At 36.5% G+C, this 144179-nt stretch overlaps 1 long non-coding RNA gene and 1 pseudogene across 1 annotated transcript; both read right to left on the bottom strand.

Moving 5' to 3' along the window:
- Nucleotides 1–25450: 25450 nt before the first annotated feature.
- Nucleotides 25451–28245, bottom strand: LOC101726316 (small ribosomal subunit protein eS1 pseudogene; annotated as a pseudogene).
- A 23125-nt stretch (nt 28246–51370) lies between these two features.
- LOC110344356 (uncharacterized) lies at nt 51371–136712 on the bottom strand. The gene is made up of 8 exons (XR_015444061.1): nt 136277–136712; nt 135295–135336; nt 105078–105171; nt 104275–104428; nt 103243–103387; nt 62674–62844; nt 58363–58494; nt 51371–56706 (listed from the first exon to the last, which is right to left on the bottom strand). It is a non-coding gene; the product is annotated as an uncharacterized LOC110344356 (long non-coding RNA).
- Nucleotides 136713–144179: the final 7467 nt, after the last annotated feature.

Genomic DNA, 144179 nt, shown 5'->3' with positions numbered 1-144179 from the left:
TGTGGAAGGTTGTATGTGAGCAAAGACTATTTCACTATGAATCTCAGAACAGCTGCATGCAGAATAAGCAAGAAATATTTGTTGTTATTTGAAACAATGACATTTTCAGGTGTTTGTAACTCAGAATAAGTCAGCCATATGTTACTAAAACATGGAATTAGAGAAATACATCAAACAGAAGTGGATGTCATTACAAAAACAAAAGTATTTGAATAATTCAAAAAAAAAAAATCAGTGGATTATATAATGAATGGTATTGCCACAGTTCCTTGCCCATTTAGAAGACAAATACAGGGCCTCTATATTCACATTTATCTTACATCATACACTCTAATAAGTATTACATGGATAAAGTGCTAAATGTTGAAAGAGAAGTTAAAAGACTCAATGATTACAGAAAACCTAGCAGACTACAATTAAGGGCCAAAGCTTCTCTTTTTGCCCAGGACTTGAAGCCCAGACATGTATAAAAGAAAAATTAGCATATTGAATTACAGAAAATGTAAAGCTTCATATAGCAAAAGTTACCAAGAAAATGCCAACAGACAAAACTGTGAGCTGGAAGAATATTACTATGCAGATAGCAATGCATTATTAGTTATAAAATAACTACCATAAATTGCAAGAAGAGAAAAATAATTCAAAGAAACTAGGACAAAATGATTAACAGAAGTGAAAATTCTAAAGCATATGAAACATGAAAAGAACAAATTCACTAGTAGACAAATATAAAGAAGTGTATTAATAATATACCACTTTACATCTGTCACATTATAGATATATCTAATATAAACCAACTCCTGGTAAGTATATATAATAATAAAATTTTCAATCATTTCTAATAAGAATGGGAATGATGCTGCCATTTTAGAATAAAATTGTCTGGCAACATTTAATAAAATTATGAAGAAAAATATGTACATATTTTTAACAAAAATCTCACTCCTCAATTTAGCCTTTAGAAATCAAAGCAGTAAAACATAAGAGATTCCCTGTAGCTTTATTGGAGGTAGCAAAATGCATATTATATATTTATTTATTTATAATATATATATCTTTACATATAAAGATTTACATATCTTTGTATATATGTATGTACAGAAAGAGAGAGAGATTAATTCCTATGGAATAGCCTGCCTGGAGAAATTTCCATGAAAAATAATGGAGAGAATCCTGATACAAAAACATTTTCTCTAGCATAGTACATTTTCATAAACAAACCACAGTAAAACCCATAAACAAAAATATGTTGAAGCTGGCATCTTATTAGTTAGAGCCTGTGGCAGGGATTTGAGTGAATCCTGTTTCTGTGAAAGTTACTGCTCAAAGTAGAGATGAGAAGGTGGAAGGGAAAGAACCTAACTCTTCGCGGTGATATGACAATCCCCTATCTGCTGTTGATAATACATGTGTTCATTAGCTTTCCATTGCTGATGAACACCTGAGATAATCAGCTTTAAAAGAGGAGAGGCTAATTTGGGGTTATAGTTTCAAAAGTTTCAGACCATGGTCCATTGGTGCTGTTGCATGACAGAAGTGTGTGGTGGAGCACAGCAGCTCACTTCATGGTGGCTGGGATGTGGGATGGGCATGACACACAAAGACAGAAGCAGTAAGGTCCTGACTCCTAAGGCCTTGAATGTCCAAAGCCAGGCCTCCAGTGACCAGAAGATCTCCCACAGCACGCACATCTTAAGGTTCTGGCAGCCTTTCAATAATACCAAGCCGAGAACCAAGCTCTAAGCACACGGCCCAGTGAGGGACATTCCACTCCAAACTGCAGCAGCACACTCCTACTGGGATGTCTGGGAAGGACACAGGGGGTTCCTTAAAGTATCTGTCTAAAGAGAACCTGAGGCATTTTCACCCCACCTCCTGATCCCAGCTGGCTGGGGGCTCCTTGTACTTCCACTTCGTGGTATTCTGAAGCATCATGGAAACATGGATGTGAGAAGAGGGAAAGAGGGGTGTGTTCTTTGTTCCTATGAATCACCATAAGCTTTTATAGAGGAAGGTAGAAGGAATCCAAATAATAAAGGAAAGAGGAAAAAGAAAAAATTGACAAAACAGTAATGTACATACATATAAACACATTTATGAATTATTGTATATAATTTATGTAGGGGCTAACATTGTTTATAGGGAATATATATTTCCAAAAGTATTTCCTAAATTGGAAAAAATAGAGATACGTTTCATTCAACTATTAAGTAAATCATTTTATACTATAAAATCTAAGTTTAATTTATAATAATAGATAAAACTATAATAATTATAGAATATTAAAAGATATAATTAAGCAATAGGAGCAAATTATTTCTGCTGCCTAAATTAAATTTTAATTTTAAAAGATTTGTCTTATAAACAAAGCAATATACATATATTTTTTTAAAAATATAGGAAACAGAAAAGAAAATATTCTTTATATATGTGTGTTAAATTTGTATATATAATTATTGCTTAAAATGAGATCAGATTGCTTATAGTATTTCACAATCTATTTTACTCTATTTCATTAACTTGCCTTACTTCTATCAAAGCATTGATTATCTGAAACTATCCTGTACTCACTACAAGATAATTTCTGTGAGATTAGGGATTTTTACCTGTTTTGTTTGTTCCTTTGTACTTAGTACCTAGAAGAGATTTTTATACAAGAAGTAAAATAAGTACAAATAATGAAATAATAGTTTGGTTTTTAAAACATTTTTGTATGTGGTTTGGTGGACAGAAGTTGCGGCATTTTACATATGGTCTAAATGTTAGTGTTGGAAGCTTGGCACCAGTGTTGGAAGGTGGTGGGATCTCTTAGAGTAAGATAACTAGGTCGTGGAGTAATCAGGCCTTGGAAAAGATTAAGGCCAGCCTTCAAGAGAGAGCTTTCATGAGAATTAGTTGTTGTAAGAGAGCAAGCCTGACCCCAAGTCCCTCTCTGTGCTCCTATTTTACTATGTTATCTCTTCTGCATGTGTTCATGCCAGTGTGATGGCATTTGACACCAGGTCCTCACCAGAAAAGGACAGAAAACAATTCTACTTTCTTGAACATTGTGCTCTGTGGACTAAATAAGTCTCTTTTCCTTTAAAATAACCCAGCATCAGGTATTTTGTTATAATAACAGAAAATGGACTAACACAGAAGATATGCCATAATAAGAGGAACAAATTTATTCAACTACTGATCCACTACTTCACATTTAATTTTGAATTCAAAATTTTCATAATTAAACACAACATTTTATAATTAGGCACATGGTCTTATTATATCCTTAATTAAATTTCTAGACATGAGTTTGATGGATGTGTATTTTAAGTATTTTTATATACTTTGCCAAATTGAGATCTTTAACTTTTTTCCTCTTCTGTCAACTCTGCATAGTAACAACCTTGAATCTTTGCCAACACTGTGTTTTACTGTTTACTAATTCCAATTTAAAAAATGAAAAGTAAGGGCAGGGGATTTAGCTCAGTGGTTTTGCCACCTGCTGCACAAGCACAGGGAACCGAGTTCGATCCCCTGTACCAAAAAAAGAAAAAAAAAAAAAGAAGAAAAGTAGCCTTCTCATTTTGTTTATATTTCCATTTCTTAGATTTTTTAATTTTATTTTTTTTTTTTTTTGGTACCGGAGATTGAACTCAGGTCCTTGAGCTTGTGCAGCAGGCAGTGAAACCACAGAACTAAATCCCCGCCCCTCCATTTCTTAGATTATTAACAGGTAAGATTTTATCATAGTAATTTATCAATGACTTGTATATATCTTTTGCAACTTTTCATGGAATCATTGTCTTTTCTTCACTAATTTCTTGAGGATTTTTGAATAATAAAAGCATTAATCATTTTCCTATAATGCTATAAATATTCTTTCCAGTTTGTAATTTGTGTTTTATTCACACTGATAATTTTCCTAATGATCTGTAAATGTAGCTTTTCGATTACAGACACTACAGCCAGCAGCTCATGCCAAAAAACCCTCTCAAATTTAAAAATGTCTTCCTTTATTGAATCTTTTGGTATGTTTCTTGTAATTTTTTAAATTAACTTTTGAAAAATTACTTAAAATATCCAGATTTATATGAAGTCTTCCAATCAGTCATGGTACATAATTGTGAGCATGTTCTAAAAGATGCTGACTGCATAGTGTAGCTGAGTAGCATGGAAACTGGGCAGTAGTGATTCATGTATCACGCCATCCTGAAAGCAAGGATCTGTTGACCTACAATGTGCACTTTATATCAGATCATGTCTTTCTCTTCTAACAGCTAATGAAATTGCTAATGATATAGAAGGTATGCATTTAAAATCTATGGGTAAAACTAAGATGAAGAGGGTAGATAGTAAATTTACTTTGACAACTAGATTGTAAAAAGTTTCCCATAGTCTTCTTAATAAAATGTAATATGATGATATTTTTACTCAGCTCCAATAAAAATCAGCTGCATAACAAATTCTTCCTATTTCCTCCTTCCAAAAAGAGGTATGATATTGACCAAGCTGAACTTGCAAAAGAATTCCAAAAGTTAGTATAATAAATTCTTAGCATCTCATCATATTGAGGATGTGTAAGTATAGGAGTGACTAATTAGAGCATTTTGGTCAAGGAAACGACCCCTCTGACCCCCGGTTAACTTCCTTAGCAAGTGTAATGGTTTGGGTCTAGATGTTACCCAAAGCCTCATGCTGTCACAGGTGGCTTTTCCAGAGATGGCTGAATCTAGAGTATGTGATACTGGAATTAAGGGGGTGTGATTACTAAACCAGTACACTAATTGGTTTGGTACTGCCCTAATGCCAGTAGTCTGGATAAGATAAAAGGGCAAAAAGATATTGTTAAGGTTCCCTTCTTGCTTTTGCTATTATGTGGGCTCCATGAACTGTTTTCTCCTCTTCAGCGCCCCTCTCCCATGTGCCACTCTGCCTTGGAGCCAGTCGATTATGGACTGAAACCTCTACAAATTGTGAACTAAATAAACTCTTTACCCTTTGTCTTTGGGTGTCGGGTATTTTATCTCAACAATGAGAGGAAAAGTAACTAAAAGACAGCAAGGATCACAACCTGTACATATTTACTCTAGAGGTTGCAAAGAAAGATCTGGAGAACTCTGTAAGTGTCCATGGAGTTTGACTCCTACTTGTGTGAGAGTATAATGGGGCAGCAAATATGTTCACCAGAACTAAGACAAGCTGGCAAGAACTCAGATTATTATAGACAGATGAGCTAGATAGAAATATTATAGGTAGCTAGATAGTGCTAGGTCCTCAAGAGGGTTAGGACAAGGAGAAACACACCACAGCTGCACCAGAGATACATCAGCTGAAAACCAGGCTTCGAGATAAGGACAAGATGACCAGACCTGCATACTTCCTCAAAGAACAAACACTGAGCCTAATGAAGTCTAGATAGATATCAACCACCCTGGTGTGTAACCAGAGCCATCTGGACCCACCACTTCCTAGAAGAATCTTTGTTTTTTCCATCCACGCTTGTTGCATGACTTGTTTCCCAATTGGACCACCATTACCTAAGTGACTATGCATGTAACCTTATTGGATGTTCATGGTGTGGCTCACATTGTACCCACATGAGTTTCACCCTGTAAAACTCTTCTGTAAAGTGGGGTCCCTGGGCTACCCACTCAAGTCCCCTGTTGCCTCTCAGGAGCTTTCCTATCAATACATGTCTTACTACTCTTAGACTCCTTTGTTCCTAGAATTCATTATTTAATTTTTAGAGAACAAGAACTCAGCTTATCATACAGATAATGGGTTGGGAGATATAATAGTTCACATTTCATCTCTGGTATTACTTCTTATAACAAGATCTCAGGTAAAATGCTTGGAAAGGAGAGATGACCTCAAAGGATGTGTGGGCCACAAAAGGTAAGAAAATAGCCAGAGACACCAACTAGGTAGGTGAAGAATGCTGAAGGTAGAGCTTCCTAGTCATGGGAATGTTCCTGGAAAATTCAGAAATGAGTTAATAGAGTCAATTGATCCTGTGTCAACCATACATAAAGGCTCCTTTAGATAATGACCAAATGACCAAATCTCAAGATAAATTTAGTTTCCTGTTCTTTGACTCCTTTGCTTCTCATTTCCTTATTCCTAAGTTAGAAGAGTCAGAATCAGAGCCTCACATAGGATGGGAAAAGCAGGATATAAAACCTTCTCAACACCTTCAACATTTCTGCCTATGAGAAATCCAAAACCAATAGATTTGATTTCCAATTAGTTTGAAATCTTTTCTTTTTTTACTAGAACTAGACATTATAAATATGGAACTAAAACTATTTATGGAAAGATAAAAATTATTAGAAAAATGTGTCACTTCCAAAGTATTATATCTGTCCCCAAATTTCTCACAAGTAACAGAAAATCTTGCCCCTCAGGGTGGTATGAAAAAAGAAGACTAACACTTGTTAGAAAATGGAATACATTTTCTTCAATGTGATGGGTGTAATGGTAACCATGGACTCAAATATATAAGGAATATTTCCAAAGGACAACTTTTAAGGATGGCTACAATATTGGACATTGCATTAGATAAACTGGAAGTAGGGAGATAGGTCCTTTTCAAATGGGAAGAGCATGAAGAGATGGAGGGTGTAGGGGAGGGAAGAGATAAATAAAGAATTGAGATGTGTTATGTACATGGACCACCCCATAATGTAATCATTATGTATTACAAACATGTACAAATAAAAAATAAACAGAAAAAACTACAAGAAACTTGATTGTAGTTCACGGGTGTGTTCACTTAGGATAATCATTGAACTGAAAAATTGTGATTTGTGACTTTTTATCTATTGTAAGTAAAAAGCTTAAGCACTGTTAATTTTTAAAGATGTCATAATGTAGAGAAAGCTGGCTTCTAAGCTGGGAAAAGATAGGCTTTATTAAAAATTAATGAAGACTCTTATTAAAAGCAACTTCTGTCTCTACAGGTAGACTCTACAGTTAGAGCAATTAGAAAGACAAAGGAGAGAGAAACTAGATCAAGAGACATGCCAGGTAACACAATTATCATAAGAATTTATCAGAAAGAGTTAATAAAGCAAGAAGGAAGCCAAGAATTTAAAAGATCAAAGTAACTAGCCGTGCTACTCACCTCTAATAAAATACAAGGGAGATAATGAGCAGCCACCTAAGGACACTTCTTTTTCTAAAATTTTATTTTTTTTATTAATTATATTGGTACATTTAAGGTATACAATATAATGACATTTATCGTTGGAAATTTGCACCTTTACATAATCCATCTTGGTTCTTATTTTTTCCCCATTCCCCTGCCCTCACTTCAACCCCTCCACCCCTCTCTATTTACAAAGACTTTGTTTCCATTTTTTCATTTTCTCATATTAATTCCATTCCCTTCTTTCTTTTCCCCTACCCCTCCCACTTCCCCTTCCCCTTTGCAGCTTTTCTTCTTATTTCACATTGTCTATTATACCTTTTAAGGACTCTTCCTAATATATAAAACACATACACACAAATACACACACACACCAATATATAAATACTTACATGCATATTCTCACTTTAGCATCCCTATACTGTGATTACAGGACATAATTATGACAGGAAATAATACTGGATGATGAAATATGAAATATATTTCCCAACCTGGTAACTATATGATGCACCAAGTTCATGTTCTCTGGAAATTGAAGAATAAGTCCTAGGAAAAACAGTGATTAAGAGTAGGAAATATTTATTGATAGGAAAGCTCCTCAGAGGCAGGAGGGGCCCTGAGTGGGTAGCCCAGACACCACTTTACAGAGGAGTTTTATAGAGTGAAATCCATGTGGGTACAATGTGATCCACAGCCATGAACATTCGATAAGTCACTTAGGTAATGGTGGTCCAATTGGAAAACAAATCACATAAAATGTGTGGATAGAAAGAATAAAGATTCTTCTAGGAAGTGGTGGATCCATAGGTATCTGGTCACCCACCAGGGTGGTTGATGTCTATCTAGACTTCATTAGGCCCAGTGTTTGTTCTTTGAGGAAGTATGTAGGTCTGGTCATTTTGTCTTTATCTTGAGGCCTGGTTTTCAGCTGATGTATCTCTGGTGCAGCTGTGGTGTGTTTCTCCTTTGTCCTAACCCTCTTGAGGACCTAGCCCTATCTGCCTGCCAATAACATTTCTGCCTAGCTCATCTATCTACAATAATACCACTGCATCAGATACACATATGCCCCCTTTGCTTAATTCCTATTTCTAAGCTGCCCTTCTACGAAGCTCCCCCACATATACTTATCTGTCACAAAAGGGCAGAAAGAAATCAAATGGCCAGAAAGAATGTAGACAGAGGTGCTCAGGTTAGGATCAAAAGCAGCCAGAGAGTCTATCTCTCTGGTGCCAATTCTATGTGCCCACATAGGTGATGGAGAAATCACTAGTCCTAAATAAAAAGGAACTGAGGACAAAAATCCACAGTTATTCACTTTCTGATGCTCCCTACTCTTGAAGAGCAGCTATCTGTTTTTTCTCTTTTTTTCACTCTTTTCCAAATAAATGGTCTTATTTTATTTTAAACTCTACCTCATTAATTCATTACTCTTGCTGAGTTTACAATTCAGGGAGGATCCCTGTAGTTGCATGTTCCAACAGAGCAGTGGCATGGCGATGTGTGGTATACACCCCTGCCCCAGACATGGCAGTAAGCCTGGATTTTTATATTTCTTTTTTAATTTTGAAATTTATTTTTTAACTTATACATAAAAACACAAAAACTGTTCCTAATAATTGGGTACCAAGTGGTTTCAATACATGCATGCATTCTGTAATTTGGTTAAACATATCTTCCACTTCAAACATTTATCACTGCTCTATAATGAAAACACTCATAATATTTTGATACTGGATTTTATGTTAATATTTAAATGTTGACACCTAATTTAAAGGATTACGTATTTTAGGGTGTGTGTGATATAGGACCTCCAAATGATATACGGGAAATAATATAACTCCCAACCTGCTAGATGCCAAATACACCAACTTTACATTCCTCAAAATCAAAGAATGAATTCTAAGGCACAACAGAGTTTAACAATAGGAATATTTACTGAGAAGGAGAGCTTTTAGCTCCTGAGAGGCAGAAAGGGACCTGAATGGGTTGCCAGAGATCTCACTTCACAGGGCAGGTTTTATAGAGCAAAATCACAAGGTGGGAACAACATGGGATAAAATTATGATCAACTAATAACAGGATTACAAGTACAGTCACTTAAATGATATTGATCCAGTGGAGAAGCAAGTCATGTAGCAAGTGTAAATGAAAAGAGTAAAGATCTTTTTAGGAAAGAATGGATCCAGAGGCCTTGGTCACTCACCAGGGTGACTGGTGTCTATCCAGACTTTATTGGGCCAGGTGTTACCACTTATCCCTTGAGGAAGTATGTAGGCCTGGTCACCTTTATCTCGAGAGCTTCCCTCCAACAAATGTGCCTCTGGCTATAGTTGTAATACGTTTTCATCTTTTGCACTGACTCTTTCAAAGGCCGAGCCCTATCTGACTGCCTATAATAGTTTTACCTAACTTAGGTCTCTATACAATATGTATCACATAAAACACAACTAACAGCACTAATATGGCTGTACATGACCAGTTTGTGTTCTCAAAATGCTAAAATTTCCTTCAGTTAGTCAAGAAAATCCTGAATTCAGTACATGAAATGTGTTTGTGGTGTCAAAACACAACACATGGAAATATTAGATGTACCAGTAGAATACATTCCAAATGAGTTCCACCCACTTTGTCTCTTCTAAGTGATTCTGTTATTCAGCTTTCTATTGCTGTGACAAAATATGTGAGGTAAACAACTTAAAAGAAGACATATTTAATTTGGCTTATGGTTTCACCAGTTTTAGTACTTGATCACGTGGCCCTGAGGCTCTGGTTGGGCCTCTAATGGCACAGGGTATATTACTGAGGGTGCATGTTGGGGAGGAGGTCTGTAACTCTGGTGATGGTCAGGAAGCAGAAAGAGAAATAGAGGAAAGGCTAAGTTCCCATATATCCACTTCAATGAAATATGGACAATGATCTAAATTCCTCACACTAATCTCCACTGATCTCCACCTACCACCTCTCAACAGTTATTAATCTCAGACCAAATCTTCAACGCATGAACCTTTCCAAACCATAGCAGATACTTCAACCAGCAATTCTTAAAACATCAGCTCTGGGTCCTGGAGAATCCCAAAGCCCCTTTTAGGATGCATTCATTTCTATCTCTACCTTTTCTATTCATGTGGAATAAATCACAGCACCACAGACTTAATTGACTTAAAACAGCACATATGTCCCTCTCACTTTCTGTGGGCCAGGAGTCGAGACAGGTGTGACAGTATTCTCTCCTCGGGGCCTTAGCAGGTCACAATGAAGGTGCTGGTGGGTGGATTTTCTTTCGTGAAGGTTGTTAGAGGAAACCTTTTACAGGCTTGATCCTGTTGGCAGAATTCAGGTTTATGTGGTGATAGGAATGAAGTTCCTTTCCCTTGCCCACTGTTGCTCCACAGTTTCACTCAGTTTCAATTCAGTTCTAGCGCCTTCTAGTTACTGCCTACACTCCTTGGCTCTTAGGCCCTCCATCATCATCACCAGCACCAGTCTGTCCTGTCCCTCTCATATTTCCAAACTTTTGAGGTCTGCTCTCCTCCATTTACAATAAGAGAAAGTTCCATTTTGAAGGTACTTGTGATTAGATTAGAGCCACTCAGATAATTGCTGTTTCTTAAGATAAGCATAACAAGATTATGAAAGTGAATCTCATCCTTTTCACAGACCCTAAGGATAGAAGCATGGATTCATGGGGGCTATTCATAGAAATTCTGCAGGCCATGAGTTGAGGCGTTTTGTAATACTAATACCTTCCTGACTTTTTTCTATGTTGTCATTTGCCCCCTGAAGCAAATCTGCTGGTCTTTTAGAAGCAAAAATTGAGGCTGTGACTCCAAAATGAACTCAGTAGGTTCTCCAGGGGAAAAAATTACAATGACTATCCCAGGTAAGGAGGCAAAGAAAGTATTAAATCTTGACCATCTATCTTTTCAATAATACTAAACAATTTGGGAAGTAGGCATGGGCATTTCTTACGGTGTCGCAAGAGAAAGCATTTATGGAAGTGTTTGAAATGTAAACTTTAGTTTTCAGGCAAAATTTAGAATGTTGAAAAACGAGCATCAGTCACATGAGATTAGCTATTTCTCAATATTTCAGAGTTTTCTGATAAAACCTGTACTGATATTCAAGAAATGTTATTCTCTATAATATTATATAATAAAATGTACCAATATTTTAAAGATCTCCATTCTTTAATAAACCAGTATTTTCCAAATGGCTACAATTATTCCTGACCAAAGGATCCATCTAAAATTTAAGATAGAACAATGGTACAATTAAATTTTGTGAAGCTGTAATTTGTTGCCTTTATGTGTAATATAAAAAAATCATAAATATCTAAAGAGCTACTAAAATACCCATCCCCTTTTCAGCTACATGTCTATATGAGACCAAATTTTCCTTATATATTTCAACAAAACTATATATTTAAAGGGCTGAATGTAGAATGAGTGGAAATCTGTCTTCCGAGTGCCAGATGTTAATAGATTTGAGTGAGAAAACAATGCCACTGCTTTAACCACATTTTCTTTTTTAAAAATATTGTAATTTTTCATAAACTGTTGTTTATATTAACAGAAAATTATTTTAAAATATAGTAACGTATATTTATAAGTTTTGTTCTAACTTGTAATGTGGTTAATATTAATAAATGAACCCTTAAAACCAAACTTGTTGGTGTTCTCAGTAACTTTTAATTATGAGTAAGACAATTCTGATACCAAAATGTTTGAAAAGAAGTATTTAAACACATCACACAACTCATGTTTACATAGTTTCTAATAAGCTAGTCTCTCTTCCAGGAATTCACTTTAACAATTTCTTCTCAACTTCTTGTAATGGCCAATTCTTTTGGATTATTCAAGATTTGACTCTTACAACTTCTCCTGCAGATAGATTCCTTACATCACTCTTCTCCCAAACACCTACACACATTCTCTGGGTCTCGAGCACATTGTTTATAAAGCACCTCACAGTACTTATCACAAGGTGTTTGACTGTCTCCTCAGGATTTAGAAATGCCTGCAGATGCTGCCTCACTAGCTTCCATGACAGGAATTAGACATTTTCTATCTCTATCAATTCCCAGCTCAGTCCTTCCATACACCACATGCTTCAAAATGATACATAAAAGGATGAATCTGATTTTTGTGGAATTTCCAAGCAGTGTGAAATGCTAAGGTATATATTATCATGCTCAAGATAATTTTCTTTCCTCATAGTTCTGAACTCCAGGGAATTGTGGTTGCATTATGATGTATTTCCAGGGTTATTGATGGTTGTAAAGATGTGTTAAGGAGGTCCATTATTTGATTCCTTGCACCCACTGAAATTGTAAGTTTTCTGTACTATTGTGTAAAAAGCAAAATTTATTTTGTCAGTATTTCCATGTTACTACTGTTCACTTTTGTCTGAAGTCCATTCGCAGAAGTGAAATATATACAGCTTAGTTACTTTAGCATTTGCTTCCCTTCATCTGCATTCCTTTTCCTTATTTTAACTCTTCTAATACAGATCAGTAGGAGCTAAGATACTAGAAAAGCAATTTTAATTCTACAGTAAATAAGTTACTTTTATCAAGTCTGGGGCAATGACATTAAGTGTCTACAGTATTAACAACCACCCAGAAGCTGCCATCTCAAAGAACCTGTCCTACACTGTACACTTTCCAAATGTCAATTCTGGCACCGTGCATAGCAGACATTGCAACAGAACAGACGCATGCTGTTTGGAGCACAGTGGTCACTTCAGCTCCAAGATATGCCACATGCTGGGGTGCTGACTCTTGGATGGATGGTTACCTTTCTTACACTGGAGAAATCATCCCTCTCACAGTGATGTCCAGCACACCCAGGCATGCTTGATGCTACAGCACTCTCTTAAGCTGTGGTTCTATATATCACCTGCCTTCTTTTCAACTCATGCTTCCCAAGGTGACTTCCTTTATCTGCTGATGCTCACAATTGTTCAAATGTCATGCTGTCAATCATCCTGTAGACATGCCATGTTGAGAAGTCAAGCTTCCTTTTTGCAGGACCTCCTCATCTTTCATCTTCTGTGCCATTTGCTATTAGGATCCATGTATAAGCGACTCTGATAAAACTTTCTAAGAAGCTAAAGGTCAAAATAGATTGAAGTCTTAAAGTAAAAAAAAAAAAAAAGTGGGGGGGGGGAAAGACCACTTATCTTTTAAAACTGTACCTTAATAATCTTACTAAACCTAGTTTCTCAAGAATGTTGGATGGTGGGGTTTCCTTAAAATATGTTTTCCATTTCCTGGATCATATTTTATTCTCTTAAAGGAAAGAAAAAAATAAGAGGAGAACATAATTGTTTTTAGCTCTTTTAAAATCTCAGTACCAGAGAACTTTAGCACTGAAGAAATATGGCATTGACTTCAATTCCTCACACTATGGGAGAGAAAGAACTGTAACATGGAAAAAATAAGCATAATAGATTTGAGATTTCCATGGGTTAGATTGATTTAGTATTTGAAATCTTAACAGAAAATTTATATATATATATATATATTTTTTGTGGTACTGGGGATCTAACTTAGGACCTTGCACTTGCAAGGCAGGCACAGTGCCACTGAGCTAAATGCCTGGCCCTATAATTTTATATTATTCTTCAAAAATGTAAATATGGATTTTTTTTAATTTACATAGTAAATTTCATGAATTTCATGGAATATTGATAGTGTTTCATCAACGATATTTTGATATTTCTCCTGAATATTTATTTAGATGCTATATTCAACTTTTCTGGGTTGCAAGTGATTTTTCCTTCTCCCAATGGGGGATTTTGTTGCACAGGTCACAAATGCATATCACTGAGAATCTAAACCATGGTGGATTCTCTTCTCTACAGTAGCCAGCTTACCATCAGGTTCTGCATTTTCACATGGAAAGTGGAGCTAATAAAGTGACCTTCTCCATGAAACCTTGGCATTGTCTTTTAAAAGGTCAGCGTATAAAAATCCTGTTATTTTATAAAAATATATGTAATCAATTACAATAATAAATATAATGATTTAAGTAAGTAATGATAATTCCAAATCTATGCCACAACATCTACCCATTGCTCAAAAGGTACACATAAAATATGATACAAATACTTGGACTGTATAATAAGTTTTAATTTTATTTCTAGAAAATTCTATTGCGCTATCACTGGACAGAGCCAACGTATCCTTAAATGTACTCTAGTGTTTATATTAACATAACTAGTGAGGCAAAAAATTGCATTTTTATAACTCTAGAAATGATGATTCTGCAAATCTGTAAACTACTGGCTAATATAAATGAGAAAGTTCAAGAGATAATTGCAGTATGTTGTTTCAATATTCAAGTCTAGCATTAATTTCAAATTCGTACTAAAATACCCAAACTGAAGAAATTCAGTTTTTATACAATATGCATAAAATTATATTTCAATAACCACACATAAGTGGGAATTATTAATTTAAATTTCAAAATACCTTGTTAAACCATCTAATACACCTCTTGTAATTAGCTAACATCATAAAGGCTCATTAATGCCCATAGTATGTTACTATCAATAGCGCAAATTAAATAACTTTGTTACAAGAATAATTAAATGAAACATCTTTCAACTCTCACTTATTCATGGAAAAACTGTTCACAGGACTTGCTCATAACTTTTTTCTTAAGATACATCTGACTCCAGATTTTTTTCTCTGATGAGCCCTGATACAGGAATTGGTCAATAAACTCCCACTTCCATCCAGTATCATGAGAGACTGTCTTCTCTAATTTCCTTTCAAGAAGAAAAGTGAGAGGGCATGACTAATGGTACACTAAAAAGATGGGACAACAAACAAGTGAAGTATACAAAATACCACAGATATATGTGATTTCTGAGAGTAATTAGGAAAGGGTTATGATCAGTCTGGTTCTAATTGTTTTAGTGCTAGTGAACTTGTAGAAGCAGGCACATATTTAAAGTTCCTTATTTGATTCTGGGTAGTGGAGCAATTTGATTTTAGCCAGAGCTAACCTGAACAAACGAAAGAATGGAAAGAAAATAAGAAAAGTAAGTGACCAAGGAAGAGAACAAGGGAAAATGTAATTGGGCATACCAAGTGGAGGGATGGTCTAAGTTCCTTTTTCCATAGTCTCTTTCCAAAAGCTTTGGTGTTGGAGTCCACGGGACTATGTCACTAAGATACCACGACAATGTAAGGGGAAAAGAGTTTACACAGTCACCCTTTAGATACCAGTATGAGTCTAGTGTTTCCAAGTTTCATGTACAGTCCCTGGTGGCATTTATGTACAAGATTAATAAGGAGGTAAGGATTTCTTTGGAATTAGTATCCAAACAGAATAAAATTGTTTGCTTTATTTGGTATGTATTTTGCAGCAGCCCACTCATTATTCACCTTTACTTCAAGAAACATTGTATCAAATGTCACCACATTCACTCTTTCACCTTCTTATTTATTCACCCAGTCATTGGCTCACAACTTTATTCATACATTCAGCCAGCAAGTGGGCAACCTGGAATGGTTGTGTTAGTTCAGGCTGCCACAACACAGTGCCGTGAAGCATGTGACTTACAAACAGCAAATATTTATTTGTTTCTGGAGGCAACAAGACCAAAACCAGAGCACCAGCAGTTACTGTGCTTAGTGAGCACCATATCTTGTGGCTAATTTCTTCTGGCCATGTCCTTGTGTGGTGGAAAGGGCAAACAAACTCCTTCAGGCCCTTCTTCTAAGGGCACTAACCCTTCTTCTATGGACTCAACTGTCATGACCCATTTATCTCCCAAAGGAGTTTTACATTTTAGTATCATAATACTGAGACTCAGGTTTTAATACATGAAGTAGGGAAGATGTGAACATTCACCCCATAGTAAATTGTTTGGAATTCAAGTAGGAAAACATATAGGTGCCTTCCTTAGGGTCATAAACAATAAATAATAAAACTGAATCATGTACCTTTTTTTTCTTTTCTTTCTTTCTTTCTTTCTTTTCTTTCTTTTCTTTCTTTCTTTTTTCTTTTTGCAAAAACAGAGTGAGTGTCCATGGATGTAGTGTGGGCATGTAGGCAATATGATTATGCTATGAAACATCATTGGTCATTCTTTCCAATTTATACTCTTAACACCATCCTGTTAGCTTGTGTACTTTTCATACCAGTGAGGGGCCATTTGGCATTCTGTATTTTACTTATTCACAGAATTATCTCTTTCTATAGATGATTAACTTCTTGAGAACACAAACTAAGTTTGGCCTTCTTTGCAACATCTCCACACTGAGCATGGCTGCTGGAATATTTTTGGTAAGTGAATGGATAAAGCAAAGGACATTCGATGGACTCAATGACTTCAATTAATCTCCTAGCCTCCTTAAAGCATTGTTCTTTGCATTATCCCTTCTCAAAATCATTCTACTTTGACAAATGTGAAATGCAGTTCCTGACACAGAATTCTTCATACCATAGGCAAAATTGATCTACCAGGACATTGTTCATAATTCTTTTCTCACCAGAACTCTGGAATTATTCCCCCAGAAGAGGAGGAAGATAGTCCCTATTGTATCTAAATTGGGAGAGTTCAAATTAGGATAGAGTTCAACATGATGCAAACACATTCAGGCATAAAGCATCCTTCTCTATCATCACCAAGTCACCACTGCTCAGTTTATATACATGTTCTATCTGCCATCACGCACAAAAACTAGAACAGCATCACAGGGTTTTCAATTCTGTTTTAGATTCCTATCATTGCTGATCACAAACACCATGGCTTATGAAACACAAAATTCCTATCATACAGTTCTGGAAGTCACAGTGCATCTCCTCAGCTGAAATTAAGGTCTCCATAGGTCTGTGTGCCTTTCTGAAAGGACGAGTAAATATGTACTCTTGTATTTTCAGCTTGAAGATGTGTCAACACTGCATGACTCCTGCACTCTTGCATGGGCAAAGCCACCAGCAATAGCAGATGGAGTGATTCTCAAGCTGTGTCAATGATCTTTCCTCTTCTGCCTCTTTTCATCACTTGATATGACCTTTATGATATCACTGGACTGATCCAAGAATGCCAGGATCATCTCCCCTTCTCAAGGTTAGCCGGTAAACTTGCTTTCATATGCATTCTTCATTCCCTGTTGTCATGTAATATTATGCATTCACAGAGTCCAGGGAGTCTAATGAGCATTTTGGGGATGTGTTGCTCTGGATACCACAGTCTCATTCGGTACCTGATTAAGTGCTTGCCCCCAGTATCTCTGGTGCATAACTGCTCACAGGCTACCCCACCATGCCCTTGACTTTATCAACCTGAGTACTTTCCTGATGAGAGAACTAGGTAGTTCTCAGCCAAGTCTACCTGGTAGAAGGTGAGAAGTATCGAGTTGTACAATTTGATGCTGTCTTTTTACATCAAAATTATTCATTCTGAAAGAGAGGTCTGAATTTGCCAGTCCTAGTCCATGCTTCCCCAAGATGGCCCCCATCTCTCACTTTCCCCAGGCAAGAGAAGAAGGAAGCTGCTTGCATTCTGTATTTTAGATGATGTCTCCGACCCCCCACCCAGTGTATGCCTGGGAGTATTCTGGCTTTCTGCTATTCCTGCAGAAACTTCCTCTGTGTTCTCATGGGGCTTCTGTGCTGTTTGCTGCTCTCTGTCCTCACCACCCCACTGCAGTTCTGTTCAGTTTCTTCCCAGTGATGCTATCAGAACAAATGTGTCAGCACTTGGTAACAGATGGTCGCCTTCAGCAGGGAACAAAGTTCCTTAATATATCACACTGACTTCAAGAAATGTCGCATTCACATCTAAAGACAGGCTGGCTTCAAGTAGAAATACAGGCCAGGGAAAGTAATTGCTGCCTGTGGAATACATGCAGCAGAGCCAAGGGAGATAACCACAGAGAACCACTGTGCACTGCTCTGCCTCCTTTGCTGAAGCTAGTCAAGAAAACAGTGTGTTGCAAGGTATTGAAGACAGGGTCTACCTCAAGGGCTTAGCAGGTCAAACTTCCCTCTGATTGTCATAGTAAAAACTCACAGGTAAAGAGGAGACCAATTCCATCTTGCTGTTTCAAGATTTGGCTTAGATAGAAGAACCTCTCTAAGTTGAATTCATCTGAAAAGTGGAGATGACTACATTATAAGGTTTTCTGGGAAGAGTTTGGATGTTCTTTTAAAGTGACAGAACAAGCAACAAACATAAATGAATGTTATTCTGTCGTTTCTATTAAACAGAAAACTGCCTGACCTAGTTAAATTTATCTGAAGCTTGATGCAAATTAGCCAGTAGTTCCAAATAGCATGATCAAATTTATTTGGAAATATTTGAATTTCAGTTATTTTGTGTTGTGTTGCCCATTGCTCTGTGATGGGTATATAGACTGTTTCCATAATTTAGCTATTGTGAATTGTGCTCCTTTAAACATTTATAAACATTTACATTTATAACACACTAATCAATTTCTAGTTTAATTTTACTATATTCAGACAATGAATTCTGAAAGATTTTCACTCTTAGAATGAAAGACAGGTTTTATGTTCCAGAATATGGTCAGTTCTATGCAATGTTCTCTATATGTCAGTAGATCAAATTTATTGTTAGTGCTCAGACTTTTTATAACCATGCTGATTTTGTTTAAATCTCTGAATTGTATTGAATACTAAGAAGAGCACCCTTGAGATGAACTCAACTTGGTCATCAGGTTTTTTTCTTTCCTTTTAGTTCTATCTAGTTGTATCTTACAGTTGTAGTGCTAGGTCTACTTAAACAAGCATCACCTTTCCCAGTAGAGAGATGCATAACATTATGAAATATCCTTCATGTTCTACTAATTCTTCTTGTTTCAAAGTTTTCTTTGCTGGATATTGTTAAGCTATACTAATTTTTCTTTGAGATAGTGTTTTATTTACTTTTCTTTACTTCTATTATTTATGTGACTTTAATATCTCAACATAACACGCAACATTTCTTTAGTGGCATTTAATTCCATCCAATAGTTTTTACATTTTAATTACTAAATTTGTTTGTATCTAAACTAAAATTATGGACAATTCATTAAAATCTATGTACTTTTGTTTTTTCTTTTTTCTCCTTCCTTGCTTTCTTTTAGACAATAAGATGTTTACTTTTACAATATTATTCTACTCTTTCTTTACTTTATTTTATTGGTTACGTCTAATATTCATAATCTGTGAAGCCTAATAAAGATTTTTTTTTCACTTTCAAAGATGCAACTTTAGAAATCTTAAGTACTTTATGTACTATTAATTTCATCATTTAATTCAATATATTTTAAGCACAATGAGATTATCAGTTTTTATTATAATATTCATTTTGATGTACCCCACATATAACCTCTCCTTAGTTTTTTATTACTTTCTGAATATTTATGCTATCATTCATCCCGAAGAGCTACTTTTACTATTTCTTTGGGTGCATTTCTGTTGGTAAAACTTTCTTCTTTCATTTTTCCTAGAAAATCGTATGTTTTGCTTTAGGATTTGGTTGCTTTAGGATGCTATGCTGCATTTCCTGGTGTAAGTGCATAATGGGATATCCAATAAAAACTTATGGAGTTGTGAGCAAGTCTAATGTCTTCCTTCTTAATCTGGAGTATGAAATTGCCAATAATTGTCAACTTCTAAAAGTTAATATGTAGATCTATTTTATATAGGACAAGGCTTTCTACAATAATGGATGTACCACTGCAGTGTTTCTTCAGTGATCTAAATTGAGAAGATGTATCTATTTATAGTTCTGTAAAAGAAAATAACCAAATATAGATTCCTTTCTCTGGAAGCCAAATTCTTACATTAGAAAAGGAAAGAATTCAGCTTTCTAAGCCATATAGTCTCATCATAACTACTGACCTTCACTGTTGCACCATAGGAATGACAATGCCTCCATCAATGGGTGAGCTGGGTTCCAGAAAGACTTTGTTTGCAACAACACGTAGCAGGTGAGCTTGGATCTGCAGAGTTGTTTGCAAACGTTTGTCTAAAGCCTAGGTTCTGACAAATTGCTGGGTGCAGACAGAGGTAGCTTTTTCATAATGCACCTGTATTTGTATTTATATGGAGGTAAAAGCAGCATTTTGATACAAGGCAATCGTGAACCTGGCACCTTGTCTTTGATATTCAAAACCATCTGTGTACATTTGCTGGACTGGAGTGGAATGTGAACTAGTGCCTGAGAATAAATCCTAGAGTCCCTAAGGCCGACAAAGTATTTGTAGCAATGCCAAAACTTCCAACGATTCAGTGGCTATGGTATGCCAGGTATCCCTTGAGAAAAATGACAGGTAGATACTACATACATTGCCCTGTGATAAGCAGAAGGAATATCCATACAACTGCTTATAGTGTGTGTGTAGGGTGCTGAAGCAGGTCAAGCTCATTTCTGATGCTCTTTATATATTACTTGTACAAAAATCTGCCTGCAACTCATTTTATTCATCTTTCTCCTCGTGAAATTTCTGCTTCCTTCACATTGGGTATGAAGTACCCGAATGACAATTTCTGGTTGTTTGTTTTTTCTCTAAACATTTAAAATATTTCTGTCTTCTGGTGTATAAATTTTCTGGTTAGAAGTCTGCAATCATTCACATTACTGCCCTCCTGGGTGTAATATACTCATTTTCACTCACTACATTTAAGATTTTTTTCTTTAACTTTGTTTTTCTGCAGTTATATTATGATGCATATAAAGCTGGTTCCTCTATCTGCTTGGGGCCTGCTGAGTGTCTTGCATCTGACAATATATGTCTCTGCCAAATTTGATAGTTATGGGATCATTGGGGCCCCATGATCCCCTTTTTCTGCCATCTTAGAATTTTGGATGAGTCCCTGGGATTCTTTTCACTTTCTTTGTATCCTATTATTTTTCTGGTCTTCAGTTTGGCCAGTTTCTATTCATTTATCATTATGTTCACTTCTCTACTGTCTATATTCTGCTTTGTGGCTTGTTGTTACTGTGTTCATTTTCTAGTTGTCACATTTGATGAAATTTCATCTATTTTCATTGGTATTATGTGTGTTTTCCTTTTACTTGTGGAACATAGCTAAAATAGGTACTTACAGTAACTAGCACTGCCTTATTAAGTTACTAAGGTGGATTTAGACCACACCTGGATGACCTCATTTATCTTTAATTACTTTCTGAAGGTCCCATAAGCAGATGCACTCACATTGGGGGTTAGAGCTTCTACATATGAATTTTCTTACAATAAAATTCAGCCCAAAACAGGCTTTAAATTCTTTTTCTATTAATTCTAACATCTCAGTCATATCAAGATTGACATTAGGTAGATTTTTTCCCTTGTGAATGGATCATATTATCCTGGTTCTTTATATGTGGAAATCTTTTGGGTTGGATCCTGCACATTGTGAATCATATATTAGATAGTTGTCTGATGGTCTTAATTAACATCAAACTTTAAATCATTTCTTATCTTGAGTGGACAGTGTTTAAATTTCAGGCTAGTTGTTGGACTGGATTGAGTATGTTCTACTTGTGTTTGGTTCAGGCATTGTCTTAAAACTTGTATAGAATTATGTGCAGATATAAGGGATCCTGTTCCACAGCTCTTTTCTCTTTTGAATTCACCTTTACCCTCAACCTATAGTTCCTCTTACCTTAGCTTCACTGCCCAGACAGATAAGGGACTTTTGATGTAGTCATGTTACTTAGCTGAAGTCTGTTGTTGAGGAAAGCCGCACGAAATGAAACACTGAGAAGTTTTTCCTGTCTGTGTCATTTGTCCCAGGTGCTAGCTCTCTTCCATAGCCTGCATCTGTTTTTGTTTTGTTTTGTTTGTTTTTACTCCTGGGAGTCCCTGATCTCTCCTAAGATTACAGATCCTTAAAGGGGTGAATGGAGTATGAAGCCTTGTGCTGCTGGTAGTTGTTTATACTTTTTGAAAGCTCTTTTCACTATTAAATTCTAGTTTGATGGTTACTTTATTTTAGAATTTTATAAATGACATTCTATCATCTTGTGGCTTTACCTGCTCTACTAAAAGGCAGTTTTTAGTCTTATTTGCTCCTCCTTAATGATAATATGTATTTTCCTTTGCCTGATTTTAAGATTTTTCTCTTTATTAAAGTTAGTAGAATTACTATAATATGTATAGGTGAATATTTATTTTTAATACTCTTTGGGTCTATATCTTAATATTTTTCTTAGTTTTAGAAAATTCTCAGCCTTTAAGTCATCAAATATTGCTTCACATCTATTTCCTCCACCATTTGCAAGACTTCAATTACAAATATTTTAAACTTTTCTCTATGTCACATACATCTCTAAAATCCTTTAGTTTTTCAGTTATTTGTTCTAGTTTATGTTTTGGACAATATATTTTCTACTGGTCCATAATCCTTTTTTCAACTGAGAATAATTTGCTGTGAAAGGCATTTATTACCTTTCTTAATTTCAATTATGAGCTATTTTTTAGAAATTCTATCTGAAATTCTGATGTAGATTACAGGCAAAATTATTCCCATTATTATGTCTGTTTCTTGACAATGTTAACCACAGTTCTTTGAAGTTCTTGTCTGATAAATTTAATATTTTTATTGCCAGTTCCACTTTTTCTCTTTTATTTTCTCTGAGTTCTATCTTTTGCAAGGCTTATAAATTTATTTTTATTGAAAGCTGAACATTTCTATTACAAACACAGTTTTTTGATGATATCTTCTTTCATAAGGCACTTCATTTAGCTTATTGCTAGTATTAGGTACAGGAGAAAAACACCTCAGTGCCATCATAAATTGACCTGATTCTCAATGGGAGAGTCTCTGTGGGAGATATCTGGTCTACCTCTAGTTCTGCTCTATCTTTATGAGCCCTCATATTTGCTTGTGAGTTAAAGTCCATCACTGTTCCTGGTCTATCTTATGCACTCTAGCTTTTCTGTGGTTATGGTCCATCTTTCTGGTCCCGCTCCATCTTTGTAAGCTCTGGACTTCCTCCTAGAGTCTAAACCTTCACAGCTGCCAACAGACAGGAGTCAGTGGTTCCCACTGTCTTTCACACTGCCAGTCCCTGAACTCCAGTTTTATATCTCTGCAGCACATAAAAATGTTGACAACTCTATCTAGCTTCTCATTCTCTATGATGCCACATTTTGCTTAGTGTCAGTGATGCTGAATCTAAGCCAACAATTCAGTGCCAAGAATACCCCCCAAAAAACCTTCCACTCTTTCTGTTTCCCTGTTCCCTGGATCCTCCTTCCCCCTGGGCTTGTTTTGTTTCTCCTTTTAGGCAGCTATGTGTTGACAACCATGTTAAAGGGAAAAGGTACATAAAATATTGGGCTCACCGCAATGTGGTTCCTTCCTCTAAGGGATTTTGGCCTCACAAGTCCTAGATGTGTTTGTAGCTGTCAGGTACCTTCAAACAGATGTTTTTATGTGCTTTTATTTTATGCAGCTTTCTGTATGATCTCCTTGTTTGGATGGTCTGCTTCAAGCTGTTCTCTCATAGCTAGAAGTGGGATGTGCTTGCATCACACATTCACATTGGCAAAGTATCGTCATGTTTAGATTCAGGGCTTTTAACTTACAGAGGATAAAAATACTCAGAGGATTATAAATGCATAAATTTCATTTCAAATGTAAGCTAGAAAAAGACAGCTTTGTCAACATTACATTTTCTTCCTTTAATGAAGGTGCATATTTATGAGAGGCTCTAACAAATTTTAATAGGCTACTATCAAGTTCCTAATATGCACTGATTCCATTGTTTTCAACAGTCATAGACAATTACAGAATCTCTAGGGTGTGTCAGTAGCACACAGAATGGAGGAAGAGACTTCCCAGTTCAGAAGCAGAAGCAGTGATCCTATGTTCAGCCAATTGGCTGAAGAGGCATTACCTGGGAACCAATGTGTTTAACAGTAGGAAGAAAAATATTCCTACCCCCTAGAAGCACAAGAATATTGGGTCACATTAGCAAATTGTAATTCTACACAATATATATGTCAATAAACGTGGGAATACCACTCTTTGGGAGAGAGTGATCTCCACAATAAAGCCATTAAAATGTCCATGGCTTCTCAGAGAAGGATCTGGGAGAGCCAGCCCTAAAAACTTAAGACACTTATCTGCCAGAAAATTAAGAGAAATAGTGAAAGAATATGTGTAACATGGCGGGAATGTCAATATGGGAAACAGCAAGAGATTTGGGGTGGCCAAAGCATAATATGCCTAAATATAAAAGGATAGGATACAAAATGTATAGGACAGGGTCAACCAGAATTGGTCACTCAGATGTCATACCACAGGAAAAGAGGAAACAAAGAAATGCCTTGGTTTGTAATGGGACACTATGGGTGTGTTCACACAGTGCCTATGTCTGCTTGTGACAGGTAAAATGTTTTGAGCAGTCCTGATACTGCCTCAGTGACCTATCATCACAGCGTAAAGAGTAGGAATTTCCAGAAGATGGGGTATAGAGGGAGGAGACGGGGGGGCATAATTTAGAGAGAGAGGAATGTGGGGAAGTGGCATAGAATCAATATGGCTATATGAATCAGATGGCATGAAGCTAAAAACAGTTTTCACAAATATCAGAAATGAGTCACATTTAAGTGAGCAGCTCACCTTTAGAACAAATTCTGTTGATGATCACACATTCTGAGATGGATGAGCACACCCACTTCATGACCAGAGAATAAATAAATGGGTGCAGCATGGGCTTTTAAAGTCAAAAGGCTTAAAGCACTTTGAGAAAATGGAAAGTACATGTAGAGATATATTATCATGCCCTAGAAAAATTGAGAGAATAGGAACATGGAAAACAAATACAAATTAAAATTTCAGAACTATGTAGAAAGTGTGATTAGGGCTGGACAAATGCCAAACATAACATTAGGCTTTTAATGTCTGTGCACGTACTTTCAGAAATACAAATGTAGCTTGCACCTAAGAGTTTGCTTTATGGGGGGGTGGGGCAGGTAACTGATTGTTATAGAGGAAAAAAGAAATTCTAAAAAAAATTTGAAAACTCACTTATCATTCCTCACAAACAAATCTACACATGACCCTGTGTTAGGAGCAAATACCAAATTTTGCCAAGTAACTACTGACAGCAGCTGTGACTATATCAGCCAACCTAGTTGGTGATGTTCATTCTTTTTATTTTTAATTCATTAAGTTTATCGGTACATGTAGGTATACAATGGTGATGTTCATTCTTAACTAAATCCAGCCATTGCCAATGAATTTAATGCAAATATTTATGCTGTGTTTGACTTGATTCCACTTAGTAGGAACAGGATAAGTATGGATTATTTCTTTTCACAAATAGGACTTTATTTATCACTATTCAAAATCTGGATTTTAAACAGACTCTTGAACTGGTGGTTCATATCCATCAGCATGCTCAACGTTAGCTCCAGTCTCATCTCCAGTAGCTTTTCCAGAGCTACTACCTTCACCATGAAGCTCCATGAATTTTCCCAATTCAAACTTGGGCTTCTTCAGCATTTTTACTTTTCTGACAAAGACATCATGAAGAGGATAAATAGACTGGCAAACCTTTTCTATGTCTTTCCTAATGCTGTCTGTAATCAACTTATTTACCACTTCCTTCAAGTCATTTGTCTGCACTTCTCGGGTCATGATTTCCATCATCTTCTTCTGGATTTGGTGGACCTGTTGGTGCTGAGCATAAGAGGTCTTCTGTATCTGATTCTTCCTTTTTTTAGTAAAACCAACACGGAACAAACGAAGCAAATAACCATCGGTAGTCTTGACGTCAACATGAGCTTCGATCACGGTCTGACATTTCTTGACCATGGAGCACATTTTGTCATGGGTGAGATCCATACCATGGAAGTTAGTCAGGCAGTTTTTGCCCTGAACATCGTCCTTAATTAGCTTGAATTTTCTAAAGGCAACTTCATTGTTCTGCAGATCAGCAAGGCTCACTTCAAACACACAACCTTTGAGCCCATCAGATGCAATTTTGGTTCCTTGACTTCTGGTAACTAGTATTTTTCCAATACTTCTTATGTTGAACATAGCCGGTGCCTTCACATCATACCAGTCTTTTTTAGAAAATGGGTCAACGACTTTCTTCTTGGCACTCTTTTTGCACCTTTCGTAAGGTGCTTGTTCTTGCCCACCACCTTGGTGCTGCTCAGAGAGCCAAAAGGGCTGGATTATTTCATTTTTAGTCATTTACAATCTATATAGGAAAAAAAACCTGACAAGAAATACGACAGTGTCTGTATATATTAGACCAATGTTTAAATGACATCCAGGATTACAGATAAACTGCCATGCAGAAACTTACCTTGCTGTTCAACCAATACAATTATCATGTGTCCATTGTCAGGACTTGATGATTTAAATACTGAATTTCTTTAAAAACAACATAATGTCACCACTGCACAAAATGAACTTACATTATCCTCATGTTTATTTATATTCATAAGCAACTCATCAACGGAATCAGATTACAGCAGTAAAAATAATCCACAATTGTAGTAATTCATAGAGGTCAAGAGGACTTTTGCATCATTCTAACACATAACAGAATATTCATTTCTCACTGGAAATGGGATAAAGAAGATGTGGGGTTTTTTTAATAAAATGGAGTACTTCTCAGCCATAAAGAATGAGAATCTAGAGACATTTATAGCTAAATGGATGCATACTGAGGCCATGCTCTTAAGTGAAATAAATAGGAAACACATGTCTAAATAACGAATAGTTTCTCTGGTGTGAGAAACTGAAAGTGTAAATAAGGATTAAAATGATTAAAATGAATAATTGATAATTTGAAATATTAAAAGGTCCAAAGGTTAGGGGTGGTTGGAGGGGAAAGGGAAAGGAAAGAAGGGAAAGGAAAAATTATGAGAAAAGAAAAAAAATGAAAATGAAATCTATGTAAATAGGGAAGGGTGGAGGGGGTGAAGGGTGCACAGGTAATGGGGAAAAAAATAAGAAGCAAGATCCATCATGTACAGGTACAAGCACCCAATGTTAAATGTAAACATATTATATACCTAAAATGTACCAATAAAAGAATTTTTTAAAAAAAGAATACTTTATTTCTTCCACAGCTTTTCTTCCTTCAGATGAGTCAGAAAATTTAATGATATTTTCATGAAAATATGTCCTCTAGAATAAAGAAAACTTTTGGTCTCATTGGAAGAATGATATGATTAACCAATCATATGAGTGTCATCTATGATATAAGTCAGAAACCAGAGTGACTATCCAAATGTTCAGAATTCATTGAATTTTAACTGCTCCACTACACAGAGCCCACGTGCTTACTATAGAGTAAATATTTATGTCTCTCCGAAATTCATATGATGAAACCTAATTCCCATTGAGATGGTATTAGAGATGGGCTTTGGGGATGTGATTAGTTCATGATTGCATTAGAGATCCTGAAGAGATCCGCACTCCTTCCCTATTTGGGTTTACAGTGAGAGATACCATCTAAGAACCAGTAGACAGACCTCTCCAGACATAGAATCTGCCTGCACATTGACCTTAGACTTTCCAGCTTCCATTTCTGTCCAAAATAAATATCCTGTTGTTTGTAAGTCACTCGATCTATGGTACTTTGTTATAATGTGTGAATTGACTCTGACAGTTTCATTGTTTGAATGATTTTTCAAAAGGAGGGACATGATTTAACATTTGTGCTTGCTGTCACATATCCACAGTTTTGAAGGTCAAAACAAATGAATAAAAATCTCCTCCTATGCAAGCCAGAAGTGGTGTTTCAGCCTTAAAATTTCTCTGAACTTTTATCCACAGCTTATTAGTTTAAAAAAATAGAATTTACAAGATGGGAATGGAGAATACCCCCTGACAGTTCCTCTCTTTATGGTTTCAGTTACCAGCAATCAAATTGCAATCTAAAATTTTTAATGGAAAATTCTAGAAGTAAATAATTCTTCAGTTTTAAATTACTTGTCATTCCGACGAGCATGATGAAATCTTGCATCTTCTTTTCCAATTATCCAGGATATGAATTGCCCCTTTGTCTAGAATATTCCCATTGTGTGTATGTAAATATTCAAAAATCTGAAATAATCTGAATCCAAAACACATTTATCCTAAGCATTTCCATTAAGGGATCCTTAACCTTTACGGCATTTAGACTGGTTATGAATATCCCACCACAGAATGCAGGATGTAGTAGGGAAACTTGTGTGCAGTATTTGAGGAGTAGTACGGTCCCCTGTGGATCTTTTCTCAGGCCCAGTTTGTTTGGTGCTATGCACCTTGACAAGCTAGTTCCTGGCAAATGTCCCCTTCACATTGAGTGGGGCAGGAATTCAAAGGATAAGGTGAAGTAGGACACATAGACTATGCACACACTCACTCTCCTTTCCTGACTGTGCAGGGTCCCTTTCTTTTTTGTGAGACTGCTGATCTCAGAGTCTCTGGTTTGACTCCACTGAGTCTCTCTTGCCTTTTAAAAAATGTTTTATTTTGAAATAATTAAAATAACAAGAAGTTCCTAATGTAGTATACTCTTCCACCTAGTCTCTCCCAATAAAGACATTGCATTAATTTACATTACAATTAGGAAGTTAATTTTGGTCTATCTACTGGCCTACTCACCATACTGAGTTTTTTCCATTTTTTAAACATGAGTTTTTTTCTGTGTGCATGAGTGTATGGCTCTGTTTTATTTTGTCCTATGTATGCATGTGTGTGACAGTCCTACAATCTCTCATGTGTTCCAGGTAAGACTGTCTGGTCATTCAAGCTCTCTTCTACATCTTTCATCACTAGATGAGTAGCTCTGGGAATGACCAAAGACATGCAGTATTAACAATTTTCCCTAAATGAAGAGTTACTACTATTCACTATTGCATTAAAACCCTATTCAAGGGCTGGGGATTTAGCTCAGTGGTTCCAGCGCCTGCCTCACAAGCACAAGGTCCCAAGTTTGATCCCCAGTACCCTCCAAAAATAAAACTATTCAATTAAGAAAGAAAAATTAAGTATAAAGATTAGAGCAGAAGAGAAAGATGGCAAGGAGTACCAGAGAATTATACTCTATGCAGAAACTTCAAGTGAACCAATGGAAAAACCAGGTCAAGTGAAAAAAATGACTGTCTATAAGAATAAAATATAAATTTCTTATGGATCAATAAGAGTAATTAGAAAACTATAGTGACAAAATATCAGACATATTAAAAGCAGGACAAAGTACCTAGGAAATCACACAAGACATAAAACATTTATGAAGAAATTGAGAAATGCTGCTGAGAACATAAAGGTGGCCCACATTGTCAGAAATATCAGGCACATGGTATAAAGACTAAAGATGGCAAAAATATAAGATTTCACCATTATTCCCCCAAAATAGTGCAATCACAGGCAATATTTCAATAAAATCTTTCATAGAAGCTGACAAAATGATCCTAACTTGTATATCATTTTATTACATACATTTTATATAAAAATATATAAAGTATATAATATATAAAATATACATAGTTTATATATTTTATTATACAAAGTAATTTTTACAGAAAAAAGCTAAAACTTTTGTAGAAAATAGAAAACCAAAGACTTTTCCTTTAAGGTATCAAAACATATTTTAAATTTTAAGTTATGTTAGCAGTATAGGATTTATATTTAATGAGTGAAAAAAGGAATATAACTGAAGATATAGAATGAATATGTATATATTTATGCATGAAGTTCGAAGGGGAACAAGGTGGTCTCCACACTATAAAACCTAGCAAAGACTGATAAATATTCTTCATCAATTTTAGTACTATTGTATGTACAGAAAACCAAAGTTAGAAGACAAAAGCCTTAAGAAAACATTTTTTCCATATAAAACACAGAAAGAATATCGTTAAACATTAATAAGACATGTACATTTTTTAAAAACTAGAAAATAAAATAAAGACAGGAATGTACATAAAAGAAAGAAAATACTTGATAATAAGGAGAAGCTCTTGAACTTCACTAAAATAAAATATACAACCTAAACTATAGTTAATATTTCTACCTACTAGATTGCTAAAGTTTATAGTTCTATAATATCCTAGTTGGGAGGTGTGAGGAAATGTACATCCTTACACATTGTGCTTGTCTGTCATTTTGCTTGTCTTCCTTAAAAAGAAAAAAGGACTGTCCACCTAACATTCTACACAAGCTCTTCATTAAGTCAAACACACAAATTTACAAGTACCACGAAAACACAAATGCAAGAGCTGAATATGAGTGACTTTTAGCACAGGTTATTTTTGTTGGAGTTTATTTGAATTATCTAAATATAAGTTGAAGCTATCCAATGCAAACTGAAGTTATTTCATTTCGGTCTTAGATATGGTACAGTTTCCATAGCAACTGTTTTTTAAATTAAAGAAATCCTTTAAAAGAACACCTGTGTCAATAAGCATACATCTAAAATATGTAAGCACTTACAACTCAACTCAATGTACTTTTGTTTCCTCTATGTTAATTCCTGAATTTCACCTAAGAAATAAAGATTAATAATTTGTCTCATAACTATGTCACTTTAGGCTGAAATGCCTCCAACTGCTATACAATTGCATTTCTCATGATTTCCTAGGGAGTGAAAACAAAAATTCATTACCAATACTTTCTGAAGGGCTCTCTCTCTCTTTTTTTTTTTAATTTTTTTCACTGAATAGAAAGGAAGTGAAAGGGAAGAGGCTGCAGTATGAAGGAAGAGAGAAGGCTGGAATGGAGCCTTGATTAGTGAAAGGATTTTAAAGAAATTTAAAATCCACCTGGCACTCAGATTTAAAAAAAAAAAAGCAATGGAGTTACAGTTGAGGCACTGACATCTCCGTCTGGATTGCACAGGGTGGTAATGACTCATCCTTCATTGCTATGCCAGCCCACCTTTCCAGCACAAGGTTTCATTAAGGTTAAAACAAATTGAAAAGCAAAATGCAAGGCTAGTATCAATGTATCCCTGGCAAGTTTTAGTGACCTGTCACCGTGAAATGAACCCTAATATGCCCAACTGAAAGCTGCACAGGCAAGTGTATCTAATGACAGGTCTTCAGGAAGAATCTGTGTAGAAAAATTGAAAGTTACTCTAATGTTACCTGGCAGTTTGTAGACTGACCTTCATAGACATTAGTGTGACATAAAGGCTGTCTGAGTAACCAGGCAGGGGAAATATAATTGGCAATGTAAGATTTTAATAGGGTACATAAAAGACAAATAGATGCCATCTCTTCCATACAATTTTCTAATAATGACAATTGTGTGTATGTTAAATGAAAGCATGGGTGAATTCAATTCGGTTTTTATAGAATAGCAATAATATCAAATACAAAATGATAATGTAATGTGATTTGTATGTACTTTAAAGTGAATTTTTCACATATGAAAGTTATCACATTAAAAGTCATGATTTATCCTGAGAACTGGAAAAGATTGAGTTGTCCTGGAAATATATTCCTCATTCTTCCATATTATGTTATACTCCCCTCACTAAGAGTTTTGTCAGTCATGTATGCATGTACACTTGTGACATGCACGTGCATGTGTGAGTGTGTAGTAAGCGCAGGAATATTCATCAAGAAAGGAAGGAACAGTGAGTAAAGAAAGGAAAACAGAAATATTACTGTTCTTTATTTTCCATACTGCTCTTCAGTGCTGGCTTCTAAATTGTTATATAAAAAGAACCCAGAAAAGGCAATCTTACTGGAGGAACTTTCTGTAACCTTAACATTGTGTATGTGTTTTTTAGAATATGTATTTAGGGTCTTTGAGAAGCTTATTAATATTTCATGGTGATGAAAACTTTTAAACATCCTGCTTTGTATCCTTATTGCTGCTGACCTGCATTAATACTTAATCCTAATGTGACATGAATGATCATGAGGTCATAGTGACCATGGCAGGACATTATGATCTCAAATTGCAACTTTGGTCTCCATACTTGCATTAATCATGGGTCACCAGAAAAACTGAACCAATAGGATACAAACAAAGAAATTTATTATAAAGAACAGGGTCACAAAATTATGGAGGCTGATCCACAAGCTAGAAACCCAGGAAAAACATTGGTGAAAATCCTAATCCAAATGAAAAAGCACAAGAACCAGAATCACCTGTGGCACACATCCTTGTCTGAGGGCAGGAAAATGTCAATGTCCCAGCCCCATGAGTCAGGCAGAGAGAAAACCCTACCATTTTCTGCTATTTTCTTTTTTTCAGCCTCATAACAAGGTGGAGAGGTTCATCAGCACTGAGGAAAGAAATCTGAATTGTCCTCCAGAATCTCACTCCATAAACATTTTCACACAGACAATCAATGGCCCCACCAAGATGACCCATAGCACTGCCACAATATTTCTAATCTCTATACTTTTACAATCTGTAATCCATTACAATCTCTAATGTGTCCCTTTTCCTATGTCCACCTGAAAATAATGAATATGAAAGTTGCAAATTCATCTTGCACTACATAATTGTATACAACAATGCAGCTAGAAAGATCACAACAACTAGATTATTTGGCATGCAAGTGGTCAATAGGCAGGAGTTTGGGGTTTTTTTTTGAATGGTTGGGATTTTTTTCTCTCTCTTTTGCTATCGTTGCAAGACTTTGTGAGTCCTATTTTCTCACAAATGTCTTCCAAGTGGCATAGTACAATTTAAGAAGGTACTACCACTTACTGTTTCATGACCCATGAAGTTACTAAACATTTTCATACTTTCACTTCTTAAATTGTATGTCAGCATACTGATAAGACTTCTCTCATTGGATTGTCATAAATATTAAATGAGAATGCAGAGGTGACATATAAATGAGTACATGATAGGAAGTAAGCACTTAATAAAACATATCCTAGGACCAGGGATGTAGCTCAGAGGCACAGCACCTGCCTGGCAAGCAGAAGGCCCTGAGTTTGATTCCTGGTACCAAAGAAATAAAATAAATAAGTAAATAAATAAATAAATGTGACCTATTACTATTCCAACTATAAGTATTGACTTAAAATTCTGCCAAAGCTATCCATGCAAATTTTCATGCTGACTTTTAAGTTAAATTGATCAGGGGCTTTGAATTTTTTCCAATGAGATGTCTTTATGTCCTCTAATGCAATGTCATTGAAGTTCCTGGAATTCTTTTTGAACAGCTATCAAAACATGAAAATATTTTATCTGAACATTCTGTATCACAGGAAGGTATTGAGAGTCATCATTTCTGATTTCATTTTTATTCCTTTAAAAGTAACAAACAGAACACATAAGTGAGAAAAACATTAGGAGACAGATTCATTAGTATGGAAGTTCCCAGCCTCCCCTCATGGAAAGTATAATTTAAGGCTTAGAATGATGAAAAAAATTAAGAGACCTGTGACTTTTATTTTATGGCTCACATGGAGCCTATCATGCACTATGAAGGAAGGGCTTCAATAGTGTATTAATTCTGAAAATACTGGCATTTATAAAAATACTCTCTGTATTCCTGTTACAAAAATAAACAAACTAAACATAGATACAAAAAAACATAGGATTTACTGTCCTTGGCCTTGGTGACATACACCAAGGCTTGTTCATCTTCCTTGTCCACATCCAGCAGTGAACACAGCCCTGGCAAACAGCAAGCTAAGAGTTTAATATGAGTAAAACACTTAGGGAATCATGAAGGTGAGCATGGGGAACATTTGAGGAAGAACAAAGAAAATATATTTAGAGGAGATGGTTTCTTGTGTGTTTACTGGAAACTATATGGCCAAAGAGACACTAAATGATGTTTTCCCATTAATGCAATAGTAGACCTGGACAGAGACCACATAAAGATAGGGTGAGACATCCCAGACATTCAGAGATAATAAAAATAAAGATATATTTTATTCACGTTTTGGAAATATAACTTACATAAGGTAAATTTTACCATTTTCAGATATAAAATCTGCAAATACTAAAAATACATATATCATGTAACTACCGGCACAATCAAGATATAGAATACTTCTATCATCACATGTTCCCAATGTGCCATGATGTTACGAAAACTTTCCTATTACATCCCCAAGCAACTATTGATTTGCCTTTTGTCCTTGAAGCATGTACATTCCAAAGCATCTTTATGAGTTGAGTCTTTCAGTATACCGCCTTTGAGTTTGCTCTGCTTCATTTATCATGTTGCTCAGAGACAATCACATCAGTGTTGCATGCATCAGTAGACTGTTTTGTTTGCTGTTAATTAAATATTATTTCGAAAAGACTGTGATTACCATACCACTGTATCAAATGATATCAGTATTTTATATCTTTGAATTAAATATGCAAATCTGAATTCTATTTGACTCGTTTTACCTTTCTTTCTGTTAAATACCATGGACTTATGCATTAGTTGCTGATATAATTTTATTTTAATCATCATAAATGATTTAGAACATGAATGAATATAAATATAGTTCAATGTGTTTGCTAATGTTTTGTTTCTTTATTTTCTTCTTCCTACTGATTCTCCATGATTTACTCTTTTATCATTTCTTTATTGTTTGAAAAATTTATGTTAGCCATTTTTATGGTCTGTGACAGATTTATTTTTATTTCATCTGAGAATGTTTATTTCTGCTTCATTTCTAATTGTGTCTCACCTGACATAGAATTTAAGATTGACCTTGCTTCATCCCTCATAAAACAATGTGCCACTTCCTTCCGGCCTGGACAGTTTCATATGTAAAATTCACTGTTACTTGAATTCTCCAATAGGCTATGTGTCTTTTCTTTAAATGCTTTCAATACATTTTTCTTCTTCTTTATTTTTTCAGTAATTACAATATACCCTGACATGGATTTCTCAAGGTTCATGCTATTTTAGATTTTTTTCAGCTTCTTTATTATGTGTTTTTAATCTTTCATCCAATTTAGAAAATAGCCATCTATTACTTTTACAAATAGTCATCCAGCCCTGCTTTCTAACTAATCTCAGTCTTGAATGTTACAAATGCTACCAGTTATTGTCCCCAGGTCCCCAGGTCCCCAGGCTTCACTCACTTCTTTTTCTTCCATCCATGTCTTTGTGGTTCAGTGTTTCTCAGGTGGGTGGCTGTTGTGAGGGACATCTCTGACTGCCACTGAAAAGCTCCAGGCTGTGCAGCTGTCCCTGGTGGGGAAGACTCTTAGAGGAGACCAAAACAGGGTCCCCTGCCCACATACTGTTGGCAAATCTTCTCCTGTGCCACTGTGCTCTTTTGGTGTTGGCTATGGGACTCTTTTCTTCTTTCTTTTATCATTTTAGTTGAAAATCATATAGGTTACTTTCATTTGAACATGATTATGGAAAAAATTAAAACAATCTCATAATTTTTGTGTGAATGTACATATTCATTATTCTTGGGTAAGTGCCTAGGAGTGTTACTCTTGGACTAAAGTAAGCATAAATTATTTCAGTAAGAATCTATTGAAGAGAATTCTAGGAATGTATCATGATAGGAAGCACCATGATTCTGTCTCCTACCCAGACAACAACCGTGCTGTCAGAATCTGTTTGAACTATGTAGGAGATCTGGAGTCGATATTAGAGTTCTATGGCTTGTGACTTCTAGGTGAGGGCTTGAGTGGTAAAGTGGAAAATTGAGGTCAATTTCAGCTCTTATCTTGGAGAGGCAACCAATTTGGTCACCCTCAGCCCTGTGGCAGGCAACTGAAATAAGATTTAACAGGTACAAGGAAGCATCTGCTCACTTGTTGACAGGTTGATTGAAATGAATAAATCTGAGGCATTAAAAAGAGAAAAGTTAGGGAAAAAATAAACTGAACCTAAGGTGAGGTAGGATAGAATAGTAGGTAGAAAGGAGACAAGAACATCCTAACTAAAATTTATACTTTTAATATGAATACAACTTCTAGGACACAGTCGAAGTTACACAAGCTGTACATTGACCCAATTTATGAAGAAGGAGTGGGAGCTTTGCCATATAACAAGGGCAACACATGTCAACATTCCCTTATACTGCTTCCTTACCAGACCCATCACACTAAAAGGCTACAAACTGGCTTAATTAAGAAAGTAAGCAACAGGCTGAGAGAATCCAGAGAATGCTTAAAGCACCTATCTCAAAAAAAAAAAAAAAATCCCTTTATGAGGAAGGGTTGGGATACTTTTTCCCAGACCTTTCAGTCTAATAAAAAAGTATAACTAGTATGAGTTTCAAACTATACTGAGGCTTTCACTCTATCAAAAAAGTATAAATGGTACCAGTTCTAATTTCTTTGAGTGCCTGTACTCCCCTATTGAGTGCATCCTAAATCTCTGCCTGATAATCTCTTCTCAATAGGCCTCCTTCTGACCAGCTATGCTACCAAAGGAGTGGGCTAATTTTATTACAGCTTTCTTGAATATATCCCAGACCCAGCCTGGTGACAAAGAAACAATCAAGGAAATGCAATCAAGGAGACCTTCCAAATTTAATGGAAGACATAAATACAAATATCCAAGAAGCTCAACAAATTTTAAGAAGGATGTACTGAAAGAGACATTAAAACCAATTATAATCAAGCTGTTGAGAAGCCAGAGAGAAAACTGAAAGCAGCAGAATATTCATATAAAAGGGATTCTTACTAAAATTAGCATACTTCTTATCCGAAATTCTGAAAGTCATAAAGTAGTGAATGAATACATTCAAAGTGCTACAAGAAAAATATGGCAATCAAGACAAAAAACAAACAAAAAAATCCTTGTCTTTCTGAGGGTTTGGAGATTGGTAGCTTCTGCCAAACAAAAATCAAGCATATCCAGTAAACTTGTCTTTCAAAAATTAGGAGGAAATAAGATTGTTATCAGATAAACAAAACCCAAGGAATTTAATTGCTACTTTATCTGTCCTCAAAGAATGTTAAAAGTTGAAAGGAAAGGACAATGGGCACAAAGTCAAATGTGAACTAAAGATCTCATTTAAAATAGATTTGTAGGCAATTATAAAACTAGCATCATTCTAATTTTGATTTTCAGCTTTGCTTTTTATTTTTAGATGATTTTAAAAAGCAGCTATATAACAACAATTATTAATCTCCTTGGGGACAGATAATATGGGTAATTATAAAGTCAATTAAGAAAATAAATGAATATACCATAAAAATTCGGAACAAAAAATCAATAAGGCATGCTAAAACAAAAGAAAAAAATGACAGCAGGTTTCTCATTTTTTAAAACAATTTTATTTTATTGGTACATTTTAGAAATACAGTATAATGACATTCATAACTGGAAATTTGCACCTTTACATACTCTCTTGGTTCTTATTTTTGTCCCTTTCCCTGGCCTCCCTTCAACCCCTCCATCCCTCCCTATTTACAAAGACTTTCTTTCCATTTTTTCATTTTCTCATATTAATTCCATTCCCTTCTTTCCCTTCCCCTATCCCTCCCACTTCCCCTTCCCCTTTGCTGCTTTTCTTCCTATTTCACATTATCTATTATACCTTTTAGTCCTTATTTATACTTTCAGTTTCTCACACTAGAGAAATTATTTGGTATTCACACCTAAGTGTCCTGTTTATTTAACTGAAGAGTATCTCTTCAATGGGCATCCATTTAACAGTAAATGAATCTAATTTCTTTCTTATGGCTGAGTAGTACTCCACTTTATTTAAAAAATGACATTTTCTTTGTCTAGTCTGCAGTTGATGAGCATTTGGGCTGTTTCCAAGTTTTAGCTATTATAAACTGTACTGATATGAACATGGGTGCACATATATCACTGTGGTATGATTCTTTTAATTCTTTGGGGAAGATACCCAGCAGGGGAATAGCTGGGTCAAATGGGACTTCCAGTCCTAGTTCTTTGAGGTATCTCCATACTGATTTCCACAGTGGTTGCACCAGTACACACTCCCACCAACAGTGGAGCATGGTTCCTCTTTCCCCACAGCCCCACCAGCATTTGTTATTGATTTCTTGATAGCAGCCATTCTTTCTGGGGTGAAGTAGAATCTCAGTGTTGTTTTCATTTGCATCTCTTGAATGACAAGTGACGTTGAACATTTTTTCATATGTTTATTTGCCATTTATACTTCTTCATGTGAGAAATGTCTGTTCATTTCAGATGCCCATTTTTGGATTGGGTCTTTAAATTTGGGAGGCCTGATCTTTTTAAGTTCTTTATAGATTCGAAATAGTAGACCTTTGTCTGAGGGACTGCTGGTGAAAAATTTTTCCCACATTGTGGGTTGTCTCTTCACACTACTGGTGGTTTTTCTTGCTGTGCAGAGGTTTTTTAGTAAGAAGAGATCCCACTTGTTGATTGTTTGTGCTAGTTCACAGGCAACTGAGGTTTTGTTCATAAAATCTTTTCCTACCCCAATGTCTTGAAGAGTTCTACCTAACCTCTGTTTCAGCCTGTTCAGTGTTTCTATTTCAATATTTAGAACTTTAATCCATTTTGATATTATTTTACTTCATGGTGAGAGATATAGGTCTAGTTTTAGTCTTTGGCAAATTGTAACCCAATTTCTCCAGCACCATTTATTAAAGAGACTATCATTCCTCCAGTGAGAATGTTTGGCTCCTTTGTCAAAGATGAGGTGGCTGAGTGGGTCTGGAGTTGTTTCTGCATCTTCTAATCTGTTCCACTGGTCCTCAGGCCTGTTTTTTGCCAGTACCATGCTGTTTTATCACAGTAGCTTTGTAGTATAGTTTCAAGTTGGGGGTTGTAATACCACCTGCCATGTCTCTGTTACCTAGAATTGCTTTTGCTATTCTGGGAATCTTCTTGTTCCAATTGAATTTTTGGATTGTTTCCACAAGGTCAATGAAGTATGCTGCTGGGATTTCAATTGGGATTGCATTGCATCTATATAGCAATTTTGGAAGTATCACCATTTTCACTATGTTTATCCTTCCTACCCAGGAGCAGGGGGTGTGTTTCCATTTTCTGATATCATCTTCAATCACTCTTTTCAAATTGCTATAGTTTTCAGAGCAGAGATCTTTGATTTCTTTTGTTAGATTGATTCCTAGGTATTTCAATTTTTGGATGCTATTGTGAAAGGAACTGATTGCCCCATTTCTCTCTCAGTGAGTTGTTGTTCTTGTAGAGGAAAGCTATTGATTTTTGTATGTTGACCTTGTATACAGCTATTCTACTGAATTTGGTTATTAAGTTTAGAAGACTTTTGATGGAGTTCTAGCTGTCCTCAATAAACAGTATCATATCATCTGCAAATAAGGACAATTTGACGTCTTCATTTTGTATTTTCATTCATTTTATTTCTTTCTCTCGTCTAATTGCTGTGGCTATTGTTTCCAAAACTATATTGAACAGGAGTCATGATAGTGGGCATCTTTGTCTTGTTCCTGATTTTAGTAAGAAGGATTTCAATTTTTGACCAATTTGATATGATATTGGCTATTGGTTTTTCATAGATGGCCTTTATCAGATTGAGATAGAGACCATTTATTCCAATTTTTTGTAGGATTTTTACCATAAATGCATGTTGGATTTCGTTGAGCGCCTTTTCTGCATCAATTGAGATGATCATATGGTATTTTTCACTTGGCTCAATTGATATAGTGTATTACATTTATTTATTTGCATATGTTGAACCATCCTACATCCCTGGGATGAATCCCACTTGGTCAGGGTATATGATCTTCTTGATGATCTTCTGCATTCTATTTGCCAGTATCTTATTAAGGATTTTTGCATCTGTGTTCATTAGTGAGATTGGCCTATAGTTTTCTAGTTTTCTCTCTCGGACCTGGAGATTTAGCTCAGTGGTTCCGCCTCCTGCCACAAAAGTGCAAGGACCAGAGTTTGATCCCCAGTACCAAAAAAAAAAAAAAAAGAGAAGATACAAATAGTTTTCTCTTTCATTTTGAGTCTTTCTCTGCTTTGGGGATCAAGGTGATGCTTGCTTCCAGGAATGAATTTGGGATTATTGCTTCCCTTTCAATTTCATTGAAGAGTTTAAACAGTAGTGACAGTAGTTCCTCTCTAAATGTCTTGTAGAATTCAGCAGTGAAGCCATCAGTAACCAGGCTTTTCTTAGTTGGTAAGTTTTTAATTATATTTTCAATTTCATTGATTTATATTGGGTTGTTTAGAATTTTTAGGTCTTCTTCATTCAACTTTGGTAATTCATGCATATCTAGGAATCTGTCCATTTTTTCTGTGTTTTCCATCTTAATGATGTATAGGTTCTTGAAGTAGGTATTGATGATCCTCTGGATTTATGCTGAGTCTATTGTAATTTCATCCTTTTCATTCCTAATTGGAAGGATTCGGGCCTTTTCTTTCCTTTTTCTGATAAGGTTGTCTAAGATTTTGTCAATTTTGTTTATTCTTTCAAGTAAACTCTTGGCTTCATTGATTTTTTATTGTTCTCATACTCTCCATTGCATTGATTTCTGCCCTGATCTTTGTAATTTCCTCCTTTCTGTGGGCTTTGGTTTGTCCTGCTCTTCTTTTTCTTGAAGCCTGAGGTTCAGCATCAGGTTGTTTAATTGGGCTCCCTCTTTTTTCCTAATATGAGTATTCACTGCTATGAATTTCACTCTTTAGATTGCTTTCATTGTATTTCATAGATTCGGATATATTGTATTTTCATTGCCATTTAATTGAAGAAACTGTCTGATTTCTTCTTTAATTTTCTCTGTGACCCATTCATTGGTATTCAAAAGTGTGATGTTCAATTTCCATGTGTTTATGAAATTTTTTGCAGTTTCTTTTGGTATTGATCTCCAATGTCATCATACTATGATCTGATAATATACAGGGGATAACTTCAAATCCTTTGCACTTAGTTAAACATGTTCTATGAGCGAGTTTGTGGCCGATTTTGGAGAACAATCTGTGTTCAGCTGCAAAAAAATGTGTATTTAAATTTTGTGGGTTGCATCCCTCTGAAAACATCTATTAGGTTCCTTTATTCAAGAGTTTGATTGAGTTCTAGTATTTCATTGCTTGTTTTTTATCTAGTTGATCTGTCTATTTTTGACAATGGAGTATTGAGGTTCCCCACTACTAGTGTATTAGTGCTTGTATGATTTTTCATGTCCATTAGTATTTGTTTTATATAGTTAGGTGCAGTAGTGTTTGTTGCATAGATATTTATGATTGTCATCTCTTCCTCTTGGATGGTTCCCATTATAAGGATGTAGTGTCCTTCTTTGTCTCTCTTATCGGTGTGGATTTAAAGTGCACTTGATCTGCAAAGAAGATAGCTACTCCTGCTTTTTTTCGAGTTCCTGTCACATGCAGTATTGTTTTCCACCCTTTAACTTTCAGTCTATGAGGACTTTTTTAATTCAGTGTGTTTCTTGTGTGCAGCATATTGTTGGATCTTGCTTCTTAACCCATTCTGCCAGTCTATTTCTTTTGATTGGTGAATTGAGATCATTAACATTGATGGTTATAAGTGATACGTATTGAGTTATCATTGTCATGACTTTTTCTTTTTTTTTGGTTTCTCCCCCTTTGCATTTAATTTCTTGTCATGCCCAGTGGATTCATTCTGGTGGGCTTCCTGGGGTTGTGATCCTCCTTGTCATTTCCTAGGATTTTGACTAAAATTATTTGGAGCGCTGGTTTGGTATTCATGAAGTTCCTAATGTGCTCTTTGTCATGAAAGTATCTTATTTCTCCATCAATTTTGAAAGACAGTTTTGCAGAGTACAACAATGTGGGGTGGAGGCTGTTTTCTTTTAGGGTTTGGAATATATCACTCCAACTTCTGCTTGCCTTGAGGGTTTGTGTTGAGAACTCTGCTGTGATTCTGATTGGCTTTCCTTTGTATGTGATTTGTTTCTTTTCTCTAATTGCTTGTAGAACTTTGTCCTTCTGTTTGGGTTTCTGGAATCTTATCAATTATATGCCTATGAGTACAATTTTTTGATCAAGGCTAGTTAGAGTCCTATATGCCTCACTTATCTGTATGTCAAATTCTTTTCCCCTGCTTGGGAAGTTTTCTGCCATCACCTCTGTGAACAGTTTTTTTATGTCATCTCCACTCTGTCCTGTTTCTTCTTGACTCCAATCAGTCTTATGTTATTCTTCTTTGCATTGTCTAGCAGCTGCTGGATGGATTTCTCATGATCTCTTACAATTTTAAAGAAATTTTTCCTTTCCTGGTCACTAATTGCAATCTTATCTTCTATATCTGAAATTCTGTCCTCACATTGGTGCATTCTGCTGCATAGAGTTTCAGTGGAGCTTTTGGAAATATGGTTGCAGCTATTTTATGGATTCCATTTGTTTCCTATGTTGGGATTCCATCATGTTCCTTAGCTCCTCTATTTTTTTATCTGTGTCCCCTCTAGATTTATTAATCACTTCTTGCACTATGGGCACAATCTCTACTGTTATGTGAGAAATTATTTCTGATTTCTTTTTTTTCCAGATCCTCTTTCATTGCTAGTTTCAGTTGCTGTAGGTGATCTGGAAGTCTGGTTCTGAGGCTTGTTTATGTGTCTTCTCATTTCAATGGTGGGTAGGGTGGGGGTTGCTGCCCGTGCCTGTGCAGCTCACCTCCTCTGTGCTGAGAGTGGAGGTAGGTTGGCCCAGAAGCCTCCTACTCTTCCCTGGGAGCCCTGGCACATTGACCTGGAAGCCTCCTCTTCAATGGGAGCTGTTGCACATTGACCCAGAAGCCTCTTCTGCACTGGGAGCTGTGAGGTTTCTCATTATTAATAGTTACTATAAATATAAATAAATGATAGTCTCTAATTAAAAAGAATGATCCACAGAATAAATCCTTTAAAAAAATACCCGAACATTATCTTCCCAAGGCTCAGATTAGATGTAAAAATGCATATAGTGTGAAAGTGAAAAACTTTTAAAAAATAGATTTTATGAAAAAGGGGGTGAAGGACACACAGGTAATAGGGAAAAAATAAGAACCAAGATAAGCCATGTACAGGTACAAGCACCCAATGATAAAGGTAAACATATTGTATACCTAATATGTACCATTAAAAGAGTTTAAGCAAAAAAAAAAAAAGTTCATAGATAGCTATACTAATACCAGATAAAAGCACTTTAAATCAAAATGTGCTACAGAAAAAAAGAAGGGTATATATTGATTAACATTTCTTTTCAAAGAAAAAACATGACAATTACAAACATATGTACATCCAATAATATCAAAATATATACATAACAAAACTTGACAGAATTCAATGGAAAAATGTTCTACATTAATAGTTAGATATCTCAGTATTCCACTCATTATAAATAGGTAGATCCAGTAGACAAATATAGAGCCTTCTATCCAACCACAACATACACATCCTTCCAATTGCACATGGAACATTTCACACAATAGGCCAATTGTTAGGACATAAATTAAGCCTACGTTTAAGAAGAGAAAACAATGGTAAGTGTTGACAAGTTTGAAGAGAAAATTTGAACACTCGTATGTAATTGAAGTACATATAAAATGATGCAGCTGCTGTGGGACACAGGATGATGTTCCTCAAAAACTTAAATATTGAATTATCACATGATCCAGTATTTACACTTCTGAGTATATGCTCAAAATAATTGAGAAGATCATCTCAAAGAAACATTTGCATACCCAATTTTTAGTGGCATTATTAAGTGTGGAAGAAATTCTAATTTTCATCAAAGAATAAATAGATAAACAAAATGCAGCACATACACACAATAGAATATTATTCTACCTTGAGAAGGAAACAAATTCTAACATATACTACAACTTGAATGAACCTTCAGGACATAAGTGAAATAAACAACTTGCAAAAGTACAAACAGTACAAATGTCATACATATGAGGTAGCTAGAACAGTCATATTCATAAGAGAGAAAATAGAACGGGGTCTGCCATTATCTTTGGAGAGGAAGGAATGGGAAGTTGCTGGTTAATGATTTTCAATGTAGTGAGATAAAGAGTTTGGAAGAACAATGTGAGTTGTTGAAAAATAATATGAATGAATGTACTTCATACTAGTAACCTATGAATTTAAACATGTTAAGATATCAAATATTAAGTTATGTGTATTGTACTACAGTTAAAAATATAAAAGTAAATATTGTAAAAAACAGATATACTATTATCCATTCCAACAATCAGTGTATAAGAGATCAAGTTGTCACATATCATTGCTGGTGTTTATCACATTTCACTTTTTGGTCATTGTAATATTTAAAAGTGTTTCACAATACTTTTAATTGGCATTTCAATGATGATGAATAATGTATGGCAACTTTTCCTGTGCATATTTTCCATCCATGTCCCTTCTTCAGCTAGGTGTCTCTATATTTTTCAAATTGAAAATTGGTAAACAATTTTAATTATTGAATTGTAAGAGTCCTTTATATATTCCAGAGAGTGTTCTTTTATAAGATACTTGTTTTGCATATATTCTATTTTTGTCTCTGGATTGATTTTAAAATTTTCAATAGTTTACAAGGTGTAGAAGTTTTATATATTGATGATGAACAGTTTATTTATTTTTGCTCATCTTTGAGTATTTTGTTTAAAATTAAAGAAAACATTTACCTAAATCATGACTGTAAAATTTGTTTCTAGGTTTTTTTGTTGTTGTTTTCTTTTTCTTTCAAAATTAATATATTCAGATTTTATGTTTAGGTCAATAATGAATTTTGAGTTATTTTTTGTAGACTATGTATGATGGCTACTTGTTTTAGTATATTTTTATTATATATTTTATTGTACCTGCTGTAATTATTGATATAGTTAAATCTAAGGCCATCATCTTGCAGGTTGTGTTCTACCTGATACATTCTTTTGTATCATTTTATCTCTTTTTCTGATCACTTTGGTTCAGTAGAATAGTTTTTATATATCCATCTTATCTCTAGTATCCCTTATTAGTTATACCTCTTTTTGGAATATCTTTTGTAGCCTTAGAGTTTTCAATATTCATCTTTATTTTGCTAAAGTTTAAGAAATCCATCATTATATACAGTACTTTCATTTTGTCCTTTAGGCTATTTTTGTCATAAATTTTATTTTATGTGTTGGTAACCACAAAATTTGTCATTATTTTTTCTGCTTTAGGTAATGAATCACCTATGAGAATCATTCAAAATGAAGAAAAAAATTCATAATTACTCCACTTGTATCTTTTCAAGAATTTCTAATTTATTTTTTATGCATCACCTTGTATGAAAAGAACTTCATTTCACAGGGTTTTTTTGCATAGTTGTTATTTTATGGTAATATGCTAGTGGGGGGATCTTCTGGTTTACTTTGCCTAAAATACCATTATCTCATGTTTCTTTTTGAAAGAAATTTTTCTTACTTATAGAATTAGACACTGTGAGATCTTTGCATTCTTTAATTACTTTAAAGACATTCATCACATGGCTAGAATTTTCTGTTGTGCCATGTTAAAATTATTTTTAAATTTTTATTATAAACGTCAACATACATTAATTGTACAAAGTAACAGGATTCATTGTGGCGCTTTTATACATGCATATGGCATACCTTGATTGTATCTGTTCTCCCTCTTGCTCTATGTTGCCTCTTTGATTACCTTTTGTAACAGACTTTCTTCTCCTTACATTTCCTGCTTTTTATTCTAGATTCCTCATGTGAGCAAAATCATGATACTTATCTTTCTAAGGATAACTTATTTCATTTAACATTATAATCTCCAGTTAAATCCATTGTCCTGCAAATGAAATGATTTTATTCTTTTTTATAGCCAAATAATACTCTATGGTATATATACTGTATTTTCTGTATCCATTCCAGGCTGATGGGCATCTAGGCTGATTTCCTAACTTGGCTACTATGATTATTGCCACAGTGAACATAAGTATCTCTATTGTATACTGGCTGATTCCTTTGGGGATATACCCAGCTGTGGTATAGAAGGAACTAGTGGTAATTCTAATTTTAGTTTTTTGAGGAACAACCATATTGATTTATATAATGGCTACACTAATTTACATTTCCACTAAAAATATTCCTATTCTAAGTGTTCCTATTCCCCTACATTTTTACTAGAATTTGCTAGTTTTGGTTTGCTTGATAATAATCATTCTTACTGGGGTGAGATGAAATCTCAATGTAGTTTCTATTTGATTTTGCTGATAGCCAAAGATGTTGAGATTTTTTTCCATGTAATCATTGCCATTTGTACTTCATATTTCTACTCTGTGGTTTATTTGATGATTTCTTGTTTGGATTATTTTTTTCTTCTGGTTTTGAACCTTTTAGCTCTTTGTATATTGTGCATATTAATCTTCTATCAGAAGAATAGCTGGCAAGCCTTTAAGCTTTTTCCTATTCTGTAGTTTGTCTCCCCACTGTTGATTCTTTCACTCTATAGAATCATTTTAATTTTATGAAATTCTACTTGTCAACTTGATATAATTTTCTGAGTTATTTGAGTCCTACTTGGGAGATTGTTGTCTTACCAACATCTTCAAGTGTTCACTCTCTTTTCTTCTAGTAATATCAAAGTTTCAGGTCTTACATTAAAGTGTTTGATCTGGCCCCATCCGGTGCTCCACTCGGTTTTGACCAACCAGCACAAGTGGGGGAGCCAAGCAGTGTGAAGCCCCTGGCTCCGTTCTGGGCTCTGCCCATGCCACGGTGAGGTCCCAGGTGCAGCTTGGAGCTCCTGCCCCATCCGGGCACTCCACTTAACCATGCAGGCACCTGCAAGGCCACGTCCCACCCCACCCCCACCTCTGGCCTCCTGGCTCTTCTGCTACCTGGTTCCACACTACAGAGGCTCAGGGGATTATAAAGGCCCTTGTCCTGAGGGCCACAAGATAGAGCAGAAGGTAGTAACAGAAAGAGGGCCTCTCAGGCTCCTCGATGAAAACTGAATCTCAGCAGAAAAGTAAAGAGAATCTCTATAATAAAGGTAAACCAGACCACCGTACTTGGTCTGCTACTGGCTTGCTGAGACTCACTGACTTGTATATGCACACAGCTGCCTATGTTGCCTACTGTGACAGCAGAGACATACCCTGAAGGAGGCTTATCATTTTTATCTTTTGATATTAGCAAAAAAGAAAAAAAAATTTCTCTCATTTTTAATTCTTAATTTTTACTTCTTTCTACTCTTTTCAAATTTTTACTTTTCTTTTCTTTGTTTCACCTTTTCTTTCTCTCTCTTTCTCTCACTCGTTCTCTCACTGTCCCACATTGCTCTTCATCTCTCTATTTGTTCCTTCCTGGACTGAATTCAGACTTCTCCTTTATTTTTCTTTTCTTCTATTTTTCCTTCTCTTGATTATCATTAGTTTTAAAGTAATGTAAATATAGTATCTAGCCTCCCTATTTCTGTTAGGTGGTTCTGTTCACATCTTTATTCTTTCATTCTGCCTTTTCCTCTTGCCTTTAGCAATTTCTTAGAGTATGTGTGATCTTCCTGTGTCTTCTGGCTTCACTGTTAATCTTTCCTGATCTTTCTACCTATCCCTCCCTCACCAACTCCTTCTAACTTACCATCCTGAAGGGTAAACTTGCTATATTGAAGAGTTTATTCACTATAAACATATGTTGGGTTGGTCCTCGGTTTTCATTGAATTCACACAGTTAAATGTGATAGATTAATAACTACCACAAATTGTCATTTTCTAAGCTGCGTTTAATGCTATGGCATTGCTGATTGTATCATTTGGGCTAACTTGTTACGATTAATCAAAACAGTTTTCCTTCCTGGTATAAGGAAAATAAAATAGCCTCAGAGTTATTAGCATCTCAAAACCTAAACACATGCTACATCTGCAAGACAGGTCTGAAAAGCAATCATTCCACAAGGGTTTTAAACACAAGCAACAAGGATACCTACATTAAGCAATTTTGAAATATCCACCCAGGAATTAAACCAAGGACAGTACCAAAAGCAAAAATGAGAAGACATTTAAGCAAGGCACAAACACAGGCTTCCACACCACAAAGGGCAAATCTGGGGGGAAATGGGGTGGAAAAGTCTGATAATTAACTACCTGGACACCCTGAACTGATAGAACAGGAAGTAACAAAACAGATGAGTGAGGCTCTAGAAAAATTTGAAGCAGAAATAATCTCCCAAATAACTACAGAGATGTAAGTAAATGTAAAGGAATTGAGCAAAGTGAAAAACATGATTAGAGTCTCTAGAGCAGAAACAGATAAGAAAATAGATGAGATCAGAAACATGCTGGAAGCCATGAATGCCCAACATAAGAAAGAAATGGAAACCATGATAGCCCAACAAAAGAAAGAAATGGAATCCATGTAACAGATTCAAACAAATATTCAGGAAATTAAAAACTCCATTGAAAGCATGCAGAGCAGACTAAGAGAATCTGAAGACAGAATATCAGATAGAGAAGACAGGATTGCAGTTAAGGACCATGAAAACAGAGATTTCTTAAGGATAGTAAAGGACCATGAGAAATCAATCCAACAGCTGCTAGATGATGCAAAAATTAACATAAGACTGATTGGAGTCCACAAAAAAACAGGAGAAAGTACAATTGACATTAAAAAAAAAAAAACTGCTCACAGAAGTAATGGTACAAGGCTTCAAAGAAAGAGATAGAGAATTGGACATACAGATAAGTGAGGCATATAGAACTCCAACTAGCCATGACCAAAAAAAATCTACACCTAAACATATAATAGTCAAGGTCCCAGAAACCCAACAGAAGAACAAAATTCTACAGTCAAAGAAAAGAAACAAATCACCTACAAATGGAAGCCCATCAGAATCACAGCAGATTTCTCAACACAAATGCTCAAAGCCTGGAATGAAGTATTTCAAGCCCTAAAAGAAAATAACTTCCAACTGAGACTGTTGTATCCTGCAAAATTATCTTCAAAATTGATGGGGATATTAGATACTTTCATGACAAAGAACACCTGAGACATTTCATGAACACCAAAACAGCACTCCAAACAATTTTAGGCTATATCCTAGAAAAAGACAATGAAGGTCACAACTCCATGAAACCCAACAGAGGGAAGCCACCAGGCAAGGTAAGACACTAAAGGGAAAGGGGGGGAAATAAGAAATAAAATACCCAACAACAGTAAAACATCAAGACAAGGATGAGTCAATATCTATCAATTATAACTATCAATGTTAATGGCCTCAATTCACCAATCAAAAGAAATAGACTGACAGAATGGATTAAGAAGCAAATTCCAGGAATATGTTGTATACAAGGAACAAACCTAACTCAAAAGAAAATTCATAGACTGAATGTAAATGGATGGAAAACAGTTCTCCACGTGACAGGAACCCAGAAAAAATCAGGAGTAGCAATCTTATTTGCAGACAAAGCAGATTTCAAACCAAAACTAATTAAGAAAGATAAAGATGGTCACTGCATCCTTGTGAAGGGAACAATCCAAGAGGAAGAGATGACAATCCTAAATATATATGCACCAAATATGAATGCCCCCCAACTATAAAAAACAAATATTAATGGACATGATAAACCAAATAAGCACTAACACAATTGTAGTGTGAGACATCAAAACCCCTCTATCACAAGTAGACAGATCATCTAGACAAAAAATTAACAATGAAATTCTAGAAGTGAACCAAGCCATTGAACAAATGGACTTAATAGACATTTACAGAGTATTCCACCCCATAAAATCAGAATACACATGCTTTTCAGCTGCACATGGGTCATTCTCCAAGATAGATCACATGCTAGCTCATAGGATATGTCTAAGTAAATGTAAAGGAATTGAAGTTATCCCTGTATATTATCAGACCATAGTGCAATAAAATTGGAGGTCAGTAACATAAGAAACACAAAACTCCCACAAACACATGGAAATTGAATAACAACTTCCTGAAAAACAAATGGGTCACTGAGGAAATTGAAGAAATTAGACAATTTCTACAAGTAAATGATAATGTCAGTACAACATACCAGAATATGTGGGACACAATGAAAGCAGTTCTACGTGGGAAATTCATAGCAGTGAATGCCCATATTAGGGCAAAAGAGAGAACTCAATTAAATAACCTAATCCAGAACCTCAAGCTCCTAGAAAAAGAAGAGCATAACAAACCCAAAGCTGATAAAAGAAAGGAAATTATAAATATCTGAGCAGAAATCAATGCAATGGAGACTAAGAGAATGATACAAAAAAAATTAGTGAATTAAAGAGTTGGTTTTTTGAAAGAATAAATAAAATCGATAAACCTTTATGCCAACCTTATCAAAAAAAGGGAAAAAAAGGCTCAAATCCATGCAATTAAGAAGGAAAAAGGGGAAGGCACAACAGATCCAGCAGAAATCCAGAGGATCATCACCACCTACTTTGAGAATCTGTATTCTACTAAAATGGAAAACACAGAAGACATGGGTAGATTCCTAGATACATGTGAATTGCCAAAGTTAAATGAAGAAAATATAGAAATTCTAAACACCCCAATTACAATGAGTGAAATTGAAAATGCAATAAAAACTTTAACAACAAAGAAAATCCCAGTTCCTGATGGCTTCAATGCTGAATTCTACAAGACATTTAATGAAGAACTATTGTCATTACTCTTTAAACTCAACAAGGAAATTGAAAGGGAAGCAATACTTCCAAATTCATTCCTGGAAGCAAGTGTTACTTTGATTACAAAACCAGGGAAGGGCCCAACCCAAAAAGAGAACAACAGACCAATCTCCCTAATGAACATAGATGAAAAAGTCCTCAACAAGATACTGGAAAACAGAATACAGAGGGTCATCAAGAATGTCATACACTCAGACAAAGTAGGATTTATCCCAGGGATGCAAGGATGGTTCAACATCCGTAAATCAGTAAATATAATACAATATATTAAAGGGTCAAGGACAAAAACCATATGATCATCTCAATAGATGCAGCAAAGGCATTCCACAAATTCCAACACCAATTCATGATAAAAAATGCTACAGAAAATTGGAATAGAAGGTCTTTACCTCAAACTGATTAAGGCTATGAAAAACCAACAGCCAACATCATACTAAATGGTCAAAAACTGAAAACTTTCATGCTAAAATCAGGAACAAGACAAGGATGCCCACTATCACCACTCCTATTCAATATTTTTCTGGAAACAGCCATAACATTTAGAAAACAGAAAGAAATAAAAGGAATAAAGATAGGAAAGGAAGAAGTTAAACAATCATTATTTGCTGATGATATGATACTTTACATAGAAGATCCAAATAACTTGGTCAAAAGTCTTTTAGATCTAATTGACAGATTCAGTAGAGTAGCTGGATACAAGATCAACACTCAAAAAACAATAGTCTTCTTATACATAAATAGCAGACTCTTTGAGAGAGAAATTTTGAAATAATTCATCTTACATCTGCATCTAAAAAAAGAAATATCTAGGAATCAACCTAACAAAGCAAGTAAAAGTCCTGTACACTGAAAACTACAGCACTCTGAAAAAGGAGATTGAAGAGGCTATAAGAAAATGGAAAGATATCCCTTGTTCCAGGGTAGGAAGAACCAATAAAGTGAAAACAGCCATTCTTCCAAAACTGCTAAGTAGATTTAATGCAATGCCAATTGAAATTCCAACAATGTACTTCACAGAACTAGAGAAAACAATCCAAAAATTCATTTGGAACCAGAAGAAACTTAGAATAGTAAAATCAATTCTAGGCAACAGTGACACAGTTGGGTGTATCACAATCCCCAACTTGAAACTATACTACAAAGCTACTATGATAAAAACAGCATGGTACTGGCAAAGAAACAGACCCGAGGATCAGTGGAATAGATTAGAAGATGCAGAAACAACTCCAGACATGCTCAGCCACCTCATCTTTGACAAAGGAGCCAACCACCCTCTTTGGAAGAAAGATAGCCTATTTAATAAATGATTTTGGAAAAACTGGATTTCAACCTGCCAAAGACTAAAACTAGACCCATACCTATCATTGTGCACTAAACTAAGATCAAAATGGATTAAAGATCTAAATATTAAAACAGAAACAGTAAACTTGCTGGAAGATAAATTAGGTAGATCTCTTGATGGCATTGTCATAGGAAAAGACTTTATGAACAAATCCTCAGTAGCACAAGAACTAGCAGAAAGAATCAACAATTGGGATCTCATCACATTAAAAAGCTTCTGTCCTGCAAAAGAAATCAGTGACAGAGCTAAGAGACAACCTAAAATGTGGGAAGAAATTTTTAGCAGCTGTACCTCAGACAAACGTCTACTATCTAGAATATATAAAGAACTGAAAAAAATCAGAACCCCCAAATTCAAAGACCCAATTCAAATATGGGCATCCAAAATGAACAGACATTTCTCAGACAAAGAAGTAAAAGCAGCAAATAAATACATGAAAAAATGTTCAACATCACTGGATATTTGTGAGTTGCAGATGAAAACAACCCTGAGATTCCACCTCACCCCAGAAAGAATGGCTGCTATGAAGAAAGCACCCAATAACAAATGCTGGACAGGGTGTGGAGAGAAAGGAACCCTTCTCCATTGTTCATGGGAGTACAGACTGGTGCAACCACTGTGGAAATCAATATGAAGATACCTCAAAGAACTAGAACTACAGATCCCATTTGACCTGGCTATACCCCTACGGGGTATCTTCCCCAAAGAATTAAAAGAATCATACCACAGTGATGTATGTACACCTATTTTTATAGTGGCATAGTTTGAAATAGCTAAAGCTGGGAAACAGCCCAAGTGCCCATCAACTGGAAACTGGATCAAGAAGATGTGGGTTTTTTTACAAAATGGAGTACTATTCAGCCATAAAGAATGAGAAACTAGAGACATTTATAGCTAAATGGATGCATACTGAGGTGATACTCTTAAGTGAAATAAATAGGACACACATGTGTAAATACTGAATAGTTTCTCTAGTGTGAGAAACTGAAAGTGTAAATAAGGATTAAAATGATTAAAATGGATAATTGATAATTTGAAATAGGAAAAGGTCCAAAGGTGTAGGGGTGGCAGGAGGGGAAGGGGAAAGGGAAGAATGGAAAGGAAAAATTATGAGAAGAGAAAAAATATGGAAACAAAATCTATGTAAATAGGGAAGGTTGGAGGGGGTGAAGGGTGCACAGGCAATGGGTCAAAAAATAAGAACTAAGACGCATCCTGTTCAGGTACAAGCACCCAATGATCAATGTAAACATATTGTATACCTAAAATGTACCAATAAAAGAATAAATTTTAAAAAAAATTTAAATAAAGTGTTTGATTCAATTTACATTGATTTGTCTACAATCTAAGAGATAGGGATCTAGTTTTAATCTTCTATAAGTGGATGCCCAGTTTTCCCAGAGTCATTTTTTGGAAAAGCTATCTTTTCGTCAACATATATTTTTTGCTCCTTTGTCAAGTATCAAATGGCTATATATAACCTGGTTTATTCCTGGGTCCTCTGTTCTATGCCAATGATATACATGTTTATTTTTATGGTAATTCCAGGCTGGTATTGTTACAGTGCCTCTATAGTATATTTTTAAACCAGGTGTTGTGATCCCTTCAGGATTTTTCTTTTTGTTCAAAATTGCTTTGAGTTTGGGGGAGATTTTTTAGATTCCATATGAACTTTAGAATGTTTTTCAGTTTTATGAAGAATGGCACTGGTGTTTTGATGAGAATTGGATTGAATCTATAGATCACCTGTGCTAGTATGGTTATTTTAACAGTACTAACTTTCCCCATCCATGCACATAGAATGTCTTTCCATATTCTGGAGTCTTCTTCAATTTCATTTTTCAGTGTTTTATAATTTTCATTGCAAAGTTTTACATCTCTTTGGTTAAGTTTATTCTTAGATCTCCTTTTTTTTTCTTTTTTTTTTTTTTCTTTTTTTTTTCGTACTGGGGATTGAACTCGGGACCTTACACTTGCAAGGCAGGCACTGGAACCACTGAGCTAAATCCCCAGCCCTTAGATCTCCTTTTTTAAAGGTGCTTGTGAGTGGGATTGTTTTCCTGGTTTCTTTCTCTGTAAATTCATTATTGGTGTACAGGGAACAACAAATTTTTGCATGTTGACCTTGAATCCTGGTATTTTGCTAACTTTATCAGTTATAGAATGTTTTTCGTGGATTCTTTAGAATTTCATAGTTGTATAAAATTATATCATCTGAAAAGAGAGATAACTTGACTTTCTTCTTTCATATTTATATCCCTTTCATTTCTTTCTATTGCTTGATTCTTTATGCTAAATTTTCCAATACCATATTGAATGAATAGTGCAAGTAGACACTCTTTCATCATTCCTGATTTTAATAAAGAAATTCTTTGATATTCTCCACATTCAGAATTATGTTGGTGATGAATTTATTTTATATAGCCTTCATTATGTTGAGATATGTTACTTTCATATCTACTGTATCCAGAGTTTTCATCATGAAAGAATGTTGAGTTTTATTGAAAGCTGTTTGGCATCTATTGAAATGTTCATATGTTTAATATCTTTGTTTCTGTTTAGGTAGGGAATTGCTTTTGATTTATCTTTGCTCCTTTATGTACATTGTCCCTGGAACCCAACTGCCTTCAAGATTTTTCTCATTTTTATTAGTTTTCAGCGGTTTGAATTTGACATGCCCATTTTTCTTGCTTTAGTATTACTCTATTTAAGGCACAGGAAATTTCTTAGATGTGTATTTTCTTTTCTTTTACTATTTTTGCAAAATTACCACCATTATCTTTTCAAATATTTCTTTTACTTGATTCACACTCTCATTTCTTTCCATAATTCCAATTTGTTAGACCATTTGACATTGTTTTACAGCCCAAGGTAATTCTCGGTTAATTTAGGTGATTTCTTTTGACTTACTTTTCTATTCATTGATATTAATACTCAGTTGTTTCTCATTGACTGACAAATCTAAGTCATCCTTTATGCCATTTTCTTTGCATATAAATACTGAGGGGATAACTGGGAATCCAAGTGAATTAGCACTGAACTACATTACCAACCCACTAACTTTTATTTATCTTATTCTAACAGTTTATTTCTCCCTTTTTAAATTCTCCACATATACCACGTTTTTTCCTGGATCCATTAACACATTAATCAAGTTATTTTAACATCCATGTTAGGAGAAATGTGTTCTCTCTTGTCTTGATCCAGCCTTGTGTTGGTAAGTTTTTCCTAAGTTCTATGGGTAAATCTTCATTCCCCTTCGTGTTTATCATAACAAGTTTCTGCCTTGTAACTGTGTATGTTATGTAGGAGTGAATTTTCTTTTTCTCTCCCACAGTAGAAAGCTTCTAATCATAAAGGTATAAGATCACACCTGTGAGTATTTCTTGGTGCTTCTCATAGTTTTGTTTCTCACAGCATCTTTTCTCTCATCTTTGGTCTAACAACAGTGATTTTGGTTTGAGAGAATCTACTGCCCTACCCACTTCAGAGTTTTGCTCCTTATGAAAGAAGTCTGTAGGTAGGGCCCAAGCTTTTGTGTCTTTCCTCAGAAATAATTGATTCTTTTTTACAAGTCTGCACTAGAAATGCCCCCTAGTGATCTTCTAAACTGTCTCTTAATTTCCTTCATGAACACATGATGGAGGTCCATAGAAAAGGCCTACTTGTGAGTACACATCTTGCACATGGGACTCCCCAAAGATGTGTACTGTATTACTATCCTAGTTTGTGTTTAACCTTTAACATTTAACTAAAAATTGAGATGATTTCCTTTTACCTATCTGCTTGACAGCCTCTCCATCTTCTAGGACTCTTCTATAGCATAGTAAGACCGTCTGTATATCCTCTCATTATTTGTCTTGCTTATAGGTAGCTTTGCAGATTTAAATTTGCTTTTTTCTTGTTGAGTAAGAACAATGCTCTTTCCAGCTTTTTAGACCTAGCTTACATATTTATGAGCTGCCATCGGTGATACTGTCATCTCAACAGGCAAGTCAGCAAAGGAAAATAAGAATAAACTGCCTGGTAAAGCTAATAGAACAAAAGAACTGTTGGAAATTCATTATATTGTTTTAGACAAAGGCTGCTGTAGCTTCCTTAGGGTAGGATCTTTTCATTTATCCTTAGAGATTTCCCAGTTCTTTGTAATGTGCACTGTGAGACAGCCAATTATTGTTTGTTGAATCCTGAGTCACAACTTCCTGGCAGCCTTTATAAACCAGAACTGAAACTGTTTGCCATACAAGACAAAGGAGGGTACATTCAAGAGTGGAATAGAGTGGGACCAAAACAATTTTGCTACCTAACTTCCAGTAAAATCTTTTTAACAACAATGAAGGATACTATGGTTTGAAGAGAGAAGTCTTGCCAAAGTCTCTCTGAGATATTCAGGACAAAATTTCCAATATGTTATTCATATCTTGCTAATCTTTATTCCTTTACTATTTCTTTGTTGCATTTTTGATAATTGTGGATACTCAAATTAGGTTAATCGGAGCCAAATGATGGGACTGATGTAATCCAGTAGATTCCTCTTCCCTGTAAGTCCTTTCTCTTGACAGTTGCTTAATAACCTATGGCCCTTGTGAAAATATAAGCAAAAAATGGAGGGTAATGAAGCCCACAGTACATGATTGTTCACCTGTTATGCTTAATGAGGCTTATGCTATATTCCTCCAGATTCTGCAGAGTTGAATGATAGCTTGTTCATTTAATCAAGACCCTGCCATTTTCTCCTGGTAACTGCCAGCCACAGATTCACCTTCATGAATTTCAGTGCCTCTAAACAATGAAAAAAGGTACACATAATCAATTAAATGGTACCCTAAGCATTGTTTATAAGTTACTTCACACTCATTTCAAGGGTGAAAAATTGGGATAGTGACTGTTTGCTGTGCTACAGCTCTTCATCTTTCCAAGCTGTAGAAAGTTTACCTGGTTCTTAATTTAGTATTCAAAGCTACTTTTACTCATTTTATTAAAGGTTAACTAAGGAAAAGAAATCTTGTGTTCTTTTCTCTTGAACATTTGTGACTAAATTAGTGAATATTATAGCCACTTTTCTCATTTAGAATATTATTCATTTGTATAAATTACAACTCATCACATGAGTTTCCCATGACATGGGCAATAAATGTTAAAAGTGGGAATGAACTTCTATATTCCTGTTGGGATCAAGAGGCAGCTTAAATTTTAAACAATTCAAAGTCTTGATGTTTTTCATTTTGTGTTTTGGAAATAAGTCAAAGTTGTTGTATCACATTTTGACACTTTCTACTTTTTAACTCTAGACCACACCTCAGTAGGGATATAGATTGCTTCTCATATTTAACAGGTAATATTTAGTGAAATAATTTGCCCCTGCATACTGAAGGTGCTCTCTTTCCAATCTATATCAGCTCTTTACAGTTTTCTTTGTGGCCACCAAGATGACTTTCATTTTGGTAACACAACATTTTAAGGTAACTATTTTTGTACTCTTAGGAAGTAATTTCACTTCCTTTCCAAATAAATTCCATTGATTTAATTTAATAATTTTCCCACCATCATATCAACCTAATGGCAGTGTTCTAGGTTGATATCCCAGTATAAGAATGAAAGGTATATGTTCCTAATAATCATCCAAGGAACCAAAATGAAAGAGTCTATTGAATTTTCTTACTAGTATTTCAAAGTCACTATGGACATTTTATTCATTCAGTAGTTGGAAAAGGAAGTGCAGGAAGCATAATCACTTCCTAAAATCTTTAGCCTAGAAATGATTCACATCAAATTTGCTTAAACTCCACTACTGAGAAGAATCAGGTGACACAGGGAGAAGGGATGTGTGTTCCCCACAGACAACCACCTCTGAGTGGCATCTCTTTCCTCTAAAAGGAGAAGCTCAGCCAATGCCAACAAATTTGCCTTAATGAGAAATGTGTCCTTTTGTAATACTTGTTTTATTGCCCACCAGAAAAAACAATGCTCAATCTTACTAATTTTACTGAACTTATTTCCTACCTTTGATTCAACTTCTCCCCATTTTCATCACAATGAACATGGTTTAGTCCTCTGTTTGAGGGTTCCCATCTGGCTTACTGCATTTATATTTAGCCATCTTCTTATGCAACATTTCCTCCTCTCTACCAAAGTGATGTTTTGAAATTATAAGATACAAATTATTCAGCCACTCTCTTTTGAAAATACTTCAATTGTACTTCATTGCCCTCACATTCTTCAGAGGTTAATTTTATGTGACAACTTGACTAAACTACAGAGTGTCAAGATACTTGACTAAATATAATCAATGCTTGTGTAGGTGAAGCTATTTCCAGATGTGATTATCATTTGAAATAATGGCCACAGTAAAGCAGATTACCCTCTTCAGTGTGTGTGGGCATCATTCCATTTATTGAAAACCTGAATGGAGCAAAAAGTGGAAGGATACAGACCTACCTTCAAGAGGTATACAAAAAGAAGATGAATTTAGGGATTCAAATTTCCAATTTAATCCCCCAAAATTATCTGAAGCTTCTATAAATGTCCTGAAAGAGATCCTTATGTCTTGAAGCTTCATGGTTGAGGGTTCTGAAAATAAAACATCAAATATTATCTTGCAGTTGTCTGAATTACAATGCAAGTTGAATCTCCATCCTCCAAAAGTGTCCACTGTTAAATGGAGGGTATTAATTGGGAAAGAATTGGATCCTCTAAATTGGGATAGAGATGGATGAGAATAGCTTGGTGAATCTTGGGCAATGGAGCACCTAAATTTTTTGTATTTTTTTTCCCAGTGGAAGAGTACTCCCAAACCTTGTCTGAAGGGAATGATCAATCATTGTCTGAGAGAATTACAGTGGCCTCCATACAAGACAGTTGGTTTGCAAAGCAATACTGGTTCTCCTCAAAGTTCATCCCAACACCCCCTGTGAACATATAATTAGACTAAAGTACTAGCAGACCCCTAAAATTAAAACATTATTTTCTCACATAATTACAGTTAGTCCTCTGTACCCATTAATTATTCTCCAATGAATTCAATCAACCAGAATCAAAATCTTCTTTAAAAAATTGCTCTTGTACTAAAAATGTACATATTTCTTCCTTTTGTTATTCCTTAAGAAATAAATGCACTGTAACAACTATTTACATTGTATTCATATTAGATATTATAAATATAGTTTAAAGTACAGTAACTTTCAAAAAGATATTTAAGAATCTGTGGGGTGTCTAGGAGGAGTCTTGGTGCCAAATCATATGGATACAAAATGTGACCATATTTGAGTTTTTAATTTTTACAGACAGAAATCCAGGGAACATGGGATATATGGTAATGGATAATCCAGCTAAAGAATAATGGTAGAAGACATTAAAAAAATGAATGAGGCCAACAGTATTGACATGGGCCCACTAAGCAGAGATTCTGGAATTAATGTTGCTATTTACATAGGTTTAAAAAGGTCTCATGGTTTGTTTCTTTGGTTGGCTGGTTGGTTGGTTGGTCAGTTGGTTGGTTGGTTGGTTGGTTGGTTGGCTATCTGAGTTATGGACCAGAAGATGGCTGACAAGTTGGAAATGTGAGCTGCCTTTGTTTAAGTGACAAGAACTCAAATGCTTAGAGAGAGACTGACATGTGAGAGTTGATTTGTCATTTAAGATTCACACACCATTCTAGAAAGGTCTAGAAGACACACCTTTCACCATGACCATAAAAAATAGATATGTGAATGGAGACTTAGTGTCTTTAAAGAGCTCAGTAAACATTCTTCTCTGTGGACCAGAGTTTATAGAGAAAAGTAGTCAGGGAATTTTAAAACTTAAATTCAATTGTATCCTGGGTGTAGGCAAAGAATTGATGTCATTTGAACATCAAAGGTAAAGTGAGTGTAGTTACTACTATGGACAATAGGGTCAAACCAACACTCAGAACACTCTGGCTTTGTCTGATTTATCATGATATAACTGGAAGTAAAATAAACAGGATGCCTACTAAACTCTTACTTGATCTATATTAGCAGAAAATATTTGCTCAGGTGAATGAAACTCAAATCTGAATCATAAAAACAGGCAATCATGGTCCCCCAATTGTTTCACATACTTGTGCCAATTTACAGACTCAGAATACCTTGAATTAAGGGGAAGCCACATCTGCCTAAGGAAGGACTCAGGAATACTACTGAACATTTATATGGTTAATTATTTTCCCACTTTTTCTCAAAGGGGCATATAGTCTCCTACCAGGGTCACTGCACTGGGGAAAAGGAAAAAAATAAGACCTTATTGGGAATACAAGACACTGGCTCAGAGTTGATACCAATTTTAGGATACATAAAATGTCGCTGTGGTCCGCAAGTAACAGTAGGGATTATGGAATTTAGGAGATTGATAGAAACTATCTCACAGTGGACCCAGTGTTTCCCTAATCTTATTCTGTGATTATTTCTCAAAGTTCAGTATACATAGTTGGAATTGATGTGCTTGGTGGCTGACAGAATATCCATAGTTGTTCACTGACTTGTAGAGTGAGGGTCATTATGTTAGGCAAGGCCAAGTGATGCCATTATTGCTGCCTCTGCCAGGAAAATTGAAACTTCAGGCAAAACTCCTGGAAGGGTTGCAAGGAATAGTTCTTCTGGGGACTTGAAGAATGCAGAGGTCATAATTCCCACAATATCTCATTCATCTCACTTATGTAGCCTGTGCAAAAACAGCTGAATCTTGGACAATGAGGCAGAGGGTTATTATAAACTGAAGCAGGTGAGACTCCATTTTCAACTGCTATACTAGATGTGATTTCATTGCTTGAGAAAATAATTTATCTCCTTGTACTTGATATACAGGTATTGATCTGTTTTCCCTCCATCCTTGTCTCTAAGGCAACATGAAAATCAGTTTTCTTTCAATTGGTGAGGCCAGTAATATGGTTCCACCATCCTATGTCAGGGGTATGTCCACTCTTGATTCTGATGTCATAATTTAACATTGAGTGACCTCAATTACATTTTCATATCATAGGTGATTACATTAGTCTATTATATTTATTATGTTATGCTGACTTGACCTAGTGAACAAGAAGCAGAAACTACACTAGACTTATTTTTAAGGCATTTATGTACCAGAGCCTGGCAATAAACATGAAAGAACAGGGGTCTTGCCAATGGTGTAAGTCAGATCAAGATACTGCTTCTAAATTGAAGAATAAGTTTCTGTGTCTGGCCCCTCCTACAATCAAAAAGTTCCTGGATAGAGGAGAATTTGGCTGCTAAGCTGAAATATTGGTCTCTCATGCCCTCAGCCTGGGACTTACACTCTCAGCTCCCCCGTGTCTCCAGCTTGCAAATGGCAGATGGGGGGTCTTCTCAGCCTCCAGAAGTACATGAACCACTTCCCATAATAAATCTCTTCACACATTTCCTGCCTTCCTCACTTTATGTCACAGTTACTTCTTTCCATCATGTTAGAATTTATCACAATGTATTATAATTCACTGATTACTTGTCAACATGGATTTCTTTATAATACTAAAAACACATAAGTCTTTGCCTTCATAATTGTATCTGTATCATCTAGCAACCCTACCTGTATGTAGTAGATTCTCAGAGAATGTTTGCTGCATTTACATAAATTGAACTTATATAATATAATGTCTTGGAATGGATGTTTAAATTATTTGGTAGCTACGAATAGAATAAAATGATTAGGCAGGGTCATACTTTTGTACGTGGTTAAACTGGAGTTGGGAGACTGAATTTCATTTAAAAATCTCTCAGTAGCATTATAAAAATGAATCGAGGATTTTTATAAGTAAATGTAAATTGAGAAAGCCATATAAATATGTTGTAGAGAACTTTAACATCTACGTTTGCCTTAGCAGAGTATGTCTCTGTGGTGTAAAATACCTAACTAATGAAAAACTTAATATGAATAGTTTTTTGTTTTCCTTTTACTATTCTCTACTTTCTCTGTGTGTCTCTCTCTGTGTGACAGTCAAACTGGACAGTCAACTTAATTGGCTTGAGAACCACCAAAAAACTAGTAAAACACACTTCTGGGTGTGTGTGGATAAAGTGCCTTTGGATACACCTAGCCCCTGGAATCTTCTCTGGTTTGTCTTGCTCAGCCGCTCTTATGGCTGTGTCTAGATGTCCCTGCAAAGCCTCATGCAGTCATAGGTGAAGCTTTTTCAGAGGTGGCAGGATCTAGAGTGTGTGACACTGGGATTGATTCACTGTGCAATGCTAGACTCAAGGGCACCAGGATTAAGGGTGTGAGTGCTACCTGCCCTAAGTAGTCTGGATAATATATAAAGGATAGAAAGAGTTGTGGTCATCCCTTGTTGCTTTGCTACCTTCTGCCTGCCTTGAACTGTTCCTCTTCTAAGATGCCATCTTGCCTTGGAGCCAGACAATTATGGACTGAAACTTCTACAAACTGGGAACTAAATAAACCTTACCTCTTTTAACTTTGGGTGTCAGGTATTTTGTCTCAGCAACAGGAAAGATAACTAAGACAGCTTCCCAGGCACCATGAAGTGTTCAGCTTTGCTCCACCACACTCTCCTGTCATGATGTCCTACCTTGACGCCAGCTGATCATGGACTGAGTGCCCTGAAATCTAGACCCAAAGAAACCTCTCTTCCTTCAAGCTAATTGACCAATATTCCCCCTCCCCTTCTTTCTCCTCTGAATATGTTACTTATTTAGCAATAATTAGAACTCCATGTAATTATAAAAAACAATACAAAGCACTTCATCTATTTTTGCATACCAAACTCTTTTGCACAATATCACAGCCAGGATACGGACACTGAAAGAGTTGAGACAGAATCCCATGGGCACATGGAGCACTCCAGACTGACTCTTTCCTGGTCTTCTCACTGAAAGAGCTGGCTTGTGTGTTTTCTTCTGTTCCCATTGCTTCATGTTTCTATCTCTATATCTGAGAAAAATGAAGGGAAGAGAAAACATAGAATTAACCATCACACATATCTTGACGCCTCAGTCTCTGGCCTATTGTCCTATTCTCCATCTTTCACAATCACTTTTGGCTTTCTTTGGGGATAAGGCCCATGGTATATATTCAGACTTAGCAAAGAAAAAGAGACAATATGTATCTACTCCATCTCTCTGAGGCAGAAGTCTCCATTTCCTTTCCTTTTCTATTTTAATTCGCCTACTTCACAACTTTGTTCCTATAATCTAGTCAACTTTCTTTTCTCTTTTTTTTCAGTACTAGGGATTGAACTCATAGTTTCACACTGACCTATGGCCCAGCCATTTAATTTTTAAAATTTTTATGAGTACATATGATTACTTTCATTATGGGGAATTGGTACCTATACCTAACATACCTTAGTTCTTTTTACTTCCTCTTCCCCTCCATCCCCTCCCTACTTCTGTCTCTTATCCACTTTCCTATGTGTACAAGATCTATTTATATATTTCCTATTATGTATCTTCTATTTTGTTCTTTAAATTATTTAAACTTTGAATTTTGCATATAAAAATATGTGATATTTAACCTTGTATGTCTGATTAACATGGTAGATACAATTATGTTGCATCCATTAACTTACAAATGAATCGAATTTATCTTTTTTATGTCAGATTAGTGCTCCACTATTTGCATATACACCACATTTTCTTTATTTATTTATTTTTTGCTTAAATTCTTTTATTGGTATATTTTAGGTATACAATACATTTACATTTATCATTGGGTGCCTGTACCTGTACATGATGTATCTTGGTTCTTATTGTTTCCCCGTTACCTGTGAGCCCTACACCCCCTCCCCCCTTCACTATTTACATACTTCTTTTCCATTTTTTTTCTTTTCTCATAATTTTTCCTTTCCATTCTTTCCTTTCCTCATCTCCTCCCACCACCCCTACCCCTTTGGACCATTGCCTATTTCAAAGTATCAATTATTAGTTATTAATCCTTTTAGACCTTCTTTACACTCTCAGTTTCTCAAACTAGAGAAACTATTCGGTATTTACACATGGGTGTCTCATTTATTTCACTTAAGTGTATGGCCTCAATATGGATCCATTTAGCTATAAATGACATTAGTTTCTCATTCTTTATGGCTGAGTAGTACTCCATTTTATTAAAAAAAAAACACACCTTTATCCAGTTTCAAGTTGATGGGCACTTGGGCTGTATCCAAGCTTTAGCTATTACAAACTGTGCCACAATAAACATGGGTACACATATATCTCTGTGGTATGATTCTTTTAATTCTTTTGGGAAAATACCAAGCAGGGGAATAGCTGGGTCAAATGGAACCTCTAGCCCTAGTTCTTTGAGGTATCTCCATACTGATTTTCATAGTGGTTGCACCAGTCTGCACTCCAACCAATAATGGAGAAGGGTTCTTTTCTCTCCACACCCCCGCCAGTATCTGTTATTGGTTGATCTCTTCATAGCAGCCATTCTTTCTGGGGTGAGGTGGAATTTCAGGTTTATTTTCATCTGCAACTCACAAATAACCGTGGTGTTGAACATTTTTTCATATATTTATTTGCTGCTTTTACTTCTTTCTCTGAGAAATGGCTGTTCATTTCACATGCCCATTTTTGAATCGGGTCTTTGAATTTGGGGGGTTGATTATTTTCAATTCTTTATATATTCTAGATAGTAGCCCTTTGAGTTACAGCTGTTAAAATTTTTTCCCACATTGTAGGTTGTCTTTTAGCTCTGTTGGTGGTTTCTTTTGCAGTGCAGAAGCTTTTTAATAAGATAAAATCTCAGTTGTTGATTCCTTCCGCTAGTTCCTGTGCTACTGAGGTTTTGTTCATAAAGTCTTTTCCTATGCCAATATCTTCAAGAGTTCTACGTAAGTTATCTTCCAGCAAGTTTAGTGATTCTGTCTTAATATTTATATATTTAATACACTTTGATCTTAGTTTAGTGCATGGTGAGAGATATGGGCCTAGCTTTAATATCTGACAGGTTGAAATCCAGTTTTTCCAACACCATTTATGAAATAGGCTATCTTTCCTCCAATGAGGGTGATTGGCTCCTTTGTCAAAGATGAGGTGGCTGAGCATGTCTGGAGTTGTTTCTGCATCTTCTAATCTATTCCACTGATCCTCAGGTCTGTTTCTTTGCCAGTTCCATGCTGTTTTTATTACAGTAGTTTTGTAGTATAGTTTCAAGTTGGGGGTTGTGATACCCCCAGCCATGTCTCTGATGCCCAGAATTGCTTTTGCTACTCTAGGTCTCTTCTGGTTCCAAATGAATTTTTGGATTGTTTTCTCTAGCTCTGTGAAGTATATTGTTGGAATTTCAAACAGCATTGCATTAATTCTATATAGCAGTTTTGGAAGTATGGCCATTTTCACTATATTGATTCTTCTTATCCAGAAACAAGGGATGTCTTTCCATTTTCATGTAGCCTCCTCGATCTCCTTTTCCAGGGTACTGTAGTTTTCAGTGTAGAGGTCTTTTGCTTCCCTTGTTAGATGATTCCTAGATATTTCATTTTTTTGGATGCTATTATAAAAGGAATTGTTTCCCTAATTTCTCTCTCACTGAGTCTACTATTTGTGTATAAGAAGGCTATGGTTTTTTGAGTGTTGACCTTATATCCTGCTACTCTACTGAATCTGTCAATTAAATCTAAAAGTCTTTTGGTAGTTTTTTGGGTGTTCTATGTAAAGTATCATATCATCAGCAAATAATGAGAGTTTAACTTCTTCCTTTCCTATTTTTATTCCTTTTATTTCTTTCTCTTTCCTAATTGCTGTGGCCAATGTTTCCAGAACTATATTGAACAGGACTGGTGATAGTGGGCATCCTTATCTTGCTCCTGATTTTAGCATGAAAATTATCAATTTTTGACCATTTAATGTGATATTGGCTGTTGAGTTTTCATAGATAGCCTTAATCAGGTTGAGATAAAGACCTTCTATTCCAACTTTGTGCAGGGTTTTTGTCATGAATGGGTGTTGGATTTTGTGGAATGCCTTTTCTGCATCTATTGAGATGATCATATGGTTTTTGTCCTTGACTCTGTTAATATAGTGTATTACATTTATTGATTTACGAATATTGATCCATCCTTGCATCCCTGAGATAAATGCCACTTGGTCAGGGTTTATGATCTTCTTGATGATCCTCTGAGTTCTGTTTGCCAGTATCTTGTTGAGGATTTTTGGATCTATGTTCGTTAGGGAGATTGGCCTGTAGTTCTCTTTTTGGGTTGGCTCTTTCCCTGATTTTGGAATCAAACTCACACTTGCTTCCAGGAATGAATTTGGAAGTATTGCTTCACTTTCAATTCCCTTGATGAGTTTAAAGAGGTGTTAGTTCTTTCTTTTCTTTTGTTAAATTCTTGTGTTGGTACATTTTAGGTATATATCACAATTACATTTCTCATTGAGAATTGTACCTTTACACAATGAATCTTGCTTCTTATTTTTTCCCCAATCCTAGCCCTCCCTTCACCCCCTCCACCCTTCCCTATTTACAAAGACTTTATTTCCATTTTTTTCCATTTCTCATCATTTTTTCCTTTCCCTTCTTTCCTTTCCCCTGCACCTCCCACTACCCCTACCACTTTGGACCGTTTCTTCCTATTTTGCATTCTCGATTATTCATTCTAATAATTGGTACATTTTAGGTATACAATATAATGACATTCATCATTGGAAATTTGCACCTTTACATAATGACCCTTGGTTCTTATTTTTCACCATTGCCCAGCCCTCCCTTCAACCCCTCCATCCCTCCCTATTTACAAAGATTTTGTTCCTAGTTTTCCATTTTCTCATATTAATCCCATTCCCTTCTATCCTTTCCCCTGCCCCTCCCACTTCCTTCCCCTTTGCCCCTTTTCTTCCTATTTCACATTACCTATTATACATTTTAGTCCTTACTTACACTTTCGGTTTCTCACACCAGAGAAACTATTTGGTATTTATACATGTGTGTTCTATTTATTTCACTTAAGAGTATCTCCTCAATGTGCATCCACTTAGCTATAAATGTCACTAATTTCTCATTTTCTATGCCCGAGTAGTACTCCATTTTACAAAAAAAAAAAACCCACATTTTCTTTATCCAGTCTCCAGTTGATGGGCATTTGGACTGTTTCCAAGTTTTAGCTATCACAAACTGAGCTGCTATGAACATGGGTGCACATATATCACTGTGGTATGATTCTTTTAATTCTTTGGGGACGATCCCAGCAGTGGAATAGAGGGATCAAATGGGACTCCCAGTCCTAGTTCTTTGAGGTCTCTCCATACTGATTTCCACAGTGCTTGCACCAGTCTACACTGACACCAGCAGTGGACCAGGGTTCCTCTTTCCCCACAGCCTCACCAGCATTTGTTATTGGTTGATTTCATGATAGCAGCCATTCTTTCTGGAGTGAGGTGGAATCTCAGTGTTGTTTGCATTTGCATGTCTCGAATGACCAGTGATGTTGAACATTTTTTCATGTATTTATTTGCTATTTCTACTTCTTTGTCTGAGAAATGTCTGTTCATTTCAGATGCCCATTTTTGGATTGAGTCTTTAAATTTGGGAGGTCTGATCTTTTTAAATATTTTATAGATTCTAGATAGTAGACCTTTGTCTGAGGAAGAGCAGGTGAAGATTTTTTCACACATTGTGGGTTGTCTCTTCACACTGCTGGTGGTTTCACTTGCTGAGCAGAAGCTTTATAATTAGAAGAGATCTCACTTGTTGATTGTTTGTGCGAGTTCATGGGCAACTGAGGTTTTGTTCATAAAATATTTTCCTACGCCAATGTCTTCAAGAGTTCTACCTAACCTCTGTTCCAACTGGTTCAGAGTTTCTATTTTAGTATTTGGATCTTTAATAAATTTTGATTTTAGTTCATTGCATGGGGAGAGATATAGGCCTAGTTTTAATCTTTGGCAAGTTGAAGTCCAATTTTTCCAGCACCACTTATTAAAAGGCTACCTTTCTTTCAGTGAGTATGTTTGGCTCCTTTATCGAAGATGAGATGGCTAAGTGTGTCTGGCATTGTTTCTGCATTTTCTAATCTGTTCCACTGGTCCTCAGGTCTGTTTCTTTGCCAGTACCATGCTGTTTTTATCACAGTAGCTTTGTAGTATAGTTGCAGGTTGGGGACTGTGATACCCCCTGCCATGTCTCTGTTACCTAGAATTGCTTTTGATATTCTCAGTTTCTTCTTGTTCCACATGAATTTTTGGATTGTTTTCTCAAGGTCCATGAAGTATGCTCCTGGGAACTCAATTGGAATTGCATTAAATCTATATAGCAGTTTTGGAAGTATGGCCATTTTCACTATATTAATCCTTCCTACCCAGGAGCAGGGAAATGTCTATCCATTTTCTGATATCATCTTCAATCTCTCTTTTCAGAGTGCCACAGTTTTCAGAGAAGAGGTCTTTGATTTCTTTCATTAGGATGATTCCTAGGTATTTCAGGTTTTTGGATGCTATTGTGAAAGGAATTATTTGACCTATTTCTCTCTCAGTGAGTCTGTCATTCGTGTAGAGGAAAGCTATTGATTTTTGTGTGTTGACCTTGTAACCAGCTACTTGACTGAATTTGGTTATTAAGTCTAGAAGGCTTTTGGTGGAGTTCTTGGGGTCTTCTATATAGAGTATCATGTCATCTGCAAATAATGACAATTTGACTTCTTCATTTCCTATCTTTATTCCTTTTATTTCTTTCTCTTGTCTAATTGCCATGGAAAATGTTTCCAGAACTATATTGAACAAGAGTGGTGATAGTGGACATCCTTGTCCTGTTCCTGATTTTTGTGTGAAGGATTTCAGTTTTTGACCATTTAGTATGCTATTAGCTGTTGGTTTTTCATAGATGGCTTCTATCAGTTTGAGGTACAGACCATCTATTCCAATTTATTGTAGGGTTTTTATCATAAATGCATGTTGGATTTTGTCAAATGCTTTTTCTGCATCTATGGGGGTAATCATATGGTTTTTGTCCCTTGCTCTATTGATATAGTGTATTACATTGATCGATTTGCATATATTGAACCATCCCTGCATCCCTGGGATGAATCCCACTTGATTAGGCTGTATGATCTTCTTGATGATCTTCTGCATTCTGTTTGCCAGTATCTTATTAAAGATTTTTGCTTCTTTGTTCATTAGTGAGATTGGCCTATAGTTCTCTTTTTCAGTTGGGTCTTTCTCTGCTTTGGTGATCAAGATGATGCTTACTTCCAGGAATGAATTTTGGAGTACTGCTTCCCTTTCAATTTCATTGAAGAGTTTAAACAGTAGTGGCAGCAGTTCCTCTCTAAATGTCTTGTAGAATTCACCAGTGAAGCCATCAGGCCTCAGGCTTTTCTTAGTTGATAAGTTTTTAATTATGTTTTCAATTTCATTGGTTGATATTGGGTTGTTCAGAATTTTTAGGTCTTCTTTGGTAATTCATACGTATCTAGAAATCTGTCCATTTCTTCTGTGTTGTCCATCTTATTGGCTTATAGGTTCTGGAAGTAGGTATTGATGATCCTCTGGATTTCTGCTGGGTCTGTTGTCATTTCACCCTTTTCATTCCTAATTGCATGGATTTGGGCCTTTTCTTTCCTTTTTCTGATAAGGTTGGCTAAGGGTTTGTCAATTTTGTTGGTTCTTTCAAAGAACCAACTCTTGGCTTCATTGATTTTTTGTATCATTCTCTTAGTCTCCATTGCATTGATTTCCTCTCTGATCTTTATAATTTCCTCCTTTGTACTAGCTCTGGAGTTATCCTGCTCTTCTTTTTCTGGAAGCCTGAGGTGCAGCATCACGTTGTTTAATTGGGCTCGTTCTGTTTTCCTAATATGCGTATTCAATACTATGAACTTCCCTTGTAAGACTGCTTTCATTGAGTCCCATTGATTCCAATATATTGTATTGTCATTGTCATTTAATTGAAGGAATTTTCTGATTTCTTCTTTAATTTCTTCTATGACCCATTGGTTATTCAGAAGTGTGTTGTTCAATTTCCACTTGTTTATGAATTTTTTTGAATTTCTTTTGCTATGGATCTCCCATTTCATTGCACTTTGGTCTGACAATATACAGGGGATAACTTCAATTCCTTTGCACTTACTTAAACATGTTCTATGTGTGATTATGTGGTCTATTTTGGAGAATGACCCATGTGCAGCTGAGAAGAACGTTTATTCTGATTTTGTGGGGTGGAAGACTCTGTAAACATCTGTTAAGTTCAGTTGTTCAAGAGTTTGATTGAGTTCTAGTATTTCATTACTTTTTTTTTGTCTAGTTGATCTATCTAATTGTGACAGTGGGGTGTTAAGGTCCCCCACTTCAATTGTATTAGTGCATATGTGACTTTTCCTGTCCGTTAGTATTTGTTTTATATAGTTGGGTGCACTACTGTTTGGTGTATAGATATTTATGATTGTCATCTCTTCCTCTTGGATTGTTCCCTTTACAAGGATGTAGTATCCTTCATCTCTCTTAATCAGTGTTTGTTTGAAATCTACTTGATCTGCAAAGAGGATAGCTACTCCTGCTTGTTTTCAGGTTCCTGTTGCATGGAGTATTGTTTTCCAACCTTTAACTTTCAGTCTATGAGTTTCCTTCTGAATTAAGTGTGTTTCTTGTATGCAGCATATTGTTGGATTTTGCTTCTTGACCCATTCTGTCAGTCTACTTCTTTTGATTGGTGAATCGAGACCATTAACATTGATGGTTATAACTGAAATGTATTGACTTGTCATTGCCATGACTTTTTCTTTTTGTTGAATTCTCCCCCTTTACATTTAATTTCTTGTGATGCCAGATGGGTTCATTCTGCTTTGCTTCCTGGGGTTGTGATCTTCAATGTCTGTTCCTAGGATATTGTGTAAAATTCTTTGGAGTGCTGGTTTGGTATTCACAAAGTTCCTAAGGTGCTCTTTGTCATGAAAGTATCTTATTTCTCCATCAATTTTGAAAGATAGTTTTGCAGCATACTTCAATCTGGGTTGGAGGCTGTTTTTGTTTAGGGCTTGGAATATGTCATTCCATGCTCTTCTTGCCTTGATGGTTTGTGTTGAGAAGTCTGCTGTGATTCTGATGGGCTTTCCTTTGCATGTGATTTGTCTCCTTTCTCTAACTGAGTGTAGAACTTTGTTCTTCTGTTGAGTTTCTGGAATCTTAACAATTATATGCCTATGTGTAGATTTTTTTTGATCAAGGCTATTTGGAGTCCTATATGGGTGACTTATCTGTATGTCAAGCTCTTTTCCCCTGCTTGGGAAGTTTCTGCCATTATTTCTGGGAAGAGATGTTTTATGTCATCTGCACTCTCTCCTGTTTCTTCATTGACTCCAATCAATCTTATGTTATTCTTGCTTGTATCATCTAGCAGCTGCTGGATTGATTTCTCATATTCCCTTATAATTTTGAAGCAATTTTTCTTTTCCTGGTCATTAACTGCCATCTTATCTTCTATATCTGAAATTCTGTCCTCACCTTGGCTCATTCTGCTGTGTAGACTTTCAATGGAGTTTTTCATGTCCTGGAAATCTATTTGGATCTGTTTTATGGATTCCATTTGTTTCCTGTGTTGGGATTCCATCATGTTCCTGAGCTCCTCTCTAGATTTATTAATCATGTCTTGCACTAGGAGCACAATTTCTCCTGTTATCTGAGAAATTATTTCTGATTTCATTCTTTCCAGATCCCTTTTTGTTGCCAGTTAAATGGGTCCAGGTGGTTAAATATCAGAGTGTTCCATCTCATTTCCCTTTGGGGTTTCTGTAGGTGATCTGGAAGTCTGGTTTTGAGACTTATTTATGTGTTTTCTCATTTTGACTGGGGGCGAGGGGCTGTTGGCTACCGCATGGATTACCTCCTCTGAGCTGGGAGAGGTCAGACAGTGGCCGGGAGCAGAGGTAAGGTTGGTGGCCCAAAAGCCCTTTCCTCTGGGCTGGGACCAGCGGGAGAGATGGTGGCCGGGAAACCCCTTCCTCTGGACCAGGAGCAATGGGAGGGTGGCTCAGAAGCCCCTATCTCTGGGCCGAGAGTGGCGGGACTCAGTACCCTGGTCTAGTGTTCCACTGTCCTCTGGGTCTTTGTAGTGTGGAACCACGTGGCTGCCTGTCTGCAGCGAGCTGATTCGGCATGTTCTGCATGACTTGCCTGTTAGTTCTTTTTTAAGTGTCTTGTAGAATTCAGCAGTGAAGCCATCAGGACCTGACCTTTTCTTTGTTGGTAAATTTTTTATTACATTTTCAATTTCACTCATTGTAATTGGGGTGTTTAGCATTTCTATATCTTCTTCATTTAACTTTGGCAATTCACATGTGTCTAGGAATTTGTCCATTTCTTCTGTGTTTTCCATTTTATTAGAGTACAGGTTCTCAAAGTATGTTTTGATGATTCTCTGGATTTCTGGTGGTTCTGTTTTGTCTTCCCCTTTTTCATTCTTAATTGCATGGATTTGAGTCTTTTCTTTTTTGATAAGGTTGGCTAAAGTTTATTGATTTTATTTATTCTTTCAAAAAACCAACTCTTTGATTCATTAATTTTTTTGTATCATTCTCTTAGTCTCCATTGCATTGATTTCTGCTCGGATCTTTATAATTTCCTTTCTTGTGTGGGCTTTGGGTTTGTTATGCTCTTCTTTTTCTAGGAATGTGAGGTTCTGCCTTAGGTTATTTATCTGAGTTTTCTCTGTTTTCCTAATATGGGCATTCCCTGCTATGAATTTCCCATGTAGAACTCCTTTCATTGTGTCCTATAGATTCCTGTATGTTGTACTAGCATTTTCATTTACTTGTAGAAACTGTTTAATTTCTCCTTTAATTACTTCTGTGACCCATTGGTTGTTCAAGAGGGTGTTATTCAGTTTCCATATGTTTGTTGGGGTTTTGCGGTTTCTTACATTATTGATCTCCAATTTTATTGCACTATGGTCTGATAATATACAGGGAGTAACTTCAATTCTTTTACATTTACTTAAACATGTTCTATGCATGAGTATGTGGTCTATTTTGGAGAATGAACCATGTGCAGCTGAAAAGAATGTGTATTCTGATTTTTGGGGGTGGAACACTCTGGAAACATCTATTAAGTCCCTTTGTTCAATAGTTTGGTTCAGTTCTAGAATTTCATTGTTAATTTTTTGTCTAGATGATCTGTCTATTTGTGATAGTGGGGTGTTGAGATCCCCCACTACAACTGTATTAGTGCTTACTTGGTTTTTCATGTCCATTAATATTTGTTTTGCACAGTTGGGGGCATTTGTATTTGGTGCATATATATTTGGGATTGTCATCTCTTCCTCTTGGATTGTTCCCTTCGCAAGGATGTAATGAACATCTTTGTCTCTCTCAGTTTTGGTTTGAAATCTACTTTGTTTGCAAATAAGATTGTTACCCTTTCTTTTTTCTGGGTTCCTGTTGCATGGAGAGCCATTTTCCATCCTTTTACTTTCAGTCTATGAATTTCTTTTTGAGTTAGGTGTGTTTCTTGTGTACAGCATATTGCTGGATTTTGCTTCTTAATCCATTCTGTCAGTCTACTTCTTTTGATTGGTGAATTGAGGCAATTAACATTGATAGTTATAATTGATAGATATCGACTCATCCTTGTCTTGATGTTTTACTGTTGTTGGCTCTTATTTCTTTTTCCTCTTTTCCCTTCAGTTTCTTACCTTGTCTTGTGGCTTCCCTCTGTTGAGACTCATGGAATTGTAACCTTCATTGTCTTTTTCTAGGATATTGCTTAGAATTGTTTGGAGTGCTGGTTTGGTGTTCATGAAATTTCTCAGGTGTTCTTTGTCATGGAAGTATTTAATTTCCCCATCAATTTTGAAAGATAATTTTGCAAGATACAACAGTCTAGGTTGGAAGTTATTTTCTTCTAGGGCTTGAGATACTTCACTCCTTGATTTGAGGGTTTGTGTTGAGAAGTCTGCCGTGATTCTGATGGGCTTTCCTTTGTAGGTGGTTTGTTTCTTTTCTCCAACTGCCTGTAGGATTTTGTTCTTCTGTTGGGTTTCTGGGGTCTTCACTATTATATGTCTAGGTGTAGATTTTTTTTTATCATGGCTGGCTGGAGTTCTATATGCCTCACTTATGTGTATGTCCAATTCTCCACCTCTGTCTGGGAAGTTTTCCACTATTACTTCTGTGAACAATTTTTTTATGTCAATTGTACTTTCTCCTGTTTTTTCATGGACTCCTATCTGTCTTATGTTATTCTTCTTTGCATCATCTAGCAGTTGTTGAATTGATTTCCCATGGTCCCTTACTATTTTTAAGATATCTCTGTTTTCATGGACCTTCACCAAAATCCTATCTTCTATATCTGATATTCTATCTTCATATTCTCTTAATCTGCTCTGCATGCTTTCAATGAAATTTTTAATCTCCTGAATATCTGTTTGAATCTGTTTCATGGATTCAATTTCTTTCTTATGTTGGGCAAACATGCTTTCCATTTCTTTCGTATGCTGGCCATTCCTGGCTTCTAGCGTGTTTCTGAGCTCATCTATTTTTTTATCCATTTCTGTTCTAGAGCCTCTAATCATGTCTTTCACTCTGCTCACCATCTCTGTAGTTATCTGGGAGATTATTTCTGTTTTGAATTTTTCTAGAGCCTCATTCATCTGTTCTCTCATATTTTCTTTATCCAGTCATTTGTTAATGGACACATAACCCATTCTAAGATTTAGCTCTCAGGAGTTGAGTTGAGCTGCTACATGGGTATGCATGTATCACTGGGATATGATGTATTTAAATATTTCAGGAAGATAACTAGAAGGAAAATAGCTGGGTCAAATGGAATTTCTACTTTTACTTTTTTGAGTAATTTCTACTGATTTCCCCAGTGATTGTACTAGTTTACATTCCCACCAACAATGTAGAAAGATTCCTTCCTCTATCCCTGCAGCCTCTCCAGCATTTATTATTATTTGTTTGCTTTTAAATTTTTAATTTTCATTTTACTAATGCATGTCTGCACTACATGAAGTTTACATTCATTTTTTGTAGTTGGAACATGCACATAGCACAGATTGTTTCTTTTTTTAAATCTCTTATCCTTCCCACTCTCTGCCTCTAAGTTCTCTTTCTCCATTTATATTCTATTATTATTATTCATAGCTCATGTTTATAACATATAATGTTTACACTCATTGTGAGCTTTTGGTTCCTATACATAGCATATCTTAATTCTTCTTACTTACCCTTCCCCTCTTCCCTCACCCTCAGTCTCCTGGATTCTATCCCATTACAAGAGATCTATCCACCTGGTTCCTTCTATCTGTCCTTTATTTTGTTCTTTGTTTGTTTTTTGTCTTACTCAAATGAGAGATAACATATGGCATTTAAGTTTGTATGTCTGATTTATTTCACTCAGCATATTTTCTAGCTGCATTCATTTTCCTACAAATGTCTCAAATTTATCATTCTTTACACCATGTGGTATTCCACTATGTATTGATACCACATTCTTTTATTCATTCATCTGTTGATGAGCATCCAGGGTGCTTCTAGGATTTAATTATAATGAACTCTGCTGCTATGAACATTACTATGCATGTATTGCTGCAATATGATGTCTTAAGCTCTTTTGGAAAGATACCTAGACAGAATAGCTAAACCACATGAAACTTCTAATTTTAGTTCTTTTAGAAGTCTCCATACTGATTTCCAAAATAGTTGTACTTGTTTACATTTCTACTAGCAATGTAAGAGGGTTCCTTTTTCACAGAAGTTATGCCAGCATTTGTTATTCTTTTACATCTTAATGATTGCCATTCTTTCTGACATCTTGATGATGATATCCTAGCATTGTTTTAATTTGTATTTCTCTAATGGCCAGAGATGCTGAAACTTTTTTATGTTTGTTGGCCATTTGTACTTTTTCTCCTGAGAAGTGTCTGTTCATTTCACTTGCCCATTTCTTCACTGGGTCTTTTATTTTAGATGGTCTAATTTTTTTTGAGTTCTTGTATATTCTATATATTAGTCTTCTGTCTGAGAAAGAGCAGGCAATTTTTTCCCATTTTGTATTTTGTCTCTTCACTCTTCTAATTGATTTCTTTGCTGTGCAGAAACATTTAAATATAATATAGTCTCATTTCTTAATTCTCAGTGCTATTTCTTGTTCAATTGGGGTTCAGTTCATAAAGTCCTTGGCTAAACCTTTGTCTTTAAGAGTTGTATGTATTTATATTACACAACAAATTAAATGTTTCTATTTTAATATCTAGGTCTTCTATTTATTTTGATTTTCATTTAGTACATGGTGGAATTTTCGTTCTAGATCAAATCTTCTACATGTGTATATCCAGTTCTCCTGGTACCATTTGTTAAAGCATGTATTTTTCATCTCAATGACAAAGATCAGATGGCTGAATGTGCCTGAGGTTGTTTCTGCATTCTGTATTTTGGTCCATTGATTGAGGTGTCTGTTTTTGTGCCAAGAACCTTATCTCTATATAATAAAAGCTATTCATGACCCCCCATATGGCCAACATCATATTAAATGGGGAAAATGAAAAGCTTTTCCTCTAAAATCAGAGATAAAACAAGGATGTCCACTATCACCCCTCTTGCTCAACATAGTACTCAAAACTCTATCCAGAACTGTCCTGCAAGAGAAATAAATACAATGGATACATATAGGAAAGGAAGAAACCAAGGTATCTTTATTCACAGATGACATGATCCTTTACATAGAAGACCAAAAACTCCACCAAAATACGTCAAGAACTAACAAATTCAGTAAGGCAGCAAGAGCAAAATCAATGCATAAAATTCAATAACCCTCTTGTACACCAATAATGATCCCACCAAGAAAGAAATTCAGAAAATGATACCATTCACAGTGGCTTCAAGTAACATGTAATACTTAGAAACTAACCTAACATAGGAAATGAAAGACCTCTGTAACAAAAAATACAGTACTCTAAAAAAGGAGGTTGAAGAACACATTAGAAAATGGATAGATAGCCTCTGTTCCTGGATAGGCAGAATTAATATTATCAAAATGACCATACTATCAAAACTGATATATAGATTTAATGCAACCCTAATCAAAATACCAGCAACATTCCTTACAGATCTAGGAAAAAATTACAAAATGTATATGGAAAAAATAAATTAAATAAAATACATATGGAACCAGAAGAGACATAGAATAACAAAATCATTCTGAACAACAAGAACAAAGCAGGAACCATCAAGATCCTAAATTTTATATTATATTACAAAACACACAGTGATTTTTTTAAAAAAAAAACTTTGCAAAAGAGTTTTGCTAAGTCACTAAGATGTACAGGTTGGGCTGCAGCTTTCATCCTCCTTACTTAACCTCCAAGTATTCTGAATTATTTTCTCTCTTTTCCAACAAATTCTGTCCTTGCCTTTCACTGGCTTCTCTGAGCAGCAGCATTGTATAAGGATTGAAAGAATGATATGGAGGGCCTAGACTCACTTCCAGAACACATCAGTTAGCTATGTGACCATGGACACATTATTCACAAGGCTCTACCTCCTATTACAAATCTGCAGAATGGGAAAATGGTGATCTCTATGCATCCAACAACTTCCAGTCTCCAAGTTCCAACCTGGAAAAATTGCACATATATTACAATGATATACTAGGTCAGCACTTCTCGGCCTTTTGGCCAAGATCAAGTGTAATGATATACTAGGTTATGTTATTTATTTTGTTATTCATGCAATTATCCATTTTAAAGTAAGTGGAAATTTTTGTGATTCTTTGTGTGCTAAGTATTTGAGATTTGTATCTTGGATGTGTTGGATGTTAATTATGAGACTCTGAGTCTGAGTTATCATCTGTAGAGAACAATGACAATGTTGCGGGTTGTCCTTGACATGTCAGCTGTTTGCCAAGGATTTCCAGTGCTGTTCTGCTCTGTGCTGCTTACTGGTCAGCCTGGGTCAACCAATACCTGAAGTTAGCTCAGTTCTCTGGTCATAGGTATGCTAAGTGAAACAAGAGCCACATAGAGGAAGGCAAGGCAAGAGTTCATAAAAGTACTGAAGAGTATTAAAGAGTACTGAAATCTACCAGAATTGAAGCAATTCTTGAAGGCCTCTTTCATGAGTGTCTTCAGGAGTATGATAAAAATATTGTGAATGCTACTGCTAAGTACGATCCCATAGAAAGGCAAGATCATAAAATTATGACAGTGTGTCCTCATCCACCTTATTCACCAGATATGGTACTATATGGCTTCTGGTTCTCCTCCAAAGTCAACATGGCCATGAAAGGTAAGTATTTTGGATCAAATGAGGATGTGGAGGCATCCACAACAGGACAACTACAGTAAAGACACTCATGAAAGAGGACTTCCAGAACTGCTTCAGAAAGTGAGAAGAACAGTGTGGTAAGTGTGTACAAAGCTAAGGGGAGTATTTGAGGTGGATTAATGGTAATATGGCTTTTACTTCTGCAATAGATTTTAAATTAAAGTCATTGTATATTTTTCTTAGACCTCCTATATAAATTCTTTAAATGTTAGTAAAATTTCAAATTATAAACTAAGAATAATGATTTTAAGCTGAAGAAATCTTACATTGTGCTTGTTACATTTTTGCATTAGAGTGCATTCTGGCTTCTATGAAGAAAATGAATTTCTCAGGGGAAAATGAAATAAAAGCCAGTTAAATGACTATTATATTAGCCCATTGGAGGGTTGATCCTGTCTTGATACAGTTATAAGACAAAGTGCATAGATTCTGGTTATGTATTAGAGATAATTATTAAAGACTTGGCTTGAGAAAAGAATGAGGGAGACAGATACAATAATGATTTCTTCTGAAACACTGTTAGATTAGTAGGATAACAGTTGATGCTTTAAATGTGAGGATCTGGTTTCTTTGTTAAGACAGATGTGAGATTAATAGTAACACACAAGCAAGTAGGCAGCTCTGCAGATTTGGAGATTTGAGGGGGAGATGTACATTTAGAAGCATCAAGCTCTATAGCATTATGTTGTATAAGATGGTGTACCAAGATTGAGCTTAAATTTCAGAATCTAGAAACAAGCTGGAGAAAGTGGGGCTGCCAAAAAAGAGAATGAAATCAAGGCCTCGCTCTCTGCTTTGCATCCCTTTTACAAATTTAAATCTAAACTTATTCCAATTCCTTTTATCACAAATCTCACTTTCATATCATGTCCTCAGCACAAAATCACACTGTAGTATACTAATTTAAGAGATCTGCTCTTGAATGCATTTGTCTCCTAGGAAATGTCCCTAAATTCTATCACCTTTCCAGAAAAAAAAAGTAGTAAGAGTCTTTGATTTTCTGGGTAATACTTTATTTCTATTCCCACCATTCAACTGAAATTTCTCTCATCAAGGTTGAAAATCTCCTTCATGTTTTAAAATTCCATGGGATTCTTCATGTTACTCAATCTCTCTTAAAACATTTCTTTTGGATTCCTTAGCAGTTTTGCTTCAGTTTCTACTCCTGCTGAGATTATATAGTTGCATACTTGCAGGTTAGGGTCTGTCTTTCTCCATCTTGTCACCCTCCTCATTTATGTTCCTGATCAAAATTACCAGAAAACTGGGATACAAAGGATTTCCTCAACCACATGCATAATAGTCATCCACAGAAATCCTGTGGTTAACACAATATGTAAAGGTGGAAGGCTGAGTGCTTTTCCTCTAAGATGTTAAACAAACATTGTGCTCCACTCATAACTTCTAGTCAACAATTTTATTGTGAGTCCTAGACAATGCAATACAGAAAAAAGAAAAACATTAGAAAGACAGAAAATAAAGTCTTATTTGCCAACGTGATTGTCATTTGTCATTTTACGTATTGACAAAGAACAGCAAAGGAACTATTACAACTAATGAGAGTTTAGTGTCATCAGAGATCATAAGTAAAATTTCAAAAAATTACAGAAGCAATTTTTAAGTGAATTTTAAATTGGTTTTTAAAATACATCAAATACTATAAAGTAATTTTATATAAAACTTTACAAACGTGTGCAAGATCTGAGCACTGAAAAATGCGAAACCCTGATGGAGGAAAATAAAGATTTAAATCAAGGGAGAGATACAAGTGTTTCATGATGATTAATTGAAAGACTCAATCTCATTACAGTGTCAATTCTTCTGAAACTTATGTATAGATTCAACTCAATTTGAGACAAAATATTAGTAGAAATTTTGTAAAATTACCAGGAGAATTCTAAGACGTATACAGAAATAAAAGAAACTAAAATAACCAAATTCAAAAAAGCAAAACAAAGTTGAAGCACTTACATCATCTTACTCAAAATTATATTATAAAATTCAATACTAAGACACAATGTATTTACAGGAAATATTTACATACAAGATCAAAAGAATAGAGTCCAGAAATTAAGCAATATGGACAGTCAAATTTTGGACAATGATACAGTGAAGAAAGATTAGTTTATTCAACAAACAGTGCTAGAATGTTGATCTGTATCTTGTGACCTATATAAAAATTTATACAAAATGGATTATAAACCTAGATCTCAAATTTTTCCAAAAGAAAGTATAAAAGAAAATCCAGTGTTTTTTAAGGCAAAGATTTCTTAGGTATAACACCAATAATGTGACTTATAAAAACAGTATTGATGAGTTCAGTCTCATATAAATGAAGAGTTTCAGTCTTTGAAAGCAGTTTTAAGAGAACAAAAGGAAGCCTAAAAATTGTCAGAAAGTACTTGCACATTACATATGTGTAAGGGCTTGCAGCTCAAATATAAAAAGAACTCTCAAAACATAAAAGAAGAAAAAAATCAATTTCTTAATTGGTCAAAACAGTTAAACAGATACTTCAATAAATATGACATCGAGGTGGTAAAAAATACATTAAGAAGTGACTCGCATCTTAATTATTATAGAAATATGAATTAAAAGCATGGTAACAAATCACTTCTTATTTACTAGAATGGCAAATAAAACTGATAACACTAAGTACTGAGAAAAGCAAATTAAATTCTCATTTATTGCTGATGGGAATGCAAAATAGTGCACTTGAGTGGGAAGAAAACCAAGAAGAATGTGGTCAAAGACACAAAGTATATCAGGCAAAAAAAAGAATCCACATCTTCTCTTGAAACACTTCAAGTGATGTTGAGAATTCATGTGGTACAACTAGCAAAGTTAACATTGGACTATGCAAAGGAAATAATATTAAAGACTGACAATAACAATTTTAGCAGTAAAAATGAAAAGATACTCAAGCAGAATGGGTTGATGCAAAAATTTAATTAAGGAAATGATGGTAGTGAATAAAGACTATGATCCCACTAATTCCTACAGTCAAGAAAGAATGACTAGGACCATAGTTGTGGGGGAAATGAGCTCAGAAAGATTTTTCTGAAAGTAGAAGATATTGGATTACAATCAAATTTTCATCCAATTGATACAGAAAATAAGAAGAACTTAGTGATTCAGGGCACAGGAGTAACTGCAATACTAAGATCTTAGATCAGTTGACATTACAGTTATGGTTTAAAAGGCACTGATCGTTGACCCAAAATTAATCTAATACATTGTGGAGCATCAATAGAATTAATTTAGTATGGACATTTTCTCTAGATTCAAGGTACATATTTAATGATCTAATCCATGCAGAACCCCACCACCACTTCATAGTGATTATTTCTGGAAACCCAGACCTGTAAACACATGCCACTTTTCTGAAAAATTTGATTCAGAAGTTACCTAATCATCTCAAAGACAAGGATTAGGTTTGGATTATTATTGGAGGAATGTGTTTCTTGAAACAAAGACATGTAGCCACAAATAAAGAAATTTTAGGATGAAGCAACCAAAGTGAGAAGAGTTGAAAAGAAGAGTTTGAGTCAAATGAATCACAGAAAAATGCAGCAAGGGCACTGATCACACCTTTAGTGATGTTTGCTCTCACATGAGATAAACCAGTAATAGATCTTTTAGACTTAAGAGACTTAAGTCTATTTTATTTATGTTTTCTATCACTTACCTTCTCTCCTAAACACACACACACACACACACACACACACACACACAGAGGTTGTCCTTTTACAGGATGCACTCTCAATTGTGTCAATTTTTCCACCAACAAGGTGAAAATGGTTTGTCTGCAAAGCATAGTATTCTCTGTAGGTTTAAACCACAATGGATGTTTATTATGGTTTATATTTAGATGTCCCCCAAAGCTTCATGTGCTCATAGGTAGCGTGGGAGGTGAATGAATCATGAGGGCATGATACTCATTAGTGCTGAATTTATAGCTAAAAGTGATGTTGAGAGATGAAGGCTGGTTGGAGGATGTGGGTCACCAGGGGTGTGGCCTTGAAGGGTTTATTTTTCTATCTCCTAGCTTGATCTCTCTCTGCTTCCTGCTTCCATCCAATTGGCTATTCTCTCCCATGCCACCCTGCCTTGGAGCCAGCTGGGGACTGAAATCTCTACTGCTGTGAATCAAAATAAATCTCTCCTTCCTTAAATTGTGGGTTTCAGGTCTTGTGCCTCAGTAAGGAGAAAGTAACTAAAATAATCATGTAGATATATAGATATAGACATAGACATAGATAAATATATAAAAATCTTAGGAAATATGTACTATATCTGTTATGATGACATTAGGGAAAAATCTTAAAAGGCTCTAATATAAAATGTTGAGAAGGACTGATATACAAGAGCCTGAAACTTCCCTTCCTTTTACAGGGGTGAAGTCATTAGAGTGGAGCGCAGGTTCAACAACACTACTGGGCTGGGTGAAAAGGTTAGGAGGGAGTTCTAGTGATGTTCTCTTTTCCTTGTGAAGAACTGAATGTGGTTAACTGCTGGGTGACAGTGATGTGGAGAGGTCACAGCCATGACAGGAGATGGCCTCTGAGTCATACTGTGTTCCAAGAAGGTGAGGAGCCTGCTGGGCAATAATGCCTCTGAGTGTGGCTGCTGAGGTCTTGCTCCAAAGTCACTGTCCACATCCACTGGGTTCAGGTTATTAGTGGCAAGTACGTTCTCCAGAGCTGCCACTCTTGTGAGAATGTCTACTTAGCTTGGCTTCCTACTAGGAAATTTACCAAGCTCTGCAGTTCACATCCTGGTTCAATTTAAGTACCTGAATGTTCATTGACAGTCAGTAATGACTGTAATTAAAGGTATGTGCATTTAGCAACAGAGTCAGTTTACAAGGGTGTTATAAACACAGTTCCAGCTAATGATTTCATTTTCTAGGCCTGCATATAGATCTATATCTATATAAATGTTAACATATAGATCCATATAAGATCCAAAACACAGTAAAAAATACCAAGCACATTTTTTCCTCACAGATGCCCACAGAAACATGCCTAGAGAAGCACACTGTTCATTGTTCATTACTCTACACATTATGGAGACCAACATAAAAGCCATGTACACTAAAAAAGCCAAATCATTTATAACCTCTGCTTTCCTTGAATAGGATAATCATTTAAGTTGTGACTTTATTTTTATTTTTTCTCTTCCAAGAGAATAGACAAGGTTTTCATGTTTTATTTTAAAAAATCAATATATTCTTATGAAAAACCAAGCAAACAAAAAGTGCCTAAGATAAATTGCAAAGAAGATTTGAGAGACTATATGTAGACCCATGTTTCCCTATCTTAAAACTAAGCATAAAACAAAAAATCTTAGTAAAATAATTTCAATGTAATATTTAAATTTTCAAATATTCAGAAATCCACAAAATATGCATATTATCATTTCTTTCTGTAACTCATTAAAGAACTATTTTTAACCATTCACACATTTCACTTACCAACATTTTTTCCCAAGGACTAATGTATCAGTGGCTTGATCTCAGCAAATCTGTCCTCATTCCATGGTTGTCCCCCATGCTTCCCTTGACACAGAGTGCAGTCCTCATTTTCATCAGCAAGCAGGTGGCAGGTAAGAAAATAACTTCACCCCAAGAGTGTACTAGAGAGTGTCATCCCCTGCTCTGTTTACTCACCCAATAGTGTATCATATGAAAAGTCTCCTACCTTAGCTTCAGAATCTTCAATCAGCCATACCTGATAGGTTTTCTTTGTCCTTATTGTCCATCAGAAAAGATCAAGTTGACTGATACATTCAGATAGAAATAAACACTGTTACTTAAACATATTTAATTGTCAAAAATCATTGCTTCTCGGCCTTTTGGTTAAGATCAAGTGTAATTGTCAAATAAATCTGAATATATTCAAGATGTACAATGTGATTATGTATATAAATATATACATCCACATATTAACAATTACTGCAACTGAATTTTTATCATTAATCCCCAGTTGTGATGCCAGTTTTTATTTTTTTCTTATTCATCTGGGAGTCAGACTATAGTAGAAGTGAGAAGAAAAGACAATTCTTGGGGTCTCACGGAATAAAAAAGAGGAAGTGAACAATCAAAACACACTGATTTGGAGGTCACAAGTGGTGCAGAACACACCGAATCAGCCCGTGCCCCGGCAACAATCAACTGGACCCCCCCTCCACTTCTCTGTACAGCCACCTGGTCCCACACTACAAAGATGCAGAGGACACCGGACAACCAGACCATGGTACTGAGTCCCGCCACTCCCAGTCCAGAGGTAGGGGCTTCTGAGCCTCTGTCCCACTGCACCTGGTCCAGAGGAAGGGGCTTCCCAGCCACCATCACTCCCGCTGCTCCCACCTCAGAGGAAAGGGCTTTTGGTCCAACATGCCTAATGCTGCTTCCAGCCCCTGTCCCACTTCTCCCAGCTCAGAGGAGGTAATCCGTGCAGGTGTCAACAGCACCGCCCCCCCAAGTCTAAATGAAAAAACACGTAAATAAGTCGCAAAACCAGACTTCCAGATCACCTACAGGAACCCCAAAGGGAAATGAGATGAAACACTCTGATACTCAAACACCTGGACACACTGCACTGGCAACAAAAGGGGATTTGAAAAAAATGAAATCAGAAAAACTTTCTCAAATAACAGGAGAAATTGTACCCCTAGTGCAAGACATGACTAATAAATTGAGAGAGGAGCTGAGGAACATGAAGGAATAACAACATAGGAAACAAATGGAATCCATAAAACAGATGCAAATAGATTTCCATGACATGAAAAACTCCACTGAAAGTCTACACAGCAGAATGAGCCAATGTGAGGAGAGAATTTCAGATATAGAAGATAAGATTGCAATTAGTGACCAGGAAAAGAAAAATTGCTTCAAAATTATAAGGGAACATGAGAAATCAATCCAGCAGCTGCTAGATGATGCAAACAAGAATAACATAAGACTGATTGGGCTCAATGAAGAAACAGGAGAGAGTGGAGATGACATAAAACATCTCTTCCCAGAAATAATGGCAGAAAATTTCCCAAGCAGGGGAAAAGAGCTTGACATACAGATAAGTCACCCATATAGGACTCCAAATAGCCTTGATCAAAAAAGATCTACGCATAGGCATATAATTGTTAAGATTCCAGAAATTCAACAGAAGAACAAAGTTCTACAAGCAGTTAGAGAAAAGGAACAAATCACATAAAAAGGAAAGCCCATCAGAATCACAGCAGACTTCTCAACACAAACCATCAAGGCAAGAAGAGTATGGAGTGACATATTCCAAGCCCTAAAAGAAAACAGCCTCCAACCCAGATTGATGTATCCTGAAAAACTATCTTTCAAAATGGATGGAGAAATAAGATACTTTCATGACAAAGAGCACCTTTGAAACTTCGTGAATACCAAACCAGCACTCCAAAGAATTTTACACAATATCCTAGGAACAGACATTGAGGATCACAACCCCAGGAAGCAAAGCAGAATGAACCCATCTGGCATCACAAGAAATTAAATGTAAAGGGGAAGAACCCAACAAAAAGAAAAAGTCATGGCAATGACAAGTCAATATGTTTCAGTTATAACCATCAATGTTAATGGTCTCAATTCACCAATCAAAAGAAATAGACTGACAGAATGGGTCAAGAAGCAAAATCCAACAATATGCTGCATACAAGAAACACATTTAATTCAGAAGGAAACTCATAGACTGAAAGTTAAAGGTTGGAAAACAATACTCCATGCAACAAGAACCAGAAAACAAGCAGGAGTAGCTATCCTCTTTGCAGATCAAGTAGATTTCAAACCAACACTAATTAAGAGAGATGAAGAAGGACACTACATCCTTGTAAAGGGAAGAACCCAAGAGGAAGAGATGACAATCATAAATATCTATGCACCAAACACTAGTGTGCCCAACTATATAAAACAAATACTAACAGACATGAAAAGTCATATATGCACTAATACAATTGTAGTCGGGGACCTCAACACCCCACTGTCACAATTAGATAGACCAACTAGACAAAAAATAAGTAATGAAATACTAGAACTCAATCAAACTCTTGAACAACTGAACTTAACAGATGTTTACAGAGTCTTCCACCCCACAAAATCAGAATAAATGTTCTTCTCAGCTGCACATGGGTCATTCTCCAAAATAGACCACATACTCACACATAGAACATGTTTAAGTAAGTGCAAAGGAATTGAAGTTATCCCCTGTATATTGTCAGGCCATAGTGCAATGAAATTGAAGATCCATAGAAAAAGAAACTCAAAAAATTTCATAAACAAGTGGAAATTGAACAACACACTTCTGAATAACCAATGGGTCACAGAGGAAATAAAAGAAGAAATCAGACAGTTCCTTCAATTAAATGACAATGACAATGCAACATATTGGAATCAATGGGACACAATGAAAGCAGTCTTACAAGGGAAATTCATAGCAGTGAATACACACATTGGTAAAACAGAATGAGCCCAATCAAAAAACCTGATGCTGCACCTCAAGCTTCTAGAAAAAGAAGAGCAGGACAACCCCAAAGCTCATACAAGGGAGGAAATTATAAAGATCAGAGGAGAAATCAATGCAATGGAGACTAAGAGAACGATACAAAAAAATCAATGAAGCCAAGAGTTGGTTCTTTGAAAGAATCAACAAAATTGACAAATTCTTAGCCAACCTTATCAGAAAAAGGAAAGAAAAGGCCCAAATCCATGCAATTAGGAATGAAAAGGGTGAAATGATAACAGACCCAGCAGAAATCCAGAGGATCATCAATACCTACTTCCAGAACCTATATGCCAATAAGATGGACAACACAGAAGAAATGGACAGATTCCTAGATACATAAGAATTACTAAAGTTAAACGAAGAAGACCTAAAACTTCTGAACAACCCAATATCAACCAATGAAATTGAAAATGTAATTAAAAATTTATCAACTAAGAAAAGTCCGGGCCCTGATGGCTTCACTGCTGAATTCTACCAGACATTTAGAGAAGAACTGCTGCCATGACTGTTTAAACTCTTCAATGAAATTGAAAGGGAAGCAATACTCCCAAATTCATTCCTGGAAGCAAGCATCACCTTGATCCCCAAAGCAGAGAAAGAGCCAACCGAAAGGGAGAACTATAGGCCAATCTCACTAATGAACATAGATGCAAAAATCCTTAGTAAGATACTGGCAAACAGAATGCAGAAGATCATCAAGAAGATCATACACCCTGATCAAGTGGGATTTATCCCAGGGATGCAGGGATGGTTCAATATACACAAATCAATCGATGTAATGCACTATATCAATAGAGCCAAGGACAAAAACCCTATGACTTTTTCCATAGATGCAGAAAAAGCATTTGACAAAATCTAACATGCATTTATGATAAAAACCCTACAAACAATTGGAATAGATGGTCTCTACCTCAAACTGATAGAAGCCATCTATGAAAAACCAACAGCCAACATCATACTAAATGGTCAAAAACTGAAATCCTTCCCACTAAAATCAGCAACAAGACAAGGATGTCCACTATCACCACTCATGTTCAATATAGTTCTGGAAACATTAGCCACGGAAATAAGACAAGAAAAAGAAATAACAGGAATAAAGATAGGAAATGAAGAAGTCAAATTGTCATTATTTGCAGATGACATGATACTCTATATACAAGACCCCAAGAACTCCACCAAAAGTCTTCTAGACATAATAACCAAATTCAGTCAAGTAGCTGGTTACAAGGTTAACACACAAAAATCAATAGCTTTCCTCTACACGAATGACAGACTCACTGAGAGAGAAATAGGTCAAATAATTCCTTTCACTATAGCATCCAAAAACCTGAAATACCTAGAAATCATCCGAACGAAAGGAATCAAAGACCTCTTCTCTGAAAACTAGGGCACTCTGAAAAGAGAGATTCAAGATGATATCAGAAAATGGACAGATATACCCTGCTCCTGGGTAGGAAGGATTAATATAGTGAAAATGGCCATACTTCCAAAACTGCTATATAGATTTAATGCAATTCCAATTGAGATCCCAGCAGCATACTGCATGGACCTTGAGAAAACAATCCAAAAATTCATTTGGAACAAGAAGAAACCGAGAATATCAAAAGCAATTCTACGTAACAGAGACATGGCAGGGGGTATCACAGTCCCCAACCTGCAACTATACTACAAAACTACTGTGATAAAACAGCATGATACTTGCAAAGAAACAGACCTGAGGACCAGTGGAACAGATAAGAAGATGCAGAAACAATGCCAGACACACTCAGCCATCTCATCTTCAATAAAAGAGCCAAACACTCTCATGAGAGGAAAGATAGCCACTTTAATAAATGGTGCTGGAAAAATTGGGCTTCAACTTGCCAAAGATTAAAACTAGACCTATATCTCTTGCCATGCACTAAAGTAAAATCAAAATGGATTAAAGATCTAAATATTAAAATAGAAACTCTGAACCAGTTGGAACAGAAGTTAGGTGGAACTCTTGAAGACATCGGTGTAGGAAAAGATTTTATGAACAAAACTTCAGTTGCCTGTGAACTAGCACAAACAATCAACAAGTGGGATCTCTGCATAATAAAAAGCTTCTGCCCAGCAAGAGGAACCACTAGCAGTGTGAAGAGACAATCCACAATGTGGGAAAATATCTTCACCTGCTCTTCCTCAGACAAAAGTCTACTATCTAGAATCTATAAGGAACTTAAAAAGATCAGACCTCCCAAATTTAAAGACACAATTCAAAAATGGCCATCTGAAATGAACAGACATTTCTCAGACAAAGAAGTAGAAATAGCAAATAAATTCATGAAAAAATGTTCAACATCACTGGTCATTCGAGACATGCAAATGAAAACAACACTGAGATTTCACTTCACTCCAGAAAGAATGGCTGCTATCATGAAATCAACCAATAACAAATGCTGGTGGGGCTGTGGGGAAAGAGGAATCCTGCTCCACTGCTGGTGGGAGTGTAGACTGGTGCAACCACTGTGGAAATCAGTATGGAGATACCTCAAAGAACTAGGACTGGAAGTAACATTTGACCCAGCTATTCCACTGCTGGGATCTTCCCCAAAGAAATAAAAGAATCATACCACAGTGATATATGTGCACCCATGTTCATAGCAGCACAGTTTGTCATAGCTAAAACTTGGAAACAGCCCAAATGCCCATCAACTGGAGACTAGATAAAGACAATGTGTTTTTTTAATAAAATGGAGTACTACTCAGTCATAAATAATGGGAAATTAGAGACATTTATATCTAAGTGGATGCACATTGAGGCGATACTCTTAAGTGAAAAAAATAGGACACACATGTATAAATACTGAATAGTTTCTCTGGTGTGAGAAACTGAAAGTGTAATTAAGGACTAAAATGTATAATAGGTAATGTGAAATAGGAAGAAAAGGGGCAAAGGGGAAGGAAGTGGGAGGGCTAGGGGAAAGGATAGAAGGGAATGGGATTAATATGAGAAAATGGAAAAATAGGAACAAAATCTTTGTAAATAGGGAGAGATGGAGGGGTTGAAGGGAGGGCCGGGCAAGGGTGAAAAATAAGAACCAAGAGAGATTATGTAAAGGTGCAAATTTCCAATGATGAATGTCATTATATTGTATACCTAAAACGTACCAAGGATTAGAATGAATAATTGAAAATGTAAAATAGGAAGAAAAGGTCCAAAGGGGCAGGGGGAGTGGGAGGGGCAGGGGAAAGGAAAGAAGGGAAAGGAAAAATGATGAGAAATAGAAAAAATGGAAATAAAGTCTTTGTAAATAGGGAAGGGTGGAGGGGGTGAAGGGAGGGCTAGGAATTGGGAAAAAATAATAAGCAAGATGCATTATGTAAAGGTACAGTTCACAAAGAGAAATGTAATTGTTTTGTATACCTTCAATGTACCAATAAAATAATTTAATAAAAAAAATTTTTTTAAATCACACTGACTCTGCACCTGATTGGCCCCTGGCACATGGCCCATAACAGCGGGTACTTGGGATGCTGCTGCAGCATTAGCATGTTCTCTGAACAGAAAGTAAAAGTGAGCCTCAGCAAGTTGCTTCTTCTCCTCTTAACATTTCATATCCTGTGAATTCCTTAAAGATCACAAGAAATTTGAGACTTTAACACATCACTGTAGGTAGACTAATCAACATTTAATATCGTCTTGAGATTTTGTATTAAATGTTCAGTCTCCATGCTTCTTCCCCTTTCTCATACCCCAAAGCAGATGATTTTCAAACTCAAAAGAGGATGTTTCTGTCTATAGTTTTAGCAGAATTTTCAGAAAGAAAGAACTAAATATGTATCATTAAATGATGGGCTTTAGGAAAAAATTCATCCTAACAAACACCAAACCAGTTACACTCATGCATTGCTTAAGATGGGGATACTTTCTGAGAGATATCTGCTTAGGCAGCTTAACAGTTTGAACATGATACAATAAAATCACAGAACCCCAGGTGGTTCAGCTAACTATACACCTAGGCTACGTGTAGAGCCTTGTTTGTCATTTTAAATTTTTTCTTTTTACTTTTTAAATGTTTTTGTTAAACATTAAGACACAGAGAGTGAGAAATCATCTTAAGTCGCTATAGTTTGGAAGTTGAATGTCCCCCAAAATCCCATTTTAAAAGCTTACTTTCTAGCTTGTGGTGCTCCTGGGAAGTGATGAAACCTTTAAGAGGTGGCACCTACCAACAGGTCCTTAGGTCTTTGGGGGGGTGTGCCATCAAAGGGGACTGTGGAACCTTAGACCCTTTCTAATGCTCTGCTTCCTAGCCATAAGGTGAGGGTTTTTCCTGTGCCTCACACACCACCATAATGTGCTGCCTCAACACAGGTCCAAGCAATGGGACCAGTCAATTTTGGACTAGAATTGCCCAAACTGTGAACCAAAATAACGTTTTTTATCTTTATAAGTTAATTGACTCATTATAAAGACAGAAAACTGACTTAAACATGTGCCTTCATGTAAGAATAATCAAGATCAGACTTGTATTTTACAAAGAGCTACTTGACACACTACATGGAACTTATCACAGGAACATAGTTGGAACAAAGACAGTAATCACAGAGTTACTGTGATAGACAAGCTAAGTGAAGAAAAGATAAGGATTTGAACCAAGTTGCTGGGGAAATTAAGAAGGAACAAAAAGAAAGAAAAAAAGAGATGAAGGAAAGAAGGGAGGGAACGAAGAAAGGTTAAGAAAGAAGGAAGAAAGGAAGGCATCAGGAGAGGGAGGGAGGAAGGGAGAAATTAGCATTTTCATATCACTAGAGATAGAAAAATATTTGGTATATATAAGTCTTACGTATCTTCATGCTTCTCAAAATAACTATATGCACCATTTGACAATTTGCCGAAATAATTCCTGGACTCCAACTCTTAGAAAGAGCCAAGAAACAACTTTGTCTTCTCACTCTTTACTCCTCAAGTCTCTACTACAGTGCTCATTCCAAAATAGCTAAGCAGTTACTGTTATTGATTTTTAATTAATATGAAGAATTCAGGAAAAATGTCGTATGATCTTGCCTGAGACGATAGAGGTTGTCTTTGACATTACCACAAAATCTATTTGCTGAGGTTTCTTTTGCACAGGTCCATACATACATTGGTTCATTATTTCTATTCGATTAAATCAGGTTCAATATTTATACCACAATGCATTGAACCAAACTCTAAGACACCTTACCTCTACTTACAGCATTTAAATTGGAACAAATGTACTTTGGAAATAAGGGGAACAATATATTTCCCCAAAGAACCTCACAGTTGCCAAGAATCCAATACTGACTAGGAACTTCGGTTAAATTTTCACTGATTTCGTCCTCTGTACACTGTACAAAGACCAATTGCCTCCCCTATCAGGAGGAAATGATAAATAGGCACTTTCTTTGACTAGTGTTGGGTTTACGAAAGTTCATAATGGTAAAATTTGACAGAACATTTTACTTGTCTGATTTAAAAGTTATCGAGCTTGAATTGGATTCTGAGACACTGTTATAAATGCTTTGCTACAGCACTTGCTAGACATAAAAAGGAAATCAGATGCTGGAATAAAAACTTAGAAGTGCAGACCCAGGCCAGGTGAGTTTACTCAGGCTTATGGTGACAGCACAGGAGGAGGTTCATGAGAATGGTGGAAGTAGTCAGCAAGGAGCATAAGCTTATTAAATTCAGAAAATTTAGGGCAATATTTGAGTAAATGGCCAATTTTTCTGGTCTGAAAAACTCACATAGTAATTACTTCATTAAATTTGAACTACAGATATATAAAGAAAATCACTCAATTGCTTTTAGTTTAATGATAGATTCATTTAGAATGCAATGCAAAATCATTGCAGAAAATTTGCAAACACAAAATGTAAAACAAGAAATGACAAAAATTTTCATAATACAGTAACACAGCCCAAAAATTACAGTCTATATTTTGTAATATGTGCTAAAATACTTAGATGTGCATATGTGTCAAAGGTAATATATGTTTGTGTACAATGTACTATTTGTATTCTGTTTTTCTTCACTTGATATTGTATTGAAACCTTTTTGCAACACTTTAAAATGCCACTTATATTGGCTTCATAAGATAAAATAGTCTTTTGTGATTTACCTCATCTATTTTGGGGGACCAGGATTATTTTTACAAAAAAAATATTTTCTTATAAAAATGTGGCACCAAATATGTTAAAGATAATTACTTAAGTACAGCTGTGACTGTTTCCATAGTGTAAATTTGTAGAAATAGATTTATATGGACTTAAATTTGAAGAGTAGATGTCTTAGTTACTTTTTCCTTGCTGAGACAAAATACTCAACACCAAAAGTTAATGGAGGAAACCTTTATTTGAGCTCATAGTTTGTAAAGGTTTCAGTCCATATTTGGCTGACTCCAAGGCAGGGTGGCAAGGCAGAGAGGCATCACAGAGGAGAAATAGTCCATGGCAATGCAGAGCAGATAAAAGGCAGCAAATTAGCGAAGCAGCAGCAACAAAAGAGCAGAAACTGCCTGTATCTTTTACCCAGGCTGTAAGCCTGTTGATTGGTGTTTCCCAACTCCAGGGTGGGCCATCCTTAAGCCCAGTATCACACACCCTTGATCAGGGCACCTTAAAAAGCCCCACCTATAAGGCTTTAGGGGGACATCAAGATACAAGCCATAACAGCAGATATTTGCTTTCAAGTGGCAAAGTAACACAGAGTGCCAAACCAACCCCCTCCACCCCCCCACCCCCCCGGTAAAAAGACATGATTCCAATTTCTCATTCTGCTGCTTAACTACACATGAGAGTGGGCAGGTGACCATATGCTCTTTACAGTTTATGTTTTCTTCATGAGTGCACCAGTCATAAAAAATACTTTTGCCTTAAAGACTATTAGGCAAAATAAGTAACATAAAACATACTATTTCTTGGTAAAATGCCAATGCATGAAATAAACATTCAATAAAGATGACTATTTTCACTTTAAAATAAAATATATCTTCTATAAAATGTGCTGTGATCCCCAATTTGATCTAGATCTTCATGCTGTTTTTACTTTATATGAGATTCTAGTTGAGAATTTAGAATGTCTCCAAAGTCTGAGGATGTATTGATTTAACTGATTCATTTTGGTGTGTCTGTATTCTAAATTGGCTGACAAGGTAAGTGTGTCACATTAGTGATGATAATAAAATTGTTCTGAGTACATTTGAAGAGAATAAGGAACAGTTCGTCAGTTCTATAAATATCGAATCCTTTATCCCAAACTTCCCAGAAACTATACAAATAAACTTCCAACAATTGTGGTTGTGCTGTGGAGCTGATGATGTAATAATATTGTAGCAAGGATCCTCAAAAGCTTTTCTGAAAGTTTTGGCGTGGATGTGTGAGCACAAGTAGCTGATAGCTTAGTTGTAATTATTTTCAAATATTGCGCATGGTGAGTTTGAACCCTTTCTGCACCACTTCTGTCACCAGTGAGAGACTTAGGAATGTCACTCCATGAATCTCTGCTACAATAAATATTAGCAGAGTACATTAACCTAAAAGGGCAGATATTGTCAAATTTTATAGCACAATGTGCACAGTTATATAATGAAAACCAATTTTTTTTCTTCCTTTCTGTATGTGATTACAGTAAGGGTTGATTTTCTTCCACTATTTCTAATTGTAACATTACTAATGGATCCTATGTAGCAAGCATTAACCATGTACCATGTACCTTAATATATTATTTTATACTTAATAACTGCTACCAGTGATCAACAGGGTAGGCATTTTCAAGCCATGCCCAATAATTTGTTTTTGAGATTGAGACCGAGAATTAAAAGAAGGAAAGAAACACAAATGTAATACTTTAATGCTTTTTACCACTCAAGGATAATCATATTAGACTTTCCAGTCCAAACTGACAAGCATGATCAATTAGACAAAAACTCAGGACAGCAAAAGTCAAAGCCTTAAAAGGTCTCCATGCAAACAACCTGCAGATTCTGTTTGTGGGGGATGCAGTAAACAGAGCTCTGCCTCCTTTCTGATAGCCATCAGTGCCCTCAGGGCTGTACAAAAACTCCAGAGTTTAAAAAGCATCTGCTGAAATTTGAAATATGGACTTGGCAGTTCATATACAAGCCTCCAGAAGTAACTCTTGGAAGATACTGCTCAGTATTTCAAATTATTACCAATATTTAGGAAATAAAAGTGAGTGACTTTGCTTCTTTAAAATTCAAGCATTTTTCAACCCATTCCAGGACATGGTACCCAGCAGTGGACAGGTACCGAAGAGGGGACTGAATGCAACAGTGGGTACCTACCCAAAAGTGGACATGGACTCAACAATGGATACCTACACTACTCTTGCTAAGGTCACCAATGACTTTCATGTTGGAAAATGCAGTATTTATCTGACTTCCCAGCTGAACTCATCACAACATCCCACTTTCTTCTGGAGACACTTTCTCTCTTTTGAAATGTAAAATGGCACAAACTACAGGTGTTCCTTCCTCATTCATCTTAGGCAGCTTTTTTCAGTCTTCTGTATTGACTCAATTTCAATCACTTTTTGGAAGCTCTTCTTCCTCCAGGTTCTCTCTAGATTCTGAAATTTAAGCTTATATCATCTGACATGACATAATGCTATAGATCTTGATGGTTCTAACTGTACATCTCCACCTCAAATCTTCAAATCTGCCTACCTGCTGATGTATTACTATTGATCTCACAGCTGTCTTTAAAAAAATAACCAAATCCACACACATCAAGCATCAACTGCTAATCTGCTACTATAACAGTGTTTCCAGAAGAAATCATTATTGTATCTCTCTCTCCCTCATTCTTTTCTCAAGCCAAGTCATTAATTATGATCTCTTATACGTAACTGGAATCTATCCACTTTGTCTCATAACAACTAACAAGACAGGATCAACCCCCCAATGGACTAATGTAATAGTCATTGAACTGACTCTTATTTCATTTTTCCCCTGAGATATTCATTTTCTACAAAGCAGCCAGAATTGTCTCTATAATGTGAAAATGTAACAAGCACAGTATAAAATTTCTTCAGCCTAAAATCTTTATTCCAAGTTTATAATCTGAAATTTTACTAATATTATAAGATCTTATACATGAGGTGTGATCAAAATATACAGTAAATGTTTACTTTTTTAAAAAAAATTGCACAAGTATAAGATATATTGCCATAAATCCACCTCAAATACTCCCCCTCACTTTGAACACACATCATTTATACCACTTTTTGAAGCAGTTCTGGAAATTCTCTTCTATTAGTGCCTTTTCTTGGGCTGTTGTGGCTCCCTCTATGTTCTGAATTTATTGAAAATATTTTCCTTTCATGGTCACATTGACTTTCTGCAAGAGCCAGAAATCACATGGTGCCACATCTGGTGAGTAACATGGATGAGAACACATTAGCATCTTTTTATGAGCCTACCTGTCCATTGGATGGCACTCAGCAGTAACATTCACTGTATTTTTGATTGCATCTCCTACAGACACTCATAAAAGAGGACTTGCAGAAAGTCCGCTTCAAAAAGTGGCAAGAATGATGAGATGAAATAACTGTGCTCAAAGAAAGGGGGAATATTTTGAAGGGGATTTATTTCAATTTGCTTTTTACTACAATAAACTTTCCAAATTTGAACATTCACCATATATTTACATATTTTGATCACCCATTGTAATCTTAGCTCTTATACTTTGATCAGTCTTGTTATATATTTTAATTTTCTCTCTTTCTCTTTCCCTTTCTCTCTCTGTATCTGTTTCTCCATCCCCACCTATTGCCCCTACCCCTTATTCTTATTTCTGCAGTGCCATTGCTTCACAATTTGTCTGGCAGACCTGTCACAGTAACTCTTTTTTTAAAAAGTGATTGAATATGTCAAAATCTTTACTCACCCAAGATGCTCCCCTATCCACCTAAAAATCAATTCCACTCAATCTCTGGAGTATAAATTCCCCTATCTATTCAGGTATATTGCCGTGTGTGTGTGTGTGTGTGTGTGTGTGTGTGTGTGTGTTTTAATAATCATTATCAGAACCTAGCAATCTAAAACTACTGTTTCTGTGAAATCTCTGTTTGAAAGTATCACAGCTTATAACTAAACTTAAGCATCTCCCTTTGTTCACTGCCACACACCACCATGCCTATTTTAGAGGCCAACATCACCTCGGGTTGTCCACGTGAAACACTTCAGTATATAGTTCCTTGCTTACCAGCTATCGTTTTCTTGTTCTGGTGTCACTGGCTTCACCATGACACAGACTCTGGTTGTATACAGCACCTCTGGGGGTAGCCTTACAGATCAGCACACATAAATGGACTTTTGGAAGCCTGAAGGAATAATTGAGGGCTGTATGCCAAATCAGGCATTCTTCTGATGCCAAAATAAAACTCCTGATACTTTAAGGAAAGCCAGGTTTGCCTCAGACCCAGCTGATAGCCTAAAACCTGTCCTCAGTTTCCCATATATCAGAGTCGGTCCTTCCTCTATGCTACTCCCTAGGAATAACCACCCATGACTTAGACCCAGCCAAGTACCCAGGGAGGTAACCACCCAGTAGATTTCTCCTCACTGACCCTCCAGTGGTGTATCATTTTAAATCTCATTCTCCCAGAAATTTGATCACAAATCCTAGTTCTGGTTATTAATACCCAGTTCTCATAAAATCATTGCACAGAGAAGGCTCTGTGGCCATTCTCAGTGTCTGATAGGCCCGGGGATGAGACTGGATACCCACACAGTTTGGATAAGTACATAGATGTCCCCCTTCTGACCTGTTTGCTACAGCCTATCTGCATCCTCAGAGGCCAAGGAGCTGAAGCCCATGATATGCAAGTGAGTTAACTGCAGTCAAATAATTGAATGCATTTCTAGAGCAATGTTTACTCTCCCTCTGCTTCAGCATGGCCCTTCAGAGTGTCTGGATGGGACTGAAGACAAAGCACATGCTGCCTGAGGATGCTCCTTTCCCTTCACCAAGAGAAGTTGGGGTATAACTTGCCTCAGGAATTCTTTTAACTCAGAGCCATGGTTCCTGGACTCTTCAATTTCTTCATATAGACAATGCTAATTCTTTCCATGAAATGAGGGAAAATGCCCTTTTGTGGTAGTTTCATGTCTATTTTCTGAATGGTTTTTAAGAACTGTACTGGTGCGGTTGTGGGAATTTGTCCTTCAGTGTTCCCAGTGTTCCCTACATCAACTCAGACTCTGTAAACAGGTGGGCTACATATTTATGAACTTCAGTGGGCTCTGCTGCTTTCCCCTTATCACCAACCAGCCCAAGTGGCTGACCCAGAGCTTCAGACTATTGTTAATAAAACACATAAAATTAATAAAAGGCACTGTAAAAATCAAGATTTCCTCATCAGCCAACTACCCCATGATGAAATGGGAGAAATAAGAGTTTTCATTTAGACTTTCAGGAAAGCCCATCAGTGTAAACTTGTACCAAAAAGCATGGAAGACAATTATCCTGAAATGGACATAGTAAAATGATTGTAGTGTCACAGGATAAGTGAGAAAATACTCAATTAATAATAGAGTGCTTTGTGGTCATTAGAGAGCTATGAGATGATTAGTGTGAAAGTTTCGAGTCTTATCTCATGGTTTGAAGGACATTGACAGATTTCTTAACTACAACTATTGCTAAATGAGGACCGCACAGTGCCAATGGCAATTCTGTCTCTAGTGTGATCAATAGGATCACTCTTTTCCCCCACATATGATCCTGAAAATGGGTTGAGAGTAGTAGGGACACTGTGAAACTCTTGTTCAAATGAAAAATGTGTGCAATAATAATAGAGGATGAGGTTTCTCACTCTTCCCTACCACTGTCATTTTACTTTATTTCAAGAAGCTTTGAAATTTCATGCAAGTAACCATTTCATGAAGATAAAACAAAGTAGAGGTCAAGGGTGTGGTTTTATAGCTCCAACTTCATCACAAGGTGCTCCAGAAGTTCAATTAATTATAAAGTCACTCTCACTCTCAACATTCAGCATCTTTGTCTGACATTTTTCAATAGTGAATATATTAATTTTAAATAGCAGCTCTTGAGCATCCTGCTCTCAAGTCTAAACAACCTCTGCATTAATTTTAAGCACCAGGACATCCAGATGTCTATGCACTCAACTAGGATTTAGGAACACATAGGTGCATAGTAGCTTTTGTCATTAGCAGTTATATAAAGGTCAGGAGAATAAATGCTCTTCTGCATCACACTGTGTTAAGGATTAGAAGCAAAGACACTCAGTACAAAGAGGCTGTAGTACAAGGTCACCCACAACTAAACCTTGAAGTGCTCTGGCACTGAGGAAATGCTCACTAAGAGGTATGTTCACAGGACTTGTCAGTGCACTGAATGGATCCTGAATGTCACTTCTACGGGGCCCTGCTGAAACAGGGTATCTGGTTCCAAGAAGCAAAAACAAAACAAGCCACTAAATAATGCTCTCAAAACATATGCTGGAATAAGAGCTCTGCTTCTCAAAGCTTAATGTGCCTGGGTGTCAGGGGGATTTTGTTGTAAAGTAGTCTAATGTGGCAGGTCTGGGTGAATGCAAGGCCTAGACTTCTGTGTTCATGACACTTTCCCAGGTGCTGCTGATGATTCCAAGGCAAGAACTGCAATTTCAGTAAAAAAGTTGTAGAGGATGAGGAAGATGTTCCGGAGCTTAACTCATTGTGATCAACAGCTCTGAAGGGTAACTTGCTCTTTTAAAGAAAAGCCTTCAGACTAAATCTAAAAGCAGAGCCATAAACTAGGATGGCTCTTTCCAATGACCTCCTTAGTCATGGTCCAGATGCAACATTCAAGCACCTCTTTCATGCTCCTAAAAATTCAGATTTTCATGTGTGAAAATCAATTACACATGTATCTTTGAATACAAGGGCATAGGTTTATAAGTGGTTCTCGCATTATAATATCCAATACATTTCAACCTCAGAGTAATGAATGTCAGGCAGTGAGAAGGCCATGTACTCAGCTAAGAGTTCTGAGACAATCCTCTACAAGTACAAGAATATATTATGTTGATAAATTAGTTACACATGTGGTTATTTAAAGAAACAACCATATTATTGATGCTATCCTAGAGTGAGGAGTATCACCCCAATCTGAAGCTGGAACATGAAAAATAGTGTATATTTTGACAAATAACAGTAGCAAAAGTTAACACACAAAAAGATGGAGTATCAAGTTCTCTCTGTAGTGGTGCTATGCTTGGCTTGAAGTGAATTAAACCAACAAAGTCCATGCCCTTGAGACTTTTATAATCTAAGATAAGAAAGGGTAGAGCTCTTTCCTTTGCTGTCCCAAGAAATAAAGAGGTTAAATTCTTTGTCACAAAGAACATCCATGGCATTTCTTAGGGGAATTTACAGGAAAGCAAAGCAAGATTGAATTGCTGTATAGAGAGATCGGGAAGTACAATTGTATTATCCTCTCTTCTCACTCGGAAAATCATTTTTCCCTTCAATCTTCATGACCAATTCTTACCAGCAAAACTAGAAGACCTGGAAGCCAAATACTCCATATCCACAGATAAAAACCAGTTGTATTTGTGGAATTTTAGGGGGTTCTACAAACACATGTGGAACTCATTGCTTTCTATTGATTTAAAGGTTATTTGGGGTGAAACTATCAGGCAACATGGACAGTTAACAGACCATGACTCAAACAATAATAACCTTTCCACAGTGAACTGACATCTCTGTTTCCAACAGCAAAGTGTCAAGGTATTGGTAATAGCCATGGGTTCCGTAGCAATAATACTTCTGTTGCATTGCTAAACTAATACCAGAGTAAGTATGTAGGCTAAGACAGGAGGGGCATCGAAGTGTAATTATTTAAACCCCTGACAACTAGATCATATTATGAGGAACAGTTATTCTCAACCTCTAGTCAGTCTTAATAATATTAAATATGAAACAAATTCATAGTACAAACACATTTTATTGAGTTTAATGTACAAGTTTTACCATATATAAACTTGTATAAAATAATTATTAAGAAGAAAATGTGTGATAGTCATGTTTCTTTACAAAACAACATTTATGACTCTGGAAATTGACAGCTATAACAAGTGCGAAGTTATTCATTAGGAGTTCAAAAGCAAATGTGTTAAGAAAAATGAATTGAATGGTTCACATCTGGGTAGAGAAGTTTCTCTTATCTCTGCAAGCCCAGCCTGCACACACATTATTACCCAATTTTGTCTCTGAGATGTCTCCCTTGACTCCCATAAAGGACTCCTAGTTAAATGCACACGTTTTAATGTGATATGTCTGTATATATTTATTTTACATAATAAAAGGCTTAAGGCTCATAATACAAATAATACTTATATGTTACTGATATCCAAGTGTTTAACATCATTTATATGTCAAATGAATATGACATGAGGTACTATTAGTATGAAATATCATACCTCCCTTCTTCATAGACTCATAATGATTAACACAACCATGTTTATTGAACCAGGATGGACACATTCTACACTGAATTCCTTCTATAACTTGATTTCTTTATCCTCCTTTTGAAAATGACAGAAGACTAAGATAAGATGAGACACAGAGAAGATAACCTTTTTTTTTTCACTAACATCAAAATAGAGAAAATCCTGTTGACCATGAGATTTCTACCAGAATATTAATTCCACTACCTTTGTTATTATAAGTTCTTTCAAATGTTTTGCTTCATGAAAGCAACTATGATTTTCCATATCATTGTACTCTCAGGGCTTATTTCTTTTCTGTTTAACATCACTTTCTAATAATCATTCTTTAACACCTTGGCATCAATGCTTTTATATCTAATTGGTTAGTTTGCCTGCTTTCTTTACTTGACTTTGACTTCAATCGTTTATAGAGGTTTGGCTCACATTGCCACAAGACTCCTAATTCTTTTCCCCTGATCTGGTCACAGTTTTGTCCAATCTGTCTCCAACATTCATCTTATCCTGTATCTCTTGTGTTTATAACCCAAACTTATCTCTGGTACTGGCAAGTGAAGAATCTTGGGATACTTTTCCCAGCATGAAAGAAATTTGTGATTAAAGATGTTCAAGTGGCAGAGAGAAGCAGAAAGTCCAGTGTTTATTTTCTTCCTAGATAATGTAAAGTCTACTACATGTGCTTCTAACTCTTAGCTACATTTTTGTGACCTCAGGTTGGTGAATAAAGTTTTCCTTTTCCCAAGGAAGACAAAGACAATGCAAGACAGATTTGTTGCAATTTAGTTCAGTAAATGCAATCATATCGAGTCAAAACAATGGATCTTCTGAATGCTAAATTACCATCAAGCATTCATTAGCATAATTTGCTGGCCAGAATTTAGATAAAGCAAGGTAGATTGTTATGATTGTCTCTGGTCCACAGAGTACAGCAGGATACAATCATTCTCTCCACCAAGAGAATATGTTACTGTCATGTCAAATTATTCACCTTCTGCAGGGGATGAACTTCTCCAGGAAGCTTGAAATGCATCTCTAGTTCTATATGGCACTGGATTTTTGTCATAAAAAAGATAAGGGAAGATTTTTTAAAATCTCCTTTCAGAGAAACAGTATTCACTGCTATGATTAGAGAGAAGGGGACTTAAATCTCTTGAATATCAAAGAGAGGAAGACAGCCCTCGGCCATCATCATTGCTCAGCTGCTTTGACTAAAACAGGAGACTCAAAAGGATTCCTCTCATTTTAGCTCTTGGGATAGGAAATAAAATCTTTGATCTTATATACCTGTATGAGAAATCTTGGCCTATTATGGACATTTTCACCTCACTATGTAACTACACAGGACATTTTCAGAGATGCAAAAAGATAACATGGAATATTAGAGGAACTTTATATTTCATATGAATGAGGAAATTTGGCTTATATTTAACTCCTGTGTTCCCATCAATAGTTCATGCACATTCTCCTTCCTGCCTGTTAGCTAGTTCATGTACCCTGTCTCCCAAGATCTGTTTTCACATAATGAGCTTACTTCTTTTTAAGAATAATAGTATTAAGTGATTCCTTCTATATAATCACTTTTTTATTCTATAATAATTGAAAATGTATTCATTAATAAATAAACATAGCAAATATGAAGATTGTTCAAAGCTGTATGTGAGAGGAAACCATTAAGGTTAATATTGAGTCCAGAAAATGCATTTTCTCTTCATTGGACAGAAAAATCTATAATGGTTTAATTATACAAATCATAGATTCTCATTTATCAAGTTTTTAGAAGAACTATCCTAAAAATATCTGATCCACTGTAAGAAAAGCAGTATATTGAAGGCAGATAACTAATAGATGAAACAATTGTGAGCTTACCTCCTAACAATCCTAAATACATTTTTTGATGAATAAACAAGATACATAAAACTGATGTGCCAGGACAAATAGCTGGCACTGGAAAGGAAAACACCAGTCAAATCTACAAAGAGTCCCACATACCTACCCAACAATGGAAACTCAATGAAGGTTGGTTAGATGTTCTAAGAGTGAGTCAATTAATTAATAATCATTTATATTCTGATTGAAGTAGGCAAACTAACCTGTAATTGGAGAGAAATTGCTTTGTTATCTCACTGAGACTGCAGTAAGTTATCCAAGTGAAACTGAAGAATGCCTGGAAAAGCTGCCAGGTTTTCCATACATATGTTCCCCACTTCAGAGCTCCAGATGGCTTTCCTGCTATTTCTGTTGGTGAGAAGACCATTATCAAAGAAGATACAGTTTCAAGGCTTCCTTCAATTTCAGTCTTTGTTTATTTGTTTTTAGTTGTTATTGTTTTTTTCAAGATAAAATTAATTCTTTTACACTATATAAATGAGAACATACAGAAAGGCAATAGAAAGAAAATATAAACCACCCACAACTCCACCGTGGCTTCTCCACTGTGGAGAGTCTCTCTCAGCAATTTCTTATAATATGAAAAATCCTTTTCTTATGTGTCACCATCTCTCTTTTTCAGAAACAGATCATACAGTATGTGGTATTTTGAAATGTGTCTTTTGTACAACAAGTATTCATCTTATGAAATATGAGTCTACTACAGAATTGTAATATTATTTCTTGTGTAATATTTCATAGGTAGGTGTGCTGTTGCATCTTAAATACCTTTTGTCAGACACTGAAATTATCTCAATTCTCTCCTATAATCAAACTAAAAATTTGAAAACAGCTTCATTTCTTTAGGCTGTCTTCATACAGAGATGCTTGGTTAAGAATTTAATAAATATGACATAAATTTTTCTCCCAGAAAGTTTAAACCTATTTTCTATCTTTCTGAAAGGGCATCATACTGCATGTTCACCTCATTAGTAGTAATATATACTATGATTCATTTTTATAATTTTTTATTTTATTAATCTTCATCACTGTGGGGGACATCAACATTTGCATATGGTCATCACTGATTCTATTACTTTAGGTTATGCTTTTCCATATTCTTAAGCCATTATTTCTGGAGATACATAGTTTTTTCTTATTTAAATTCTGAAGATATTGTAAGTGTTAAGTATATTAAAGTATTGCTAATCATATATACGAGAATTCATTTTATATATAAGAATTGGCATACTCACTGTCTAAAAACGGATCTTATTCCCAGAAAACTTCAGGGTACCATCTTGGCCGTAGAACATCATCAGCACTGCACCAAGGGGACTGATGTTCTTTATAATGTTCACAGTATGATTTGAAATGACTCAGCACTCTTCACAAAATGTTAGGTGGCCGCTAGGGGGCATCAAATAGTTACTTGAGCAAGAATCATGACCAAGAAACTCCTACAGGGGCATTTGTTCATTCATTCATTGACCCATTGGTATGTGCCAGGTCTGTGCATGAATCAAGGAAAGTATTTGAAATAAGAGTAGGACCCCTAAGGCACTGAAATTCTGCAAAACATGTCTTTACTATGGACTTCTGAATTGCACAAGTATCAATAACCTAATAAATATGTATCAGTGAAATGAGGAAATATATGAAATTCTATCAGCGTTTCATGCCTCTAGTGAGCTACATACCATGCAAATTCACATAAGAGTTGTCCTTTACTCATTCTTATGGCTATGCTACAAGCTACTTTCCTTTTGAGTTCCTGCCAAGTATCTATCAGGAACTGGGAAATTTTACAAATCATATAATATGGTTTAAGGAAAACATTTTATTGAACAGAAAGCAACCTTAAAAGCCAAAAGATGCTGAGAAAATAAAATGCAGCCCCTTGTTTCCCTTGTCCTCTCACAAGAGGTGAGGTGGGGCCAAGCAACTGCTATGGAAGGGCATGGGCCCTGGTAATTTGCCTACTTATGGAAGATATGATAAAATAACCCAAGCAGTCTGCCCCCACCCCCATCCCAAGCCATCTGAATAGGACACCAACCTTCACTGGAGTGACCCGGGAAACCAGCTGCCTGGAACCATGGAGCCTGCAGGAATGTATAGTCTCCAGCACTGATGAGTGAGTCACTAGTACACTGCACACAAGGGGAAAAGGAACCATGAGCCATGGGCAGTTCACTGCCCGGGAAATGCAGAGTGAGCTACAGCATATGTCTAGGCATTGCCGCTCAGGACACTACATTTTTTTTTTTTTATGGACACTACATTTTTGATGACATATTACCATACTTACATTTTTGATGACTTATTACTATACTTAAGAATTCATACTACTGTATTCAAGATTTCATTGTGGTATATTACATTTTCCATGAAGGCCTCAAAATATTTCTCATATACAACTACTTCCTTCACTCTGACTTGGACACTTATACCATCAGTGTTCCTTGAGTGGGACTGTGTTTGCTGTAAAAGTGACACCACGTGACTTTCAAGGCTAACCAATGAATTTTCCCACTAGATCTTCTTGAGAAACTCATTCCTGAGAGTTGTTCTCCATGTGATGATTTGCAAATATATATTCTCTATATAGATGCACTACTGAAGTGCCAGGCGATAGCCAGAGCCACCTCCAGACACAGGACTGAGCTTCAGGATAACCTCAGCCCAACTGCAACAGAAGAGTCACTGAGCAAGAACCAGTGTAGAGTCTAACTAAGGTCCACAGCCACTGAGAGTTAGTAATAAGATGTTTGATGTTTTTTAAAGCCATTATATTATTGAAGCAATTGCTATATAGCAATCAACAAGTGGAGCAAATATATATATTTTCTGCACCTCTATAAAAAAGTGAAAGTATATACCAGTGAACTATTATGTGCTTCTTTTCAGTTCCAGTTGATAAAAATAACATAGCCCAGGGGAAAGTCAGGGAAGTGATGAATGTTTCTTTCTCCTTCAATAGCTATCATCTTGGTTGAAACTAGGGGATTCCAAGGAAAATGCATGTCCAATAACTATCAATTTTCAAAATTAATGCATATTGATCAAAAGAAAAGTAGTTAATGGAACATGAAAATAGTTAATGGAATATAAAATCTTCCATAACTGCCAAAAGAATGAAATTATTTCACATTTTAATTGAATTTTAAAACTGAACTAAAAATGGTGCTTTCATGTCTGTCTGGCCAAGATAGACTTGCAGATACCAGGTGTATTAGTCAGCTTTTCCATTGTTGGAACCAAATACTTAACCACCACAGCTTAAAAAATGTTCATTTGGCTCATGGTTTCACAGGATTCAGTGCATGGTCAGCTGACTTCAAGGCAGAAGCATCATGGTGGAGGACATGATGGAATAAAGTTTTATAGTTCATGTCAGCCTAGAAGAAGAGTACAGGAAAAGAGTCCCAAAGACATGGCTAAGGATAAGATATAGACCTAAGTTCATGCCTCCATTGCCAAACCAGACACACACACAAGTGTGCTTTACTAATCCCCTAAGCAGCTCTAAAGCCAATCAAGTTGACAAACTAGCTTAACTGTCACACAATATTTTCCTCCCTGTTGAAATAACCCTCCACAAAAAAACAAGAGAAAGATTTATGAAAGATAGTAATTCATAATACATAGGAAATAGATAATGTGAATTCTCTACCACTGTGGTATTAAATGCCTTGAAAGGTTTGTGGGGCATGACACCAGGAAGAGGAAACTATATAGGCAGCATTCTAATCATTTCTCTCAGTGGGCATGACAACAAAAGCTATGGAGATACCAATCTGGCAAGAGTTTTACAGAATTGAATACGCGGGGTGGTGGTGGGGAGAATGAGAGAGAGAGAGAGAATAATAGATATTTGCAGTGGATATATGGGGCCACCTCCAATATTAGGAGGGTACTGATCAGTGTATGGATGTGGAAAAATTATATAATATTGACCAAAGAATAATCTACAAGAAATGAATAGGGGAAACTTTAAGAGTAGCCACAGAAAAGTGCCATACTATAGGGAAATGAACAAAGTTAAAGATGGTAGATTTCTCATTGGAAGCAATGCAAGTGAGAAGACATCAGAGTAACATTTTGAACTACTGAAAGAAAAAGAAAAATCTGCCAACTTAGACTCCTATGTCTAGAGAAAAAAAATTTTCAAAACAAAATGAATATCAACACATTTTCAGTTATGCTATAAACACTAAGGTGATTAAAAGAAAACAGTGCTAAAAAGGGAATATGGTATAAAGGAGAATTATAAAAAATGAATTACTCAAAGAGGAGAAACCAGAAAAAAAGTAGAACAAATAGAATAAAGTAAAAAAATAGAAAGATGATATATTTACACATAACTTTGTAAAATGTAAATGACCTAAGTACTTCAATTCCAGAGATTGATTATGAGACTGGGTGGAAAAGCAAGACCCAGCTGTATGTTGCTTACAGAAAATGCACTTTAGACATAAAGAAACTTTGGTTAAAAAGGAAATTGCAAAAGAAAATATTTCATGCTAGCCTCTGTTAAAAAGGAATCTGACAGGCTATAATACCAGACAAGGACTTAAAAATACATTTTATTAACAGTAAGGAAAATAGTTTTATAACAATAAGACAGTAAAGAATTTCAGAAGTCATAACAGTCCTAAATATTCATTCACCTAGAAGTAGCATAGATTCTACTGTTACAGAGGAAGGAATTCTTCCTGCCCCTTCTGTGAAACCAGAAACCAGATACTTGATACCAAAACCAGAAGACATTACAAGGAAAGAAAAAGCTACAATCTAGCATGTTCCCCTTGTGAACATAAATGCAACTAATTTGTAACAAAATTTAGCAAATGAATTAAATAATGCATAACAAAGAAAAAAATTAGGAAATATGTCTCACCACAGAAATGCAAAATTGGTTACTATTCAGAAATGAGCCAATGTAATACAATATATTAAAAAACTAAATATATAATATGTATATATGTATACACACAAACACATAATCTCAACAGAAGCATTAAAAATACAGTTTCCAAGTTGTGATGGATTAACTCCTCATTTATCAATTTTATGATGGTACAGAATTGTACTCTTACAACCTCTCTGTTCTTCACATTCAGTACGTCATTCAAATAATTGCAGGAGATAGTCAACATGTTATTATAAAAACTGTAGGCTACATGATTTTGCCCAACTGTAGTCTTATCTAAGTGTTCTAAGTATGTTTAAGGTTACAACATCTGGTAAGTTGGGTGCATTGAATGCATTTTCAACATACAATATTTTCAAATTATACCGAATATATTAAGAAATAACACCATTAGGAAGCTCTTCCATTCTTCCCACGCTCCAAGGACAGAGAAGCTGAGCCAGTCCCAGCACCCAGAAGGAAGCTCCCCCGCCACCATCCCATGCTCCTAGAGCAGAGAAGGTGAGCTGTGTGGGTGCCAGAAGCACACCCCCCCCGCCCCGTAGAAATGAGAAGACATGTAAACAAGCCTCAAAAACAGACTTCTAGATCACCTACAGCAACCCTAAAGGGAAACGAGATGGATCAATCTGATACTCAACCACCTGGACTCTCTGAACTGGCAACAAAAAAGGATCTGGGAAAAATGAAATCAGAAATGATTTCTCAGATAACAGCAAAGATTGTGCTCATAGTGCAAGACATGATTAATAAATCTAGAGAGGACATAGATAAAAAAAAATAGAGGATCTGAGTAACATGATGGAATCCCAACATAGGAAACAAATGGAATCCATAAAACAGTTGCAAACAGATTTCCAGGAGATTAAAAACTCCATCTAAAGTATGTGCAGCAGAATGAACCAATGTGAGGATAGAATTTCAGATATAGAAGATAAGATTGCAATTAGTGACCAGGAAAAGAAAAATTGCTTTAAAATTGTAAGGGAACATGAGAAATCAATTCAGCAGCTGCTAGATAATGCAAAGAAGAATAACATAAGACTGATTAGAGTCAATGAAGAAAGAGGAGAGAGTGCAGATGACATAAAAATCTATTCACAGAAGTGATGGCAGAAAACTTCTAAAAGAGGGGAAAAGAACATGACATACAGATAAGTGAGGTATATAGGACTCCAGCTAGTATTGATCAAAAAAAATCTACACATAGGCATATAATAGTTAGGATTTCAGAAATCCAACAGAAGAACAAAATTCTACAAGCAGTGAGAGAAAAGAAACAAATCACATACAAAGGAAAGCCCATCAGAATCACCAAAGACTTCTCAATACAAACCCTCAAGGCAAGAAGAGCTTGGAGTGATGTATTTCAAGCCCTAAAGGAAAACAGCCTCCAACCCAGATTGATGTACCCTACAAAACTATCTTTCAAAATTGATGGAGAAACAACATACTTTCATGATAAAGAGCACCTCAGGAACTTCATTCATACCAAACTAGCACTCCAAAAAATTTTAGACAATACCCTAGGAAAAGACAATGAGGATCACAACCCCAGGAAACCCAGCAGAATGAATCCATTGGGCATGACAAATTAAATGCAAAGGGGGAGAATCCAACAAAAAGAAAAAGTCATGACAAGGCTTTTGAAACTTTGAACTTCATCTCCCTAATGAGTGTATAATTCAATCTTGTTATTGTACTGATTAGTATTTTTTTGATTCTAGAGTTGCACACCTTTCCTTGTGCTATACTGGCTATTTATTATCTTCTTATGTCTACTTCTTAATTGGGTTGTCTATTAATGAGCTGTAAGAGTTCTTTATATATTCTGCTCATAGGTTATATGCATTGTAAATATGGTCTGTTTAAGGACTACTTTTCATTTTAATGATGTCATTTAAAGTTCTAAATTTTGATGGAATCTCATTTATCAATTTTTTTCTTTTATACATCATGTTTTCTTTATCCTACGAAGTTCTTGCCTACCCTAAATTCGTAAACATTTTTCCTTATAATTTCTTCTTAAAGTTTTATACTTTTAGGCTTTCATATTTAGGTTCATAGATCCCTTCAAGTCATTTTCATGTATGGAAATAAAGGATTGAGGTTATTTTTTTATATACGGATACCAGATGTTCTAGTGTCATTTGCTGAAAACACTATCTCTTCCTCAGCTCTTGAATTGAATTCATATTCTATAAAATGCTAATGTCAATTAATCTTTCAAAACTCAGTGCACCATATATGTGTGGTTCTATTTCTAGATTCTCTATTTATTCCAATGATCTATATGTCTTTCCTTACACCAACACTGCCTTGATTACTGTAGCTTTAGAAGAAGTCTTAAAATTAGGTACTAAATGTCTTTCAACACAGTTTTTTGTTTTGTTTTGTGTTTTTTAAATTTTTCTAGGTCCTTTGTACTCCTACATAACTTTTAAATTTCAATATCCAATTCTTCATTTATAGCAAGTATACACAGACCTGAATTTTTATATATACCTTGTGTTTTCTAATCCTTTTCTAATTCAAATACAAGTTCTAGGGGCTCCTAGAGATTTCTTAGTATTTTCTCTGTAGATGATCATTTCATCTAGATATAAAGATTTTGCTTCTCCCTTGCCAATCCTATCCTAATTGTGTCATTTTATTGCCAGACTATTTTGGTTGGACCTAGGTTTCAAAGTTTAATGGACAGATAAAGAGTACGCATATCTGCCCTTGTTCCCCACCTTAAGGAGAAAGCATTGTATCTTCTCCATTCATAAAAGGCATTTTTGCTGGAAGTATGGAGTACACGTCTTTAATCTGTTGAGAGGGTTCTGTTCTACTTCTAGTCTCCTGATAGCTTTTACCATGATCAGCTGTAGAATTTAGTCCAATACTTTTTCTCCAACTAGTGACAGGATCATATGGCTTTTTCCTTTCTTCTGTTAAAATGATGACTTTTGGGGGTGGATCTTCCAATGCTGAACCAACACTGCCATCCCTATAACAAAACCACTTTCTACATCCTGCCAGATCTGACTTCTAATAGTTTGTTTTGTTAAACATATTTCTAACTATGTTCATACTTTTTTCTTCTATTATCTTTATCCAGTTTTAGGATTAGCATAATGCTGATTTCCTAAAATGAGGGGAGAAGTGTTCCTTCTTTTTCTGCTTTAATTGTTTGATATAATTTATCAGTTAAAATGTATATGAGCCTGCTGTTGTCATATAGGTAGTTTTTCAAGCTAGGAATATACTTTCTTTAATAGGTGCTATTCAAATTTTATATTTGCTCCAGAGTTAGTTTCATTAATTTGTCTTCCAAGGTACTTCTTAGAAGTTGTAAAATTTATTTCAAAACAGACTTTTGAAATATGCTTTCTATATCCTTTTAAATTCTGTAAAATCTGTGGTAATGTCTCCTAGATCTTGATATTGTAATTTAAAAATGTATAATTGATATTGTGTAACAGGAAGAAAAGTTCTAAAGGAGCAGGGGAAGTGGGAGGGGTAGGGGAAAGGAAAAAAGGGAAAAAGGGAAAAGAAAAAATATGAGAAAAGGAAAAAAATGGAAACAAAATCTTTGCAAATAGGGAAGGCTGGAGGGAGTGAAGGGAGGGCAAGGGAAGGGGAAAAAAAATAAGAACCAAGATACTCATGTAATGGTACAAGATCCCAATGATGAATGTAACTATTTTATACCTAAAAAGTACCAATAATCTTAATGGAAAGAGAAAAGAAATACCATTATAAGTCAAAGAGGGGAGCATCTGTATATAACAAAAATCCAAAATCGTTTCCTGATAAGCATTAAACAGGAACTTCCTCAGCCTAATAAAGGACATCTACAAGAACCCTGAAGCTGATATATTTGATAGTGAAAGACAGATGCATATCAGCATTTTTCCAATCACAAGTCTTACTTGGTATTTCACTGACATCCTATTTAGAGCAATGAGTCAAGAAAAGGAAGTTAAGGAAATTATTTTAATAAAGCACAAATTAAGGACATTAGAAAAGATAAAGTAGGACTATCTTTATTCACAAAGTACATGATAATCTATAAAGGAATTCTGAAGGAATCTAAAAAGAAACTACTTGATATAGTAGATTAAGTTTATAAATTTACATTACTGCAGAGTAGAAAATAAATATAAAAGTCAATTATACTTCTGTATAATAGCAATAAACAATGACAATTGAAGATAAAATAGTAGCATAAAAATTACCCAGTAAATTGAATAAATATATGAAACACTGAACACTAAAAACTGAAAAATATTTCTGAGAGAAATTTAAGACAATCTAAATTAGATGTTTTGCATTTGTAGTTTAGAACACTTTATATTGCTAAGACTATCAATAAGTCAATGAAATTCTAATGATAATCTCATAATTTTTTTGGTCAAAATTTACAAAGAACTATAAGGGAATCACAGAGGCAAGTGGGAGATTGAACATGATAACAGTTTTGTTTGGTTGGTTTGCTTTTGCAGTGCTGAGGATCAAATCCAGGGTGTTGTACACACTAAGTCCATGTTCCACCAAAGACGAAATGTTAATATGTGAATGTCATTTTCTTTGTGGGATGTAGTTATAAACTGGAGAGAATATGTACATCTCTATTACAGTCAGGTGGCATAGAAATTATGCTAATAAATGTGGCAATAATATTGAGCAAAATAGTTTTCTAATATAAAATCACCATTTGGGGGAAATGGGAAAGAAAAATATGAAAGTACTTAGGAAGTCAGAAAGGAGAACAAGTTCACAAAATATCTCTACCAAAAAGGCAAAGGATAAGTCATCCAGTGCTTACTCTTAATTTTTAATTTTGGAATAAAATCTTTCTCCATTCTCTGTCTAATCTTAATAAAGTGTCAGGTAAAGTAAAAGCAGACAGACATTGCCATTTACTTTTATGATCTTTTCATGCCAACAGCTAAATTGTCTTGGTATCAACCATTGCAATTCACACTATACATAAAAAAGGCAGAAGGAGTTCAAAGAGAGCACTCAAAAAGAACATGGAAGAGTTTTTGTTTGGCTGTTTTTTGTGGATCTAGGGATCGAAACCAGGGTCTTACACATGCTAAGACCATGCTAAGCACATGCTAAGCCCATGCAAGGCCCAGAAGAGTTTCTAAAGGACAATAAGCTACTCTTCTTGTCACATGACTGTCTCCTCCTTTTCCAAAATAGTGCTCGGCGTTTTTCTGTTTCCCTTCCTTCAAGGGTCCTATGCATGTTTCTGACTCTACACACTCATTATTTGTGTCACCTCCTTTGTTTCTTAATTATTTATTTTAATTGACCACAGCTATGATGTGGGCTTCAAATACCTGGTTGAATTCCCCAGTCAAGTAACAAGATGGCAAAGTGTTCAAATTCAACAGGAATATTTTTTCCCTTTTTAATTATTTTATTGGTACATTTTAGGTAAATAATATGTTTACATTTATTATTGGGTGCTTGTACCTGTACATGATGTATCTTAGTTATTATTTTCCCCCCATTACCTGTGCACCCTTCACTCCCTCCACCCTTCCCTATTTACATAGATTTTGTTTCCATTTTTTTCTTTTCTCATAATTTTTCCTTTCTCTTTTTCCCTTTCCCCTTCCCCTCCCGCCACCCCAACCCCTTTGGAAATTTTCCTATTTCAAATTATCAATTATTCATTTTAATCATTTTAATTCTTATTTACACTTTCAGTTTTTCACACTAGAGAAACTATTCAGTATTTACACATGAATGTCGTATTTATTTCACTTAAGAGTATGGCCTCAGTATGAATCCATTTAGCTATAAATGTCTCTAGTTTCTCATTCTTTATGGCTGAGTAGTACTCCATTTTATATAAAAAAAAAACACACACATCTTCTTTATCCAGTCTCAAGTTGATAGGCACTTGGACTGTTTCCAAGCCTTAGCTATTACAAACTCTGTTGCTATAAACATGGGTGCACATATATCACTGTGGTATGATTCATTTAATTCTTTGGGGAAGATACCCAGCAGGGAAATAGCTGGGTCAAATGGGACCTGTAGTCCTAGTTCTTTGAGATATCTCCATACTGATTTCCATAGTGGTTGCACCAGTCTGCACTCCCACCAACAATGGAGAAGGAATCCTTTCTCTCCAAACTCCTCCCAGCATTTGTTGTTGGTTGATTTCTTCATAGCAGCCATTCTTTCTGGGGTGAAGTGGAATCTCAGCATTGTTTTCATCTGCATCTCTCGAATGACTGGTGATGCTGAACATTTTTCATATATTTATTGGCTGCTTTTACTTCTTTGTCTGAGAAATGGCTGTTCACTTAGAATGGCCATTTTTGAATAGGGTTTTTGAATTGGGGGGGGTCTGATTTTTTCAGTTCTTTATATACTCTAGATAGTAGTCCTTTGTCTAAGGTACAGCTGCTAAAAATTTTTGCCCTCATTGTAGGTTCTCTCTTAGCTCTGTCGGTGGTTTCTCTTGCAGTGCAGAAGGTTTTTCATATGATGAGATCCCAGTTGTTCATCTTTGTGCTTGCTCCCGGGCTACTGAGGTTTTGTTCATAAAGTCTTTTCCTATGCCAATATCATCAAGAGTTCTACCTAACTTATCTTCCAGCAAGTTTAGTGTTTCTGTCTTAATATTTAGATCTTTAATCCACTAAGATCTTAGTTTAGTGCATGGTGACAGGTATGGGTCTAGTTTTAATCATTGGCAGGTTGAAATCCAGTTTTTCCAACACCATTTATTAAATCGGCTATCTTTCCTCCAATGAGGGTGGTTGGTTCCTTTGTCAGAGATGAGGTGGCTGAATATGTCTGCAGTTGTTTCTGCATCTTTTAATCTATTCCACTGACCCTTGGGTCTGTTTCTTTGCCAGTACCATGCTGTTTTTATCACAGTAGTTTTGTGGTACAGTTTCAACTTGGGGATTATGATACCCCCAGCCATGTCTCAGTTGCCAAGAATTGCTTTTGCTATTCTAGGTTTCTTCTGATTCCAAATGAATTTTTGGATGGTTTTCTCTAGTTCTGTGAACTATATTGTTGGAATTTCAGTCAGCATTGCATTAAATCTACATAGCAGTTTTGGAAGTATGGCCATTTTTACTACATTGGTTCATCCTACCCAGGAATAAGGGATATCTTCCCAATTCCTTGTATCCTCTTAGATCTCCTTTTGCATAGTGCTGTAGTTTTCAGTGTAGAGGTCTTTTGCTTCCTTTGTTAGGTTGATTTCTAGATATTTCATTTTTTTAGATGCTATTGTAAAAGGAATTGTTTCCCTAATTTCTCTCTCAATGAGTCTACTATTTGCATATAAGAAGGCTATTGTTTATTGAGTGTTGATCTTATATCCAGCTACTCTACTGAAATTTTCAATTAGGTATAGAAGACTTTTGACCCAGTTTTTTGGTTCTTCTATATAAAGTATCATATCATCAGGAAATAATGACAGCTTAACTTCTCCCTTTTCTATCTTTATACCTTTATTACTTTCTGTTTTCTAATTGCTATGGCTAATGTTTCCAGAACTATATTGAACAGGAGTGGTGATAGTGGGCATCCTTGTCTTGTTCCTGATTTTAGCATGAAAGTTTTCAGTTTTTGACCATTTAGTATGATGTTGGCTGTTGGTTTTTCATAGATAGCCTTAATCAGGTTGAGATAAAGACATTCTATTCCAATTTTCTGTAGTGTTTTTTTCATGGATGGGTGTTGTATTTTGTCAAATGTCTTTTCTGCATCTATTGAGATGATCATATGAATTTTGTCCTTGACACTGTTAATATAGTGTACTACATTTATTGATTTTCGAATGTTGAATCAACTTTGCATCCCTGGAATAAATCTGACTTGGCCAGCGTATATAATCTTTTTGATGACCCTATGTATTTTGTTTGCCAGTATCTTGCTGAGGATTTTTACATTTATGTTCATTAGGGAGATTGGTCTTTAGTTCTATTTTTGTGCTGGGTCTTGCCCTGGTTTTGGAATCAAAGTAACACTTGCTTCCAGGAATGAATTGCTTCCCTTTCAATTTCCCTGATGAGTTTTTTTTTTAATTCTTTTATTGGCACATTGTAGGTATACAACACAATAACATTTCTCATTGGGAATTGTACCTTTACATAATGCATCTTGGTTCTTATTTTTTCCCCATTCCTAGCCCTCCCTTCATGCCCTCCACCCTTTCCTATTTACAAAGACTTTATTTCCATTTTTTCCATTTATCACCATTTTTCCTTTCCCTTCTTTCCTTTCCCCTGCCCCTCCCACTACCCCTACCCCTTTGGACCTTTTCTTCCTATTTTACATTTTTGATTATTCATTCTAATCCTTGGTACATTTTAGGTATACAATATAATGATATTCATCATTCGAAATTTGCACCGTTACATAGTCTCTCTGGGTTCTTATTTTTCACCCTTGCCCAGCCCTCCCTTCAAACCCTCCAGTCCTCCCTATTTACAAAGATTTTGCTCCTATTTTTCCATTTTTTCATATTAATCCCATTCCCTTCTATCCTTCCTCTAGCCCTCCCACTTCCTTCCCCTTTGTCCCTTTTCTTCCTATTTCACATTACCTGTTATACATTTTAGTTCTTAATTACACTTTCAGTTTCTCACACCAGAGAAACTATTCAATATTTACACATGTGTGTCTTATTTGTTTCACTTAAGAGTATTGCCTCAATGTGCATCCACTTAGCTATAAATGTCTCTAATTTCCCATTTTTTATGACTGAGTAGTACACCATTTTATTAAAAAAACACATTTTCTTTATCCAGTCTCCAGTTGATGGGCATTTGGGCTGTTTCCAAGTTTTAGCTATTAAAAACTGTGCTGCTATGAACATGGGTGCACCTATATCACTGTGGTATGATTCTTTTGTTTCTTTGGGGAAGATCCCAGCAGTGGAATACCGGGGTCAAATGGGACTTCCAGTCCTAGTTCTTTGAGGTATCTCCATACTGATTTCCACAGTGGTTGCACCAGTCTACACTCCCACCAGCAGTGGAGCAGGGTTCCTCTTTCCCCACAGCCCCACCAGCATTTGTTATTGGTTGATTTCATGAGAGCAGCCATTCTTTCTGGAGTGAAGTGGAATCTCAGCATTGTTTTCATTTGCATCTCTCAAATTACCAGTGATGTTGAACATTTTTTCATGAATTTATTTGCTATTTCTACTTCTTTGTCTGAGACATGTCTGTTCATTTCAGATGCCCATTTTTGAATTGGGTCTTTAAATTTGGGAGGTCTGGTCTTTTTAAGTTCTTTATAGATTCGAGATAGTAGACCTTTGTCTGAGGAAGAGCAGGTGAAGATTTTTTCCCACATTGTGGGCTGTCTCTTCACACTGCTGGTGATTTCTCTTGCTGTGCAGAAGCTTTTTAATAAGAAGAGATCCCACTTGTTGATTAATTGTGCTAGTTCATGCGCAACTGAAGTTTTGTTCATAAAATCTTTTCCTACACAGATGTCTTCAAGTGTTCTACCTAACCTCTGTTCCAACTGGTTAAGAGTTTCTATTTTAATATTTAGATCTTTAATCCATTTTGATTTTAGTTTAGTGCATGGTGAGAGATATAGGTCTAGTGTTAATCTTTGGCAAGTTGAAGCCCAATTTTTCCAGCACCATTTATTAAAGAGGCTATCTTTCCTCCAGTGAGGGTGTTTGGCTCCTTTATCGAAGATGAGATGGCTGAGAGTGTCTGGCATTGTTTCTGCATCTTCTAATCTGTTCCACTGGTCCTCAGGTCTGTTTCTTTGCCAGTACCATGCTGTTTTATCACAGTAGCTATGTAGTATAGTTGCAGGTTGGGGATTGTGATACCCCCTGTCATGTCTCTGTTACCTAGAATTGCTTTTGATATTCTGGGTCTCTTCTTGTTCCAAATGAATTTTTGGATTGTTTTCTCGAAATCTATGAAGTATGCTGGTGGGATCTCAATTGGAATTGCATTAAATCTGTATAGCAGTTTTGGAAGTATGGCCATTTTCACTATATTAATCCTTCCTACCCAGGAGCAGGGAAATGTCTGTCCACTTTCTGATATCATCTTCAATCTCTCTTTTCAGAGTGCCATAGTTTTCAGAGAAGAGGTCTTTGATTTCTTTCGTTAGGATGATTCCTAGGTATTTCAGTTTTTTGGATGCTATTGTGAAAGGAATTATTTGCCCTATTTCTCTCTCAGTGAGTCTGTCATTGGTGTAGAGGAAAGCTATTGATTTTTGTGTGTTGACCTTGTAACCAGCTACTTGACTGAATTTGGTTATTATGTCTAGAAGACTTTTGGTGGAATTCTTGGGGTCTTCTATATAGAGTATCATGTCATCTGCGAATAATGACAATATGACTTCTTCATTACCGATCTTTATTCCTTTTATTTCTTTCTCTTGTCTAATTGCCATGGCTACTGTTTCCAGAACTATATTGAACAAGAGTGGTGATAGTGGACATCCTTGTCTTGTTGCTGATTTGAGTGTGAAGGATTTCAGTTTTTGACCATTTAGTATGATATTGGCTGTTGGCTTTTCATGATGGCTTCTATCAGTTTGAGGTAGAGACCATCTATTCTAATTGTTTGTAGGGTTTTGATCATAAATGCATGTTGGATTTTGTCAAATGCTTTTTCTGCATCTATGGAGATAATCATATGGTTTTTGTCCTTGGCTCTATTCATATAGTGTATTACATTGATTGATTTTCGTATATTGAACCATCCCTGCATCCCTGGGATGAATCCCACTTGATCAGGGTGTATGATCTTCTTGATGATCTTCTGCATTCTGTTTGCCATTATCTTATTAAGGATTTTTGCATCTATGTTCATTAGTGAGATTGGCCTATAGTTCTCCTTTCTGGTTGGGTCTTTCTCTGCTTTGGGGATCAAGGTGATGCTTGCTTCCAGGAATGAATTTGGGAGTATTGCTTCCCTTTCAATTTCATTGAAGAGTTTAAACAGTCATGGCAGCAGTTCCTCTGTAAATGTCTTGTAGACTTCAGCAGTGAAGCCATCAGGGCCTGAGCTTTTCTTAGTTGATAAGTTTTTAATTACATTTTCAATTTCATTGCTTGATATTAGGTTTTTCAGAAATTTAGGTCTTTTTCGTTCAACTTTGGTAATTCATATGTATTTAGGAATCTGTCCATTTCTTCTGTGTTGCCCATCTTATTGGTGTATAGGTTTTTGAAGTAGGTATTGATGATCCTCTGGATTTCTGCTGGGTCTGTTGTCATTTCACCCTTTTCATTCCTAATTGCATGGATTTGGGCCTTTTCTTTCCTTTTTCTGATAAGGTTGGCTAAAGGTTTGTCAATTTTGTTGATTCTTTTGAAGAACCAACTCTTGGCTTCATTAATGTTTTGTATCGTTCTCTTAGTCTCCATTGCATTGCTTTCTCCTCTGATCTTTATAATTTCTTCCCTTGTATGAGCTTTGGGGTTGTCCTGCTCTTCTTTTTCTAGAAGCTTGAGGTTCAGCATCAGGTTGTTTAATTGGGCTCATTCTGTTTTCCTAATGTGTGTATTCACTGCTATGAATTTCCCTCATAAGACTGCTTTCATTGTGTCCCATAGATTCTGATATGTTGTATTGTCATTGTCATTTAATTGAAGGAACTCTCTGATTTCTTCTTTTATTTCCTCCATGGCCCATTGATTATTCAGAAGTGTGTTGTTCAATTTCCACATGTTTATGACATTTTTTGAGTTTCTTTTGCTGTTGATCTCCAATTTCATCGCACTATGGTCTGATAATATACAGGGGATAACGTCAATTCCTTTGCACTTACTTAAACATGTTCTATGTGTGAGTATGTGGTCTATTTTGGAGAATGACCCATGTGCAGCTGAGAAGAATGCGTATTCTGATTTTATGTGGTGGAAGACTCTGTAAACATCTGTTAAGTTCATTTGTTCAAGAATTTGATTGTGTTCTAGTCTTTCGTTACTTATTTTTAGTCTAGTTGATCTATCTATTTGTGACAGTGGGATGTTGAGGTCCCCCACTGCAATTGTATTAGTGCATATATGACTTTTCATGTCCGTTAGTATGTGTTTTATATAGTTGGGTGCACTAGTGTTTGGTGCATAGATATTTATGATTGTCATCTCTTCCTCTTGGATTGTTCCCTTTACAAGGATGTAGTGTCTTTCTTCATCTCTCTTAATCAGTGTTGGTTTGAAATCTAATTGATCTGCAAAGAGGATAGCTACTCCTGCTCTTTTTCGGGTTCCTGTCACATGGAGTATTGTTTACCACCCTTTAACTTTTGGTCTATGAGTTTCCTTTAGAATTAAGTGTGTTTCTTGTATGCAGCATATTGTTGGATTTTGCTTCTTGACTCATTCTGCCAGTCTACTTCTTTTGATTGGTGAATTGAGACCATTAACGTTGATGGGTATAACTGAAATGTAGTGACTTGTCATTGCCCTGACTTTTTCTTTTTGTTGGGTTCTCCCCCTTTCCATTTAATTTCTTATCATGCCAGATGGGTTCATTCTGCTTTGCTTCCTGGGGTTGTGATGCTCAATGTCTGTTCCTAGGATATTGTGTAAAATTCTTTGGAGTGCTGGTTTGGTATTCACAAAGTTCCTAAGGTGCTCTTTGTCATGAAAGTATCTTATTTCTCCATCCATTTTGAAAGATAGTTTTTCAGGATACATCAATCTGGGTTGGAGGCTGTTTTCTTTTAGGGCTTGGAATATGTCACTCCAAGCTCTTCTTGCCTTGATGATTTGTGTTGAGAAGTCTGCTGTGATTCTGATGGGCTTTCCTTTGTATGTGATTTGTTTCTTTTCTCTAACTGCTTGGAGAACTTTGTTCTTCTGTTGTGTTTCTGGAATCTTAACAATTATATGCCTATGTGTAGATTTTTTTTTGATCAAGGCTATTTGGAGTCCTATTTGCCTCACTTATCTGTATGTCAAGCTCTTTTCCCCTGCTTGGGAAGTTTTCTGCCATTATTTCTGGGAAGAGATGTTTTATGTCATCTGCACTCTCTCCTGTTTCTTCATTGAGCCCAATCAGTCTTATGTTATTCTTGTTTGCATCATCTAGCAGCTGCTGGATTGATTTCTCATGCTCCCTTATAATTTTGAAGCAATTTTTCTTTTCCTGGTCACTAATTGCAATCTTGTCTTCTATATCTGAAATTCTGTCCTCACATTGGCTCACTCTGCTGTGTAGCCTTTCAATGGAGTTTTTCATGTCCTGGAAATCTATTTGCAACTGTTTTATGGATTCCATTTGTTTCTTATGTTGGGATTCCATCATGTTCCTGAGCTCCTCTCTAGATTTATTAATCATGTCTTGCACTAGGGGCACAATTTCTCCTGTTATTTGAGAAATTATTTCTGATTTCATTTTTTCCAGATCCCCTTTTGTTGCCAGTTCAGCGGGTCCAGGTGGTTGAGTATCAGAGTGTTCCATCTCATTTCCCTTTGGGGTTGCTGTGGGTGATCTGAAAGTCTGGTTTTGAGACTTATTTATGTGTTTTCTCATTTCAACTGGGGGGGGGCGGGAGGCTGTTAGTGCCTGCATAGATTACCTCCTCTGAGCTGAGAGAGGTGGGACAGGGGCCGGGAGCATCAGTAGGGATGGTTACCCAACAGCCCTTTCCTGTGGGCGGGGTGTAGCGGGAGGGATCTTGGCTGGGAATCCCCTTCTTCTAGACCAGGAGCAGTGGGGTGGCAGCTCAGAAGTCCCTACCTTTGCGCCGGGTGCAGTGGTAGGGATGGTGGCCCAGAAGCCCCTTCCTCTGGGCCAGGAGCAGTGGGACAAAAGGTGGCCAAAAAGCCCTTTCCTCTGGGCTGTGAGCAGAAAGAGGGATGGTGATCAGGAAACCCCTTCCTCTGGACCAGGAGCTGTGGGATGGCAATTCAGAAGCCCCTACCCCTGGGCCGGGAACAGTGGGACTCAGTACCTTGGTCTGGTGGTCTGGTGTCCCCTGCGTCTTTGTAGTGTGGAACCAGGTGGCTGCCTGTCTGCAGCAGGGTGATTCGGTGTGTTCCTCATGACTCAGGACCTTGGTAGGGCGTGCACCTCCTTGATGAGTTTAAAGAGTAATGATGATAGTTCTTCTTTAAATGTCTTATAGAATTCAGCAGTGAAGCCATCATGACCTGGGCTTTTCTTTGTTAGTAAATTTTTCATTACATTTTCAATTTCACTCATTGTTATTGGGGTGTTTAGAATTTCTATATCTTCTTCATTTAACTTTGGCAATTTGTATGTATCTAGGAATCTGTCCATTTCTTCTCTGTTTTCCATTTTATTAGAGTACAGTTTCTCAAAGAAGGTATTGATGAACCTCTGGATTTCTGCTGTGTCTTTTGTGACTTCACCTTTTTTGTTCTTAATTGCATGGATTTGAGCCTTTTCTTTCCTTTTTTTGATAAGGTTGTCTAAAGGCTTATTTGTTTTATTTATTCTTTCAAAAAACCAACTCTTTGGTTCATTAATTTTTTTGTATCATTCTCTTAGTCTCCATTGCATTGATTTCCTGCTCAGATCTGTATAATTTCCTTTCTTGTATGAGCTTTAGGTTTGTTATGCTCTTCTTTTTCTAGGAGCTTAAGTTTTGCATTAGGTTATTTAACTGAGTTCTCTCTGTTGTCCTAATATGGGCATTCACTGCTATGAATTTCCTGCATAGAACTGCTTTCACTGTGTCCCATAAATTCCTGTGTGTTGTACTGGCATTATCATTTACTTGTAGAAACTGTCTAATTTCTTTATTAATTTCCTCTGTGACCTATTTGTTGCTCAGGGGGGTGTTATTTAATTTCCATGTGTTTGTGGGAGTTTTGCAATTTCTTATGTTATTGACCTCCAATTTTATTCCACTATGGTCTGATAATATACGGGGGTAACTTCAGTCCTTTTACATTTACTTAGACATGTCCTATGAGCTAGCATGTGATCTATTTTGGAGAATGACCCATGTGTAACCAAAAAGAATGTGTATTCTGATTTTGTGGGGTGGAACACTCTGTAAATATCTATTAAGTCCATTTGTTCAATACCTTGGTTCAGTTCTAGAGTTTCATTGTTAATTTTTTGTCTAGATGATCTGTCTATTTGTGATAGTGGGGTATTGAGGTCCCCCACTACAATTGTATTAGTGCTTATTTGGTTTTTCATATCCATTAATATTTGTTTTGTATAGTTGGGAGCATTCTTATTTGGTACATATATATTTAGGATTGTCATCTCTTCCTCTTGGACTGTTCCTTTCACAAGGATGTAGTGACCATCTTTGTCTCTCTTAATTAGTTTGGGTTTGAAATCTACTTTGTCTGTAAATAAGATTGCATGCCTGCTTTTTTCTGGGTTCCTGTGGCATGGAGAACTGTTTTCCATCCTTTTACTTTCAGTCTATGAATTTCCTTTTTAGTTAGGTGTGTTTCTTGTATACAGCATATTGTTGGATTTTGTTTCTTAATCCATTCTTTTGATTGGTGAACTGAGGCCATTAACATTGATAGCTATAATTGATAGATATTGACTCATCCTTGTCATGATGTTTTACTGCTGTTGGCTCTTTTATTTCTTATTTTCTCTCCCTTTCCCTTTAGTGTCTTATCTTGCCTGGTGGCTTCCTTCTGTTGGGCCTTATGGAGTTGTGACCTTCATTGTCTTTTTCTAGAATATTGCTTAAAATTTTTGGAGTGCTGGTTTGGTGTTCATGAAATTTCTCAGGTGTTCTTTGTCATGGAAGTATCTAATTTCCCCATCGATTTTAAAAGATAATTTTGCAGGATACAACTGTCTGGGTTGGAAGTTATTTTCTTTTAGGGCATGAAATACTTCACTCCAGGCTCTCATTGGTTTGAGGGTTTGTGTTGAGAAATCTGCCATGGTTCTGATGGGCTTTCCTTTGCAGGTGATTTGTTTCTTTTCTCTAACTCCCTGTAGAATTTTGTTCTTCTGTTGGATTTCCTGGATATTGACTATTATATGTCTAGGTGTAGATTTTTTTTATCTTGGCTACTTGGAGTTCTATAAGCCTCACTTATCTGTATGCCCAAATCCCCACCTCTGTCTGGGAAGTTTTCTACTATTACTTCTGCGAACAGTTTTTTTATGTCAATTGTACTTTCCTCTGTTTTTTCGTGGACTCCTATCAGTCTTTTTTTATTCTTCTTTGTATCATCTAGCAGCTACAACAAGAATATTTTTGTGGTGGATTTGATCAAAATGGCTACATAACTTTTCCATCATTCTTTACAAACTTATTGGGAAGGTAAGTATGTTATGCACAAAGTGGCACATCAAAGGAGGGAATTACTGAAGTGAGAAAAGTCAGCAAAGTATGTCAAATATTTCAAGTCACCCTGATCATAATATTCAAATACAAATAGGGACTCTAGAACTCTCTAGAGGCAAAATGTAATAGCAAATAAAGGAAATAAAAGTAAAGGCAAGAGTGACAATAAGCAGTGATGACTATCTCATCAGGGCAACCTCCCTCCAACTTCTTGGATGAGTTTCAGGACCTGTATCTCTTTTTGTGACAAGAGTGTTCTCTGTATCCCTGCATCTGTTCACTCAGGCTAAGCCATGGAAAGATGTATCCTGAATAGTCTCACACAGGCAGTCCACAGTCTGAGTGTGATTATCAAGTGAAGACTTCAGACATCTGCAGAAAAGAGAACTGTTGTCCATTAGGTGGATTCAGGTAGAGGAAATGGTTGCTTCCTTCTCTCATCCCAGAAAAACTTATTTTCTTATCTCTTCATTCCAAGTGTTGATCATTAAGTTAATCTACTGGAAAATTAATATGTGTTCTATACAGTAATATAAAAAATGACCTTTTTTAGTTGTTCATGGCTAAAATTGTATTAAGCTGGAATAAATATTGCTACTAAATGTAGCCATTGCTAGAAACCTGCCAGCACTTCCATACAAAGGAACAAGTTAGACTTTCTCAGAGAAGTCCAAGGTAGCTGCTCAACTATTTTCCCAAAATGATGAAGAACTTGAAAATGACCTCCCAAAATTTGAGAAACTCAATAATTTGTGTGGATCTTTACTGTCCTCAATATTTTTCTGTGCACCTTGAGGTAAGCAACTGTCCTGTGTTCACTATGCTCCCTAAAAGAGGAACAGTCAGCTAAGACTCTATGTGACTCAAAAAGGAAAACCATATCATACTCTGAATCTGTTTACCTGGGATCTTGCACAAAATGGCACACCTAGGATCTTGCAAAAAATAGCACACCTGGGATCTTGTGCAACATAAGACATGTGGGCACCGACACATCATAGCATAGCTGAGGGCCTGCACACCTGGGGACCAGCAGACAATAACTTGGAACCTGGGGAACAGCAGGAATAACTCAGAACCTGCACACCATAACATAACACCATGTCCTTCTCCTACATCTCCTGCTCTCTCTAAAAATACAGTGACTGCCTCACTAAGGTGAGCTTAGAAAGCATCACTCCATGAAAAAGTAGGTTTGGCCAGGAAAAGTGGAGAACTGGCCACAAGTCTGAGTTCATATATTTTTCTACAATGGAAAGCATGGGTTAGAAGATAGGAGGGTGTTAGGTGTCTCTACTATTCAAACAAAGACAGATACTACACAAGGAGATACTATTGCTCAAGGATAGACTACTCAATGAGAGATTCTAGTGGTAAGTTCTTTCTTAATTCTCCTGGGCAAGTCATCTGCAATGTATAACACATGGGTAACTGATTCCTGAGTGCTCCTATTTCACATCAGTACTTAGCTAATTTTAAACACCAGCTCTCTTGGCTAATTTAACCTCCCATCCTACACTTCTTTTCCCTGTTTTGAAATACTGCTTAAAAGACTTCACAGGCCCTTGCCCTGAATGTAGAGGTGTTCCTTCTCCTTCTCCTGTCCATGCTCACTGCACCAGCAGCCACATCCCACAACCAAACCCCTCCCTGTACCTGGGCATTTCAGCAAATAGGTGCTCTAGGTTATTTGTTATTTGTCCATACACAAGGTTCACACGTGAGTACCAGAGCACACAGGACTGATAGCCACCAAGTTCCATTTGGTGTGATTTTGTGGGAAAGCATTATCATTGCAAGCCCCCCGTGTCTCCTCTCCTACACCCAGATTGCCCCTGACTCAGAAATTGGAATGAACACTCTGTCCCAGTCATGCCTAGAGTGTTCTGCTTGAGAGCCCTGTGCCAAAGCTATTCAGATTTTCTTGTGCCTTTGTCCCAGTGGTTTTGAGGTGTTTGAAAATCTGCACTATGTGAATCTTTAACCTTCTCTTTAATCCATACCCATGCCCCACCTGGCAATGTTTCCTGTCTAAATTCTCCCTTGCCTACAGCAGAACCATAACCTTTTCGTCTTCACATTCTTACCTTAGTTGACCACAGATGTATGCCATTATTTGTCTTCTTTCCTCTTGAAGTTTTCCCTTGACTTAGCTTCTCTGTCATCATGATGCCCATGTTATTCCATATTAGTGCAGTTTTCTTCCTCTTGGTCATAGAATTCCCTGCTTTCCCCTTCTTAAATGTTGGTGTGAGACATGCTTCTCCTCAGAGACTTTCTTCTCCCTCATCTGGTAACCTCTTTTTCTGTGACCAGTGTCACACTAGTAGCTCAAAAATATTCCTTTAGCTGAGAATTCCTTCTGATCCTTGGTCTTATATATAGCTATGGATATCAATTTTGAATGTCTTTGGGCTCACCACATATCCCCAACCTAAATACCTATTTTCCCTTTTGACCTTGACATCCTACATAGGTTCTATTCTTGATGTGCAGCAACACCATCAACCCAGTTACACTGATAGAAGCTAAAAGCACATCCTACTCCTTTCCCTTGCCTTTTCTTTGGAATCCAAATAGCAACTTCAACCTGAAGGCTCTTTCTTTTTAACATTACTCTAGATGAGGTGAATCTCGTAACTCTCACATTTGCTTCTTTCACTTTTGCCACTAGATATGTCTGCTTGAGGGATTCTAATACTTGTTATTTATTTGTCTGTTTCATCTTCTAGTCTATGATTATTTCACAGAAGGGACCAAAACAGATTTGTTTTGACTCTGCAGTACCAGTGTAGGGCCTGCAGTGTGTGTTCCATGTCTGGGTATTTGTGAGTGCAGACCCTAGAAGTGAAGCAAAGAGCTAATTGGTTTTATTTAATTTTATAGATTCTATGAGGTGTGTGTCTGTGTGTGTGTGCTCACCCACAAGTGTGCACCAGTACGCGTGAGTGCACATGAAGGGAGAAAGGGTAATTAAATGTCTGCTGTAATTTAGCATCATCCCTTTCTTTGCGCTTGTTCTGTTTTTGCTATCTGAATTGATAGCATGATTTGGCCTACACTGTACTAAGCGTTCCTGATGGTTTTGGCAGGTTTCCTGATGAGACACCAGCTGTGCAGGTACCAGAATAGGGGCTGCCAGCTTATATCCATGAAGAAATTAGAAAGCCTATGAAATTCACACCTTTAAAATGAAAAACATAGGTATTTTAGGGCCAGGGATTTAGCTCAGTGGTTTCGCCGCCTGCTGCACAAGGGCAAGGACCCGAGTTCAATCCCTGGTTAAAAAAAAAAAAAAATAGGTACTTTATTTCTTATGGGAAGGTTTTCATGTACATGTGTACATTTACAAATAAGGACAGTGTCTTAGTTACTTTTCTCTCATTGCTGAGATGAAATACCTAACATACAAAGTTAGAGGGGAAAAAGTTTATTTGGCTTATGGTTCATAGAGGTTTCAATCCATAATCATCTGGCTCCAAGCCAGGGTGGCAGAGGAGAAACAGTTCATGGTGGCAGAAGACAGCAGAAGCAATAAGGGAAGTTAACAGCCTCTTTCTGTCCCTTTTATCTTATTCAAACTACTTAGGGCTGGTAGCATTCACACCCTTAATCCTAGTGCCCTTGAGCCTAGCATTAGATCATGAATCAATTCCAGTTTTACTCACTCTAGATCCAGCCACCTCTGCAAAAGCCTATGACCACATGAGGGTGTGGGGAGACATCTAGACACAGGCATGGAATAACTGCTTAAAAGTAAGAGCACCAACAATAGTGTGATAAACCAAGAACATCTCTGCCGGTAAGTCACTTTCAAGTCAGAGATGTTCTTGGTTTATGTCTAACCATATTATTGTCACCTCCACCATTTTCTCTCGACACACACACATTTTTACCACCCTTCCATGACAAACACAGACACAGCTCTCCACCCCACCGTACACATTTCATTTTTCAAACCACAGACTTTGAGCTGGATGAGACCTGGGTGCAAAACCACTGTGGGCCTGGCTCCCCAACGTGGCCTCCTCTCTGCTGCCTGCTCACCTACTTGGGCCTCATCTTCCCTGGATGAATCTCCCATGAATTCTAATCATAGGGAAGGGGATAACAACCAGCAGGAAGAAGATATTTTATTTTTATACCTGCTGCCATTAGATTGCTACTCATATTGAACTGGAAAAAAATGTGTTTACAAATGTATCATTATACAGCAGATCTTAAATTGCTTGCTATTAGCTGCTCCTATTGACTTCAGTGGGAGCGGTGGTGCTGCCTGGCAAAGGTCAGTTCTTCTCATCTGTGCTTTCTTATGTAATGAATAACAAATAACAAGCTGCAAAATTTATAGGGCTATTGAGATTTCTTTCTAGTTGCCAATTTTACACATTTTTGCTGGTATCAGATTAATCAGTCCATATCTATTTCACATTTTAATCCCAGAAAGGAGATATGATAGGGGAAATTACTCCTCAGAAGAGTAACTGCAAGCAAATTATATTATTTGTAGAAGTCTTCACACACTATTTCACGCTTTTAGGCAAATGCTGGACAAGCTGGGCTCTGATAGGGAGCACAGGTGGTCTGCGAACACTAGAGGTGTCAATTAAGAGGCGCTTCCATTTCCACACACATCAGGGGCACAGGTTGGGCTGAGTCTGAAGCCAGAAGTGCGGTAGTTCCTTCACTTAGCAGTTCACTGGCTGGAGAAGGGTGTTAAACCATCAGCCAGGAGAAGAGAAATGGCAATCGCAACACACGGCCATTGACTATTCACCTCCTAGGGAAGCGTTTGACACCAAGATAGTTTTAAGTCAAAACATTCTTGGTAGATAATCTCCTCTTACTAGGAAAGTATGTGTGAGCTGTACTTGTACCTTTCCAAAGCTGTGCCAGGACACCTAGCTGTTTGTCCACCTCTCAGTGAGGCTGTGATTTGAGATATAGACAATCCAGCCACAGGATGCTGCTAAGGGTCAACAAGGCATGGGCTTCTTGACAAAAACAAAACACATAATTCTAAAGTTAATGGCAGATGAGATCGCTAGAAAGAGAAGAGGCAGTGAAAATAAAACAGTCTCTCAGGGTTGTTCCAAGAATAAAATGCAAAAGGGTTATATGCTGAGCTCTCAATTGATGCTTTCTCTTAATATTGTTATTGCTGGGAAAACTGTGACCTGTGTGGAGTAGAATTGTTTGGCCACAACAAACACAGTGTATGTGCTGACTGCAGCACCTGCCCACCCCAGCAAGGATGCACTCGAGGAGGAGTTTGGTTGCAGTCACCTGCCGTATGACTATAAATTTACTAGCCAATTTTAAATATGCACATTCATTAATAATCATGATCACCCCATCAGATACAGAATCACATTTACATTTCACATAGGATAAAAGCCATAAAGAAGCCACACACATTACCAAAAACTGCAGGGCTAAAATAAAACGATCTGGAATTCCACACTGAAGCTGGCTTCTAAGCATACACTACATTGTTCAACTGCAGTGTGCTTCACAGACACTGCCTGCAGGAAATGAAAAGGATCTTAGAAAAGTAAAGCAGGGTAAACAGAAAGCACAAACTAAAATAGAAGAATAAATGTATATAAATAGCTCATTCCAACAAAAAGAAAGGGCAAAGTACTCCAGTTGAGATTGTAGGATTATGGGATTAAATTCTGCAGTTCTAAAATTCTATGCTTATTTATAAATACAAATAGAAAACACAAGGAAACAGAAAATGAAGTGAAAGGATTTAATAGTATGCGTCAGGGAGTAGTTTATGCAAACTCCCTCAGTGAACAGAACCCAGACCTATAAGAAAGGACAACTTTATAGAGACAAAAGTACTACTGGGCATGGTGGAGCATACCTGCAGTCCTAGCCTCTGGGAGGCAGAGGGAAGAGGATAGCAATTCAAGCCCAGCCTTGGAAACAGCAATTTAGTGAGATTCTGTCTCAAATTAGATAGTAAGGAAAGGCTGGGTGTGTAGCTCAATTCAAAGGCCTAGGTTCAGTCCTCTTCCTCTCCAAATCAATCAATCAATTAATCAATCTTAATTCTCCAGAAAAAAATAATTTTAATTCTAAACTTGAATGCACTTATTAAAATATAGTAAAAACTCATAAAACTAACAAAACTGTAAAAGAAAATGATAAATCTTATAGTACATGAGAGAATTTTGCATCTCATTCTAAAACAGAAAAAGATTTTTTTAAAAGATAAAACAATGAACAAGTTTTTAAAAAGAACACCTATAGTGGACCGGGTATTTAGCTCAGTGGTTTCGCTGCCTACTGCAAAAAGGACCTGAGTTCGATCCCTGGTACCAAAAAATTTAAAAAAAAAAGAACACCTACAGAAACTGGATCTTTATTGACATGAAGATTTTTTTAAGTTTATTTTTAAAAATTGACATAAAAATTGGAATATTATATAAAACATGATATTTTGAAATATGCCTACCCTGTGGAATGGCTGAATCCAACTATTTACCATATGTATAACTTCATATAATTTTATGTGAACACTTAAAATCTAATCTTATCAATTTTCAAGAAGACAATAAATTTTATTAATAGTACTCTCTTGAACTTATTCCCTCAAATTGGAAAAGTGTGCTCTTTGACCAGCATCTTTCCAATGCCTACTGCCCCAATCCCAAGTAACCACCCCTCTACTTTTGATGTAAGGACAACTACTTTAGATTCCATGTGTAAGCCATATCATGCTATATTTTTCCTTCTATGTCTGATTTATTTCCCTTAGCAAAATGTCCTCCAGATCTATCATGTAGTGGTAAATGGCAGAATCTTCATTTTTAAGTATAAATATTTCAAGTGTGTGTGTGTGTGTGTGTGTGTGTATAATAGTTTCTTTATCTATCTGTCCACTGATACACATTTTGCTTGCTTCTTTATTTAGGGTATTCAGTATAATGCTGCAATGGGACATGGGAGGGCAGATACCTTTCGACATACTGATTTCAGCTCCTTCATATCTAGTGGGATTACTGGATATGGTAATTCTTTTTTAATATTTTAAGTAACCTCCATATTGTCCCATAATAGGAGTGCAAACTTGCATTTCTACAAACTGTGCACGATAATTCTGTTTTCCCACAAACTAAAACTTAATGTCTTCCTCTTTCAGATAGTATCCATTCTAACAGATGTAAGGCAATATTTCATTGTGATTTCAATTTGTATTTCTCTGATTTTAGTGATTTCTGAGCATTATCTTAGTCTGTGTTGCTACTAGAGAATACCTCATATTGAGTGACTTATGAACGACAGAAATGTATTTCCCACAGTTCTGGAGTCTGAGACATCCAAAATCACCGTGCCTTTATGTTCTATTTGCTTCCTTGCTCCACATGTTTCAGGATCTTCTCATTGTATTTGTTGTTTAGCAATTTGATTATGATACAATGTGCTAGCTTTTCATATTGTGACCAAAATAAATACAAATATTGCTTCAATGAGAAAAGATTTATTTTGGCTCATGCCTTCAGAAGTTTCAGTCCATTGTTGGCTGACTCCAAGGCAGAAACGTGGTGGAAAGTAAGGCAGAACAAAGGTACTCACTTCATGGCAGCCAGGAAGAAGAAAGCCACAGAAAAACCAGAGAGTCAGGAACCAAGGACAAAATATGGTCCAAAAGATCATATCTATCCCCCTTGCTCACCCAGACACACCCAGGCTGTGCTTTATTAATCTCCTGAGCATTTCAAATCAATCAAGTTGATATTAAAGGTTAACTTTCAAATATGAGTTAGTGTAGTTTTGTTTGGCTTGAATTTGATTTTTCTGTACTTGGATATTAAAATTTACTCCAAATCTGGAAACCTTTCTGCTATTATTTCTTTAAATAAGTTTTCTTTCTATTTATCTTCTTCTCTTTTATTAACTCTTCTAACATGAGCCTTTGCATTTTTGATGCTTTTCAATAACTCTTTTCTTCATTCCTTTTGATTCTTTTCTTTTTTGTCCTCTGGCAATTTGTTTTCAAATAACTTATTTTAAAATTCAGAGATTATTTCTTCTGCTTGATCAGTTCAGGTAATGATGCTTTCTATAGTATTTTTGTTTCATTCTTGTATTTTTCATCTTAGAGCTTGTTTGATATATGTGCTGCAGACCAGTCTGGATGCTAGAATCACAGTTACTAGCCTCTTACCTAGAAAGCACTGGGCTAGCCTGAACCCTTGGATTATAGGAATCTTTCTGGAGCCTCTGTCTACTGGTATGGCCTGGAGTGTGCAGATGTTGGCCTAAATCCAAGAAGCCCTGGGTTCTGGGGTTTAATGTGCCAGCCTGTGACCTGGGTATAAAGAGATAGTCCTTTTGAGTTCTTATACATGAAGGCCTGTTAAGTTTGGGGTTTACTGGGACAGCCTGGATCTAGGTTTCTTGGACCATAAGGCTTCAGTGTCTAGCTTGGAGTATTGGGCAGAAGGTAATGGCCTGCCATTAGACATGCCTGGAGCCTTGATTTGTGGGTACTATGCATTGTTTCAGGCCAGGAATTCTGATTTGATACATAGCAGACTCAAAGTCTCAGGTTGCAGAGGATGGCCTGCATGACACTGGATGGGCTTGGCTCTTATATCTGCAGTGGTTGGCCGGTAGTGTAGCAGTAAGCATGCTAGCTTAATGACAAAGGCTACAGAAGCTACCCTACTCCTGACATGGAGCATAGGCTTGTGGCTGTGATGATCAGGCCAGTGCTGGAGGAGGCCTAGAGACTAAGTTCATTGGGCAAGTCTGCACCAGGTGCTACTGGTTCCTTCTAGGTCTCAGGGCATCCTTGCTGACTCAGTCCATAAATACAAGTATGGAGTCCTGGGAAACAGTGCCTGGCTTGGTGATAGACAGGCCTGGAAGTTGTTTCTTCTCTAGCCAATCTGTAAGCTGGGCTTGGAGCTGCCAGTCTAATGATGAGGGATTTGAGGGCCAGTGTAGCACTAAGGCAGTCTGGAGCCTGAGGCTGCTGAGGTTAGTCTGGCACTGGGACAGCCTGGAGACTCAGTGTGTTGCATAAGGAGAAATTGTATCTTTTAAAACCCATGCAGAGAACTTTAGAAAATTAATCATATAAGTACACCAACCTGTACATAACTGTTCAGAAAACTTCTTCAAGATAAATGCAACATCATAGTCTAGCAACATGTGCACAAGTCTTCCTGAATCCACAGGCACACATCAACACTCTAAATTACACCAAAAAGTTTACGTGGATATCTTCCCAAGGCTGGGAGGTCCAGCAAAGAAGTGCCAAGCACAAACCAAGCAGTCAAGGAAATTTTGCTAGTGAATTACTGAATGTGACAATAGGCAGTGAGTAGATGAAAGTAGATGAAGGATACAAGTAAAAGTTCTTAATTTGTCAGAATTTTGTTAGTATACTTTTTAATGGCATAGATTTTCATACAATATTATAAGGCTTTGTAACAGTTTGTAACAGAACAAGGTTTAGAATCAGGTGGGGCTAGATTTTAATTTATCTCAATTATGTATATACTAGAGCTTTTGGTCAAGTTGCTCAACTTCTCAAAATCTCTATTTTTATTGGTAAAGTGGAAATATCTTCTGAGGAAGAGTGACTTATGGATTAAAAAGGGATCATCCAATGTATTGTTCATACAACAGGATCTGGCACACAATATTGTGCATAAGTGCCTGTGTGTGTGCTTTGCAAAGAAGGGGATAATTCTGGGAATGGAAAGGTAAAATTTCTGATCAGTCTAGAGTGGGTGGGAGAGAAGTTGTCTCCAAATAATGAATAGGGAGCCTGGCAGAGGAACTTCCGCAGTCTATTTCAATCCCACCCCTGCTCAAAATGGTTTGCAAAGGTTAATGGCAAGAACATCCATTCGAGGCATACTAAATGGGATAAATAAAGAAGTCACCTTCCAAGGACCATTGTTGTGTGATTTATAGGAAAGAACCTTTTTTTGGACTGCATGGCTCTCAAAATAGCTCTTTTCTGTAAAAAGTCATTCTTTACACCTGTTTTACTTTTGTACCTGTTTTCCTTTCCCTGGCTCACTTCTCAACAAGAGAAGCGAAGTTTCTTTGCTAACTTTGTTCCTGCAAAGCAAAAGCTTGCTTTGGAAATAGTGTCTACAGCAAGTGAGTATCAGAGGAAACCTGGCCCAGGTGTGAGGAGGAACATCATTTGAACCCATGGGCATTTCCCCATGCTAACAACTACTTCTTCATTCAGAGGAGATTAAAATGCATGAGCAGACACACACCTACACCATACACTCACACGGGGAGCTATGCACAGAAAGAAAAGCAGAGCAGAAGGAATTATGCCTTCTTCACTTGTTCTTGTGTTTCAGGAAAATCTCATTCCAATTTAGCATAATTCATTAATGTTGCAGCATAATGTCATTAAATACTTTAGAACATTTTAGACTGTAATGCTCAGTTGAAAATTAATCTAAATATGAGATCTAAAATTAAACTCATAAAGCACACCTATCTTATCTTTCTCAGACATTGTCAATTTATGTGCTTACATTTATAACACTGCCATTTAAAAAAATTGTTCTTTTCAGTGTATTTTCTAATACAACCACCTAAATACCCTAACAAAGTGTAATAAAAAAAGATCCTAACAAACGGTGGCACAGGAGCTATGGGGTGATTCTGTAGTACCATCTAGAGTCTTGGGAGGTCATAGCAATCGCTCTAGTAAGAAAAAACATTCCTTTTTGCTCCCAGAAATTTAAAGTGTTGAGGGAAAATAAATGTCTCTTTACCCATCATGTGTCATCAATTCAACCTTAATTTGATTAAATCTGTGGAATACCAACAGCCATCAATTTGTAGCATCCTATCATTTTCCAGAACTCCTCCATTTTGCAATCATTAGACCACAAAGATAGAGCTAAAAAGAATTGGGGTACTATGGGGCATTGTTTTGACAATGTGAAATGCAATCCTAGACATCAATTTCTGGTTATATCTTGGGAGAGGGTATTTAAAAACAGTACATTAGATAAAATCTTATTAGAAACACAGACACATTCAACTGACCAGTTGAGCAAACACACCTTACCTTAAACTGAAAATCTGTGTTTTGATTGCAGAGTAAAATGTGCTAAAAAAGAGGAAAGGAAGGGAAGAACCACAAATCTCTATTATTTCGTCTGTGTGCTTCCCCTTTTTCTATAAAATCCATTTCTTTAATTTAAGCAGGGTGGCTGTCCCTGGCAGTTGTCTGCATTTATGAATGTCTCCCTTCTCCAGAGGGTTGCCTAAAGCTATCAGTGGTCTCTGTTTCCTATGAATTAATGCCATTGATAAGCGGTAAAAGGGAGAGATGTTGGCAATATATGATTATGGATTAAATGATGCGATTTCAGGGTCAGTTCTACAGAAGGCACTCATGAAGAATCTGACAAGTGGAGATGAACGCAAGGAAGGCGGCCTTTAGCATGGTCTAACCGCTGCCCGGCCGTCCCAAGGCAATGCTGCCATCTGCTGGCCAGGCGAGGCCCCAGCCCGGAGCCTTGCGCACTACAGTTCTGGTCCCTCTCATTAAGACGACAGTTCCCATTGTAGGTCACAGTTTTCCTTCGGCATCCCCAGACCTGTCAATTAGCCTTCTCTTTGTTTTCTGATTCATTTCCAGCGTTAGAGGCGCCAAAAACTGGCAGCAAGGCGGCGAAAACACATGCCGAGCACAGGTGCTACGTTGAATGTACCTTGGTGCTTTATGTAAACTAATCGGTAAATTTAAACAATATACACATGAACCAGAGCCAGAAATAGGAGAATTGGCGACGCATTGGAAGTAATTATTTGAAATTGTTATTTTGCGATTTGCTTTCTTGGCCCCCAAGCAGGGAATCGATGCGTCCTTTGTGCTGTGGCCGGAGCGAGCCTGATTGCCTTACAGCCCAAGAGCGCTTCGGGCGCTTGTCCTGCGCGCCCCACTGCCCGGCCGCTGCCCGCTTCCTTCCTGTCTCGGGGCTGAAAATAAATTTGGGATAGTACTTCCGTGCCCCCACCCCATGACTCAGTATTTGATTTCTCACCTGAGCCTCCTGCCTCTAGGTCGAGATGAGATTTTCGTCACACATTAAGCTAATTTGGATTGGAAACGAGGACAAGGCCGGGAGTCGACTCTGAAACGAGATACCTGCAAGGGGAGTGCGCGGTGAGGAAGAGAAATTAATTAGCGCTGCCGTAAGCAATGCCCCAGAGACGGAGGACCGCAGCCAGCGGTGGGCTCTGAGAGCCCTGACTGCCCCCGGGGTGTGTCGCGGGATGTCGCTGCGTGAGGCGTGGGAACAGCGCAGCTGCAAAGAACGCTCCCCGCGGATCCCTGGAAGCCCGCGGAGTAATTAGAACGCGAAGGCTGCAGTTTCCACCGCTTCCAAACCGCTTGCTTTCACAGCCCGGTGAGGACCAAGGAGGAAACCGCTGGAGTCTTTCCATGGAAGCCACGGATGTTTTAATATTACAGTGGCATCCAATGGGGTGGGCTGGGAACCAATCGTAGGGGTCTCCCAGAGAGGACACTGTTTCCCTGTGAAAACAGAAGAGAGCAAGATGGGCTCCTCTGGAAACTAATGTTTTGAAAGTATAAATCTCTAAAGTATAAATCATTCTCATTTCCAGTTTTTAATGAACATCTTCAATTATATACTTACTGTGCTCATTTATATTGTGCCATTATTCTGGTAATTCCCTAAAATTGTTGGTCAGTGAATATATATATATATTAGAGCTGAATAAATATGTTTTTCTTGTCACCAAAATGCAAGATTATAATACACATGATATAGTATCATATTATAAAGTAAAATCAGAACACCCTCAAAGATTTTCAAAATTAGTGGCATAAAAATGTTGAGATCATAAAAAAGAGATCATGTAGACCAGGAATGTTCCTTGGGTAGGGTGGAGCCAACAGGCCTGTGAACCTCAAGGCCCTCTCCCTTAGAGGGAGACAGTACAGGAAGAAAAACAGTCCAGGAAGGAGACCCCATCTGAACACAGCATCCCACAGGAGCTGCTATGCAGATATATAGGGTGTGCTGAGTGCATTGGGCTTTTCTCTCAGTGGAAGAGCTGAAGGGAAACAGGACTCTATGGCAAGGCCACCTTCTCCTGGTAGTAATTCAGCAGTTCTCACAGCCACACATTTATGGAGTCTACACAGTGACAGGATGTAGCTTTACCAGCTACCTGCCATTCACTTACCTGTACAGATACCTGTTAATTGTCCACTCCTGCCTGCACTGCCCTCAGTGCTGTTTGGGGTGCAGGGAGCATCAGAAGTCCACCTCACTTTCCAGAATATACTGTATGAGGATCAGTTTTATGTTTTTAAGTCCCTTAGGTACCTGCTGAATCCATATAGCAGGGGAAAAAAATCAAATAAATCCCTGTGGTCTCCCTTCTTCTGGGATCTTTCTGGGCAAAGGCATAAGGGCACTCCAGTGAATTCCCAGCTAACTCCGGCTGCTGTGTGACCTTGGATGAGCCATTTAACCTCTGCACCCCAGTCTCCTTCTCCCCATAGTGCCTTGTTATCAGTGTCCACAGTGTTCAGCTATAAAGATTAGCTGAGCTGGTCCATGCAAAGCACTTAAGAACATTGCAGTTGATCAAAGTTATAGCTGTTATTTATTTAACTACATTTGTTGAGCATCTGCACCTACCAAGTACAAGGCAATAAATATCACTTTTAATCTGAACAACTCAATGTGATTGGTGTGAATGTCTTTATTTTGCCAGTAAGGAATCTGTGTCTTACAGAAGTTGAAATGCTCTAAGGTCACACAGGCTGAGTAACAGTCTGCTTGTATACAGTGGACTCAGAATCCAGCAGCGCTTTGCTTTGTCACAGTCCCTTCCCTTGTTGTGCTATCTTAGAGAAAATGACTGCACCAAAAGCATTTAAATTCAATATTTTGAGAGGTAGGATGTGGAAACATTATTTCCCAGTTGAGGAGAGAAGACATTGCTGCTACATTTTGCAAGATGTGGAGATGTGGGCAGTTCCAGGCAGAGGGAAGGATGTGAGGCAGTCTCTGGAGTGGGAGAACAGGGGAGTCCTGGAAAGAGAAAGGTTATGTCAATATCACTGACTAGTTTAAAGGGTGCATAAAGGTAAGTGAGAAAAAGAGTTGTACAAGCTGTTTGAGAGCAGATTTGGAAATATTTGTGTGCCAGTTTAGGTTAGGATTTTAGTCTCTCAAACAGTGGGGGGGGGTGTGTGTGTGCGGGTGTGTCTACACACCCGCACACACTAGTAAAGCAGTACTCAGCAGTATCTTGTGGAAACAGTGCATAGAATTTATTGCAGGAAAATGAGTTGACCAGTTAGCAGAATATCACGGTGGTAAAAAGGTCTTGATTTGTGCTATTGGAGGAGGAAAGAACTGATCCACAGTGAATTCTCTTTCTTCCAGACCATTCAAACTTCCTTGGAACATTCCCCAATCCTGGGGGCCTGCATACAGTCACTTCCTTAACAGCAATATGAATTGAAGACTACATCCTTTACATTTCCTCAGCAATGAGGGCAACAGTGCAGGATGGATGTAGCACAATGACCAGCATATGAGGTTTCAGATGTACACATGCCTAGGATTCCCAGCACAGCCTTGCCAACCACAAACCATGTGACATGGAGAAAGCTAGGAAACCACTCTGAGACCCCTGTCCTCATGGGGAAAGGAAAATAATAAATCTGCAACCTGCCAGGGGAATGTGGGATCCAGAGAGAACAATGCAGATAAACACCCCTCAGGGGCCTCTCCCCACATTTCCTCTGTTCACTGGCTCCTGGCAGCAGCAGTGACACCCCTAGCATGCTCACCACCAGAGGAGGTGTTGTGCTTCATCTGCTGGAACCAGAAAACCCATGGGAAAAGCTACAGGAGCTGCAGCAGAATGCCAGAAAAGACAGTCATCTCCTTGCACACTCTGAACCATGGCTGCTGAGACATCCGGGAACTTGCTACTCACTGCATTCTATTCCCTTCATTTATTCTCAGCCTGTGCTTCACTTTTCTCTCTGGAAGTGAAAGCTACAATGTGCACCATTCTGCCTGATGTATGGGGGACACTAATAAGCATTAAAGTAGTAACACTAAAAATATACCACAAACAAATCTCCAGGTATATTGCATGAGTCTCCAGCTGTTCATGTTTGAACAGAAATATTAAGGAAGCAGATGGCCCTTATAAAACAGAGGTTTCCAAACTAAAAGACTAATCATTTTTTCTGTAGTATTTTCATAGTTATTTTATCAAAATTATGAAGTGTGAAATTGTATAAAGAGGAAAATGACAATTGATAGTATCCTAATTCCAGCCATAGCATTGTTAAAATTTCAAGGATTTTTATTTCAGTTTTTCCATGAATATGTTGCATGTACATTCATATTCATGTTTAAGACAATGACATTATGTGCACTGTTTTTTCAGTTAACACTGTATCATTGAAATTTGCTATATTATTCATATATAGTGGTATCTTGGTACTTCTCGTTAATTAGTTCCAGGGGCCACAGCAACTACCAAAAAAATTGTTTGGGCTGGGGCGGGTAGCAAGTCACAAAGCAATCCACACAGACAAATTCTAGTTGTGCTTTGTGTACCAAACAAATGATGAGTAGTGGGCCAAAATTTTCACATCAAAATGAGTCAAGTACCAAATTTGATGAGTTTCAATGCAATCAAGTATCAAAGTCTGTCTGTATACGTCATAGATGTGTGTGTGTGTGTGTGTGTACATATCCTCTAATAGCTGGATCTAAAATTCTTCCTAATTTTCTTGTTATAAAGATATAATGAGTGCAATTTCACATCATTGTTGGTCCACATTTGTATTCCTTTACTCTAGATTCCCAGCAGTACAAATATTGACAAAAATATCTAAATAATTTTGATACATATAGCCAAAATGCTTTTAGGGAAGAATTGGAGCCCTCATAAACAGTATATAAAGTTAGCTTACTGTATGTTTACTAACTTTTCTTACATTTTTAATCTTTGCAAATTTGATTTAAAAATCCTTTTGGGGGAAAGAGGCTATTGAGTTGGGGTTTCCTACTCTCATGGATGAGGAATAACTGAGAGTTGAGAGTTTGACTGCACAGCCTGGAAGAATGTTCTGGGCCCCAAATCCTGACCTTACAGTTACCAGGAGACAGAAGAGAGGGAAGCCCACAAAGATCCTGGGCTCAGTGTGTACTTTAATCTCTTGAAAGCTCAATAAAATGTGACAGAAAATGTCAAGGACTGAAAAAACAATAAAAAGGATGGTGACCATGATAGTCACATCTGTAATGTTAGCATGAGCTGGCTCATGCAGTCTCCAGGAGGCCCTTGTACCTGCCTCGCTCAGTGTATCATACCTGCTCAGTGCCGAGTGTCAGTATGGAAAGAGGAGGGGCTGAGGTGCAAGAGTTCATCTAGCTCACAAGTGCTGGATGCAGAATTTGCTTCCAAGTGTGTCTGAATCCAGACATTGTGCTCTGATCCACCAAGCCAGCCACTTCTCTGAGTCAGATGATGACTTATAAAAATGCTGGATTGCAAGAGAATTGGGCTCTAGGCCTGCTTTATTCAAATTAGTATATTTAATATATTTATTGATTTAAGGCTCTTATCGCAGGTGATACATACTGTGTATTTATGTATATATACATGTGTGAGTAATATATAAATGAATATATATGATTGCAGGTATAAACATCAAAATATGAGTATGAATATATAAATGCAAGTTTGCTGATATAAAAATATAAATATGATGTATTTTAATTCATAAATTTAGACATGTCATTGAAAATTAAAAAGCTGTTATGGTTTAGATATGATAAGCTCCCAAAAAGCTGCACTGTGCCACAGGCTTGGTTGCTGATGTCCTTTTGAGAAGTGATTGGATCATGAGGCCTCTAAATTCATCAGTGTAATAATCCACTAGTGAATTCATAGTTGAATGGTATCATTGGGGTATTTAGGCTGTGGGTCTAGTTGAAGGGGGTGGGTCATGGGAACTTGCCCTTGGGAACTATATTTAGTTCAAAGCCCCTGCCTCTCTGGCTCGTACCCTTTCTTCTTCCGGCTACCATGAGATGAGCTGGGAAAGTATAAAGCAGCCTGGGATATAATCTTGTATGTGGCATTTTTCTTCTCTCTCTATCCCTTGCCTCCACTTCAGTATGACTCCAGCATAGTACTGGTGGATTATGGCTGGAGAACTGCAAGCTCGAACCTTCTGTGGGAGTCTCCCAGGACACTCACAGACAACAGGAGAGACCAGGGAAGATACTACATGAAGTAATAACAGCTAAGAACTTTGGAAAATTGATGGTAGACACCAATCAACTGATCCCAGAAGCTCATAGAACACCAAAATAGCATGAATACCAAAAATCTACACCTAGACATATATTCACACTGCACAAAATTAAGACAAAGAGAAGGAGGCTGGGCATGGTGGTGCACCCTTATAATCCCAGCACTTGGGAGGCTGAGGCAGGAGGATCGCCTGAGTTAAGACCCGTAGAGAGACAAGGCAAAAGGCATTGAAATAAGTTGAGCAAAATATTCAGTGTTGCAAGATAAACACCAGCTACCTAGAATTTTGTATCCAGTTAAAACCTAATCCAAAAATGGAGGAAAAATAAAGACTGCCAGAGAAAAACAAAATTTGAAGAAACATGTGAGCTGTATGGCAAGTTTTTCAGAGAGGCAAATGACAAAGGTAATAAAACCAAGCACTAGGTTTTTGTTTGGGACAATAATTCAATATGATTATTTTATCAAGTAACCAAAGTCAGTGACCCACAATCAGGAACTATCATTTCATAGAAATAAAATTGCTAATTATTTTAAAGCCAAATGGTAACATAAATATCACTACCTGAAAATGTAACAGTGTCATTTTGTTATACATAAGTCCCCAACAGACCTGAGGTCACAGAGGAAAGATAATATGTGATCAAGAAGCAGGTCTATATTTTCCTAGAGTTAAGCCATGGGAAAGGGGGAATAAAAGATTCAATCCCATAAGCCAAGAAAGAATACTGGGGACACTTGCTGCATATGCTGGTGCCAGAAAGGATACATGTAAGGGAACACCTCTCTTTGAAGTGAGCAAAACAGGAGCCCCTTTCTAAAGTGCTTGATGGGGCAGGCTCTTCTTAAAATTCTTTAGGCCCTCAGAGTTTTTAGATAAAATTCATATTACTATCCATAGAGTTGTAATTATCAGTCTCTCATACCACTCTATTAATTGATCTACAACTCTTTCCTGGGAAGCATTACAACAGTGGAGAAAATAATTCATTTCCATTGCCTGACTTTTGGAGAGTTTGCACATCACGTGGGATGACAGAGGTGCTGGGGCCTTTATACCGTATTTTCCTTTAAGCTGCCCAAATTCTATTTTATATAGGTTAGAATGAAAATTAAATTTGTCAAGCTGTGTCTCATGCAATCAAAGTCAGTGAAACCATTTTGTACTGCTGCACTCTCTTTAAGCATACAGTGATCCAAGGACAAATTGCCCGGATTATCTGGGACTCTCTCACTTTGAACACACTCTGCAAGGATGCACAATGAGGACAGAGATTATCTTCAAAGGATGAAAACAAGAAGATCATTTGGATCTAAAAGATAATGCCCCATCAGTTCCATTTCCTCTTGGATGAACTGATCTTCAGTTGCTGAATTACAGCAGAATAAAAGGAGGCAAAGAGCCTTAGCTGAGGTCCCGGGAGACTGAGGAGACACATGGCAGCCCTCCCCTGTGGACAGTGTACCTTGGCCTCACTGGGCCAGGCTGCTGTGTATTCTGGGTGAGAATCTTCTCAGATATCAATGCTGAGAATAAAAGCTCTGTTTCCTTCACCTATTTCAAACAGCTTCTCAGTTAGTTACCTTCTTATTTGAATAAATAACATGCAAATAAGACTGATAAAACATTTCTGAAAAATCTTTTGGACTTTATTAAAACTATTTTATTGATTAACAATCAAAGTATCAATGTTTGATAAAATCTTCAACAAGAAAGTGCTTTATTGCTGTGTAAAACATCACTGGAAAAATCACTGTGGGATGTAAATGACAGGAATGGACTAAAGCCAACAACAGCACTGCACATTGTCACCTTTCGCATATGTATTATGCCTGTTTCTCTTTTAACAATTATTTCAACCACCTTCTTACAGAGTCATTCTTGAGTGCAAAAGAGGATGGGAGCTATATGTGGCTTCAGTACAAAAATAAAGATAAATTACTTATTTATTTTCCTGAATAGGTTCAGTGTCATAAAAATTCAAAGGCAGACTCTCCAAGAGGAAATGTTTCCAGTGATTCTATCTTCTGCCAAATAACCCTGATAGAAACTGCTTTCTAGTGTAGTGATGTGGTATGCCACATGAAACAACCCATTTCTTCATATTTCTTGACATTGGTCCTGAGACTTCCACTTTAAAGCTGTGATCCACAGTCCTTTGCCATGATCAACATGCAGGCCACCAACAGCAGAGTAGGATAGACAAATCCTTGGACAAAATATCTCTTCATCTTTCCCAAGGTTTCAATAACTATGGATAGATGTAGACGAGAATTGATAATTTGAGGTAGTGTAACAGTATAAATTTAACAAAACTGAATTTTGTGAATGCATTCATTGATTTCTATCATTGAGATAGATCACATATTGGAAAGGTTCTCATCCATCTTGGAGGGATAGAAGTTCACCTTTTCCCCTTTCAGCCTGGAGGCACAGAAGAATAATAATATGTCACAGTAGAAAGGAGTGCTATAGCATAAAGAATTCCAGTTCCAGGGTCAATTACTTACTTGTGTGCCACTGAACTAGCCACCACCATGGTTTGGATGCTGTCCCTCAAATTGTTCGTGTTTGAAAGGCTTGGTGCCAAGGTGCTGTGGGGAGGTGGTGAAACC

This window comes from Heterocephalus glaber, unplaced genomic scaffold (genome assembly GCF_053883595.1).
Source record: "Heterocephalus glaber isolate CG9 unplaced genomic scaffold, H.glaber_assembly_v1.0 deba00001593, whole genome shotgun sequence".
NCBI lineage: Eukaryota > Metazoa > Chordata > Mammalia > Rodentia > Bathyergidae > Heterocephalus > Heterocephalus glaber.
This window is presented reverse-complemented; position numbering and strand designations above follow the sequence as displayed.